General features: G+C 43.4%; 9 protein-coding genes across 15 annotated transcripts in view; 2 read left to right on the forward strand and 7 right to left on the reverse strand.

The window, feature by feature from the left end:
• Window positions 1–2,194: 2,194 nt before the first annotated feature.
• On the forward strand, window positions 2,195–9,908 carry LOC105892443 (plasmolipin). The gene is made up of 4 exons (XM_012818702.3): window positions 2,195–2,602; window positions 4,571–4,744; window positions 5,314–5,430; window positions 9,143–9,908. Exons 1-4 carry the CDS (start codon window positions 2,474–2,476, stop codon window positions 9,251–9,253), a joined length of 531 nt encoding a protein of 176 aa, XP_012674156.1. The 5' UTR covers window positions 2,195–2,473; the 3' UTR covers window positions 9,254–9,908.
• LOC105892442 (ADP-ribosylation factor-like 2 binding protein) lies at window positions 9,723–15,487 on the reverse strand. 3 transcript variants are annotated; one of them, XM_031564885.1, is made up of 8 exons: window positions 13,661–15,487; window positions 13,502–13,563; window positions 13,304–13,373; window positions 13,128–13,189; window positions 12,801–12,907; window positions 12,604–12,689; window positions 11,526–11,622; window positions 9,723–10,935 (listed from the first exon to the last, which is right to left on the reverse strand). In XM_031564885.1, the coding sequence occupies exons 3-8, from the start codon at window positions 13,339–13,341 to the stop codon at window positions 10,828–10,830; spliced, it is 498 nt and encodes a 165-aa protein (XP_031420745.1). In that variant the 5' UTR covers window positions 13,342–13,373; window positions 13,502–13,563; window positions 13,661–15,487; the 3' UTR covers window positions 9,723–10,827. The 3 variants fall into 3 exon arrangements, with proteins under 3 accessions (XP_031420745.1, XP_012674153.1, XP_031420744.1); XM_012818699.2 differs by lacking the exon at window positions 13,502–13,563 and having other exon boundaries at window positions 13,863–15,487; XM_031564884.1 differs by having other exon boundaries at window positions 13,502–15,487.
• Window positions 15,488–15,527: 40 nt separating this feature from the next.
• rspry1 (ring finger and SPRY domain containing 1) lies at window positions 15,528–31,685 on the reverse strand. 3 transcript variants are annotated; one of them, XM_031564887.2, is made up of 16 exons: window positions 31,561–31,685; window positions 31,230–31,478; window positions 29,678–30,224; window positions 27,200–27,252; window positions 24,953–25,065; window positions 23,262–23,388; window positions 22,380–22,438; window positions 21,817–21,883; window positions 21,373–21,504; window positions 19,244–19,359; window positions 18,858–19,001; window positions 18,421–18,532; window positions 17,163–17,265; window positions 16,812–16,964; window positions 16,383–16,487; window positions 15,528–15,987 (listed from the first exon to the last, which is right to left on the reverse strand). In XM_031564887.2, exons 3-16 carry the CDS (start codon window positions 30,037–30,039, stop codon window positions 15,891–15,893), a joined length of 1,743 nt encoding a protein of 580 aa, XP_031420747.1. In that variant the 5' UTR covers window positions 30,040–30,224; window positions 31,230–31,478; window positions 31,561–31,685; the 3' UTR covers window positions 15,528–15,890. The 3 variants fall into 3 exon arrangements, with proteins under 3 accessions (XP_031420747.1, XP_042561698.1, XP_031420748.1); XM_042705764.1 differs by having other exon boundaries at window positions 31,230–31,683; XM_031564888.2 differs by lacking the exons at window positions 31,230–31,478; window positions 31,561–31,685 and adding an exon at window positions 31,021–31,150.
• Window positions 31,686–31,890: 205 nt separating this feature from the next.
• Window positions 31,891–39,620, forward strand: psme3ip1 (proteasome activator subunit 3 interacting protein 1). 3 transcript variants are annotated; one of them, XM_012818845.3, is made up of 9 exons: window positions 31,891–32,213; window positions 33,357–33,427; window positions 33,835–33,963; window positions 34,104–34,202; window positions 34,810–34,931; window positions 36,930–37,060; window positions 37,979–38,055; window positions 38,598–38,792; window positions 39,239–39,620. In XM_012818845.3, exons 3-9 carry the CDS (start codon window positions 33,843–33,845, stop codon window positions 39,241–39,243), a joined length of 750 nt encoding a protein of 249 aa, XP_012674299.1. In that variant the 5' UTR covers window positions 31,891–32,213; window positions 33,357–33,427; window positions 33,835–33,842; the 3' UTR covers window positions 39,244–39,620. The 3 variants fall into 3 exon arrangements, with proteins under 3 accessions (XP_012674299.1, XP_031420749.1, XP_042561741.1); XM_031564889.2 differs by lacking the exon at window positions 39,239–39,620 and having other exon boundaries at window positions 38,598–39,153; XM_042705807.1 differs by lacking the exons at window positions 31,891–32,213; window positions 39,239–39,620 and adding an exon at window positions 32,222–32,242 and having other exon boundaries at window positions 38,598–39,153.
• A 147-nt stretch (window positions 39,621–39,767) lies between these two features.
• Window positions 39,768–76,254, reverse strand: cpne2 (copine II). Its single transcript, XM_012818709.3, has 16 exons — window positions 74,538–76,254; window positions 65,179–65,372; window positions 62,033–62,212; window positions 61,534–61,608; window positions 61,079–61,150; window positions 60,902–60,985; window positions 60,397–60,486; window positions 59,927–60,025; window positions 57,916–58,002; window positions 57,286–57,345; window positions 54,279–54,412; window positions 53,124–53,178; window positions 52,022–52,073; window positions 51,683–51,816; window positions 42,053–42,289; window positions 39,768–40,304 (listed from the first exon to the last, which is right to left on the reverse strand). The coding sequence occupies exons 2-16, from the start codon at window positions 65,350–65,352 to the stop codon at window positions 40,191–40,193; spliced, it is 1,647 nt and encodes a 548-aa protein (XP_012674163.1). The 5' UTR covers window positions 65,353–65,372; window positions 74,538–76,254; the 3' UTR covers window positions 39,768–40,190.
• Window positions 76,255–77,941: 1,687 nt separating this feature from the next.
• nlrc5 (NLR family, CARD domain containing 5) lies at window positions 77,942–106,925 on the reverse strand. The gene is made up of 42 exons (XM_031564890.2): window positions 106,705–106,925; window positions 106,161–106,232; window positions 104,069–105,827; window positions 101,257–101,340; window positions 100,936–101,019; window positions 98,940–99,023; window positions 98,093–98,182; window positions 97,876–97,938; window positions 96,818–96,871; window positions 96,607–96,690; window positions 96,080–96,163; window positions 95,565–95,654; window positions 95,398–95,445; window positions 95,194–95,295; window positions 94,383–94,466; window positions 93,844–93,927; window positions 93,127–93,216; window positions 92,562–92,621; window positions 92,335–92,418; window positions 91,951–92,034; window positions 91,255–91,344; window positions 90,944–91,009; window positions 90,311–90,394; window positions 89,847–89,927; window positions 89,377–89,460; window positions 88,630–88,716; window positions 87,060–87,119; window positions 86,740–86,790; window positions 86,447–86,530; window positions 85,710–85,790; window positions 85,438–85,521; window positions 85,263–85,346; window positions 83,688–83,774; window positions 82,998–83,081; window positions 82,652–82,756; window positions 82,310–82,393; window positions 81,126–81,215; window positions 80,102–80,185; window positions 79,582–79,665; window positions 78,717–78,794; window positions 78,434–78,517; window positions 77,942–78,287 (listed from the first exon to the last, which is right to left on the reverse strand). Exons 1-42 carry the CDS (start codon window positions 106,850–106,852, stop codon window positions 78,200–78,202), a joined length of 5,136 nt encoding a protein of 1,711 aa, XP_031420750.2. The 5' UTR covers window positions 106,853–106,925; the 3' UTR covers window positions 77,942–78,199.
• A 1,731-nt stretch (window positions 106,926–108,656) lies between these two features.
• LOC105892450 (cholesteryl ester transfer protein, plasma) lies at window positions 108,657–115,032 on the reverse strand. The gene is made up of 16 exons (XM_012818713.3): window positions 114,821–115,032; window positions 114,200–114,314; window positions 113,966–114,097; window positions 113,533–113,603; window positions 112,837–112,924; window positions 112,470–112,539; window positions 111,947–112,007; window positions 111,732–111,823; window positions 111,304–111,483; window positions 110,764–110,814; window positions 110,236–110,391; window positions 109,702–109,769; window positions 109,498–109,540; window positions 109,338–109,407; window positions 109,101–109,186; window positions 108,657–109,004 (listed from the first exon to the last, which is right to left on the reverse strand). Exons 1-16 carry the CDS (start codon window positions 114,957–114,959, stop codon window positions 108,927–108,929), a joined length of 1,500 nt encoding a protein of 499 aa, XP_012674167.1. The 5' UTR covers window positions 114,960–115,032; the 3' UTR covers window positions 108,657–108,926.
• A 1,324-nt stretch (window positions 115,033–116,356) lies between these two features.
• herpud1 (homocysteine-inducible, endoplasmic reticulum stress-inducible, ubiquitin-like domain member 1) lies at window positions 116,357–126,029 on the reverse strand. Its single transcript, XM_012818843.3, has 8 exons — window positions 125,609–126,029; window positions 125,105–125,182; window positions 124,361–124,438; window positions 123,105–123,262; window positions 122,453–122,563; window positions 120,579–120,941; window positions 118,859–118,979; window positions 116,357–117,694 (listed from the first exon to the last, which is right to left on the reverse strand). Exons 1-8 carry the CDS (start codon window positions 125,765–125,767, stop codon window positions 117,509–117,511), a joined length of 1,254 nt encoding a protein of 417 aa, XP_012674297.1. The 5' UTR covers window positions 125,768–126,029; the 3' UTR covers window positions 116,357–117,508.
• A 160-nt stretch (window positions 126,030–126,189) lies between these two features.
• Window positions 126,190–129,769, reverse strand: part of slc12a3 (solute carrier family 12 member 3) — a 14,477-nt gene continuing 10,897 nt past the window's right edge. The window contains exons 17-25 of the mRNA XM_031562509.1: window positions 129,351–129,488; window positions 129,040–129,146; window positions 128,831–128,913; window positions 128,202–128,300; window positions 127,901–128,012; window positions 127,504–127,590; window positions 127,277–127,409; window positions 126,964–127,031; window positions 126,190–126,753 (exon numbers count right to left, since the gene is read on the reverse strand). Of these exons, the coding sequence (XP_031418369.1) occupies window positions 126,612–126,753; window positions 126,964–127,031; window positions 127,277–127,409; window positions 127,504–127,590; window positions 127,901–128,012; window positions 128,202–128,300; window positions 128,831–128,913; window positions 129,040–129,146; window positions 129,351–129,488 (969 nt within the window). The 3' untranslated portion in view covers window positions 126,190–126,611. The remainder of the gene's footprint in view (window positions 126,754–126,963; window positions 127,032–127,276; window positions 127,410–127,503; window positions 127,591–127,900; window positions 128,013–128,201; window positions 128,301–128,830; window positions 128,914–129,039; window positions 129,147–129,350; window positions 129,489–129,769) is intronic.

Genomic DNA, 129,769 nt, shown 5'->3' on the forward strand with positions numbered 1-129,769 from the left:
AACACAGGCGCGTGTGTTCCGTAGGGTGGCGCCAACTCACTTTCTGTTGGCTCTTTGTCCTGCGAGGTTACGTGCTGTTTAATCCAGAGAACCGAGAGTTACGGGACGGGGATTGCTAATACGAGGAGGGTTATTGAATAGGCTGCTTTAGAACAGGTCATTATAGCCACAACGAGCAGTTGGTTGTCAACAATACTAGTTTACGTTTCTTTTAACTTTGCCTCTGTTTTTAAAACTGTGAAATCAGAAATGTACAAATAATGTCATAAACAACAAAAGGACTGTGGTAATGTGATAGAACACTGATAGGCCTATTAGTTAATATAATTCAGTATCATGACTGTTTAAAAATGCTGTAAGTATTCTGCAATTAGTATGCCTACTTTTTGTCATAGTCACTGAATACCTTTTTGTCATAGCCTAGTTTTTAAAATTGATGGCAACACATCAAATGAGACCTAGTAAAACCAAGCTCTAATGTTATATTTCCCTCAGTTTCTTAGCACAGTTGTTTAGAGAGGTATGCACCATCATGTTATTTTTATTATTATAAAACCAGACAGGTCTGAACTGCCACATAAAATAACACATTTTATTCTAAGTAAATATACCTATACTTTATATGAGTCCATATTTCATCACAACAGTTCTGCCTATCCTCTGTCCCACTCTCAAACCTCACATGAAGTGTTTCTGAAAGAGAACTGCATTAATGCTAACGGTAGCGCTACAGCATCATTATATTTCTACTTGAGCCAGCTGAGTACCTCTGAGCTGGTAACAGACTCTCTTCCCTGACTGAATGAGATCACAGTCCACCAGTAAAATAAAGAACAGCCATTTTTTCTTTCTGCCAGTGGACTGCATATTGTTAAAGCATTGTTTAAAGTGGCTTTTTTTCCGTATCAGGTTTATTTCAGCAGTATATGTTTTCGGATGGGAAGATCATGGCTATGGCTATTTCTGTACACGCTTTTATGGTAACACTTTATTTGGATAGTCCACCCACAGAGACTTCACTGAACATCACCTTAACCAGCCCAATCCCTAACCTTGGCCTTATGTCCTATATGGTGATGAACACTCATTAAAAGATGTAGGCTAATAATATCAAACTGTCAGGAAACTAATAACAAACTAAGAAACATTTTCACCTCTTGATCCTGACCCCGCTTGCGAGTTTCGCCATGTTCCACCCCGCAAGAATGACCACAATCTGAAACTTACAGCCTGATATAGGTCTCTAGGGGTGTTGCAACAGGCAGTCACAATTATAATTTATTTTGCGGTCTGACCCTTCCTTTATGGTTGTGATTAAGGTCTGAGTGTATCCTTTTCAGTAAAAGACAATACAGCTTTTCCTGACCAAGCATTTTCAAAGTATGCTAGATATTCACACAGCACACGTACATCATGCACATGTTCCTCAGAACTCATAGAGAGGCATCTGATTACTCATTGCGTCAGGGGAAATCATGCAGGTATTACTTGTCCTACTCCGCCTAAAGACAGCAAGTACTGTATGAGTGTATTCTTATCATACTTGTCTTGTGATACTTTTCCCCAACCAGACAATTTCTCATTAAGTAGTCATCCTTATTCACGCTGCACATACATTATCATGTATAATGAAGACGACATGCAAGGAAAACTATTGATTCGTTGTCCTACTCTATCCAAGGACAGCAATTACATATAAGATAAATGACAAAGCATTATGTTGTGACACATACATGCTTACAGCAAACTGTTTTTGAAAGTACAACTGCTCTTTTTCGTAATATGTACTCTTTAATTCCTCCTGTGTTTAAAGAAATTGTCCATAAGCCACCCCAGATCATGTCCAGAAACATTTTATGCCCAAACAACACTTGCAATTCTTCTGAACTGCACCAGCCACTTGAGGCCCATGTTTTGGTGAGGTTACTGGAAGAGACAGCTGCAGGTTGAACAATCTGCCTCTGCCTTTATTTGAAAGTATATCATTTGCCACCATCATTTGCCTCTAATCACCAAGTTACACAGAGCAATGATTATATCCAATGTAAATAGCTATTCAAACACGCTATTACAATCATCTGTTGTGTAGAGCGATAAAGTTTGACAAATAATTCACTCTCCCGTCATGCTCAAGCGGTCACACATTAATGTGTCATTCAGGAGAACCGGGGAGCCTGCCCACACAGCAGAATACGCAACAGGGATGAGTGGAGGGCAAAAGGACACCGAGGATAAAGAGGCATAGGTCGGAGAGAGAGAGAGAGAGCGGGAGAGAGAGAGAGGCGGACAGAGGGAGGGAGAGAGAAAAGGCACCTATTCAGGTGGATATATACGAGACAGGAAGGAACACCTGTGTTTTACAGACTGCTGCTTTCAGCTGAGGGAAGGAGGTACTGTGCTGTGTGGATTTCAACAAGGGGTTTTACGTGTTTTGACTTTTTCCCAGAATTTCTTAAAAGGAAAGTGCTTTTGAATGGCAGATTTCCCAGGACAGGTCAACACCCAGACAAGTTCACAGCAGGGAAATTCACATTTGGGGAACATGGCAATGGATGTATCCTTCATTAAGACCATACCAGCCATCCTCATGCTGGTGGAGATTGTAAGTGAAAGTGACATTTTTCTTATTGTCTTGTAAGCTATTTCTTTCTTTATTACCATTGTTTCTCACCATCTTAGCTAAAGTTGTTTTACCGCCATCTATGCTGCAACTCTGACATAAACACTGTTTAGGCAGGGGCACAGCTTCACATTATCTCAAATAAGCACCGAATTTGAAAAGGTAACACATCCTCCATTTCCTCAAGGTAAAACATCTCTCACAACTCAAAGTGCAAGGTCGTAGTCATGAAATGTTCCTGCTTTACTATGACAACTGCCGATTGTGTCGTGAGTACCTCCAGTCATATATTCCAGCGTGACATGGTGCCTGTCACCTGCCGCATACTTGGGCAACACAGTAAACATGTCTAAATCAGGTGACAACAAAGAGTAAAGATACCGGCCCTGAATGTGAGGGTTCAAGGTCCCTTCCTCTGTTTCTGTGTCAGAGCCCTTCAGAGGGGCGGCTCCTCACACACACCTCTTTATGGCCATGCCGTTTACACAGGGCCCTAGGACAGATTTCATCACCAAGGGGACCGCCTTCCTCTGTATGTTTGTATGTGAAATTAAGGGGAAAGCGTGCAGAGAATTTATGTGCATAGTTTGATACGTGTTAAACGTCCATGTTATGGTATTATTACAAGCAAAGTTCCTGGGATCATTGCCACATACTTTGAATGCCTCGAGTGGATGTTTGGAGCGGTCTGAACACACTGTTTGGCTCTGCCCTTATTTGCTCTAGGTTTGTGCTAACTGATAAGAGTCGAACTCCAATGGGATCTGAATGAATGAAGTTGGCAGGGTGAGCGGTGTCATAATGGCCAAGGGATCATTGACATGATTCTACATGGGAACAACAAAGTAATAGGCAATTGAAAAATGAAAACTAAAATCAATGCAACATTAGTGGCCATGTTGTTTATTCTCCTCTTTTGCCTAAAATGGACCCAATACAGGACCCACACTGTTTAACCAGTGTTTAGTGTTAAGACCTGCACTTGAAAGTGAAATTAGATTTGTTTTCAGGCACGATCAGGTGAGAGGTGGTTAAAGATTAGTTTACCGCTCGCAGCTATGAACTTTACTGGGTTTATTATTCTTGGCCCAGTCTGTGTTTGTACCAAGCCTGTGTTTCCCGATAACAGTGTCTCTTGGTGTTTTACAAATAGGCCTATGTGAAAGGTATACATTACTCAAGTTGTTTACTTTTCTACGCCTGTTTCCAAAACCATCTCTTAATAGTTCCCCTAGGAGAAGCCTTCCTACGTATACCTTAAGAGGGTGAATCTATGTTTCTGGCATCGATTATTGTCATTCACGTAGGTTTGAGCATGCCAGATATGAGTATGATGGTCGTGACTATCGTGATTGGAGCGCAGGTGATCGTTATTAGAAAGAACACCAACAAGAATTAGGCCTACTGTGCAAGACAAAATATAGACAAAGTCAAAAGTTCTTACACTTGCGATCCAAGAAGTGTCCTACATTCAAACAATGTCACAATAGCTCTGATTAGTTTATGAGTAAACCATTTGCTGATCTGTATTGTGTTGATTGCAGTAATCATTTAGATATATGGCACAAAATCTCTCCAGGTAATCTTGACTGATCACTAGTTCAGCTTCAATAAAAAGGAGAAGGCTCAAGTTTGGAAATGTAATGCTAGCTGATGACTGGTTTTAATGCCTACATTAAGCATAGAAAGTGTAATACAAATAAAGTTTGAATTTTTCTTTTGAAACGCAGTGTCCTTAAAAATGTGTGATACGGGTACTATGAAGATCAGTCTGTACATTGTAATACTGTTTCCAGTTATTTTACCAGTGCATCATGATTAGAACCTTGTTGAAGTGTCAGTGTGTGTGTGTGTGTGTGTGTGTGTGTGTGTGTGTGTGTGTGTGTGTGTCTTATCCTGGCTTCTCTGTGTCGTGGATGCAGTGAGTCATGGTGTCCTCTCTCTCATCAGGGTGTTGGTCTGCTGGTCTGGTCTCTCATCGCTAGCGCCCATTTCTACTTCCATCCGGCAGTCGGCTGGGTGATGTTCGTAGCTGTCACCCTCTGGCTCCTGACCATAGTTCTGTTCTTCATGCTGTTCTTTGGGCTTCATCATAGGCTATCCTCCGTGCCCTGGCCCCTTGCGGTGAGTCACTTAGCCTAATGCATTAAGGCACCATCAGCCAGCCAAGCTAGAGCATACGGCTAACCTATGGCATGATGACAGACTATGGCATCTGGGTTCTTTATCCTGCTGCCCCGAGTCAATGCTCTGCATACCTGGCGGAACTCATCTCATCTCACTTGTGATTAGCTGAACACGCCTGATTAACAAATCAAGAAAATGAGTTTAACAAGGTGTGCTTGAAGACAGGACGGTGCAGAGGGGCCCAAGAGCAGGATGGAGAGAACCCCTAAATAATGCATTCATGAAAACGGATGTAGTGTAACAGTTTTGACATAGTATGCCGTTTAAATTAGCATATTGTGCTCAAACAACATATTTTAACGGATGAAATCCATTTTTAATCATATACTACCATTATATTTGCATTTGCAAATGCCCATGAATCCAAATCTCTGCATAATATGTGTGATGTTGCACCAACAGCATACTGTATGCATGAATTTGATTGTGATTGTGATCGTGATGTATTGAAATTATGGATGATGCTCTCTGGTAAATGCTGGTTTTCTGTGGGTTTCTTCTCCTAGCTGATGGTCTACTATGCAGTGGCCACCTTCTTGTACTTAACTGCTTTTATAACCAATGCGGCGGTTGCCAGTTCCTACTACTACACCTTCTTCTACGGCCATATGGCGGCAGCAGCGGTGAGTACAGGAAATATTTAAGCCTCTATGTTTATAGAGCAGTCATTACATGACACATTTTGATTTTGAATGCACATCAGCTCAGGAGAAATCTTAGCTGGTACATTTGTTAAGTTTTGTTTTAAAACACCTACAGACATTGGTTCAGTATGGGAAACAGCTGATCTTGTGCATTTATCATACAGTTTTGTTTCAAAACACCTACTGAGGTTTTAGTTGCATCTGCATTTGCGTTTACATTCATTATCAACACTTATTGTGTCAGACAAGCACTTACAGAGTGTAACGGCCCAGCTCGTGACCCTGCAACATAAAAAGGGACGCTGACACAAATTTACATTTGAAATAAATACAAGAATTTATTGAGTAGACAAATGAAACTCAAAACAATGAAAACCGAGAAATAGTGTGTAGGGGTTTCAGTCTTAAAGGAAGCAACATGACAGAGACAAAATGGTGGAGGGTGTTTAAAGCTGCATGCATTTGTGTGAAAGAAGGAAAAGTCAGTGAGAGAACCAGGGAGGGAGGAATGAGTAGCTCCTTACATACTGGGCACACCCTGCAACAACCACAGGATCTGCACTGCCACTGCTGGACTAGTGGGGGCACAGGGGGGTGGTAACAGAGGCATTGGGTCAGCCACACTAGTATATCTATAATCACGCAAAGATTCATCGTTAGAATAAATACCTATATTTAGTTTTTTCTCTATAGCATCAGGACCCCTTAATATAGTTACGTAGAATGTCCCCTCAGTTTCCAAGAGCTCGGTATAATGTGTTTACACACTGCATCGCGAGGCACTGTCTTGTATATGTAGCGCCCCCTAGTGTACAGCTGACTACGCCACCCCTTTATCTCAATTTGTCTGTGCTAAGGCCAGAGCAAGGGGAACTCTGTCTCAATAATCCGTACAGACACAGGTTCTTGGAAAAGTATAAAAATAGTCTTTTTTATTAATACATGGTATTAAAGTGCTGGTTTGGTTGGTCAACAGTAAAATAAATAACAAAGGAATACAGTGGGGAATAGCCAAGCTAACGGCACAGGAGCCAGAGAAGACAATGAGAACCACGACTAGAAGGGTTAGGGTCCCAATCACACGTGATCACTGTCTATAGACACACTGCAACTAAATGTCACTCTGATAAACTTAATTTAGGGACTTAAGACTTCATGCTTCACAGCAACTTCCTGTCACACGTCTAAGCTACACATTAAGTGCAAGAGGGGGAACTAGGGAGATTGCCTTCTCAAAAGGGCCCTGTATGCTACCCTGGCTCCACCACCACCGAGGCTGGCTACACGAGAGGGAGGGGGGACAAAACAAAGGAATAAAGAAACCACTCTAGCCTGTGATGTACAATAACTGCACTCTCACTACAATACTCGTTACAATCAACAGGCTAGAGGAAAAACAAACCAAAATCTAGTTAAACAATAATCACCACCACAATCATACGTGTAGAGAACAGCAACAGCAACACTCCAAATGCTGGTTGCAGTTAAACAGTCTGCCGCTCACGTTACCGGATGCAAGGAACGCTACGTTTATAGCAGGTACCCCACGACAGCCACAATACCCAGCGGGTGCTTGTCCATGGAAATGATCACGCAAAACACTGGTACACCGCGGTTCAAATCAGCGTCTGCTTCCCCATACACACTTCGTAGTTCGAGACAGCACCCACATCATTGCTTCCTCACGCCAGTGCCAGCAGCAGAGTGATAACATACCGACATAAGGACCCCAGGTGTCTATATATATATATACATGCCTACCTCTACGGCATTTAGGTGGCCTACCAGATGCCCACTCCACCCCCCAATTAGTGACGTGATTGGCACTGGGAAGAGAGCGCACAAAGGAGAGAGACTAATGGAGCCTAGTCCTAACCTGGTGCCCAGGCTACATATACAGATGAGGATATCAACAAATTGTTTGTTTTGAGCTGACGCGTAGGACACATTGCAAAGTAGGCCTAGACAGGTCTGGACCTGTACAGGGGAAGACTGCCATAAAAAAGTCTGTTTGACAGGGTGAACAGACGTTCCCAAGGGTGGCCTGTCTAGCTGGAGCTGTCCCTGAATGTAACTGTGAATTAAAAACAGACGAAGTCCTCGAAGAAAGAACACAAGGCCGGACTGCAGCGCAGACGAACAGACGTCTCGAGTTGTGCTTGTTTTGGCCAGCAGAGGGAGTTCGCTATGGCAGCTTCATATCAATTCGCTATTATTATATTCGTCAATGTATTCTTATATGTATTATATATCGATATTCAATTTTAACGCTATTGGTCTCGAGTACTTAAATAGTGTAGGTTTTACAACTTGATGTCTGCATTAAAGAACAGCAGCAATGATTATGTGTGGGGCGGTGCTGAGATCTCATAACTTTAACATATTTAACTTGATATTTCTTTAGCAGGTGTCGAGGGCCAATGTGGGCCGCCTCTGTAACTTGTTTTACAAATTGTAGATGGGGAATATGACTTGGCAAAGTTAGTGCCCAATTTTATCAGGCGGCCTTCACCTTAGGTTATATAACCTGTGGTCAAAATACATGAAACAGGTACTGTCCGCTTTTTTTATTACATAGATAAAAACATTGGATATTTTAATGATATATTGACAACTGAACTGGAAATGTTTCTGGTTTTCATTTCAGAAATCTGGTCACCTTAATGTTTGATGTATCCAGTAGTAGTACCAGTCCACACAGACACCCTGTCATGGACAACTGTACCTGTACGCTACAAGCTATAAAATTAATCTATTTACAAACAAATTATATAATTATCATATATCCACATAACTAAATAGGTTTAAAGATGTTTTTGAGAAAGTGCACACCACAACTGTGTTTAAAGTTTTACCGTCTTAGGCCACTAAGCGCAAGGTTTCCTTCAATGATGGTGTGAACATACATTTGCGATTAAAAATATGCTGTAAAGAGCTTTTTTGCTTTTGCTTTGTTTGTGACATAGAAAAGCATGGTGGCAAGCACACCCACCCACACCCACACCCACACCCACCCACACCCACACAGCTCACCTGTGCTACGCACTGTTATTCTAAGTCACACACTGGCCCTTTGACCCTAACGCATTCAGTCAGAGTTGTTTCCTGTTGCGCAGTAGCTTACTCTGACCTCCCAGCTTATGGTGTCACACCCCAGATGACTAGAGCATGACTGAGGTCTTGCCTGACCTTGTCTAGAGTTCACTCCTCCTCCTTCTCTTCCCCCTCCTCTCCCACGTACCGCAGCAGAGTGAGAGGATTTAGAAGCAGCAGCCAAAGAAAAAGTACTAACAAGTCAAGGTTTACAATGGAACATCGCAGGAGCAAAGCACTCTAGCTAGGTTTAATAGACCATTTATGGAAAAATGTGTCTTCCACTCCACACCCTGTTCACAGTCCGCCACAAGGGATCAGATGACTAGGCCGCAGTGTCTATGGACAGGGCACATACACACACACACCCACACACCCACACACACACCGAGTCACACTTGCCACCAAGCCCAGAAGTCATACATGTCACAGGCTTATCTTCATTGTATATGGCCTTCACAGTGTGTCTTTTATCTGTGGAATTTGTAAAGCACACACACCCGCAGTAATTAACCAGCTGTCTTTATCTGTGTGTTGTTGGTAGTTCCTCGGCTGTGTGGTGACCCTGACCCTGTCTCTGTCTGTGTCTTGTTCGTAGTTCTTCGGCTGTGTGGTGACCCTGACGTATGGCGCCAGCACATTTTTTGCCTTCATGTCCTGGAAAGGAGATGGCGGCGGCAACGCTGCGGGCTCCACCGTGCCAGTGTAGAGGAACACTCCGGACACACACACCCTTCAACACACACACATGGCTCAGGATACGCCTCACTGAAGACACTCGTCCACACTTGGGCGATGGATGGTGGCGAACTCTAGTTTACAGTTACCAGTGTTTCTTTTTTTTATTAATTTCTGTGCGCTTTTTAAACTATGCTACTAGTGAACTGAAAACATTTTATACTGTAAGAACTATAAGAACATTTTATACTGCAGGTAACCTGGCAACTGCGTGAGAAGGATAAAATGCTTCTTTGTACTGTAGCACCTCACGAGTGTTGCCATGGTTACCATTCCAAGGCGTTTTGTACTGGCACACAGCCTACACAACAGGACTGTTTGTGGCAAAGAACATTCTACCTTCCGCATTCTTCACATGATGTGCAGACAATGCACCTTCTATTTTTTTTTCTCAACATGGAATGTACAAATCTGAAAAGGCATTTTGATAAAGTACAAAATGATTTTAAACAATGTTTGAATTTATTCCCACCAGTCACATCCATATTTACAAAGTCTGACTGGCAAATATGTACACGTATGAGACAGTCATTTCATTAAAAAAAGTACATCTCTGACATGGCGCGGGGATTTCAGTCAGTGACTATAGAAGGAACAGGAATAAAGTTTAGATGCAGTTAACTGTTGACTGACTACATTTCTGTACGTAAAAAAACGGACGCAAACATATCAACCGACTGAAGAAATGTGGGAGCACAATGGACTCAGGTCATGTATGAGATCATGTAAATGGGCCTTATAAAATCCTTCAGGGGTTTGAAGTAGACACGGCATGGAGGGGTCTCCTCTAAGATGCTTCTACAGCTATGCACTGAACAAAAGGCCATTACATTTGAAAAACATTTCTCTTTCTGCCCCCCATCATAAGAGAGAAAGGAGCAACGTTGAAATGAAATCCACATATGACATTTCAGGAATTAATCAAGTTATTAACAGCACATGCGGCTCATTGTCTAAAGCATGTTGTTTGTCATGTAAATGAGTGTTTGGAATAAACAGCGGCCAGAAAAGATGTTAAGAGAAGCATAGTAACGGCAGACGTTCGTGAGAACAAATACACTTGCTTTACATTCGTACTTCAAATTCACATGTGCAAATACGTGGCAGACATACACACATAAATCTGATTCTGCAAAGTCACAAAAAAAAAAAAACAGGTATAAATATTAGTCCTTCGCAAACAATTCTCATTTTTTTTCTAATACAGAAAAATACAGAAACAACATGTGATGTTCAGATGCATACTCACAATACTGCACATGTATGACCAGAGATTTTACAGTCAGTCTACGAAGAGCATATTTTAAAATGAGGCCAAAAGCAAGTTTACAAGCATAGACAGGACAGTTCATGTGCATGTGTGCTTAAATTGATTTCCATCTGACAGTCATTGGAGCCCTTCACTGCGGAACAGCACTCTCCTGTGGGGTGTCGCTGGGTGTGAGGGCTGTATGAGTATTTGGATGGTTTAGGTCAGACAGAGGTCACAGGTGGCTCAGCATGCAGTGGAGCCGAGAGGCTCTGAGATGGGAGGAGGCTCCTGGCTCACTTGGGTCCCACCGCCATGCTAGAGGGGAGCAATGAGGAGGCCACGGAGCTCAGAGACATCACCACCAGCCCGTCGCTCAGATCCAGCCCTCGGCCTTCCTTCTCCTGCAAGCACACACACACCCACAACAGGTCAACTTGCATTGCATTGACTCACCCCACCTCGGCCGTACTCAGCTCAGCTCAGTACAGGCCAAATCTTTTGGCTATAACTTTTGACCAGAACATCACAGTCATCCAAAACAGTCGGAAACTGAACTGATCTGAACTGATCTGAGCTCATTTACAACCACCTCTGAGGAGACTACAGACAGAGTGCGTCCATGAAGAATGTTGAGTGCACTAATCTTCCTACTGTGGACAGGAAGTGACAAACACATTGCCTATTATTAGACCACTGTCATTATGTATTGCTGAATATATGACTCACTCTACCCATAGATTACTCATATCTAATATGGGTGTGTATAAGTGATTATCTAATCTATGTATATCTGGCTTGTGTGTGTGTGTGTGTGTGTGTGTGTGTGTGTAGGTGTGTCTAAAAAACGGTGTTGTTAATACTGGTTAGAGAAACAAATGGACCAGGGGTCATAAATGTCATGACATACTTCCTCATGATTGAATCGAGCAGGGACTGACTGATAGATGACGTCAAAATCTTTATCTTGTGTCATTGTTAGTTTCCTACTTACCGCTCTGTAGTCGATGAACATTTCTTTGAAGGCCATAAAGTCCGTAAACGTCAGCAACATGTCAAATATGTCTCCAGAGACTTCATCTTTGTGCTGCCTACAGAATGGAGACCATATTTGAGAGAGTGAGAGACAAGTCAGAGAAGAGAGAGAGAGAGAGAGAGAGAGAGAGAGAGAAAGATACAGTCTCAGTCTACTATATGAGTATGGGCAGTTATGAGGGTGTCTCCACCTAGTGGTAGAGAATAAATAGAGAACAGAGATACCGCATTCTACATTTACAACATTCAACTGTCAAACTTCTAAAATGAGTGTCAGAACACTGAAAGAAAACACGGTGAATACAAGCTTCAGACCCACTATCAGATCCGTAAAGAGATGCTGTGCACATATTATGCTTTCTTATCTAACATCGCTAAATATACAAACGACACCCGCGTGCTATTTGCAACAGTCGAGAAGTTAACAAACCCCCCTTCACAGTTGGCACCTGAACTTCACTCTGAAAAAGTGAATTCAGTTTGTGTCTTTTTTCAAAGGCAAAATTGAGCAAAAAATCATGCAGATCATGTCCTCTCAATTATACCTACTAACAACTCAACATTTGGAATTCCCAGCAACAAAGAGAGGGCAACTCAACCTGATGTCAGACTTTAATTTGATAGACAACGATGGACAAAGAAACTCTTGACAAACAGCACAGAGACATGCTTAAAATTGTATCAGTGTAGAACAGAACAGGACAGCACCTTACTACTGGAATCAGGGTTCCCTTCCCCCCCCTCACCAATTACAACATTACAACTCTACTGCTCTTGTGGAAGCTTTAGTTACTACTAGGGGTGTTGTCATTTTTTTTTAAATACAACCAACATCTGTCTGCTGTATACTGATCTGTTTGGTCTGAAAGTGCGACAACTGTGCCAAATACTGGCTGTACATAACTTTGAGACGGAGATAACCGCTATAAGGATTTCTCTGTGCAGTTTGTTGGGGAGGGGGTGAAGCCTTCTATGACTCAAGAGAGAGGAGATATATCACGTGACAGAACTGATATGAATGCTTGTGTGTCCCTTACTTGAGGGAGTGTGTAAAGGCACTCATGTTGAAGCCAGGAATCCTCTCCAAAAGCTGCTGTTCCAGATGTCTCTCCAGGAGGTCAATCTGAGGACGTATAGCGAGTTAACAACATCCTGACCTGCCCAACATCCATACATATGGTATGTGTGGACTACAGAATAATAATAAGTCTCTGAAATAAGAAAAAAAACGAACATATTCATTGAAGATTGATGTATAGATTAGCTTATTCTCCTCTGTATCATCAAATTCCTGATAGTATTTATCCATGAAGTTCTGCTGCAAGTGCTGAAAATCATCATCTGGAGAAAGAAAATAGGTAAGGTGTAGCAACAAGGGGTGTTTTAAAACACATATAAATGTAATGATACTAATCTGATCTAATAATCTAATCTAATGACCGTGGAGATTTATATTTAAAGATATTTTATATTTTACAGGTTAAAGCACAACAATTCATAATAAACAAGTTAAACACCTCTGCGATATGACTGCTCTGGGATGTGTGCGAATTGAACATACCCATTATAATGTCCTCGATGTTGCCAATAACGGCATCGAACTCTGCATCTGCAGCTGAAGATCTGAGGGATGAGTGAGAATGAATAACAAACGATGCAAACTGATCCCCCACCCGCTTTTTTTTCAATTAGCAATCAGAAAGTTTTCCATAATTAGTACAGAGCAAGAATACTTGCTTTGATAAAGCGAAGTCCTCCTCGTCCAAGTCCTCCATTTCATCAATATTCTCTCCACCGCCCAGCAAATCTGAGGGAGAGTGAGATTTTCCATGAATTTAGAAATAGTATCTAGCTAACATCCCTATTAATCTGTTTACAAATATGCTTCTGAGGATGTCTATGCTGTGAACAGGTGCATCTGCTAACGTTACTTACCAATACGTTGTATTAGCTTACGTGACACATTGCTAGCTAGCTTGGTGCACTAAATTGGCAAACTAAAAAGAAGCATGTTAATCGTAATTGTGGAATAACAACACACCGCTATTATGTGCAGTGAATTTAAAAGAAACGTCTACTGAAATTAGGATCTACCTTACTATCAATAGCAAACATGCTATCTAGCGTCCAACTTGCTGTGATGCAAATAACTTATTAACGTTAGCTTCGTGACGTTAGTTTTTTTTAAACACAGCTTTGCTAGCTAAGATAATGCAACATAGTCCAGCTATGAATCAAGACTGAACCTTCCATTACTATCACATATCTTGATGTTATTATATGAATGATTACCCACTTTTCTCTCTTATGTCCATTCTGAGAAGTCCAGACGTCGCTTCCGCCTCAACAGTTGCTGCCAGGGCAACGGTGAAAAAAAAGAAAACATGTGCAACGCCGATATTGGTCCGGTCTGAAAACAATCTAAACCTTCATCAAGAATACCTCCGCGGCCTGCGTCTTGTCCAAACAATAAAAATATGTCGATTCTCTTCAAACATGATTAGACTTTTAACACCAAAGCAAACGTATATTCCGGGCTGAATCCTTCAACCATCGCTTAAAGAGGGGCTTCACACTTAAATGTGTTTTTTGAGCTGTAAACTAAATTATATGACCGTACAGTGGACACACATCAACGCTAGAGTTAATATTGACAAATCAATTTTATAAAAAGGCCTACCTATAACGTCATGAATTTATGTATTTATACTCTAACCTAGACTCATCATTTAACAGGAGTTTACCACACACAGTGGGCTCAGACCTGGGGTTGATGTTTCACTTAAACATCGGGGCAAGAACCTGATCTTTACGCATGTGTAACGCTGTTCATATTATATAGGACGAAGATTTTTACGTCTTAAGTCTTATAAAAAGGATAGGTTGGCGATACTTATCTCTAAGTTTATCTAGAGTTGCCAACTTTCAAGTCTGATTCGGCCTGAGAATAGGTGGGATTAACCAAAACATTGTGAGATGCATTGAAGTCAACAATTTACGAAAAAAAATAAAAAACGTTGACCACTCACTATGCAACACATAAACAGACGTTTATTACAAACATCACAATCCAGAAAAAATGATTTGTTTGTCATTAAATGATCTTTGGAACCCCAGGACACTTCAGTGGCTCTTTAAACGCGGCTGCCCACCAGCCCCCGACAAACATCTCAGCAGCCAAAAAATATTTGGCCAAAAAGCACATCAGGCCCAGAACTCCTTCTGGGATTTTCCGAACATCTGGATAACTTTAGTCCTGGGCAACATAATTTTCCACATTTAAACTTCTACAAATGTAATTATTCACCTAATACCTTTCATGATCAGGCATTTTATTATTAAATGCAGATTCTGCTTTTAATGCATTTTTTTTTTTTTGCACAAATATATACCATTTGAATCACTGTTTCTTCATGATCATAATTCTCTCTTTTCCTAAACATCCTATTCAGGACCTAGGGAATTTCTCCAGAACTTTTTCAAGTACAGGAGAGAAACGAGAGACACGTTGAGACACAGCTGGGCTTGGCCTGTCTCTCAGGAGTCAGCCATTGACATCCCCACGAAAATAAAAAGAGGTAACAAAGCTCTTTTTTTTTTGCTGTTGTGCCTTTGTGTCGAGTTGGAATTGAAACATGAGATATCACAGATACACTTAACACATCTTGACGCAGAGATACGTAGGACACATTGAGCAGAGAGTCTCTTGGGAATATATTCTCCTCCAGGGGAGTAGGGGTGCAATGAGCAGAAGGCCAACCATGTGTAGATGCTGTGTGTGAATCGCATGAAGTTTAATGGCATGTTTCTAGAAATGCTTCTCCGTCTTCACACAGAATCGCTTCCCCCTTCTCTTTCTGTGTCTCACAATGGCACAAACACAAACACACGCGCGCGCACGCACACACACACACACACACACACACACACACACACACACACACACACACACACACACACACACACACACACACACACACACACACACACGCACACACACGCACACACACGCACACACACGCACACAGACAGCAGACCTGCAGCTCTGTGCAGCACTTCGGGGGTTGGGGAGGGGGCGGGACAGTTTCCCGCCCTTTTTTTTCTTACCGCTTACATCCACCTTCTTCTTCTCCTCTTTGTTTTCCTCTCCCGTTCTCTTCCAGTGGGCTGACAGACCGCGGAGTGCCTAACCCTGAAATCATGATCCTGCTGGACAGAGGAGACTGTTTAGAATGGAGGCGGGGGTAATGTCCGAGTCACTTTGTCCGTCAGTAACATTGGGTGGGTGGTGGGGAGGGTGGTGCTGGTGGCGGGAGGGAGGGTGTCAGGACACGTGAGAGATGAGTCTGACACGCGTCTGGATGTCTTGGCGACACAGCGGGCACGTCTCCAGCTGTAAGGCACACTCCATGCAAATACCACTGTGGAAACACACACGTTTTAGATACTTTACTTGACTCCACATTACATCATGAATCTATTTCATAAGGAATCTATTTTTCTGACCAGTCCAATACATTTAAGCAGTTCAATAGTCCATTATGGGTTTTACGGATCAAGGGTAGGCAGACAGACGGTCACACACACACACACACACACACACACACACACACACACACACACTCACACTCACACTCACACTCATATTTACTATGCATTAATAGGAATAAAGTACGTACATGAAAAGTACATGATACAATTAAATAACTATTTAAGCATATTTAAGTATAACATTCAAGTCTAACTAAAACTTTTAATGAAATACCTATAAGGGCCCTGAACAAAATGTTCAAGACCTCCACACCGGGTGACCTACCTGTGTCCACAGGGTCTGAGCTCAGTGTCAGCCATTTGGTCACAGCACAGGGTGCAGCAGTTGTCTCGGATGCTCACTTGTTTCAGCAGGGCCAGGCGTCTGTGTCTGCAGGCCAAACACACACATGGAGGAGGATGACGGCGCATTTCAAAAACGTAATAACGGGAAAGGAGATCTGGCCATTTACTTTAATTCAGCTCAGTTTCATTTCGTGGGAAAAGATGTCACTTTTAACAAAGAACTATGGGGTCATTCATATAAAGTTTGAACACTTTTCAAAGATACCTAAATGGCGACACGAGGAGAAGAAGATTATATTAAATTATCCTGGAAGTGAGGAGGCAATGAAGTTAACTTTTCCTTTTCCTTGCGACCATGGTTAGAGGAATCTGGGTGTATGTTGGGGAAGGGGAGGAATGACGCACATACCTTGGCAAGATGATTTTCTCATCAGACGCCAGAGAGGCAAAGTCGTTAAAGGTGCTGAATTTGACAGACGGGGGGTAGCGGAACGGCTTGGCCCCAAAGTTGAACTCGCACTGTTGATAAGACATGAAGCTCGCTGCGGCAAAGAAGCCCGACCTGAAAGATAGAAGCAATCCTTTAAAATGAGGTTTTATACAACACCAGATACAGAGGATCTGTTAAGCTCTGCAGAAAAGGAAGTTTGCATAGACAGCTCACACTTCTGTTAGGGAAAGAGAGAGAGATAGAGTGGAAAGAGAGAAAGAGAGAAAGAGAGACAAAGATAGGGACAGACAGATAGACAGACAGACTTACGTGGCTGATGAAAACACTTGCTTCTCTGGGGGAAGCTGATGTCCGTTGAGATAGAAGATCATCTGCTTCTTATTGAGGTCTAAGAGGAAGCCTATGGCATCACCTGTGTGATGGAGCAAAAGGAGTTTAGGCCATTTATCCACTATCTACCCAGCTGACTCAGTCCAACACAGTGTGTGTATGTATGTATATATTTCACGAGAGAATTCAAAGGCATCCCCCTTTGCAAAAAACTTGACACTTTTCTGGGACACAATTACTGTTATTTCTTTAACATCTATTAAACCCACCTTAAATTAAATGAACACACTGATTCAGTCCAACACAGTGTGTGTGTGTGTGTGTGTGTGTGTTACGACCCTGGCGGGTCTAGGCCCCGCCCCATGATATTTGCATACCTGTTCTCTATCTGTCTTTACAACAGGTGAATTGGAACCAGGTGTATGGTTGATTGGCTGGGCTACAAAAGCCCTGATCAGACTGAAGTTAGGAGAGCGTTGGATTGGATTTTTGGATTGGTCGTTGGTGTTTGGATAGAGATTGGTTTTGGATTGTCGTTGGTTTTGGAGTGTCGTTGGTTGTGGATTATCGTCGTCGTTTGTTTATATTACCATTTACCTGACTTTACATTACATCTTTTGTTTCTCTTCATAACACTGATCTTCACCACACGTTTGCTATAATTATTAGATAACTATATAAACTTGTAAACCATTAATAAATATATTATTATTATTATTATTATTATCCTAAATTCTGCGTGGCCTCCCCTTCTTGTTTCGTGCCTTGAGCTGGCTCGTAACAGTGTGTGTGTATGTATATTTTTCCAAAGAGAGAATTCAAAGGCATCCCCCTCTGGAAAAAAATGTAAGTGTGCCACTTGCCACTTTTCTGGGACACAATTACCGGTATTTCTTTAACATCCACTAAACCCACATTACATTAAATGAATGAACACACTGATTCAGTCCAAAACAGTGTATGTATGTATATTTTTCCCAAAAGAGAATTCAAAGGCATCCCCTTTTGAAAAAAAAAAAAAAGTGTGCCACCTTTCTGGGACCATTATTTCTTTAACAGTGCCAACTTTTACATCCACTAAACCCACCTGATGAAATGAACACAGGATACAAAGTGGTTATTTAACATATAACGGACGCAAGCCACAGAGCGCCATGTGAGAGTAAGGTGTGGACACACTGAGAACAGGTCGACAGCACTGACATGTCTGGCTGTGAGGGCTGAGGTGCCGACTGACCTTCTTTCCAGCAGGGGTGGGAGTGAGGTTTGCTGCGAGCGTTGTACCAGATCAGCTGCCTGCAGCCATCATAAGCACACGAGTACTCATCATCCCCGATCCCATAGCCCTCCTGCCAAGAACACACACGAGTACACAAACACATGAGTACACAAACAAGGCATTGAATGTTTGATAATTTTGCTCAATAAATGAATTATAAAAGAATAATGTTTTCTCTGTTTTTTGTTGAACTGTGTTCACTTTATCTAAAGTTTTAGGACTTAGATGAAGACATGATCACATTTTAGATCAAATTTATGCAGATATACAGAAAATTCTAAAGGGTTCACAAACTTTCTAGCACCACTGTTTTTAACTGGGGATGTCCTTGTGTATATTCTACCGAGTGAGGGTTTTAAATGCGAGCAGTGGGATGAAACGTGATTGGCTCGTACGTGGTTGAGGAACTTGCTGTCCTTGGTGGCCCAGCCGATCTGCATGACCCCCGAGGTGATGACCGTGACCTCGTAGTACCAGATGCCAGAGTCCACGCAGAACGTGCAGCGGACACTCTCAAAGGATGAGGCATCACAGCGAGCCTGAGAGAGAGAGAGAGAGACAGAAGAAGAGAGATTTAGGGGAAAGAAAAGGAAAGTGAGAGAGTGTGTGAGGGAAAAGTATTGAGAGAGAGAGATCAATTACAGGGGATTGGCTATAGAAAGTATATGTGACTTTCTACCAGTAAGTGAATGACAGGAACTTCTAATAATTATCCTTTTTCCTCCTAAAATGAGGAGGCGGTAAAGATGCGAGGATCAGTGGGGACCCAAATCCCACTCACCTCCAGACCGCTGGGAGAGATCTTCAGATACTCGCTGACGTCGTTGCTGTTCAGCATGGCGTTGATGTTGCTCAGGTTGACCTTCTCATACGTAAACTGACGACCGTCTTTCAGGACTACAGCAACAGTTAGCAGGAAAAAACAAAACGGGGGAAAAGTTTAATATTCAGAAAAGCACAGAAAAAGTGCTGATTCTCTCCGTCTTTCCAGCACTAAGAGGAAGAGCACATCTTGTCCACGACTTGGTTTATTTGCTATTGCTTCACTATACGGCTTGCGGAGAGTGGGTCCTCTCGACAGCAGTAAGATGGTATGGCCTCACTCTCGATATGCTGACGAAAACGGCACAGTTTACGCTCAGTCACACACTTAGGATATGCTCACAGTTAACATAGTGGAGTTTTATTTCATGAATACGTTTAATGAAATATCGATTCTACATTTAAATACATTCGTTTGGCAGACCAGTTTATCCTGAAACAGAACAGACAGATGATACAAAAGCTAGAAAGTACATTTTTGGTATGTGTGAATATCTGAGTGTGAGAATTTTTCTGCATTTTCCTCCCACAAGACCGCAATACACAACTCTTCATCATCACCTATCTAGGAGTGTTTGATGACATGGCATGACGGGGAGGTTTGAATTTGCATGGAATTTCCCCAGTATTCACGGACAAACACGGGTGCAGCACTAATGATTCACCAATTCACCACACAGCAACCGAGAAATTCCTGGGCAAAACCATGCCAGCAAACAAAGCCTTTACTATTCACTACTAGAACCAGTACTACCAACCAAGATCGCTATACGGTCAGAAATGCCTTAAATGATACATTAGGCCCCATCTTCTCATTGAACTATTGCTACCCAACATAAAGTGAAGCCACTGTGACTATCCTCCCTGTGATCACTAATACCGGTCTTCATCAAGGTCACAAAAAGTTCAGTAGGTTCAAGGTACAAGACGGACTCATGTGCTTCCAAAGCAGAACAAGCTTTGCTGCTTTGTTGAAAATGTTGAAAGGCTAATTTTCATATCCTCTGAAGCTTCTCCACTAAATCACCCAGATGACTCAGCCTGGTCCAGGGAAGCGTTGACAGAAAAGCTCAATGGTGTTACCAGAATACCATTAACATAAAAAATAAAAAAAGGGAATTATAATTATATTCATAAATATATTTATATAAATATCTGACTAATTTCTTTTTGGAAGAAATCAGAAAATCAACCAAGATGTGTCCAACAAGTGTCTGGATACACTAACAGTCTGATGGTGTACACACACTGAATTTGATGTGCGGAGAGATACAGCAACATGCCAACCTCCTTCCCAAATGAAAATTCTGTGAGGCTGGCAATCAGATCCTACTTCTGCATTTAACATCACCACTTCAGTGTCATGCAATACTGTTTCACTGGCTAGTGTAGTTTCCCCTGTGATGGAACTCCAGTATTGCGATCACGTTATAAGACTGTGAGCCAGCATCTATAGTAGCACTCTAACAGCTGACCAGTGGCGCAACTCTTGCTAATAACATTTCCTCTGCTATTTTTGTGATTTGAGGGTCCTGACTCAAGGTTTTAAGATGTGTTTGATTACCCCGGTCAAGTATGTGTTACCAACAACATGGCAGATACCAGTCAGGGAATTTACAATCCAATGCATAATAACGGCAAGTGTCTATGTTTGTAAAGTCAAAGTGTAGGGAGTGAAGGAACTGAAATAGCAGCCCTTCTGCAGTAATGTGAATGCATGACTTCAGCTGCCAGAGAAGAGACTTGTCTGAGGAGTCTGTTGTGCGTGTGTGCGTGTGTACGTGTGTGTGTGTGTGTGTGTGTGTGTGTGTGTGTGTGTGTGTGTGTGTGTGTGTGTGTGTTTATGTTTGAGAGCTGTATGCCGCTGTGCTGTAGTCGGAGACTTTAAGCAGTGTCTGTTTTGTGTGTGTGTGTGTGTGTCTGTAGGCCGCTTTGCTGCAGTCGGAAACTTGTCTGAGCAATATCTGTTGTGCGTGTGTGTGTGCTTGTGTGTGCTTGTGTGTGTGTTTGTGTTTGAGAGCTGTAGGCTGCTTTGCTGGAGTTGAGCGGATGGAGTGGCTATCGCCTGACGTTGGTCTGTATACTTACACAGGTTGTCCAGACTCCACTGGGAACAAAACCCAACCTGCCGCTTCAGGTAGTCCGAGAGATCCGACCACAACTCCAGCACCGCCAGCCGATCGCTGATGCACGACTCCGACACTGTGACCTTGTTCTCACCTGAGAGAGACACACACACACACACACACACACACACACACACACACACACACACACACACACACACACACACACACACACACACACACACACACACACACACACACACACACACACACACACACACACACACACACACACACACACACTTTAACCCCCAAATCTTCGGACACTGACCCCACCAACCATGACAGAAAACATGTACTGCTAGAAATGTCAAGAGTGCTGATAGCATCTCATCTGCTGTTTCTTTTCAGGTATGAAGACATACAGGATATTGATTTCATAATGAGTAGCTGAAGAAAGACCTACTTGTCTGAGAGAACTTCTCCAACGCGATGAGAGCAAAGAGCATGACAGTGGGGTGTGCTTCTGAGCTCTGGAACACACACACACACAAGAATATTCAGCCAAAACAAATAATTACAAATCTACCAACAAAATACTAATTACTGTTTATGTATGTGATATAAAGATACACAAAAAAGGATATATGGGTAGGTAGGTAATTAAGTAAATAAATTAACTAATAAAATAAACCTACTATACATCTGCACTGAGAGTTCAGTCTGGGGGTTTAATATTCCACTACTGAAACACTATCTGTGCTCTTCTGCTTGCCGTAGCACAAACACACAGAGTCATCTGAGCTACGCTGAGGCAGCTTCTGCACTGACGACACGGAGCAGGAAACACCTGCATTCAGCTCCGTTACACCTTCTCTGCTCATTCTGATCTGCTGGCAACACGTCGGCCTGATTCATGGGTGTCACCATGTAATGTCACCTCCTGCCCTATGGCCTCACATACAGGGAGAGAGCGCAGGGGTACACACAAGGGGGGGATGAGGGACAGGAAACGTATTAATGTCTTACCAGAGACTCCAGTAAGTACTCAAGGGTTCCTGGGCTAAGGAGGCCTATGCTGGCTGGACCTGAAACAATCAAATGCATGACCATGTTATTAAAACATTAACCAATAAATAGTGTAATATATTCTAATATATTTACAACAGTGAAAAACATGTGGGGCTATGGCGGTTCGGTTAACGAAGCGGTGGCCGTAGCAACAGTGTGTAAGGTGCATCTGAGGTGAGCTACGACAGCACAGCAGAGGGGACGTGACTGACTGCATAGCTAACGTCAGCTAGATGACAAGCCCAGTCAGCCTGAGTGAGATTGGGGGGGGGTTGTCTGTGTGTCCCCTGAAGCAAAGGGCTCAGTCCAGTCAGAGCCCAGGCGGCTGCTGCTGCTGCTGGGGTAAGGGAGGGTAGGGGATAGGCTTCTCTCTCAGAACTCCCTTCATATGCGTCATACAGTGAACAGGAGGAGACGCAAGCATGGGAGGTGGATAGGGCAGGGGGAGAGGGGCATGATGGGAATAGAGGCTGCTGCAGCAGGGGTGTGTGGTGGTGGTGGGGGGGGGGGGGGGGGGCATAGGCCTCTCTCAGGCCATCAGAAGAACTGCCCTCATGTCAGTGTGGTATGTCACAACAGCACATACTTTCACACTGGGGTGGGGGGTGGGGGGAACATTCCTGAAGAGAAAGAGGGCCAGCAAGAGAGCAGGAAAGACATAAACTGAAGAGAGAGTGAAGGGGAGAAAGAGACACGTTTGCAATGCTGAAGGCAGGTAGGGAAGGTGGTTGTTTCTTAAGTGCTATGCATGCTAGGGCATGTTGGGAATTCAAGTGTATTAACCGGTCTGTCTGTGTCTGTGTCTGTGTGTGTGTGTGCGTGTGCGTGTGTGTCACTCACCGGCAAGTTTCTCGGCCAGGCAGCCCAGCACCGCGGTGGTGTTGCGGTGTTTGGCGGGGATGAGGGCATCCTGACGCGCCACAGCTGAGCTCAAGTTCAGCATCTCCGATAGCTTCTGCAAAGCATCCTGCGCAGGAAAAGTCAGACCGGGTCATGCACACACTCTTAAACAATAGACAGAAACACTCAGATTGACTATATACACACACTAAGGTAATTAGACATCAGGCGCTCTCCCCATCCCTTTTGTCTGTGTGTGTCTCTCTCTCCACACACACACACACACACACACACACACACACACACACACACACACACACACACACACACACACACACACACACACACACACACACACACACACACACACACACACACACACACACACACACACACACACACACACACTCTTCTGTGGGCTGTGAAACAATAGTCCTGTGGGTGAATGCTGAAGGCTGTAATTCCTGCTTCCAAAGACCACAGATGAGGCGCATACAGTGGGAAGAGGGGGCAAACCCACAGGCTCCCTCAAAGGCAACATGTTATCTCTCTGTGAAGGCAGCATGTTATCTCTCTGTGAAGGCAGCATGTTATCTCTCTGTGAAGGCAGCATGTTATCTCTCTGTGAAGGCAACATGTTATCTCTCTGTGAAGGCAACATGTTATCTCTCTGTGAAGGCAGTGTTGAAATCGGTTGCCACTAAGTGCTGACAGCTGAACGCAGACGCTAAAGGAATGAGCTGTGCTGAGACAAGAGAGGGCTGATGACTCAACGCATAGTGCGTGTGTGTGTTTGTGTGTGTGTGTGTGTGCGCGCGTGCGTGTGCGCATTTGTGTGTGAGTGCATGTTTCAAAGAGGAAGGGAGGGACAGAGAGAAAAAGAGAAACTCTCCAAATAGAGTGTGTTCATGAGTGTGTTTGTGTGTGCGTGAGTTTGTGTGTGCGTGAGTGTGTGTGTGTGTGTTCGTGTGTGTGCGTGAGTGAATCACTGTGTCAAAGGGCAGGGAAGAGACAGACCGGGACAAAGTGAGGTAAAGAGGGAGGGGAGACAGGAGAGAGAGGGAAAGAGAGGGGGAAGGCCAACAGGTTAGCCAGAGACGCAGAGCAGTGCCTCCAGCCAAACACACACACACACACACACACACACTGGTCCTCTGAGGTCAAGCTGGCGGTGTGCTCTCTACTCTGCTCTGCTCTGCTCATGTCCACTGCGCTGAGAGAGAGAGCGCAGGCATGAGAATGGGTCCCCAGCTGCTCACACAGAAGCCCTGTGCAGTGACCTCAGCCGAGCTGCTGCTGCTGCTGCTGCTGCGTCATGTGTTTCACAGCGTGTGATGCTTCAACAAGGAAATGAAAACCACTGTGTGTGTGAGTGAGTGCGTGCGTGCGTGCATGTATGTGTGTGTGTGTCTGTGTGTGAGCAAGCATGTGCTTATTTTTATTTATTTTTTTGTGCATAATTATTTGTGTGCGTGTGGGGCTGTGGATGGGGGCGTGAGTATGAACTTGGTGTGTGTGTTTATATGTACATCGGTTTGTGTGTGTGTGTGTGTGTGTGTGTGTGTGTGTGCGTGACTACGCATGTGCATAATTGTTTGTGTGCGTGTGATTCTGTGAGTGTGTATGCTGTTGATGGATGTGTGCACATCTGTTTGTACGTGTTTGCTTGTGACAGTGAAGCAGCATCTTACTTTGGTGGGCAGAGGGCACTCATCCAGCAGCAGTGTGATCACCGCGGGCCCAAGCGGGTCGTCCAGAGGGATGACCCGAATCAGAGACTGGACCACCTCCAACCAGCCGTCATCTGTGGGTTTGGACGCGTGGGAAAGACACAGGCACAGGAAGAGAACAGCAGTCGGTTAATGAATGGCAGCTCAAATAGTTTTTTTCCCACCCAAGGGTCCTTTATGTATGAGGTGACGTGTTAATATTATGAGAGGAAGGTGGGTTTTTCACACGAGGCCTGCCATGACTCATTATCCTCATAGGAGGAAGGAGGAAGAGAAACAAATAAATAAAATTAAAACCCAAACATAGATGAATCACCCAATGCCAATCACCACCTAACATCTGTGGCTGTATAATTCCAGACAATGGGAAAATAGCTTTCTGCCACAATTGCAACCTGTTGGTACAGCCAGCAGCCCAAATATCCTTGCAGCCATTAAGGCTTTGATTATACTCGCTTACAGACAGTTGCGGACACCAGGGGTGCGTAGCTGTTCCTGTTATACTTTCTAGTCCGCTTTGAGTCGGCAGTTGGTGCTCTTGTAGCGTAGTGAAGGATACGCAGACTTCCACAGAGCTGTAGGTATACCCTCTGATGACGACATTTACGTCACACGGACCCTAGCATACTTGCAGACACGCAGAGCATAATAAAGATGATGAAGCTGGAATATATCTACTTCCCACTGGGGTTCTACTAAACAGCCTCTTTATAAATTGGCTGCAGAGGTTTAACAGCATGCCTGCCAAGCAGCACTCCAAAGTGTCCATGAGCGTTATCTAGAAACATTTATGCTTTAGGCAGATGGCTCTATCTAAAGCGATTTAAAGTACAAGTAAGGTACACAGGTATGTGTTTTACTCTACTATTATTATTATTATTATTATTATTATTGTTAATAATAATAATAATAATAATACTACATTCTTCTGCCAGCTGTGCTACAGGAACGAAGACAGAACACACAGACAAAGCAACAATACAAACTTGCACCAGTAAATTAAATTCTCCTGACTTGATGGTTGAAAGAAGAAAAAAAACATAACAAACCCCTCCCCCCCCCACACACACACACACAGACACGCCCCAAAACATCCCCTTCCTCCAAGCCTCTCCTCAAAAACATCAGACACAAACCCCTAACTCAGCATTTTGCAGTCCCGATGAGCCACCCACCAAACAGATAAACTTCTAAATAAAGTCAACACCACACCACCCTGGAACCAAGCATGGGCACACACACAGCCAGCTGGCACACGGGAGGGAGGGAGGAAGGGCTGCAGCTGTTAATACCCAGAGAACCCCATGCCAAGTCCTGCCCTCTCTGGACAGCCGTGCCCGTGTCGCGTTGTCATGACGCCCACATGGGGAAAGGTCTGCCCTCTGGCCTGGCCCTCTGCACACAGGGTGCCATCAGGCGTCTTACATAAATAAACACTATTTATTTATAGCTCGTCAGTAATGAGAAATGAAATCCCCTGAAAACTGACTGGATTCCATTAATGTGCTTTCCCTTCATGAAGTGGATTCTGTCACCATGGGGGTGTTGGAGTGTGTGTGTGTGTGTGTGTGTGTGTGTGTGTGTGTGTGTGTGTGTGTGTCAGGGGTTTTCTGGGGGTTGTCAGCCCCTGAGACCACTGCCATTATTGCCTCAGATCCTTATTCAGCACTGGCATCACTGTTCTGAATCACTGACGCCAACAGGACGAGAAATGGCTGGGTCACAACACAAACACATCACCCATGGCTAGCCCTGGGTCACAACACAAACACATCACCCATGGCTAGCCCCGGGCATCTGCTCCCGCTGGGCCTCACGTACAGTACCAGTCAACAGTTTGGACACACCTTCACAGTATTTGAGAAGTTTTTTCTTTACTTTTATTATTTTCTAAATGGTAGATAACACTTGTTTTGTTTAGTAAATCATTCCATATGTGTTATTTCGTAGTTTAAATGTCTTCAGTATTAATCTACAATGTAGAAAATAATAAAAGTAAAGAAAAAACTTAAAAATGAAAGGTGTGTCCAAACTTTTGACTGGTACTGTACTTTTCAGTTAATCAGAACTTGCTAGACATGGACAGGGTTGTGGCTTTTTAAAAATCAACAAACAAAACAGACGGTAAAACAGAGCGATAAACCCAGAGAGCTTCAAGACAAACATGACTGCAGACAATGAGGAAGAGGATGACGTCTCTGGACTCACCTGTCTCGGCCATCTCGTGTAGTGTGATCATTGAGTACGGCGGCTCCTGGTCACTGGAGGAAAGATAACAAACTCTCACTGAGAATCGTTCAGGATGTGTGCAGTCATCACGTGATATCACAGCACATCATCATCACACAAATGCTTCTGGACAGCGCTCAGACCGCTTAGCCACCGCAACAACTAAATATTCACTTCTCCTGCATTCTCCTTTCAAGTGAAGGTGTCTGCGTTAGTGACAGAGTTAGTACTGAGAAACTAGAAGCTTGAATCAATAAATATAATACCCAGACTGATCCTCTGTATTATGGTCTTCCAGCACGATGTACACTTTACTTATATGTATTCATGGGCATCTGCACAAGTGCGTGTGTGCGTGTAAAGGGGGTAGTTATTAAGTTCACCATGCTTATGAAATTCCGATGAGAGAATAAGAGAGAGAGAGAGAGAGAGAGAGAGAGAGAGAGAGAGAGAATAAGAGAGAGAGAGAGATCCCCTGCTGCTGTCGCTGTCACTCTGTCTCCAGGGCTTGACCTCACCACCCGTCTCCCTGACTGTGGTCTGGGCAGTAAATCTGCCAGCTTACAGCAGCCCTAGAGCTCCCCGGGGGAGGCCCTGCCAGAGGTATAGCACACCGCTGGGGCAATTAGGCACTCTGATATATCTCTCCATCCCTCTCTCTCCATCCCTCTCTCTCACACACACACACTCTCGCTTTATCGCTCTCCTGTGCACTAATTTTGGGTATGGTATGCTCTCACTCTCACTCTCACTCTCACTCTCACTCTCTCACTGAGTTTGGGTTGGGAAACATCCTCTAGCAGTAGGCTCCTTCACAGTGAGCAGAGACAGGGCGGATAAAGGGCGAGGTGTGATAACAAGCAGGGTTCAGGGATGCCTCAGGGCAAGGCAAGGCAGTCCAACAGGAAAGCTTTAGGAGAGAGGCTCATTCTTACCCATGTGATACAAGCAGGGCTAAGACTGCTCAACAGCACCCTGAGGCTACTCTTACCATTCCATTCAATTCAATTCTGTTCATTTAAATGTAATACACTTCCATTCGAATTACACAGTGCCTTTTGTTACGGACACTGTCACAAAGACACTTCACAGAAACCACAGCCTAAAACCCTGTTGTTTGTTTCAAGGATATTACAATACATTACCAGACCATTTTATACTTATCCCTCGAGGCAGTTATGCACAGTAAGCTTGTAACTAAATGCAGTGACCGCGCTGGTTAATTTAACCAACAATGGTGCCATATACACAACTCAAAAGGTCCACTAACATCATTCAAAGACTGAACACAAAACATCACAGAAATGTGAAGGCCAATCCTGAGGCAACTATGATAGTCATTCATGGGAAGGGTGCGGTATCATATTAAGATACGAATATTATCTAATATTACACCATATTAAGATGCACCAGCACCTGTGCGAGAGGGAGATGTAGTGAGAACATGAGCTGCCATGAAAATAAATTAAAATCTGATCAAAATTACCATCTAAGAAAAGGCTGAAATGAAATAAATATCGGAAATGATTCACACAATGTTTGCACAGGCATGATGCAAATGTCAGAGAGAAGAGACGTCAAACAGTGTGGGACACAGATGCATCAGACGGTGAAGCGCACAGATGTGACTTATTTCCAGTTCTCTGCCTCTCGTTCTTGGTCAGTGGATATTAGGCTATATCCTTTGCAAGTGTCAGTGTGGGAGGGTGTTGGCAGAATGTGTAACGTGAAGGACAAGGGGGGGGGGAGAAATAGAAAAAAATCAAGACAAGTATGCTTGAATGCAATGCACATGTCTTCGGAAACATGAAACACTGGTCGGTTGACATAGCTGTGCTACCTGGCTAAGTGGTTCTGCAAGTGTTTGTGTGTGAGTGTGTGAGGGGGGGTGTACAAGAATCAATGAATAAATGCCCCCCCCCCCCTCCTTCTCCATATACATGAGGGAAGTCTAGGAACCACTTCATCTCATTTTGCTCCCAACACACCACTCTCTGCCAGGCAGAGGCCACACATATCTTAGTGGGTGTGGCAGTGGTGCAGTGGCGTTTCCATGAGCAGCGCAAAGTGCAGGAGAAACACAAGGGCAAAAATGAAAGCAGCCTGAAGACAAGCTGCCATTTGCAACAAAACCACTGAGCTATCGCCAGCAATTAAGCATCCTGGCTACAACACAACATCCGGATGTCCTATAAACTCCAAACATCTAAAGCTGTAACCCTGGGAGAAGACACTGGTCCTAACTTCTGCTTTCACAGCTTTCATTGCTGAAGCCATATGTCAAGTAAGACTGATACTTGCAAGCTCACGCAACTGCCATGGAAAATGAAGGGTACTTCCATGCTACTGAAGGGAAACTGCATCTTAACACAGGTTAATGTTTGACACAGATGTTCCACAGTGTGTAATGCCCAACCCCCTTGACAATCTACAGTGATTTACAGAACACATACTTACTTGTCAACCAGAGTCCTAATAACGGCTAATGTATCTAGTACCAGGCCGTCAACGTTTTGTTTTTTTCGCCGAGGTTCATGCGGTCCTCGGCCGCGTCTGGGCGGCCTAACCGGGTCCCGTGGGCGGCTAGCCCGAGCCTCCGTCGCCTCTACGGCCGTGTGGTCGCCGCGCCTGAGCTGCCGCCGGGGCGCTGATCCATCCTCCACGTCACTGTCCTCTCTGCAAACACAGCTGTTCCCCATGGTTCCGGTGGCCCCGAGGGTCTGCCAAAACTGTAGCGTGTGCAGCTGTTCTACGGTGAGTCGCAGAACCCGTGCGAGGCTCCTGCTGGCACAGAATGCAATCCAGGTGGCTACTATCATATCATTTGGGGGACTTGTGGAGGCGTCTGTGGTCGATCCTGCCTTGGCTACCAGTCATCATGGTGCTACTGGGGGCGCCGATCGGCCGAGCAGAGGGGCAAAGTACCAGTAAAGTTAACAAGCATCCTCCATCGAGTCCCAGCTGGGCAGGACACACTTCTGTTGCGGATTCGCACCCAGCAGACCTGAGGAGTAAGAGACACGTCGTTAACACTGAATTTCGCATATAACACTGCAAAATAAACGCTAATAGAAGACAGAATTCACAACAGAGAATGCCAATCCTAAATATCTAAACCGGGAAAGCATTATTGGTTGATATTATCTACATACACAAGAAAGCAGACAGACAGATTGAGGATGCATTGAGAATAGGCAACACAGGAAAACTGGGGCTACATCATATTTGATCACATCTCTCGGAGTTGCAAGCCATGCAAATGTCAGTCAAGATGTCATTACGTGCCAAATCAAAATAAGAAAATTTTCAAAATAAAAAAGCAGCCGAATAATAAGCTCACCAACTCAAATAGCGACATATTCAGTCATTACAAACCACGAAAGATTCTGGCTAGCTCATCTATTGTTACAGGTTGCCTTTACATTAGCTGGCAATATCTAGCTCAGTAACATTAGCTTACATAACCATCACTCGCTAGCTAGGTATCCCTTACTTAAGTATACACATATCTTTCTTCAGTAGTTAAAAGTCTGTCGCCTGTTCACCAAGCTCGTATAAAGGTAATGAACTCCTTTAGGTTGCCATTAGCCCAAATTTAGCGAGGCATCTTCCCAGCCAGTCCGCACCGGCTTGCTGGAAAGCTAATGTTAAATGAACCAGCTGTAGGGAACCAAGTTGCCAACAAACAGCGTTGTAAGCAACTTAGCAAACTAGCTAGTAAATGAACTATGTGATCTAAAAGTATATCTAATTGGTTATCATGTTGTTGAGTGAGTTAACTAATCTAGATTTGAACGTACCTTTCATTACACGAAAGAGAAAGCAGAGTGGTTCAAAGTAGCATTAGCTACAAGCGCCACATCGGAATCATGCTAAAGCGCCAACATAACGTTATTAACCTGTTAGCTAGGAGTAGCCAGCCACAGAGGAAAGAACATTAGCTTACCGCAAGAGCAAAAGTAGTCGGGTTTTCAATGCTGGCTTAATAAGGAATGACAATAAACATTACCTTTTCAGCTGAGGGTCCAGTTGTACACAAGACTCGGGGGACGGCCGCCACAGCCCCCTTTTTACTTTTGCCAGTCCTGAAAATACACCACCTCTGGGTTGTTGGGTTGGAGTTATCCGGAGTCAACCCCCTATCCTAGCCCCGTAAACAAGGAAAGGTTTCCGGTGTTGCACTACACGAGAACAGCGGTGATGGGCAAGCGAAATAGGCCTTTCTGACTCAAGGCAAGTGACAGGGAAGTGGCTAGCGCTGAAATTGACAAACGTTAGTGTTACCTATCTTTCCATATGCCACAAAAGTCACAGGCAGTATAGATGAGAAAGCGGATTACCGTTTACTCGTGATAACTGTAGCTGCCACTTGCTCATTCACGGAAATCCACTTGCGATAGTGATTTCGATATGATATGGGTACAAAAGGAAGCTATGCTTTGACACCACTTGCTATCTCACTACGTTACACATTTGACTGGAAGCCTAGGCGAAACCGTGGCTATGATGTCAGCGAGACTTCTCTCAACACATGACATAGCCGACTCTGTTCCTGACTAATCCTGACCTGGCAACCACTACTAATTTACCGATAACTAAGTTGTGATCTCCTGACTTTAACGGAACACCCTTTGAGAGCCGCTTACATTGACGAGATTTATGTCTGGCACATATTCTTCTGTTTAATATCTCGGGGGGGAAATGGTCTCTCTTAATATTTCAGTAGCTACGATGTATCATCATGATTCCAGTTAGATTATAAAACAATAGTTACTAGTTTTTTGGCTTATTTTTTAAGTGCTATTTAAAATGAAATATGCTTGTAGAAAAAGTTTCACTGATTAACCCACGTTTATTTAAAGACAGAAACGGAAAACACATAAACAGCCTTTGGCCGTAAAAAAGACAACTCCTTCCTTACAGGAACATTTTACATAGGTGCATAACTACAAGTCGGAACATTATGACAGTTACACAAGACTCCTTGGATGAGGTAAATATGTGGGACATTTGGTTGTTGAGGCATGTATCTTCTCCAGTATTTCCGCAACCAGTTGTTTCTTAAAAACAGATGTATTACTGTATGTGTGTAGTATTTATCTGTATGAATCATGTGCATAAGTGGTCATTAATCAAATTCGGGTAACGTCTGCTGCTGCGTGGTTCGTAAGCTCTTGCCATAGAGCTCTTGCTAGCTTTGCATCGTCGGCGTTGGCTGATTGACTTTTAGTGTTGTGCCATCAAGCTAGCTGTCTACAAGAATAGGCAGAACTCTGGTAGCAACACGTTTACTGACTGGTTTACATGTCACATTTGAGCCTTTCCCACTTTTACTTCGGTGTTTCCGATGCAGCTAACATGTATTTGGCAAGTCCACTCATTATGACCACTTTGCTTGATATAGCTAATCGTCAGCAAATGTCATACGAGAGCCTAGACAGTTTTATGAAACGTTATCTTGATGGCTAGCAAGCTAATATTGGGTAGCGTCTTGCTATCAAGCATAGCCAGACATCTTTATCTTAACAGAAGCTCGCAGGAGATGAGAATATTTGGGATAATGTTAAGATTGATTGAAGAAATAAATTATAAGACATTGTTAGCACGATCACACCAAACTAAAATAAATGCTATTTCGTAGGCAAACTCTTATCACATATTCAGTATAACGTAATTCATTAATAATCGCAGGTTCCCTAGCTAAATGGGTTGAAAGGATTAAATGCTTGTTCGCGTATGTAACATTAGCTTGTTAATTGTAGCAGAGTAAAATATACAAGGACGTTAACGGTGTGTTGCCTGATGATAAGTGTGCACTTCTACAGCTCCCCAACTGATCAAGCGTTTCTTCTTCATTCAGTTGGCACTGTATGGAATTAAAATTAATTGGTAATGTACGTTTGGAATATACGGTTGTTAACTGTGGCTGCACAGTGGAGGTAGCTGCCCAGTCATCCAGCAGAGGGAAGCATTTGCCTAACTGTAGACGGGAATCTTCAGATACAATTAATTGTGACATACACATAATAAAGTGACAAAATAAAATAGATTTTTACACTCACCATGTATGCAAACAATGTTTGCGATCAACGCAAAAATCTCGTCAGTTTTAATAATGAAACACTCTTTTGTCCAGATTCACCATCAACCAGATTACCTCATGAAAAAGAAGTCTGTTATCTATTTAATCAACTTGACACCAGTGAGGTAAGATTCTTCTTTATGTAGTTCTGAAAAGTGACATATTAGCACTGAAAAAATTAAATGCGTGCCTGATATAGAAAGCATATGTACAGATAATAAACAGAACCACGCTTGAGAAGGTTTGCAGTTGCAAGATGTAAATAAATGTGTAAGATGCAGATCTCTCTATCCAGGGCACCTGGTTGAGGTGTAAAGATGAAAATGATTTCATTCAGATTGTTGTTTAAGTGTCCGATATATGTACATGTTTGTCTGTGTCTGTAAACAGTGTTGTGTATCTCTGTATTCATTTTGTTGAGCTTTTCCAAGTGCACCCCATCATCTCAGATCTGTATGTGCTTATTTGTGCTGGTGACTGCGTGCACTGATCTCCACATGCTATATGCTGCTGGTCCGTATGCTCGCCGCAGGTGCGGAGATGGCAAACGCAGGTGGGGTGGACCTTAGCAGGAAGTTCGTCTCCGAGTCGGAGATAGAGGAGAAGCGGAAACAACGTCAGGAGGAGTGGGAGAAGGTCCGGAAGCCAGATGACCCAGAGGGTAAGACATTTCACCTCTGCGTGCCTGTAGTTCATATGCCCAACTATGCACACTTCGTATTCACAGGTATGACCGTGTCTGTTCCCCTGTGTGTGTGTGTGTGTGGTGTTGTTTTTTTTTGTTTGTTTTGTTTTTCCCAGTGGCCCCAGAGGAGGAGTATGACTCTCGATCGTTGTTTGAGCGACTTCAGGAGCAGAAGGACAAGAAGCAAGAAGAGTATGAGGAGCAGCACAAATTCAGTGAGTAACCCCAAGCCCGCCCGCACCCCCTATTTCCCTCTTGTATCCTGCCTCATGTGATACTGGCACTCAGATCAGACACCTCCACAGAATTGGCCCCATCTTGTCAGATCTGATCCAGTTGCTAGTCTTTGTGTGCACACTAATATCAGTGGGTGTTTATGTGTGTGAACAGATGGGGAGTGTGGAATTGTGTGTGTGTGTGTGTGTGTGTGCGCGTGCATGCGTGCGTGTGTGCGCGTGTGTGCGCGTGCCAGTCAGAGCAGGATCAGGTCTGTTCTTGTGCATGATGACAGAAAGACTTGCATTGAATTGGCGCAGTAGCTTATCCCTTGGTGTGACAAACCCACTCTTTGTCTCCCTGGTGACCGTCGTTTCTTCTCTGCTTTTGCCTCCCTGAATGAACCTGAGGCCAGTCTGAGGTAGTGGTTGCACTGTTTGTTAGGAAGTCAAAACAGAGGCAGGGACTACTGAATTTATTATTTAATTGAAAAGTGTTAAAGTGTAATTTACAAAAGTTGGATAAAATCTGTCTGATGGTATTGTGTTATGAACAACAGTGGCAGTGTTAAATGAATAGCTTCCTTCGACATGTCTCCTCTTGCAGAGAACATGGTGAAAGGCCTGGATGAAGACGAGTCGAACTTCCTGGATGAGGTGTCGAGGCAGCAGTCACTGGTGGAGAAACAGAGGAGAGATGAGGAGCGGCATGAGCTACAGGAGTACAGAATATCCTTCCAGTCCTCCTTTCTCTCTCTCTCTCTCTCTCTCTCTCTCTCTCTCTCTCTCTCTCTCATATATAAATATATACACACATATGCTTACACACATACACACTCTCTCTTCTCCTTCTTCTTGTGTGTGTGTGTGTGTGTGTGTGTGTGTGTGTGTGTGTGTGTGTGTAATATATATATATATATTACACACACACACACGCGCGCACACACACACTCACTCACTGTCACTCCTACTGACTTCTTTCTCTCTGTCTCTGACAGGTAAAAGTTTCTGTGTTGTCAGGTCTGTAGTTTGGATCTGGAGTTTTGTTTAGTTTTTTTTTTTTTTTTTTTACTGTTCTCCCCCTCTCTGCCATGGCGGTACTCCCACTCTCTGCTTCATTAAACCCAGCGCTCAAAAAGAGCTTGTCAGGCACCTTAAGCGTCAGGTGAGGTCAAAACCTCCGACTCCTCCACCTTGTTAGTGCGCCGCCATTCAAGGTAGCAGAGGCTGGCTCCCCTGAGCCCTGGCTCCGTTTCCACCGCGTGGCAGTCGAGTGCAGACAGACGATTAACACTGCTGCCTTAACATACACTTCTTCACGCCGGTCATCCTGAGACGGTTGCTCTCAAGCGGCCGCAAGGTCCCTGCTTCGACAAATTTGAGAGTAGCAATTACAAAGGTGGCAATTATGAGGAAACTGCTGGAGAATAATACAATGAAAGGTATTTGGTTACAGTATGTACCGTTACCGTCTTTAAAAGCAAGTTGGTTTCTTCATGTGGTTGCAGTCATATCCCTGCGCCGGCTTTCAAGCAAGGATTAACCTAAATGTACACCACACTTCTTGTCGCTGGGGAGTAAGTTTCATCTACTCGAAGGCGGGAGGGGAAAACCAGATATGTTATGCCCATTTGATGCACACAAATTCACACATGGAAATGTATTCAAAGCTGCTTTGACTCACAACTACAGATTATTTTCCCATTCGGTAGAAGCTTGGCAAAGGGTTGTGTCTGCCTGTCTATCTGTCTACATTCTCACAATCCATTAGCTACTGTTGCCATTCCGCTGCCACACGCCTTCCTTCATATAGGGGTCTAAGGCTAGTGAGAAATGTATGTCTTTGTATTTCTGTGGCTCTCTCTCTTGTATTTTTTTTTCTTCTCTCACATACACACTCATTCTTATTTTCTTCTGCTCTCTCAATCTTCATCTGTCTCTTTCTGTGTTTCTTTCTCACACTCTCACCCCTGCCAATCAGGTATGTCTGAATACAGGAGAACATGTGTTGTCGTGGCAACTGCAGCGTTCTGAAGCCAGGCTGAGTTAGAGGATCACGTAGCTGAGCTCTGTCGACACACACAGAAACAGACAGACACACACACACACACACACACACACACACACACACAGAAACAGACAGACACACACACACACACACACACAGAAACACACACAGACACACACATACAGACACACACATGCGCCTCCTCTGACGGATCCTAATGTGCCCTAGTTCAGCAAGCTCTCTGTCAAGCGCTGTAGGTTTTTCCGGGCGTTAAGTGTGTCAGTCTTTGTAGGTCAGTGGCTGAAGACCACAGACCAAGAGTCTGTTTTTAGAAAGAGGAACGTGAAGAACTGTAGATGTAGATCTACCCTCCATCAACACTCTTCCTTCTCACAGAGGCCCCTGCTGGACTGCCGGGGGGGTCAGCACATTACTGGCTTAAAGCATCTGATGTTTTGCATTAGACAGTGCAGATAGACTTAGAGGATATGAGGTAAAGCAGATGCAACACTGTGTGGCTATGCTAATTCCAATGAATGGGAATAAAACATTGCATTGTGGTTTCATTCAAATTTAGTTTTATTATTATTTATGAAACTATTTCAATTCATATTTAGAATTTTACAATGTTTTGTACATATGCCTGTTTACCGAGGTGTGTGTGTGTATATGTGTGGACCTGCTTCCTACCCATTCTTTCCTTGACCGATGGTCGTCACAGCGCCATTAAGAAGCTATCCACCGGCGACAGCCGCAAGGAGCCAGAGAAGAAGGGGGGGCTCAAACCTCCGGAGCACCGGATCCACCTGTCCCAGGCCCATCTGCTTGCCGGGGCCGTGAAGAGGCGTAGGTGAGGAGCACACTTGAGCTCCCCTGGAGCTTCACCTGCACCTGTACTAGCGCAGCACTAGCCCGCAAGCAGGGGTAAAGAACTCACCTGCCAGGTCAGACAGGACAGACTTCACCTCAACACGGTCAACTTCATATACTGTAAACCAGAAATGAGGACTGTGAATGTTTTCAGGAATGAAGACATTTTTATTATTACTTCTGCTAACCAACCAGTGGGATTGAGCCTGGATGTGCAGGTCAGAGCATCCTTCTTAACAATTCAATTCAATTCAATTCAATTCAATTCAATTCAATTCAATTCAATTCAATTCAATTCAATTCAATTCAATTCAATTCAATTCAATTCAATTCAATTCAATTCAATTCAATTCAATTCAATTCAATTCAATTCAATTCAATTCAATTCAATTGTCTCAAGGCACTTTACAGAGCCCAGTGCCTGAACCCCCTAATTCAGTGGCTCTCTGTCCTGTTCCTGGGCCCCCTGCTCCTCATGTTAAAACATCTTTCCCTTCTCTGCGTACCTTACTGAAGTCATCAGGGCCGCTCCTGCCTAGTGAGTGAATGTTTTAATGGAACTGAATCAGCATGTGCCTGCTTTGACACGTGGTTTAGCCAGTACAAGTCTAATGGTATTTGATGTAGGCACTGTACTTTACAAAGCAAACAGGTCATGCATACAGTCAACATACAGTAAATGTTTTTTTTTTTTCGTAAAAAAAAAAAAAAAAAAAAGGAAGTGCCTGTCCACTATGTTTGCGTCTCAGTAAGTGTCAGTGTCTGTTCATCTAGAGAAGAGCGTTGAGTGAATGTCTAAATGATGATGTATGGTGGGATATTCGGGGGGGGGGGGGTCTGGAAGGAGGAGCACATCATGGAACTGGAACTTATTCAAGGTCTCCCAAATCTTCCACAGTTCTTCACAATCATCGTCAGAAGGGAGCAAGAAGCCAAAGGGGGAGGAGTCAGCAGTGGGCAACGGCAGCCAGACAGGTGGGTTGGGATCTGAGCATGCTCAGAGAGGCTTAAGGTGGGTTGGGATCTGAGCATGCTCAGCGGGGCTTAAACTGAAGCTGGGCAGAGGGGCCTGCGTCAACAGTTATGGATGCCATGCCAACATGAGTGTGATTATCTCTTTGCCAGGATTATTGCTGTCAGATATCAAAAATGAATGTAAACAGTGTACACAGAAGCACTCAACAGGGTGTATATTCCTTCATTCAAGTTGTGAAATACTCAGGGCTGTAACACACTATCCAGTCTTTGCAGTAACCTGATAATGAGCACACGTTTCTGTTTCAGCAGATGGATAACATAGTTATGATGATTTATTGAAGTTACGACACAGCTTACAGCAGATCCTCATTAGTGTAGGGATGTAGACAATCAGGAAGAGACAGTCAGGAGCAAGTGAGTGAGTGCTTCTGTGTGTGTGTGTGTGTGTGTGTGTGTGTGTGTGTGTGTGTGTGTGTGTGTGTGTGTGTGTGTGTGTGTGTGTGTGTGTGTGTGTTTGTGTATGTGTATTTCCCACTCAGAACAGGAGGCAGGAGGAGGAACGGCTAAATCGGGCGCGAAAGCCGTGGTGGTGGCGTCCGTTCGAGGAGTGCCCGGGGCGGGAACCCAGCCTGGTGTCCTGCACCTGCCCTCGGCTGCGGTGTGTGTGGGCATCCTGCCAGGCCTGGGCGCCTACTCGGGCAGCAGCGACTCCGAGTCAAGCACCGACAGTGAAGGTAGCGTGGACGGAATGACCTCCCCAATAAAGCGCCACAGGCTCTTCAGATAGACGCCACACAGTCACAGGCAGTCAGCTAATAAATCAATCAATCAGTATATAAATCAGTCAAGCTGAACATGATACAGGATCACAGCTCTTAAGTTACCACATAACAGCTGTTACCAGTGGCCTAATGCCCCTTATTTAACCTATAAGCTATATATTTAAACGTAAATCTCAGAGTTCACATTTTATGTGTGAGAGTGTGTGTTCGTTTCCAGTTTCATGGTTCTGCATGTGTGTTCTTGTACGGATAACCTCGCTGTTTTCCTCATTTCCTAATTGCCTTATTATGATTAAAAGCCCTCAGTAATGATTCTGTGATTGTCGGCGGTTGTTTCTCCTGTGTTCTGCACTCAAAATGTGACGACTCCCCATCCTCCCATATTACATTTCATGCAGTTTAAACCCCCTGGCACCCTAACCTGATGACGATCCCACCCCCCTTGAGGCTTCTGCAGTGGGTATTGGCCAAGGGGACTTTGACTGACAGGATCTCCGGATGGCGGAGAAGACTGCTAACTGTCATTCTAATACCATAACTTCACTCAATAACATCTAAACAGATGGCTGATAGTGGCCCTGTGAGCTGAGGCAAACAGTGTGTCTGTTTGTTTTTCTCCTCTTGTTCTTCTTCTTTTTTTTAAATAATACTTTGATGGTGAGAATGCATAATTTTTTTTTTAATGAATTCTTACCTGAAAGAAATGCACATCTATTGTGTCGTGGATGGCTAGGACATATCAGGAGGGGGGGAAATAAAAATGTTTCTGGTGTAAGCGTGCTCTTGTTTTGTATCTCAATGTTTGTTTTTGCATCATTGAAAAAACGGAATCAAATGGGCGTGTGTATATTATGTACTTGAAAGTTGAGAGCGTTTATCAGTTTTTGTTGTGAATAACTAATGAACAGATATAAATGCACATAGGTGTTCTCTTTTTCAATTTCAATTTATTGACCTGAGTGGTAACATAAAAGACAGTATAAAATCAATACACCTTGGTACCGTACAATTTTCACAAATTACAATTGCACTACATGAAAGTTACATAGATTTGTGTTAAATAAGTTTGTTTTAAACATAAAACATCTGTATAAAGGTACATTCAAATCCTCTTTATCTTCCTTAAAATTCAGAGGGTGTGTTTAGCGTTTCTAAACACTTACACAACAGCTTTCAAATACATTTTATGATTTATAAATCAACATTTATTATCAACATTAAAAACATTAATTAAATAAAAACGTTTATCTTTTAAAAAAAATCATGCGCTTCCTCATAGTTGGTCATGTTTGTTTTCTTAATATTAATATGTAAACGGTGAATAGAATTTGGCAACATGCAAGTTGAACTTCAGGCCTCATCCGGCACTGTGTTGCTAGGCGACAGGTTCCTCTGTTTGAAATACTGTGTGACCTGTTGCGGCAGCTCTGCCAGCACCGACTTGGCCAAAGTTTCCTTCGGAGCCTTTGAGAGCAGAAAAAAACACACCTTAACAAAGTGATCAGGACCACACAAAAGAACAGAAAAGGCGCCATTGGAAGTTCTAAAACATTCTTTCATTAAAAACAAACTAATGAGAGTATCTGTTACTAGCGTAGAGGGAAAACTGGCTCGCTCTCTATCGTTCTGTACTTTTTCGCTAAATGAATTTTCATTTGCTGCCAGCTGGTCGATGCCAAGGTCTGTTGTCTGCTACCTCCTGCTGCTAAGGGAAGTCACGTGGCCCGCAGAACGCCCACTCCGACTCCCACCAAAACTGCTGTTTACACACGTGCGACGGAGTCTATCTCATCAGTACACTGATCGGACCATAGATTAGGAGCTTCGAGCGTATTGATCACTGTGTGTGCTGCAGATAAGTGAAGGTGGACGTATGATGGCAGACCTAAGACCAAATCAATTGGATTCATTCTGCCTCAAAGTATGGCGTTTGGACCAACCTCTACACCTTTGAAACCACTATCATGACCACGTTATTTCTTATATGAAGAAAATCTACATGCTGAATACAGTTTGAGAGGGGGGAAAACCCACAAAAACGGTCCCTTTAATAATGCACATCACATCTGCAGAAAGTTAGGTTCAAATTAATGGTCAATAGGCAACCTCGATCTTTCTGCTTGACCAGCCTGGTAGGCTGCTCTGCCACCTCTGTAGATTACGTTCTGGTAGCCAGCACTCCATTTGCTCTGTATTGCCTTTGCACTCAACAGTAATCTTTTCTTGCTCAAATTGCTACAGGTTTTCAATGAGGTTTATGACAGGGCTGTTGCTAGGTCACCAGTGTTGTCATCCTATTCTCGGTCAGCAACATGAGCTCATCTTAGGAGAGGTGTCAGCCTGGAGAAGACCTACTGGCATTTGACAGTCGTGGGGTTTGAAGCCGTTCCACATATTTGCCGTGGTTCAGGGTGTTTACTATAGGGCACAGCAGACCCCGTGTACCCTATGAAAGTTCTCAACCTCTAGTCTCAATCTCATAAATCTGTACTGCCCAGCAGTCTTTACTGACTCCCCAACCCCTTGGTTTGAATGTGGCACCTCAGTTTGTGAGGCAGATTAATGACAAGTGAGTCCTGGTGAGGAGTGGCTCAGGAGGGTATTTGGAACCGAACTGAACTGAACTGAGCTGAGGTCAGGTGAATTTCATCACGGTGGTCAGATGAGATGAACAAGAGGGTTGTTATACGAGCAAGAGCTTGGTGTTTGCGAAGAACATTTCCAGGCATATTCATGCACACTGGTGCTCCTTTAACACGAGGTCTGGGCTTTGCAGACCATGAAAGCTTAGGAATACTTACTCGAACCCAAGCTGACCCATTAGTCTGAAGCCCAGCTGACAGAGCCTCTGAGAGTTGTGTGGAGCTTACAGTGCAGCAACTAGACTACATACAAATGAGTTGCCATTCAGGTATTATGATGCTTATTTCACCTACCTACATTTCTTTAAAATGCAAAATGTGGTCATAACAGGCTAATAACATGTTATATAACCTAAATACATGCTTGGTCTCTATGCATCACTATCCAGAACAAAGTGTACAGATCAGTATATATCTCCGCCAAGCTTCAAACTTTTAAAGAGTCACTGAAATATTACCAACTCTTATTTGCTTCCTAACATGTAAAATACTAATCTTGCAAACAAGATTATTCCTTTTCCAAGTGATGTAGGCTACAAAGGACAGGAAAGGGTAGAAAATGGAGCTTACATTGCGGAAGTCTCTGAAGGGGACAAACTGTACGATGTCCCTCACAGCCTCCTCGCCGGTGTAGGAGCGCAGGACACTGCTATCCCCGTCCAGAAACTCCATGGCAGCGAAGTCTGCGTTGCCCACGCCGATGATAATGATGGACATGGGCAGCTTGGCGGCCTGCACGATGGCGTGGCGTGTCTCGTCCATGTCGCTGATCACTCCATCCGTGATGATAAGCAGCGTGAAGTATTGCTGCATGCACAGAGAGAGAGAGAGAGAGAAAGAAAGAGAAAGAGTGAGAGAGAGAGAGAGAAAGAGTGAGAGAAAGAAAGAGAGAAAAAGAGTGAGAGAGAGAGAGAAGTTAGCATTTCTCTATGAAGATAGCAGCACTATAACTGAGAGAACAGTAAGTTATCTGAAACAAATACACATGCAGACATTCACACATTACCAAGATTTAAAGTCATATTTATGGCAGATTATTAATAGTAACAGTCTCTGGCAATCGTTCATTACCTATTTGTTTGACAATAGAAATGTATTGTCATGCCAGTACAGTCTCAGAATTTAAATAGTAAACAAAGAGAAAAAGGGATGCCTGATATTGGATGATTGCCTTTTGGCCTATTGCTGATGCCTATACTGTTATATTCACTTTCTTTTTTAATTATTTAATTGTAGATAGAATTACTACTAGAATAACATTACTATAATTAACATGTTATTCTTATTGTGATGGTCTACTTGTTGATACATCAATCTCATCCTTTTGGTTTGTATGCTGTTTCCAAGAGACCTCATCAGCCAGGGACATCGGCAAAACTTTTTATATCTTCCCTTTATTAATTAACTTAAGTTTTTATCGGGCAATACCGATGTTGTTCCGATATTATAGTGCCTCCCTAACAATAAATATACAGTGCTAATACAGGACATGAACGACCTCTCAGGAGGACCACGTCTGTGTTAACAACAGCTGCTGAAAAACAGAAAACCCTGTTGCATCTCATGATCACGTAAACAAGGGACCACGACAGCTCACACTATGCTGATGAGAGAAGGCAGATGTTCAATTCAATTCAATTCAATTTTATTTATTTATATAGCGCCATAACAATACAATTGTCTCAAGGCGCTTTACAGAGCCCAGAGCCTGAACCCCCTTAGTGCAAGCACAATGGCAACAGGGGCAAGGAAAAACTCCCTGTTAGTCAGGAAGGAACCTTAAGCAGAACCCCGGCACATAAGGGGGGACCCATCTGCTTGAGGTCGGCCGGGTGGAGATAGGAAGGTGGGGAAGGGGGAAGGGTTGTGTGGCAGAAGGGGAAGGGAAACAACAAGTGTTGTACACAGCATGCATTTGGTAGATGTACATAATATACAGACATCCGGTGGTAAATACATGATACAAACGAGACCAGTTTAGTGGGTATACACTGTGCTCATAGGGTTACTGTTACAGGGGTAAGGGGAGTAGGAACAGAGAAACATGTCGGTGGTGGTGTTGCGTGCCTCCAAAAGACATCATGGGACTCTCTACACACGATTAATCAGGGGTGTGCATGGCCAGGTGGGGGCGGCCAACACTGTAACAGGCTACGAGTGTCCCCCTCATAAAACATGAAGGCATCCTGCAGTGTTTTGTCAAATGCCCTCCTACACGGTGGATTTTAATTGTTTTAATGTATTCTAATTAGGATCTCTGTGGCGTGCAGTAGATAAATCTTATTAAGATCTGCGGAGGATCCAACGCATGCTGGGTTTGAGAGAGGAGAGATCAGAGTGCGAGGAAGGAAGTAAGAGAAGAAAAAAAAAGAAGAAAACAGAAAATCCTCTTTTCGAGCATCTTCTTTCAATGCAACCCCCATCCTCCCCCTCCCCCTCCAAAAGTGAAAGGACTGGAGTGTTGGGTGTTGGTGGCATTTGTGGGATTTGTGCTGCTCCTGCTGCTGCCACGTTCTCCTCCCCCTTACTCCTCCTTGGTGTTGGAGCTCAGTGACACTAATATTTAGTGCAGAGATTTGCTCCCGCTCAGCGTGGCTTTGTAATGAAATCTTCCTCCAGCTGTGAGGCTGCCTGGAGCACACTGTCGCCCAGGAACATTGCATCGCTTGCTGTGTCTCTCTCCATGAGAGCTGTAGATGGAATTCACAGAGGCTGTGTAGCACACAGGAGCATATTCTTGTGTTTTTTTTACTAAATCCATTTTGTGCATCTGTTTCAGTCACAACTCCAGGACATTTGAGTAATTCTTGCAAGAGCTTGTGGAACAGTTTTGCATAATGGCATTGCATGCTACAAATCAGGATTAGCACCATCAGTACCACCAGCAAGAAGTAAAGACTAACTAAAAAACAACAACGAAAAAAACATGGCGTTTAGCAATAACTAAGCGGACTGCATTACGATCCTGCAGTTCCACATTCCAATAAGCCGGTCCTAATGAGCTTGAGTGAGGACAAGGCGGCCCACCTCAGCTTTCCCTCGCGGTTAAGAGAGGAGGGTTGAGTCAGCCGCATGCATACAGCCCTGTGCATGAACCCCTGGTGCTTCAGCCTCATGCATACAGCCCTGTGCATGAACCCCGGGAGCTTTGGAGTTCTCCATATTCATGCAGCACACACTCATCTCTGTGCAGACAGCCTCCAACATCTGTTGCGTAACAGACCAGAATAAACAAAACAAAAAATTCTGTACCCCCTGCCCCTTAAGGGTCATGGTGATTTTTTTTAATGAGAAATGTCATGTGTTCCTTACAAAAATGTTGCATTACCTCACAATATTTTTGTGTTACGTCGCAATACCTTTGTGTTAAATCACCACCATGACCCTTAATGGGCTCCGTAATCTTAGCCTGGTATAACCAGACCCAAATTCACTTTGAATAGATTTGGTCTGGCCACGCTCCACTGGCGATTGTTTACAGACATTGTATCCTAACAGGTGTAAACTTCAGGTTAATTTTGAAACCATTGGACCAGCTTTTAACCAATTAGCATTGACCACTATTTTGGATTGCTATACTTCCTAATATATTAGCTTAAAGTCCCTCTCCTGGCATTGATTAACCCCCTAAAAACTCTGCTCTGTTCCTCAAAATTACATACTTATACATTCTTTTTATCCCTTCATGGCCTTAAAATGGCTTGGATGTCGCTCTTCACCTTTGCCTCATTTAATATTCGCAGATCTATGAATATGCAAATTGATCCCACCTCAACCTCCTCCCACCGCTCGCGTGTCGATCTGACTCTGCTCCTCAAACACACAAACCTCTGCTAGCTTTCTGTTTTACTAGCTACTTTACGCTACACAATGGCAAGTGATAATATAGGAGTAATTCAGATAATATAGGAGTAATTTAGAAAGTCTCTAAATAAAGCCATCTAGTTCATCGTTAGTAATATCGTTCTATATGTTTGTATACCGACGTTACCCCTCCCTCCTTGCAGGCAAGTTGACAGGATTGGTTCCTGAGGTTTGTGACATGAAACCCAGGCTGTCTGACTCCATGTTTTTGAGACTGTTGGTGGAAATCCTCCTCAATCCACATGGTGTTGACTCCTTATTTCACTTGATATGTTGTGTGTCGTATAAAAAACACCATATGGACATGTTAACAAGGTTGTTAACGTGTTTGATTGATTGTCTTTTGTCTTTTATTGTCTTCTTGATTGTGACCTTTTATATTGTATTAGCTGATATGTTAGCCTTTTCTTAAACCCCGTTGGCGGGATGCCTCAGTATATCTTGCCGAGAGAGTTTCAGACTGTTATTCCAGTGAAAACTGAGCTGGGAGCAAGGAGCATGCGGGCGAAGCCGGGGTTACCATAACACACACACACACACACACACACACACACACACACACACACACACACACACACAAACAACATTTTAAGTTCATCTTGCCCACCTCAGGAACTACATAATTATGGGAGAATGTGATGTTGCATACTGGTGACTTCACAGTTCTAGTTTCAAAGAAATGGAGACGTTTCTAAGAGGCACGTGATTCATTGGTGCACGTGCATTCATTACTGAAATGTGCAGTAAGGGGGAGAAAAGAACTGTAATCAACTCAGCTACTGTGTTTAGTTCCTTAGGTACACTTCTGAGTGCTGTTTTGAGGGGACATGAATGAAAATGGGCATTCTGGAGAAAAGCTGTTTTTAGCATGTCCCCACAGTAGGGCCTTTCTACTATGATTACTTAAAAAGAAAGAAAAAAGACAACCTCTCTGTCAAGTCAGCTTCATGGCAGTTTTCAGCTCGAAAAAAAAAAACCCATTCTGTTACCTATAAAGCTTCTTTATCCCTTTGCTTGTGTAGGTGTCCATCTTTATGAAGAGCTCCTAGGGAATGCTTATGGGCGGAAGCCTGCATATTTTATTGAAGGGATCATGAACCGACCCTAAGTCTCTACACCCTGCTGCACAGACAGGGTGATGCTGGGATCGTGTGATGAGCAGATCCCTGAGGATCAGTGTCAAGACCCCCATCCTATCCTGCTCTACCCCAAGCAAGCTGTGTAACAGCTAGAGCACTCACTAACCTCAGGCCCTTGAAGGTACACATGTTCGTTTTTTTAAGCACACAATCTGACAGGTTACTGACTGCTGTGCTGCAGTTATCATCCTCCAGAACTAACATCACCAACCCCTCTTCACATACCCCCCCGATGAAGAAGATTTTCTCAGAGTGTTTGTGGTCATGAGAAAAATATGACATAGCTTCCAATGATGTAGTTTGTATGCACTTGTAAGAAGCACAAGTAGAAGGTAGCATTACAGACAAGATGCTGTATGAAAAACAAAGCCATGTCAAAAACATCACCTCCAGTGAGATGCAATCATGCATGCTGCTGTGTGTGAAGTATGTGGTTTAATTTAAATGTCACTGCTCTTGCAAGTAGCACATGTTCTGTATACCAGCCTTGAAGGTACAGTTCTTTCAATACCACACGCCACATCCAATACCACACGTTTCCTGACAGGTTTCAATCCTGTTTCACAGGGAGGGTGATGTGCTATGGTGACCTATGCCCTGAAGCGCATCGCATTAAATAAAAGACTGTTTCTATTCCATGAAACTGCAGCAAAAAAATTAAATTACGACAGGCAGCAGACCCTGGTTTCCTCTATCCGAGAGCTGTGGACTAAGCACTGCTCCCCTCTCCTCTCCTCTCACCTCCACAGATTAAAATATTCTCTCTCTCTCCCGCTCTCTCTCTCTCTCTCTCTCTCCCTCTCCCTCTCACTCATTCTCTCTGTGTCCTACTCCCTCTCTCTCTCTCTCTCTCAACGCCCCCCCACCCCCCACCCCCCCTCTGCCTTTGTCTCACTTTCTGCTCCATTTTGTCTCTCTGAGGTGACAGGGTGCAATTAGGGACAAAAAGCACCCAAGGCCCTTCCCTGAGTGGAGCTTAAATAATGACTAGCTATTATGCACTGCCACTACGCAGACCTTGTTTGTCTGATCATGCGGCCACGTTACACCAGTAGAGGTCATCTGTGAGGGCAGATAAATAATAGCCTTATCTGAAATCTCATTTGAGCCTCTGTGGCTCTGGTCTCCTGACGTTTGGCTTCTTTCGCACTACTCTCCTGTAAACAGTGCGCATCCAAGCAATTTATTTACTTCATTTTGTACTCCTTTGTGGCATTACATAACACACAGGGGCCATCCACCTGATCACAGCACTTGAGCTGGCATTTATTTATGCTTTAACTCTAAAATTGAAAGTGAGTCATTTACAGTACAGTTATATCATGTCTTTTATTGGTAGTCCTTTTTTTCTGGGGATCTCTGGGATCGTAGGTATGGTAGGTATGGTCTGATATGGTCTGATTTGAGCTATCAGGTTAACTGAGCTATACCACTACTTCATCTTCCCAAAAGCATCATTATGTGTTAGTCACAATGTTTTTTTGTGTGTCTACACAAAGAGTTCTTACACGGTACACTAGTTCACAACAGCTTACCTAATACATCATTATATGTTCGTCCTAACACTCCTTTGTGTGCTGACTCAAAGGGTACCTACATGGCACACCAGTTTCACAGCGTTTCGGCTCTGTGTTCCCCACAAATAATAAAGTCACAGGAGCCTGGCTGTGCTGTTGGGTTGCAAACACACCAAACCACGGGGCGATGCCTTGCTTGTCATTAAAACAGATGAACAACAGGGAAAAAAGAGAGAACATTTGTTCACTGAATCACCCTCTATAAATAGCCATAATTGAAAAGGGATTTTAATGGCTGGTCTCCATTGCACTGATAACGGGAGAGGGGAGAAATGCTGAGACGACATTCAAAGAGCGCCAACAGACTTTGATCTGACTAGCGAGAGCCCAATTTTGGTGTGTGTGTGTGTGTGTGTGTGTGTGTGTGCGTGTGTGTGTGTGTGTCTAGTTTTCTTTGCCGAGCAATTAGGGTTCTGCCGGTGCAGGGTCAAAGTCTTCCATCCAAACAAGCCCACTCACCCACTTTGTTCTCTCTGAGACTAAACTCCCCCATCTACAACTCCCACACACGCAATCCAAATACTTTCATCCAAACACACACACACACGCATGCATGCACAAACACACACATAGACAGGCACACATAGTATATGCATTCATACATACACACACACACCTGCATACATACACATACACACACACACACACACACACACACATATGCATACATACACACACACACACACACACGCATACATGCATTACATACACACACACACACACACACACACGCATACAGACATACACAGACACACATACACACACACACACACATACGCATACATACATACTCTTAAACACATACAGACATACACACACATGCATTCACACACACATACGCATTGCACATAATGCATCATCAGATCAATCACTGCTCCTGTTTACCTTCGATGGGAGAAAAACAAGCATTGCGCTCCAAATATTTACGAGGACCCAAACACAGCCGTGCTGTAGGGGCTCATGGCCCCATCCTGTACAAGCACCAGTGCATCTGGTGAGGCAGAGCTGATAAACAACAGCTTGTTGACCTGAAGGAGAGCATTGTTCCTCCACGCCGAGCGAGAGGCCCAACCATGTGAGATTTGTGTGTGCGTGTGTGTTTTCTTTCCCATCATGCCGTCAAACTACCAAGGACAATATGGAGATTAAAATGCATATAGCTATTATTTATATGCATATGTTTTTGATAAAAAAATTATTTTTTTATTTAACTTCAAATGACCATTGGATGTGCACTGGTAACCTGCATTGTGTGGACAAGCACAGTCCCGCAATTAACTCGAATTCGCAACCTCGGGCATGGGAGACAGGCATGCTGGGAAGGAGGGAAAAACCCATGGGCGCTAGCATCCGTCACTAGCACGTCTCACTAGCACACACATACACACACACACACACACACACACACACACATACACACAAGTACGTCTCTTAAGGTGTCGGGGAGTGAGGTTAACCCACTGCACAGCACTGTACCCTCTGGCTACTGTACACACACACACACACACACACACACACACACACACACACACGCATACATGCATGCATGCATAGATACACACACACACACATATACACACACACACACACACACACACACACATACACACGCGTACAGACACACACACACACACACACACACACACACACACACACACTGTACCCTCTGGCTACTGTTACACACACACACACACACACACACACACACACACACACACACACACACACACACACACACACACACACACACACTGTACCCTCTGGCAACTGTACAATAAGGACATTCTAACTTAAAGGAGTAGCACAGTAAATAAAGTGTAACATTGTTTTGAAAATTGAGTTGAATTGAACTGTTAAAATGCTATTGGGTGTGTTTGGACTGTTAATATGCTATTGGGTGTGTTTGGAGAGTTATGCCCTGATTATAATATGCTATTGGGAGTGTTTGGACTGTTAATATGCTATTGGGAGTGTTTGGACTGTTAATATGCTATTGGGTGTGTTTGGAGAGTTAGGCCTTGATTATAATATGCTTTTGGGAGTGTTTGGACTGTTAATATGCTATTGGGTGTGTTTGGAGAGTTAGGCCTTGATTATAATATGCTATTGGGTGTGTTTGGAGACTTGCTTTACACTTGCTTGCAGGTGTTCACATGGACATAAGGGGCGCGTAGTTGTTCTTGGCCACTTTCAGTCCACAGTTGGTGCTCTTGTAGTGCAGTGGACAACAAAGAGTATGGGGATGTCTGCACAAAGCCGTATGTACGTTCAATTTACACCGCAACGATAAGAACACTGGCCCTCATTGACTCTTTACGTTATTGAGGATTCTCATTTTGTGCCTAAATCAATGAACACTGAAGACGTATCACACTATTTTTCACCATGTACCAGGTCCTGTGTGTGTTACCACCACCCAGTACAATGAGGTCTTTTTAGACCTGTCTGTGGTTCTGGAGTGTGGTTTAGAGCTGTGCTCTCATAAATGGACGAAGCGGTGGAAACTGTGATGGGGGAAGCTGAAATAAACACTGTGGGCGTGGAGCTGGTTCGGTGGTTTCTTTTAACAGAACTGTTCGGCACAGAGCCAAAATGACAATATGTTTTGGTCTTTTCAGCACTGGCAATGGAAGTTCACACACACTCCAAAGCATGGAAACAAGTTACCTAATGCCTCTCTTTCTATCCCTCCCTCCTTCTCTCTCTGCCTCTCTCACTCTCTCTCTTCAGCTTACTCTCCTTTTCTTTCTCTCCCTCCCTCCTTCTCTCTCTCTCTGCCACTCTCACTCTGTCTCTCTTCCTTTCACTCTCCTTCTTATTCTCTCCATCCCTTCTTCTCTCTCCCTCTGCATGCATATTGCTCGTTCAGTGCCACAGTGCTCTGCTGGTGTAATTAACCTAGTGGCGGAGAACAGGCACTGGGGTGAAAGAGCCCCATGATTTCCAGGAACCGGGTCCCCAATTATAACATTGACTCCAGCAGTACTGGTAATAACACAGACGGAGCGGCCCTCTCTCACTCCGCTTCTCTCCTCTCTCCTCCCTCTCTTTCTCTCTTTTCTGGTCTTTGCTAATCACTTTGCTCCTATTCCTCTCTTTCATCTTTTGTTCATCTGCACCTTTCTCAGGATCCTCTCTGTACCACCTCTCTCATCATTCTCTTCTCCTCTTTTTTAAATCTCTTTATTCCTCCTGTCTTCCTCCTTTCTCGTTTACTCCACCCCCCTGACTCTTCCACTCACCTGGTTCTCACTCTAAGCTCACTATCCCACGGTTCTCACTCTAAGCTCACTATCCCAGGGTTCACACCCATGTTCACTGACAACATTTCAAAACCTTTCTATGACTTTTACACAGAAGTACACATAATTTAACGGAAAACAGTGTAACCAAAGCATAGAACACAGAAACATATAAACACACCAAAACATTAAATATAAAATGTGGTAAAATACACATGCACACACACGCTCCCTCACTCAGTCCTTTCTCATCATCATGAATCACTCTCTCCAACAAATCTTCCTCCTCCCTCCTTTTCCTCTATTATTTATCTATTTCCTCTCTCTCTCTCTCTCTCTCTCTCTCTCTCTCTCTCTTCCCCCTCCTGTTGTACTCACCGCTGCTGTTTCTTGCTGAAGGGCCTGGGAGGCGAAGCGTGCCACATGGTTGATGATGGGTGCGAAGTTGGTGGGGCCGTAGAATCGGATGTGGGGAAGGCAGTTGGAGTAGGCCTTGACAATCCCCTCAACGCCTGACCACACAGGACGCAAGCAGTAGATGTGAAAGAAAGCAGAGAGTTCGCTGAAACACCTTTTAAGTAGCTGTCCATTTTGTACAGCTACCCCCATCTTGAGCATTCTTGTCTGGTCTTAACTAGTCTGGCCTTCATTCAAATTGGGGATTAGGTTGAAGTTACAAACTGTATGAGATTGTAAACAGATCACTCTCCTGCTCACCTAAACAGAACGGGTTTGTGGGGTCGAAGTTGATGGCAAACTCATGGGAAACCTACAAGTCAGACAGAAATGCAAAGGTCAATTTTGCACAAATGATTTTTAATAATTTTCAACACAACGAAATATCTGATGAGCTGAACCAGTCCACACTTTGAAGCCCATTGTAATGGGTAATATTAAACGTTCTTGATTACGTCCCTAATGCACCCTAATAGCCCAGCCCCCCCCCTGTTAATGTGCTCTAAGTAATTATTTGGCAGGGAGCTCTTTCGTTTTCCTTTCTCTTCCTCATTTGTTGAGGATACAGCTGGACTGTGATGAATCCTCATCCACAGATTTCCAAAGCCCAGGGGGCTCCAGAGACATTTTTTCTACCTCAGAGTATCTACATGTCCTCCATAGCTGTCAGATCATAAAGACTGTTTAGCATAAATACTCCAAGGCATCCCTGCGTACACCAGCTCTAACTGCATACTATTCATTGACCATTGGAAACTCCTCCTTATCAACCACCTGGCATTCTTGTTCCTGTCTGTTTCCCTGCCATGCTTTTCTTCCTTTGTTTGAAACCTTATCCTGACAGCTGTCTAGCCATCATCTCCTCCCCTGTTTCTGTGCTCGGTACAGGCTGGACATGCGCAGGTTCTTTAACCAAGCTAACAATCTATCAGTTTCTTTGCCCATCTCCATCTTTTCAGTCTCCTTTTCATCAGTGCACTGCCATAGCAACCCAGATGGGATGACAGTTGCATAATCACTGTATGCATGTATTATATATTCTCTCTCTCTTTTTCTCTCCCTCTCTCCCCCTCTTTCTCTCTTGCTCTGTCCCTCCCTATTTAATTTTCTTATCTGACTTAACCCTATCTTTTTCCCCAGAATCAGAAAAAACTCTTACACAATATCTCTCTCTCTCTCTCCATCTCTCCATCTCTCCATATATCTATCTATCTATCTATCTATCTATCTATCTATCTATCTATCTAGTTATTTATCTGTCTGTCTATCTTTCTATCTATCTTTCTATCTCTCTCTCTCTCTGTCAGACACACACACACACACACACACACACACACACACACACACATCTACCAGCTCTCACCTTCCAGTCGGGTGGGAGTTGAGCTCCGAATCCCAGTGCAGGAAACATCTTGTCCCTGGGGAAATAATAGTGATAGCATCAAAATGATTAACACCAGTCTCCACCAACCATCAAACCGCTTTAAACCCTCAGTCAGTACCGTGAGGCTGTGTGTGCTGTGCCGAGCATCTCTTGATGCAGTTGTACTAATCATTCAGCATTCACCAAACAGCTTCATCAAACGTAAATAGCATCCACTGAAGTTGTGACATTGACCGGCACCTGTTGTGGTGTGGTGGGGTTAAGTGGATTCAGCTCCTTGTGTTGCAGTGAGTCGTTTGTGCAATAAAAACTGACAGCAGTCAGCCTTGTTTGTTTTTTGTTTGTTTGTTCTGTCAATTCTGTTGCAGACTCTGAGGCTTGTGGAAGCTCTGATTTTAGCTGGTCACTGTTTCTGAGACTGACCACGTCAGTATACCCTCCAAACAGCTCAGTCAGGAACCGTTCTGGCCCAGTCAGTGAGCTCTGTCTGAACCGGTTCTGAACTGATCTGTTAGGCTTGGGTGACCGGCAGTGTGTTACACACAAGTCATAGTCCTGAACTAACTGTGTTATATTCTATACATGGAATATACACGTTTTATACACATTCTATACACATTCTATATACAATTTGTAGTTGTGGTCTCGTGAACTGCAGTACATGTCACGCAAGTATAAGTCACAGTCCTGTATGATATGTGCTATATATCACACGCTTACGAGTCACAGTCATGTATGATATGTGCTATATATCACACGCTTATGAGTCGTAATCCTGTATGATGTGGTGTATTATATATCACACACTCACAGGCCATGGTCCTGTATGATATGTGCTATCTGCAGTTTTATTTTCTATCTTATGCTATGCATTTTATGTATTCAATTTTATAATTTGAATTATAATTATTATTTTATTTTTTTGCACTATATCTGAGTTATGTTTCTTTGATGTCTATTTTTATCTGCATGTAATTTCTTTGTGCATATTATGTATTTGCTGTAAAGCACTTTGAGCTGCATTCTTTTGCATGAAAGGTGCTATATAAATAAAGTTTTATTATTATTATTATATATTACACACTTACTAATCATAATCATAATAATGACATGTGTTACAAATCACAGACTTACGTGTCATAGTCCTGAATGATTTGGCCCACTGCCCAGATGGCAGACAGGTACTCGTTGCTGCCCAGCGGGTTGATGTAGTGCAGAGAGGACGCCTCGCGTGGGCTCCCATTAGAGGCCGTGAAGTCAATGCCAACCTGAGGGTATGATACATTACAGCACTCTTAGAGTAGCTATGGTTTATCATGCAAGGTGTTAAAGGCTGCTAAGCTAAGGGTTTGATACATTACGGCACTCTTAGAGTAGCTACAGTTTGTCGTGCAGGTGGCTAAGCTAAGGGGTTTATCCTTAAGCTTAAAAATGAGGTGGGAGAGAGTAGAAGGAGTTGTAAAACTAATCTAAGTCTTGTTCAGGAAATGATCCTTTAGCCCCTTGCACTTCCACACAAAGGCAATTTTCATTACAGACCTGCTTTACATTTGATGAGCATGTTTGTTTTCCCACGCTAGTGAGAGAGAGAAGAATGGATGGTGAAACACCAGAGCACAAAGAGGGAGAGAGTGGAGTAGATGGGATATGACAGAATGAGGGTGTCACTATGTTTGCCTGACCCTGTGTGTATCCCCCCCCAGGCCTCTCATTCGCCAGCCGATGCCCAAGCTGCCCCCGCCCTCCCCACCCCCTTCCTCTTCCACCTAAAGAAACAGAAGGAGACTGACAGCCATCCACAAGAATCCACCATCTTCAGCAGACACAACAACAACAACAATAACAACAACACACTCTTGTACAAATAAGCCTGGGCATCAGCTGGAATAAAGGAACCTTTTGACCCCCCCCCCCCCACACACACACAGACACACACGCACAGACGCACACTCACACTCACACACACACACGCACTCTGACACACACACACACACACACACACACACACACACACACACACACACACACACACACGCACACTGACACACACACACACACACACACACACACACACACACACACACGCAAACACACACATCATAACAAACACATTATCACTAATAACAGCAGTGGCCATGGGTAAAAGCACTGAAGGAGACAAGGCTTAAAGGCTGACTGCTCATTACTGATGCTATAAAAAGATAACGACACCCATCACGCTGTGCTCACTAGCGCCGCACTGCTAATGCTTCAGACCACTGCTAATGTAAACAGCCCACAGCTAGGTAACGTCAGTAATATGGCCGTACATTGCCATGGTTTTCCTTAGAGCTTTGCCCTGATCACTGGTATAACACTCTTTTGCTTGGATTGACGCAAGAAGATAGCCCTGAGCCTGAGGCAGAGCGTCGTAGCCTGCAGAAGTACTGTAATAACAGAATGAATTATATCCAGGCTAAAGCTGATTGAATGCCTTGGCACAGAAAGAGAGCTATTTTCTGCACCGCCGAAATATCTGCGCTCTACCACAAAGGACCCAAGATTAGGGGAGCTCTGCTATGGGCTGTCGAGGATTTGAGTGGAGGTAGGGGTGGGGGTGTGTGTGTGTGTGTGTGTGTGTGTGTGTGTGTGTGTGTGTGTGTGTGTGTAGAATTTGCGCTTAACCAGTACATCTTACCCTAGTCAATATCAGATTCTGTTAATCTTAGAAAGGAATCATGTGCACAACTTATCCCACATGATAATGGGTCTCAGAGGACAAAAAAGTTCTATAAATGTGATTTTCCACAAGACTTCTTTAAAGCTTTAAAAACATGTCTAGAAATATCAAACCAAAGCTGCTGGAAGAGGTTCCCATACAGAACAAACTGATGCCACATGAAACAGCTTGCTTGCTTCCATTTCTAAACCCCAGCTCTGGCCCTGAGTCTGTCCTAAACTGGCTGAGATCTGGCCCTGAGTCCGTCCTAAACTGGCTGTGATCTGGCCCTGACACTGCTGCTATATGGGCCATCGCTCTCTCAGACCATCATTTCCATCAGGATCCATCAACCTCTTCAGCATCGCCAGCTAGGCTTGTTACTATAGTAACCCCAGCATTTCGTTGCTTTCCTTTTGCACTCTTTTCTTTCGAGCCGAGCAAGTGAAAAAGGTAACACCTTACATAAAGCACTCCGCAAACGGCTTCATACACATTACAAACTCCACTGAATATGGACAAGGAGGCTAAATGGGAGGCATCTTAAACCCACACGGAAATACAAAGAACAGATACTCTACACTACAGCAAAGGGAGCCGTTTTGGACAAATTCACAAAATATACATGTAATGTACTGTGCTCTGATACTGTGCTCTGAATATGTAATTTCTTACAGTACCATTTTGTGTTTACTGGGCAGAGAGCAGACTGGCTTGAGTAAGACGAACAAAACATCTCAGCATTGTTTGGTGAAAACATCCTGTTGATAATAGCCCATGACGCTATGACACAAACACTCTCTCTTCTGCCTCTGACCAAAATACTCTGGTATGAAATCACTCCAGCATTCAGCGCCTTCTGGCCCAGCTATCCAGACGGACTAATTCACATGAACAAACTGTTGATGCCACTGTTGGGTGGCCTTTGTTGGCTGCCAATGTCAAGTACAAACACAGAAAGTCACGACGACTTAGAGCTTCGACATTAGTCCAGTCATCTGTGTTTTCAGAGGATTCTAGTAATCTCCGCTACATCACACACAGCCAGTCATGGGCTTTTTGAATTTGTATTTTATCCACATTGTCTGTATACCAGCTCTGGTCTGTAAGGCACTGTAGCTTTGGTGGAGTGTGGCATAGTTATTATACTGGATGCTGTAATACATTCAGCTTAGGTGCATTGTTATATATATATATATATATATATATATATATATATATATAAATTGCGTTGTATGCAAATACAATGACAATAAAGGCTTTTCTATTCTATTCTATTCTATATGCTTCAACAGAGTAGAATAATGTTGTGTATTTCAAAAGAACAGAATAGAACCAATAGTCAGATGCTTTTTAATGTGAGAACCACCCTCACATTCAGGACGAGTGTCTCAGTGTGTGCCTGTTGGGATGGGGGAAGTACACAAATGAGGTCATACTCACAGTAAACATGAGTTGACAGCCTCCTAGTATGTAGTCCAGGAAGGTGTAGTCCCTCGCGATCTGAAGGCATATCAATGCCACACGTTAGGCCAAACCGGTTTCATTTTACGCACAATGGCGCAATCTCATCCAAGCACAACTGTAACTACTGTACAGCGTTCATGACTGAATTCTCTACATACCACACATAACACATACATTAACCATTCAAACAAGGGCAATAGCAAGAAAGAAATGAGTCACATATATTCACATAACGCAGACTAGTCAACAGGTGACGAGCAACAGGTTTGCTCTCCAACATTGGCACAGGTGAATCGTCCTGTTATTAATGGACGCGTTGAATGTGGATTTAGTGTTATTATTCTAATCTGAGTCAGCAGCAATGGCTTCCTTTCTGGCATTTTCTTTGTGATATAAAATTCAATTAAGAAGGTGACTTACAGCGTGTGTGCAAAATGCTTTAATGTCCATACATAATGGGTTTAAATGAGGTTCCTTTTATCCACATTTTGTGTTCTTACTCAAATGCTGGGAATGAGCTCACTAATTGCAGTTTTGGAGAGACGAGAGACGGTTTAAATGTGTTTGTTCAGAGGGATTTGTCTTTCGTCTTTCTTTGCTTTTTACCTTGCAAGACTTCATAATGATGATCCCAGAGTTTTTGTAGTTCTTCTTCTTCTTCTGTTTCTTGGGATTAATGCATTCAAACTCGACCTGAAAATGGAGAATAATGTTTTGTAATCTCATTCTATTATTTACACATGTATTTATGGAATTAGGTAACACTAGCAGGGCATATCAAACCAAATCAGCATGAATGTCTAAATCCAGCATGACAACATATCAAAGCTCCATTCAGACATGGCACACACGGTTGCAGATCTAATGTTGCTGTGCTGCCTCAGGAAAAACAGTGTCTTTGGCATCTATAGTGAGTCATCACTCCAGAGTTGTAATATCAGACAGTAGGTTGCCACGGGTGTGTGTCTCTCAATTTGAGTGTGTGTGTGTGGGGGGGGGGTATGTATGTATGTGAGACGTGTGTGTGTGAATGTATGTGTGGGAGTCTGTGTGTGTGTGTGTGTGGGGGGGGGGGTATGTATGTATGTGAGACGTGTGTGTGTGAATGTATGTGTGGGAGTCTGTGTGTGTGTGTGTGTGTGGGGGGGGGGTTGTATTTTTGTGTGATGTGTGTGTGTCTGTGTCTGTGTGTGTGGGTGTATGTATGTGTAACATGTGTGTGTGTGTGTATGAGTGTGTGCATGTGTGTGTGTGTGTGTATGTGTGTGTGTCTGCGTGTATGCGCATGTGTGTGTGTGTGCGTGTGTGTGTGAGGGAGAGAGAGAAAGAGATGCAGAACTGAAGGAGGGTGACAGGGATGGGAGCTGATCCATAACAAAAGTAACTGGATTTTCCCCGTCACGTATTCAGTCCCCTTTCCCAGACAGCCATGACAAAACCAGCACACGTGTGTGTGTGTGTGTGTGTGTGACCGTAATACATGACAAAACCAGCACACGTGTGTGTGTGTGTGTGTGTGTGTGTGTGTGTGTGACCGTAATACATGACAAAACCAGCACACGTGTGTGTGTGTGTGTGTGTGTGACCGTAATACATGACAAAACCAGCACACGTGTGTGTGTGTGTGTGTGTGTGTGACCGTAATACATGACAAAACCAGCACACGTGTGTGTGTGTGTGTGTGTGTGTGTGTGTGTGACCGTAATACATGACAAAACCAGCACACGTGTGTGTGTGTGTGTGTGACCGAAATACATGACAAAACCAGCACACGTGTGTGTGTGTGACCGTAATACGCGTGCTGTGCATGCATGCCTGCTTATGCATGCCTGCTTATGCATGCCTGCTTATGCCGAATCAGTGATAGCGTTGAGCTTTTGAGACACTCTGCTGCACTGGATGCCAGCAGTAGTAAACAAGACAAGCTTTTATCTTAGGCACACACCCCTCCCCCCTAATGTGGCCGTAACACTTCACCCATTTGCACAGCTGAGCCGCTGAGATACTGAAGGTGCCTCCGTATGAATTACCCTTCACTTAAAGCTGCACTTCATCTATGAGAGGAAGGAAAATGCTCCACTTCAATCATGCGGCGCCACTAACGAAGGTCCACGCGGGGAGAAACAGCAGATAATTAACAACTGGTACATAAGCTGAACGCGGAACGAATTAGGCCCAGACCTGCCGCAGAGCTGTATCTATTTCATCCGCGGCTGTGGTCGGGGCTGGGCCGACCTTCTGAAGAATGGAAACAAACCAGACCTGATTTATTATTTCCATTTCCATCTCCATCTCCATTTCCATCTCCATCTCCATCTCCATTTCCATTTCCATTTCTTATTTCTTATTTCTTATTTCTATTTCTGGCATGATGGCAGTTGAATGCATGTCATATTTTTTTTACATTTTGAAAATTGAGTTAAATTGCTGGAGTGACTTGTGGTCAAAAGCAGCCCTTTTCTCAGGAAGGGTTTTCAGAAGAGAGCCATATCATCATTTCATCATCAGCTGCTGTGGGGGGCTGGGCCGACCTTTTGAAGAATGGAAACAAACCAGACCACACTTCACAAAGTGAAAGAGAATACCCGGATGACAGTCATTCCACCACCCCACTCACCTCCAGTGAATTCTGAGCTTCGCTCATCTTGTTGGCGGTGGTCAGAAACTCTCCAATGAAATCATGGCCTCCATCATTGTCATAGTCATAGCATAGCACCTGCAAAACACACACCACTCATTGGACATTTTTCCTGAGCAAAACACATTTTTTTTACATATTGTTGTATGCATTTCATTATTCTTATTACCAAATTTTCTGATAGCTGTTTTCACTCTATCAAATGTTTTGTAAATCACTTTGGACAAAAGCGTTTGATACCTAAACAAAATAAAATTAATAAAAAAATAATAATAACAAATATACCTAAACTACAATAATAGCCAATAATAACAAAATACCTAAACTACAAACAATATAAACTACAGATAGAGGATGAGAGAAAACAAACACACTGTATGAGAACATCTGATAGATCAGACAGCTGTGGCAAACATTGAGTCTGATACGCGTGTCCTTATCTGACAGACCTTAATGCTTCTGTCCACGTCTCCATTGCAGAGCGAGATGAGTGGTACTGTAAACGGCTTCCAGACGGGATCCAGGGTGTTTTTGATCACCTGAAGACAAGAATAAGGAGCTTAGAATGAAATACTACTGATAGCACAATAATAGCAGTGACTAACATTAACTTCAGTGAAAGAACATCTCCAATGCCAACTACATAGTACTTCATAGCATCTCAAACTACTGGGGTAAATCTGCAGGCTGTCTCCTCTGGACTCTGGGCATGTAAACACAGCTGGCACTGGTCACCAGGAGCAGGCAGTGATGAATCCATTCTAGTCTCATTTTCCATGACATAATCGCAAAAAACACTTATTCACTCCTCAAACAGAGGGCTTAAGATTTGGTGATTTATCTTCGGGCACACCTAGTAATGTGCAGCACAGTGTGGTGTGGTGTGGTTACAGATATGACCCTTTCAGTGAGTCAAATAGGCATTTTAGGATTATGACATTTGTTTTTTATTACCTCTGTTCTGTGGACCAGCATCCATTTCCCATCGTCACCTTGCTTGTGGAACTCGAGGTAGGGGTCCGACTTGCCAAAAAAGTCCTAAAATTCACACAGACAGATCCTCAATACCTCGCTGCTGAGGTGACCCATTTAGCTACGTAACATGTCAAACAGACAGAACCAAACTCCCACCTTCTTGTCCAACCTTCTCCCACACATGGTCAGTGTTATTATTCTGTTGTCAGATAGCTCCTGGGCAGTTATCTGGAACAGAAGCAAAACGTAGCTATGCTCTGGAAAAGGGATTTACAACTGTGTAACTACTGTCATATAGTTTAGCACTATAAAACTACAGTGGTAAAGCATTATGGCTACAACTCATTTACATCATTACATTTAGTCATTAAGCAGACGCTTTATCCGAAGCAATCAAGCTATGAGCAATAGAGACCTAGTGTAACAATAAATACTACTTTACATAAGGAATAAAAAGTGCTGGAATGTAACTACTGTAAGTGCGAGTTAAGTACTAAATGGTAATGTATTATACAGAGTGGTTATTAATGCTGTGGTTATATGACATAGAATCTAACACTTGAGCTACGTATGTAACACAGTGGCTGACAAATAGAGTTTGCGAATCTCACCGTGATGGCCCCCTTCCCAGCTGGCTTGCCATTGGCTAAGATCAGAGGCCGCTGCAGCTTTTTATTGGACACAATCTGCAGGGAGAGCAGCACAGCGGTAAGGAAGGTCAGTTCTCGATATGGGGACGTGTAGGTGGGCATGGATGGGGAGGTGGATATGGCTCATACTGACTTGCACCTGACCTGCCCAGGTTTTGGCTCACCTGTCCCCAGGTAGACATGTTAATTACCAGCCTGGGGTAGCTCATCAGTAACCCTGACTCTCAGAAGCAGGCTCTGCCAGTCAAACTCGTTGAAGTGGTACACTCACCCTATTAACATTATTACTGCTGAACATGCTGGAGGATGACTCATAGCACTGACTCCGTTTCAGTTCACAGGGTTAAGGTTTGCAGTTCCATACAAACACCTACATCTTGCCTTTTAATATGATAATATTTTATTGATATTTATTTTCTACAGAGAGTATCCACAACAAAGGGACTGGATCCAAACCTACCACTCCGAGAGTGCAGGTGAACTCGCCCAGGAAGTCGTGTTCGTAGAGCTGGGAGCTGCATTTGTCCTCGTCGAACAGGGCGAACTTGAGCTTCTGCACCTGCTCGAAGTGGTAGTCCACCTGGAACTTCACTCCAAACACAGGGTTCAGGTTGTTCACTGCAGTCTCCGTCCGGCCAAGCTGCCCGAAAGAATGAGGACAAATGTATGGTAAAGTATGACACAGAGGAAAGCTAACAGTAACATTAAGAAACATACAACACACACACACACACACACACACCCACACACACACACACACACGCACACACACACACACACACACACACACACACACACACTCACTCACTCACTCACACACACTCACACTCACACACCAAACAAATACCCCTATAATGAATCCCCCTAAAAATGATGCTTTTAAAAAAAGTTTTTATGAGTTTTGGGGCTTTTCTAGCCTTTTTGTGACAGGCCAGTACAGACAGACAGACAGACAGGCCAGTACAGACAGACAGATAGACAGACAAGCCAGTACAGACAGACAGACAGTAAGTGGGGATTGGGGTGTGATGGGTGTAACGGGAGAGTGGATTCGAACCTTGTGCTGAGGCTAACAATTCTATACATATCTATACATTTTCCCTAGTTTTACTGACCACCACATAGTATCAGGAAAGTTTACAGGCTTAACCTGTTCACTCATTTCCATTAGATTGCATTTTGATTCTTAGTTTATACCCCTAATGGTTACTAATCATTTCTGTGGGATCAGTTTAATTGTTTGAGCGGATGACTTCATTTTATATGGTTGCCATGGCCTTCATACAAAGTTGTGGAAAAAAAACGCCCTCATAAAATCTTCTAAATAGCTATGAAAATGGAATCTGAGCGTTGTCCCCTGATACAAGAGTTAATTTCGGACGCTGGCAGACACCCCTCCCCTCCCTGAGTGTCACCATCTCCCCATCCTCTCTGTTAGCCAGTAGGCAGACCCCAGCATCACCAGCCTCTCCCAGCGAAGTGTGATCACACCTACCCCCTGGTCGCCCCTGCACCCCAGCTGACACTCCCCGCACACGCACACTCACACACACACACACACACACACACACACACACACACACACACACACACACACACACACACACACACACACACAGACAGACACTGGGAGCGAGGTTTTAAGCTCAGTAGGAGATGCTCATAACTATAAAGGTATTTAGCCGACGCTTTTATCCATCTGACAAAGTCAGCTGTTTAGAGGTCTGCCCCTCCAACGCCTAGAACTACAACTATGCCTACACCTTGGACTACACCTAGAACTATCCCCTTTTTAAAAATCAGTCTAATTTCCTTCGTATTCCTGGAGCCCTGCATTTTCTAAAAGGTGCATGTCTAAGAAATAGGAAAGAGGTATATATTTATAACTAGACATTTCCCATCATTCAGATTTATTTTCTTATTCCCTCGTAAGCATCTTCTCCTCTGAGAATCATCTTCCCTCCTGTTTATCTCTTCGCCGAGAATCACTGAGGAAAAAAACATAATTCCTTTGTTTCCCTCCGTGTTTCCATGGTTACGGCGCAGCGAGCGATGCGGTGATTTCATGTTTAGGCTTGCCCTATTGACCAGCAGTGCGGGGCCTATGCTAATCACACCCAGCATGGAGCATACTGAAGAGAAGCACTCGCTCCACACACCGCCAGGGCAGCATGCAGTACTACACAGCCCTAAGCTCACCAACGCACACACACACACACACACACACACACACACACACACACACACACACACACACACACACACACACACACACACACACACACACACACACACACACACACACACACACACACACACACACACACACACACACACACACACACACATTCACACACACAGACACACACACTCTCTCTCTCGCTCTTCCCGCTCACAGATACTGGCTCAGAGCCAGATTCTCCCTCTCTCTCTATCTCTCTCTCTCTCTCTCTCTCTTCTCTCTCTCTTGAGAATCTGCTTGTCTGATTTCAATTTGAACTCTAGAAACCCTTCACAACCTTTTTTTCTCATCCACACTTGCCAGCATTTCTACTCTTTCCTCTCCTCTCTTACTCATCCTGTCCTCCTCTCCTCTTTCCTCTCCTCTCTTACTCATCCTGTCCTCCTCTCCTCTTTCCTCTCCTCTCTTACTCATCCTGTCCTCGTTCCAAAGCAAGCCTGAAAGAAAAATGCGATGTAGTCTCTGCACCCTTTCTAGGCTTTACTGTTTAGTCTTTATATCCAGTCAGTTGAAAATGGTCACACTTTGGACAGGAGGAAAGGGAAGAATTTTTCAGCACATGGACTAGTTTCCTTTTTCTCCATCGCAATTTCCCCTCCACTTCAGCTTCCTCTTCCCATTGACTTTGCATTTGTCTCTACATTTACATTTGATCTACATTCACTCGTTTGTTTTTATCCGAAGGGGATTGCAAGCCAGGTAGAGTAAAACTGTAGCACCGGTTAGTCAATAGAGGCAATTTTCATGAAGGAAATAGCAATGCTCAGTTTCAAACAAACCTGGCATTCGGTTTGCCATTCAGTGAACAGAGAACAGAGGTGTAGGCACAGAGGAAGTGTAAGGGAGGAACAACGCTCTTTGCCAACAGGTCCAGCAACACATACTCTGAAGCCTTACCTACCCCTCGATTCACTTCTCATAGAATTAGACTGAGCAGAGGACATTAGTGTTGTCTTCTATGTACAAAAACCTGCTGGGTCCTTTGCTAGAAATTACACTTATTGCTGCGGGCACCAGTAAGAACACAAAGGCATCTTATGCCCATCATTTATTTAATGGTTATGAAATTATCAAATATCCAACAAAACATGTCATCATGGATTCATTTCGGTCCATTTACTTGATCTTCCATGTTTGATGCAGAACATCGCACTGGCGAGAATAGCAATGCCCACTCTATTCAATTTCTATGCCAGTCTGCTTCCATCATCATTGCTGGGAATGGCAGTGCCCACTTTACTCTACTCAACTTCTATGCCAGTCTGCTTCCATCATCATTGCTGGGAATGGCAGTGCCCACTGTACTCTACTCAATTTCTATGCTCCTCCACTTCCCCCATCAGGTAGCTCTGCTCATGGCTCACCTCCACCCAGTTTTCCTCCACCTCATGAAAGAGCACACAGAAGGGGTCTGACTTGGAGGCCACGTCCCGGTCCAGCAGGCTGGAGCCGCACACGGACAGCTCCACCTTGGTGATGCAGTGCTGGGAGCCTATGGCAGGGCCTTGGTCAGACCCGGAGCCAAGCGTGTAGGCCATGCAGGCTGGACTCCCACAACCTGAGGACACACACACACACACACACACACACACACACACACACACACACACACACACACACACACACAGTACACAAGCACACACACACACAAGAGGTAATTCTCAAAAAAGGGTGCACACTGTAAATACACTAAAACTGGAACTAATTACTGGAACTGGAACTAGTTGTCAGGGCTTCAAATGGAACCATTATTACAGAGGACTAAAACTTAACATCAGAATCAGAATCAGAATGGGATTTATTGCCAAGTAGGTTTACACCTACTTGGAATTTTTTCTGGTGTGAAGGTGCATACAGTAAACATAAAACATAAAAACATAGAAACACAATAAGTACTACACATAACATAAAATCACAAATAAGTACTACACATAAGAAAAGTACTACACATGCAGGAGACCATGGTGGTTAGGTTTATTAGGACACGCTGTGGGTTACAAGCAGCTTACAGGCGGTCCCACCCAAAAGGATGTAAAAACAACAACAATAACAACAAGTAAGAATTATTTAATTATTTATTATTTAAGAATTATTTAAAGGGACCCCGACCAAAATATCCACATTGGATTTCGCTGAGTAACTCACATACCTGCACCTTTGAACAAAATAAACTGACACGTGAGCTATAACTCAAACCCTTGAGCCTTTTCCAGCTCGTCGTGCTGATGTTGTAATAAACATGTCTATTGATAATACTGCTGCCTTGATAAATCAGTCCAAATTGATGTACTGATGAATTGTCACATCCCTATTGGGAATACACAAATCAGTGCATGAACATACATGACCACACACAACATACATGACCACACACATAGACATACACATGACCACAAACAACATACATGACCACACACATACACATACACATGACCACACACATACACATGACCATAGTCCTTCAGAGCCACAGAGCCCTAGATATGAGAGGATTCAAAAACACGAACAGAAGAGGAAAACAGATGAAGGCATGCTTCAGGACAGCATGTCTTACCAGGCCTGTGGACTGCACCCAAAAAAAGACATGTCCACTTGCTTAATTTACAGATTCACAAAGAACACACTTCAGGGGGTTTACCAAGGGCACGCTTCATTGGACTCACAAACGAACACACTCCAGTGACTCTGAACCTGGAACACAACACACGCCCCCCTTCACATGCACAGGATTGGGTCAACAGCTTTGTCATCACACTGAGACCAGGAATGTTAATCAGGCTGCGATCACCTCACTGCCACGTGACACAGAGAGAGAGAGAGAGAGAGCAAGAGAGAGAGAGAGACAGAGAGACAGAGAGAGAGACAGAGAGAGGCAGAGAGAGAGAGAAAGAGAGAGACAGAGAGAGAGAGAGAGAGAAAGATTTAGTGATAAAATCAGAGTGGAAGCAACTGTTGAAATGTTACAATGGCTGATTAGAAGATTCTTAGGTGAAGCTCTTTGAGTGGAACCTCTGTCTCTCTCCCTTGATGCGCATCACTGTACAAGATTAAACCGGTTTCCTGGACTGATCATATCTCAGACTGAGTCTCCAACAAATATATGGTATAAAAATTACTATCACCTTTCACATGTGATAAAGACATTTTGTAAAATTATTAAAGCATAAAACAACCTCTCCTGACCTTTTTACACACACACACACACACACACACTCACACACTTACACACACACACACATACACACACACACACACTACAAGGAATCAGCATGCTAGGACAAGAGGATTCTAGTGAGGTTGCTTGTTGCTAAGATACTGATGAACAAATGTAGAAGTGACTCTGTCGGTACGTTGCTGTGACCAAGATCATGGAATTGGCAATGACTGCTACTCTCAGCTACACAGGTTATGAAATGAAATTACAAATTACACACGATTCTGGCCCACAGGAAACCTAAAGGAGGGAAACAGAATGCACAAGTGTGGAAAAAAAAAAAAAACGTTAATTTGGCTATTAGCTCTTTAGGTTAAGACTTGCTGACTGACACAACGTACAAATCCCTACATTTAGTTAATGAGAACTTACAAGTCACAAGCAAGGAGTTTTGTTTTTGTGGATAGCAAAACACATTTGTAAATCTATCAATAATCACTACTTTGGTGTCATACAGGAGCTGGAAGGGGCTATAACGGAAAAAGATATCGAACAAATGGACACTGAACTATGTGACACAGGAAAAAAACGTTCAGCTTCATTCATGAGAACACCACAGTCTCCTTTATAATGCTGGCAGGAAACAGAAACTAGAAGAATATACTGTATATGGTTGTGGCTTTAGATGTTCAGCATTTAGTTATACAGACAACAACAATTTCCAACAAGCTTTCTCTTCTAATAACAGCATAAGACTCAACTCTCGTAACCCTCATATACTCTCTCATTCCTAGCCACTGTAAAATGAATTTAATCATGTCGGGCGTGATCGTATAGAAGGCACTCACAATATAACCAACAACAGATATCACACTGAAAGGCTTTATGCTAATGGCACAGGAATATGCATTAGAGGGGTAAATATGTGGATCACTCACCACCATTGTAGACTCACTAAGACCAATCAATCTGACTCAATTCAATTATAATGTTGTTTGTGACATTACCGTGCACTATGAAACATTTGGCTAAAAATTAAATAAAGTAAAGGCATGTCTAGGAATTGTATTACTGCTGAATGAATGAACAGTTTATTGGCACATTAACCATCATGCTTAACTGTTCCAGGTATAGACTAAATCAAATGGAAGACCATGAACACTGGGTTATATAAACTGGGTTCAGCAATGCCATAAGGTTTCATGTTCAACCTTGACACATTGCCCATGCTTTAAAAAACAGAAAAGTTGCTTGTCGAGGCCCCAAGTTCCTAAGAATAGATAGGCTGCAATGAATCCAGGGCACATTATCTGAACAATACAGTAGTCTTTGAAGTGACTGTAACCACATAGCGATGACCTTCGAGTCCACATGAATGAGAACTTGACCACCCTCAGCTAATGGCAGATAACAGAAAGATAGTAAGACAGAAAGATAGTAAGCCAATTTGGTTGTTAACAACCATTAACAATGACAACAGTCTTAAACAAAATGGTGGCCAATAGTACAATATGCTGGCAGCCAATTAAACCAAATCAACCTAAATGCTCTGCATGCAAAGAATCTAAAAACAAATCCAAAATGAGCGAGTGAGTGAGGTGAAGAGATGAGCGAGGGAGTGATAGAGGAGGAGAGAGGAGCGAGGGAGTGATAGAGGTGAAGAGAAGAGCGAGGGAGCGATAGAGGAGAAGAGAGGAGCGGGGGAGTGAGGTGAAGAGAGGAGCGAGGGAGCGATAGAAGAGAAGAGAGGAGCCAGGGAGCGATAGAGAAGAGAGGATCGGGGGAGCGATAGAGGAGAAGAGAGGAGCGAGGGAGCGATATAGGAGAAGAGAGGAGCAAGGGAGCGATAGAGGTGAGGAGAGGAGCGATAGAGGTGAAGAGAAGAGCGAGGGAGCGATAGAGGAGAAGAGAGGAGCGAGGGAGTGAGGTGAAAAGAGGAGCGAGGGAGCGATAGAAGAGAAGAGAGGAGCGAGTGAGTGAGGTGAAAAGCGGAGCGAGGGAGCGATAGAGGAGAAGAGAGGAGCGAGAGAGCGATAGAGGTGAAGAGAGGAGCGAGGAAGTGATAGAGGAGAAGAGAGGAGAAGAGAGAAGTGAGGGAGCGATAGAGGAGAAGAGAGGAGCGAGGGAGCGATAGAGGTGAAGAGAGGAGCGAGGAAGTGAGGTGAAGAGATGAGTGAGGGAGCGATAGAGGAGAAGAGAGGAGCGAGGGAGCGATAGAAGAGAAGAGGAGTGGGGGAGCGATAGAAAAGAAGAGGAGCGGGGGAGCGATAGAGGTGAAGAGAGGAGTGAGGGAGCGATAGAGGAGAACATAGGAGCGAGGGAGCGATAGAGGTGAAGAGAGGAGCGAGGGAGCGATAGAGGAGAAGAGAGGAGCGAGGGAGCGATAGAAGATAAGAGGAGCGGGGGATCGATAGAGGTGAAGAGAGGAGTGAGGGAGCGATAGAGGAGAACATAGGAGCGAGGGAGCGATAGAGGTGAAGAGAGGAGCGAGGGAGCGATAGAGGAGGAGAGAGGAGCGGGGGAGCGATAGAGGTGAAGAGAGAAGCGAGGGAGCGATAGAAGAGAAGAGAAGTGAGGGAGCGATAGAGGAGAAGAGAGGAGAAGAGATGAGCGAGGGAGCGATAAAGGTGAAGAGGAGCGAGGGAGCGATACAGGTAAAGAGAGGAGCGAGGAAGCGATAGAGGAGAAGAGAGGAGCGAGGGAGTGATAGAGGAGAAGAGAGGAGAGACAGGGAAAAGAGAGCAAGCACCCAGCTGAGGGGGGGCAGAGAGGGGGTAAGAGCTTGGCATCAGAGAAGACAAGAAGAAGCCTTTAATACCTTTAATACCTTAAAATGGCTGGTTATGTTACCCTAACCTCCATCTCTATGCATTCACCACAAACCAATCCAGTAGTATTGCCCCGTGCCCCTGATGCATTAGGACAATACCCTTTTGCCCAAATATCCCTGAATGGTCATCAGCTGTGACGACAGGGTCAAGGAGGTTGATTTGCATACAGTACTAAAGTGAGACGCCATAGTCAAACACAACTATGTGCAGGTACCATAGATTGCCATGAAACCATCAGACCTCTGTCCATATTGTAAGGCTCAGTTCAAGACAAGATATACAGTACATTTACACATAGTTCTAGATGGCAGTCATCCAAAGGTCACCCCTGTGTCTCCTCCAAGGTCACCCCTGTGTCTCTTCCGATGTAGGACAGGCTTATCAGTTGAATCCCTCACAACAGGGGGTGTGAATAACTACCTCAGATGTGTGAGGTTTCTAGCAGGGGTTGTTGCTACAGTAGACGATGCAATCAGAGAGGAGTCCTCTGGTATACTGCCTTTTTGATCCTCTGGTCAACTTTGGAAACCTGGGAGTCCATTTTTAAGATTTGAATATTCTCAGAGTCAACTTTGCCTTACACACCTCCCTCTCTCTCATCAAAGGTCAGATGAGACAGCTAGCAAAGTACAAACATATCTAATAAAGCTCTATTCCTCAGGGAGACGCTTTAGGACCATCATAGCAAAAACAGACAGGCTGAGAAACAGCTTCTATCCCAGAGCCATCATAGCACTTAACAATGCACAAAACTGACCTGTATTTGTCTCTCTGTTGTGTTATGTCTTGTGTTTTTATAGTGTAAATATGTATATATATATACAGTATATGTTCAATCTATATTTTTATTGTTTTTGTGTCTGAGAGCTTCTACCTTAATTTCGTTGTACTTGTGCAATGACAAATAAATATATTCTATTCTATTTTATTCACTATGCTTTAAAAAAATGCAGACGCCCATGACTAAGCCATTTCATATAACTGAGAATATATAGTACATTGAGTAAGTCCTATGTCCTGTAAGATCACGGTAGTTTAAAAAAAGAAAAAGAAAAAAGAAATCCATTACCTTGAAACATCATAAAATGATGCGAACCATGAAACAGATCAAACAGAGGATTTCCGATTCTGGCTAATAATTGAACAAACAAATCACAAACTTACTGAACATGTCCAGTGTTCTAGCACATCCCACTGTCATATCTTACTCAGAAAAGACACCTTGAATGACACTCCAGAGTGATGTGCTCTGTCCTTATATACCTGTATGACCATAACCACCACCTGTAGCATAATGAGTGACTGCACACATAACATCACATGTGAGGGCAGGACTTGTGTGCTAGACACAACACAACGCTACAAAGGTTTAAACACACACACAGACAGACACACACACACACGCACGCACACACAAAGACACACACACACACACACACAAACACACACACAGACACACACAGACAGACACACACAAACACGCACGCACACACAAAGACACACACACACACACACACACACACACACAAACACACACACAGACACACACAGACAGACACACACACACACGCACGCACACACAAAGACACACACACACACACACACACACACACACACAGAGACACACACACACACACACACACACACACACAAAGACACACACACACACAAAGACACACACACACACACACACACACAGACACACACAAAGACACACACACACACAAAGACACACACACACACACAGACACACACAGACACAGACACACACACATACACAAACACACACACACAAAGACACACACACACACACACACACACACAAAGACACACACACACACTTCACACAGACACACAGCCACACATACAGACACACACACACACAAACACACACACACACACAGACACAAACACACACACACGAACACACACACACGAGCCCACCCACCCAATTACTCACAGTGGAAAGTCTCGCTCACACCTCTCGACACCTAGTAAACAGCACTTACCGGTCATCATCTTTAATACGTAATTACATGTCTGACCTGGCATTTTAGCATAAGGTAGAGTTCAAGTCTTTTCCCAGGCTAAGCTTCTGCTTGTGGAGCCCTAAGAGAAGGTTTGCACCCCAGGGGGAAACAGGACACTGTTGCTCCGAGGTTGTGACCAAAAGACTGCAGGTTGTATGTGATGACATTTAACAGACTGAAACAATGCCACTCAAAAAACCACCTTGTGTTTTGGAGGAACACTGTGATACTCAAAAAGGGTTACTTTGCAAACACACACACACACACACACACACACACACACACACACACAAACAAACTAAAAAATACACACACACACACACACACACACAAACACACAGAGACATACACACACAAACACACATAGACACACACACACACAAACAAAGAGAGAGAGAGAGAAAGAGAGAGAGAGAGAGAGAGAGAGAGAGATACACACAGAAAAAATAGACACACATATTGCATATACACAAATGTTTCCCATAAGGCTTGCCATGGAAATGCCATGTTGCCATGGCGATGCTTTCAGCACTACACCATGGACCCAAGAAAAACATCTCCATTGCCACGGATATGGAGTTGCCCATGTCACAGTCTGCATCATAGTGACATCAGCATCTCGTTCAGAAAGAAACGAGCAGAACAAGGAACAACATAGCAAGATCCACACAGGCCATTACCATGGGTGGCTTAGTACCACACAGGCCATTCATGGGGGGCTTAGCTGCTAGATCACTTCCTGCCTTGCACACATAAGAGCAGATATAACTGGAGAGGGTCACTCTTCAGCATCCGGTCACACCAGACTTGGACACAAGTCTCTTTACTTAGCCAAGTGAGAAACTTGACATAGGAAGTACCACTGTGTGACACAAGGCAACGAGGTTATAAGCTCCTACCTCATAGCAGCTGAGCTCAGCCCTAACTTCCTTTTTTATAAATGTGACGCTTGTCTAAGGAGTCATCACACTGTACTTAGTCACACTGTACACAGACCTAGGCCATACCCGATACAGCAAATATAGACATGCGGCTTCAGGCGTTCCTCAAAACTCAATTGTGACCACAGGTAGCCATTGCATCTAGAGTGCCACAAATCTATTATTATGTGTTCAGTTAGCATTAACCACACATAACACAGACGTTGTCTATCTCCGATCTCCCTCCATCTTTCTTAAAACACACAGACACAGATACACACACACATACAGCGTGAGAGGGGGGGATTGAGAGAAAGAGGAAACATGAGAGAGAGAGAGAGAGAGAGAGAGAGAGAGAGAGAGAGTCTGTGATGTGGCATTCATCAAGCATGTGAATGCCTGAGCACAGGAGCCCAAGTGCATAAGTCACAGAACAGGTAATAGGAATCATGCCTGTCTAAGCAGCAGCCCAGTCAGCCCTGGCAGTGATCTGGGTCTGAACCAGAACCTGATGACCCAGATGTGATCCATGCTGTCCTGCTGGCTTGGTAACCTATCCAGTAGGAGGACATAAGCATGAACAGAACCTACATGAATGTCATCCTAGCACCAGTTTCTCTGATCCGTTTAGCAACGCTCCTGTGCTAAAGACCAAGCTGACACATACTCAGTCATACTGAGTCACACCATGGTGACTTTTAGCCACAGCACCATTGCCTTTTGTTGGCAGTAAACCATTGACTGTAAAAAGCTGTTTACTGTCATTACAGTAAGCCATTGTGGCCTGTTTCCATTCAAGGAGGGAAACCCAAAGAGCATCATTATGTCTTAAATTGTCCTCTTCATCCTTTTGTTTGGCAAACTGAATCATAGAAGTAGAGGCCTTAATATGTCCTACTGAACCCGTTACTATTAAAGCTGGTATTAGCAAAGGCCAGCGTTAGCTCCGATGAAGGATCTTCTGAGCTGAAGATCTTTTAGCTGATGATCCAACCCAAATACTCAGGTTGTCATAGAACCCACTTTCAGAGACATTTCACTTTGACAAAGCCTGCGTGTGCCACGGAGATACTATGCAGATATCCACCTATACGCCAATAACGGCCACTTGTACAGGACTAATTACCTAGAAGGTTATCTGTACAAGTTAATGCGCTCTTACAGTAACACTGCCAAGCATTCTATGCCTCTACTCGCACGTATCACGGCCAGGTATTGTATGTATCCCCCGCACCACTAGCAGGTCTCATACCTACTCCAGCTGAAGCTCATCAGCGGAACTTTCACTTTCTCAACAGCTCAACTACTACAAGAGTGTTACAGGTGCGGCACTTCACAACAGTCTTTCCACATTCGTTCCACCTATAGGCTATGGCCATTGAATCTTATTCATTTATAAGTATAAGTATATAGCCGACTGCAAGCAGGGAATGCCGAAGAAAATACTAGTGAAATCTAAGACAATGATTACGTTGTTATCCGCAAAGAAGTGGTGGATTAATGTTTTGTTGTTTACTAATTAACGTAGGCTATTACTCTATTCCCGCAGCAAATGATGTCCATCAGCGGGGGTAAACAAATTAAGCTTCTTAAAGACATGACGAAATGAAATTATATGGTCATGATCAAATGTACCAGGCTGTAAATTATCAAGAGGACGAAAGACAGCGTCTCATCTAAGCAGCGGTAACAGTTCAAACAGCTCTCTTTTGAATTCTGCTCCATTCAATGTTCTTTATCACAAATAATTATTCCATTAAAATAATGCAATCATCAATGTATACTTACGCTAACTGAATTCGATTATATACTTTGATGACACCACTTCTTCTTTTCGATTGACGCGAAAACACTTCTACTGGAAATGACCATGCGTTATGGTTATTTTCATTATGTCCAAAAGAGGTAGCCTAGCCCAATGGCACGGAAAAGTTGAAGTCAGTTTAAAAGACTCATTGCAGCGAACAATACGCCTACTGTCGAGGACTCTCGGGTAGAGCGTCTCTGCCCAAATGTTTCCTGCAAGTAGTGGTGTGTGCTTTCCTTCACGGTTCCTGCAACTCCGCCTAGCCAGTACGATGCATAAAGTCGAGCGGCCAGCGCTCTTAAACTAATGGCAATGTGGTCTTGAACGTTGAAGGAAGCGCTCGAGCTCTCTCTGCGTGCAGAATTCAGCGATTTTTAGGTTAGTAGCGAATAGCCACATTAGTTGTTTGTGCATAACATTTGTTCCAATAAGTTTTCTATAAGGCTTCCTTATACAAGTTAAAGCTCCTTTGAGGTCTGTACTCCAGATTAACACAGTTCATCAAACCAATATCATGAATATCATGAATATATGCGAACTGCTGTAAATCATAACAAAACAAGACACAAGGGTTTCAGAGCAGTGATGTTTTCCTGTTTTTCTTTATTTTTTTTCTCCAGTAAAGAGTCAGCCTTGGTAACATGAAATGACCAATAGTTGTTTCGTTTTGCCACCTGTCTAGCCATTTCCAAGTAGTTAGTGGAACACTAACAGCACTTGAGTTGCATGTAAGGTTATTTGGTCATTTTTAGCGATCATATAGACTACTAATAACTCCACACTTGACATATCTGAAGTCGTTTTTTTTATGTTTATGTATAAAACAAAATATCAATGTACATCATGCAAGTACCATGTGCCATCAACTTGAATCTGACTCTGGGTGTGTATCGCCATCTAGAGATGGAGGATGTAATTTCACAAGTTAATTCTAATAAATATAACCAGTATGACTATGAACAAGTAATACTGATTTAAAAAAAAAAAAACACTCAATTCAGAAACAAAGTCTAAGAAGTGCAACACAATTCACATTTACCTCAAGCCCTGAGAAATTAAATAGAGGACAATGAAGAGCACAAAATGAATGTGTCCAGGTGAACACAGGAATACCCTGGAGTGTGTGTGTGGCTTTGAGTTGATAAACAATATTGCTCAAAGTTGTCTGCTGAAGCTGATCAAACACCGTGGGCCCTAATTTCATTGACTGGCTAAACTGGCCACAAGCAACATGGGTGGGTCAGGGCAGTGCTCCCACACGCTAGCTGTAGTTCATGTGGGACGGCCTTTGCTCGTGGCTGGTTGCCCATCAATACAATTAGGGCCCTGTGTGTATGTTTGCCCGCAGCAGGTAGCTGCTCTTACCAATGAGCTAAATCCAGTTACACAAGTGTCCATTTAAATTCAAATGAGAGAACCGCATCCTGATATGATAGTACATGATGTGTGCGACTGATTAACATTTGGCGTTAGTTTTTGACTGCAGATATGATTTCAGAGCTGTTGAGACACAGAGGACAGAAATAATGAAAGCACAATGCTCAGGTTTTCAGAAATGGTCTTTGTGTGTGTGTGTGTGTGTGTGTGTGAGAGAGAGAGAGGGAGGGTAGTAGTTTCACATTTTTATATAGTTATGTGTATGTGCTTATGTCTCCACAATGTGTGCGTGTGTGTGTGAGCGTGTGTATGTGCGTGTGAGTGTGTGTAAGTGTGTGCATGTGTGTGCGAGTGTGTGCATGAGTGTGTGCGCGAGTGTGTGCATGTGTCTGCGAGTGTGTGCATGTGTGTGCGAGCATGTGTGTGTGTGAGCGTGTGTGTGTGAGTGTGTGCATGTGTGTGTGTGAGTGTGTGCATGTCTGTGCGAGTGTGTGAGTGTGTGCATGTGTGTGCAAGTGTGTGTGTGTGTGTGTGCGTGTGTATGTGCGTGCGTGTGTGTGTGAGCGTGTGCATGTGTGTGCGAGTGTGTGCATGTGTGTGCAAGTGTGTGTGTGTGTGAGCGTGTGTATGTGCGTGCGTGTGTGTGTGAGCGTGTGTATGGGAGTGGGAAGTTTATACATAGGTGTACGTGTTTCTTTTTCAGGTCTGAAATGCATGGCTGAAATCTGTCCTCTGCGTGTCTCTTACACAACCCTGTTGGAATGGTGAATCCTTCGGTGCTATTGCTACGGGTCACCCCCTGTCTCCTATTTCTAAAGCACATTTTGAGGTAGTGTGCTCCCCACTACCATGTAAACATAACACCCCTTCTCTTCGTCTGCAGTGCAAATAGAACTTCAACCTTGTGAGTATGAGCACCAGATCAGTGCCACTATGTTGAAGAGAAGCTTAGTCTCTGTTCAGTCTCTCGCAGCAAGTGTTCGTCTTCCCTACTGATGAGATTCCGCCAAAGTCTATTGACAAGTAAAACAAGCAGAGAGATGTGCAGAGTCAACATAACAACACAACTGGATGGGAAAGCAAAAAACCCGATAATACAATAATAATAATTAGGGCTGTCAGCGTTAATGCGTTAATCTATGCGATTAATGCGGCCGCGATTAACGCGATAAAATATTTTAACGCAATTAAAAAAAAATATATATATTTATTTATTTATTTATTTTTTAATGCCTTTTTTTTGGATAGGACATGAAGTTATGACAGGAAGCGAGGCGGAGAATAGGTGGGGAGAGGATTGGGAAATTACATCAGGCCAGACTTGAACCTGTGTCCCCTCGGGCAATGTAGCCCGTAAGTAGGGGGCTTGGCCTACCATTTTATGGGAGCGATGAGGGACAGGTGGGGCTTGAATAGCCCCCCTTGTTCAAAGTGGGGAATGACAGAAAAAGTTTGAGAACCACTGCGGTAGTTGAAGATGGAGAGAGCTGAGAGATTGTTGGGTGGAAAGTCTCTGTTTAAGAGCCAAAATGACGGAACAATCGACAAAACTAAAGTTGTATGTAGCATTTGTCAAGCTGAATTTAGCTATCACAGAAGCAGCTCGTCTTGAAGTTATCACCTTAATGCAAAGCACCCGACAGAAAGCAGTCCCAGGTTAGATGATCGCCAACCCACACTCCATGACTTCTCTAGGAAAATAACCAGACCAGTCCGTGAAAAGGTTGCCATTTGGGTTGCCGGTGACTGTCGGCCCATCAACATAGTTGAGGACAGTGGGCTGATTGAGGTGATTCGAATTGCTTCAGGGGAAATTCTTACGATTTACCGTCGAGGGGCACCATTGTGTTTAAAAAAAAAATACAATTAAACAACAGTGTCTAAAATACACGCTGTATGAAGTGATTACTCGTTAATTCATAAGATTTAGTCTTAAGAAGAAAAAAAAAACTTTTAATCGCGATTAATTCATTTCAAAATATGCGATTAATTAGTTATTTTTTTTTAATCTATTGACAGCCCTAATAATAATCAATGTGTGTAAGAAATTAAAAACAGATATAGATTGAAATACTTATGCATACAGCTATGGTGATTAAGCATTGAATACTATGTAACATAATATTATAGAAGGACCTAAGAAAGGTATATCAGTAGGAACATGAAAAGCAGATATTGAAAAGCAGATATTGAATAACCCTATTTATATCCATATATATGGTGAATTAACATCACTGACTGTGATATAAAGCACATCAGGAAGAGCTTACCTCACAACCTCAATGGTGAAGGAGAATCGCAGGCTCTCTGCCAGAACTCTGGCTCCTTCCATACTGATTCTGTTACTCTCCAAACTGAAATACAAAGATGAAAACAAACAAACAAACAAACAAATAAATAAATAAACAAACTGAAAAACAAAAATAAATAAATGAGGCCCTTTCTCAGAAAGACAAACAGGTTTACATAATTTGGTACCAAACCCTATCTAGTTACTTACTCGAGCCGCCTCAACTTCACACACTTGGACATAACCTCAGCCAGCATCACAGCCACCTCATTACCACAGCTGTTCCATGCCAAACTAGAATAATAGAATAGAATAGAATAGAATATAAAAGCCTTTAAAATTAGAAGCAGCAGCAATACAAGGTTTCAACACTTTTGTCAACATTTGATGAGGCAAATAACATTAATCAACATAAGCAATCCTATAAAGGCTGAATGCTGCGTATGCCTTTGAAAGACAAGACACTGGGACAAAGATGTTTAACTGACGGCACCTGACATCTTCAATGTTGACGCAGTGTCTTAAGGAGTCAGCCACGCTAGAAAGTTCAGATGTCCCGATGGCAATTAACCTGTAACATATATTCACAGATCAGCATTCACAAGAATGTCAAATATTTCCTGACAATGACAATAATTCCACAATCCAAAAACGACAGTTGGATTTAAATCTACCTTCCTCTTGACCAGTTAGGCATGGAAAATAACTGAGTGACTGTTGCAATCTTTATAGTATTAATTTGGCAGGAAATTCTCTCCAAAACGACTGAACAAACAGGTAGGGTCCACCTGTGTTATTAGCACCCTGCTCTACCAGTTTAGCTACAGCATCACTGGAAGCTAGTTAAAGGTGCAGTCCACAATTATAATCCGAATCACTTTTGTCAAATTCAGCTAATTGCTCTTCACTGTCCTCTAGCTGCCCATTCTGTGGGTGTGCTGAAAAAACTCTTGGCTTTGTAAATGGGAAAATAACAAAGTGGCTCGGACTGAGCCATACACTATTCTAGTCAATCCACGTTGCTTCAGGAGCACGGAAGGGAGCGGTGTCATTTGATTGGCTGTTGTCAATATCAACAACCTTTCGCCAGAATCAAGGACTGAGCCTTTAAGACATGCTTTATGATTCAGGTGTTAATAGAACCAAGGACTGAACCTTTAAGACATGTGTTATAATTCAGGTGTTAATAGAATCAAAGACTGAACCTTTAAGACATGCTTTATGATTTAGGTGTTAATAGAATCGAGGACTGTGCCTTTAAGACGTGCTTCATGATTCAGGTGCTAATAGAATCGAGGACTCTGCCTTTAAGACATGCTTCATGATTCAGGTGTTAATAGTGGAAAGGGGAATCTTACTGTAGTTTGGTCAGGTACTTGAGATGTGTCAGTCCTGCAGACAGGCTCACAGCATCATCAGCAGTGAAGTGGTTCTCCGAGAGACTTCAAGCCCACCATTAAGATCAAGTTAGTCATAATATTTGAGACAGCAAAACACGACAAAACATTCACACTTCATAGAGAAATGATAAAGAATGCTGAGAACTAGTTTAACACAGTATAGTGTAACACAGTCTTGTAATCTTGCAATTGCAATTGACTTTCTGCGTATAATGGTTCATTGCTTTTTAAGGCACTCACGTAATTTGTCTCTCCTACAATAAACAAACCGTCAGATGCATATGATCATACAATTACCTAGTTATAAGCTTTCTTTAGCATTACCTGCATGAACTCATACAGACCATAACCCCATCTCTGACCATAATCGCATCCTTGACTCTAACCCCATCCCTGACCATAAGCCTGACTCTAACCCCATCCCTGACCATAGAGAGAGAGATTGAAACAGACTTCACTTAAATCATAACAGACTTACTTGAGGACCCTAAGGCGTGGGAGACCACTCAGGACTTTGCCCAGTTTGGCTGCAGATGCAGAGCCCAGGCTGTTCTTACGGAGACTAGAGAAGACGGTAAGTGCAATTTTACTCTTCATACGGAGATATATTCATAACAGAATAAGTATCAAACCACATTGTTACTCTAGTTTAGTATCTCTGTGATGGAAATGTATGATTTCTCCTGTAAAGTGGTGCTTAAACAGTGACACATCTCATAGGGAAAGGTCTCCTAGCAGACAGAGCTGGAGAGTAGAGAAGGAGAGGCTGCTGGGGTATGAGAGGACATGTCCTCTGGATGATGATGATAGGATTTAAATCTGAGAAACAGACTTCTCAAGTAAATGCTCTGTCAGAGAGTCTAGTGCCAGTTAATATGAAGGCAACCTAGGAGGTATGGGCAAACATGTTTGTCAGAGTGTTCTTTCTGGTTTCTTAGGTTCTATGTTCTCCTGGGTCTTTTAACAATCAAGGAATGTAATAACACTGTGATGTATTATGATATTGTTGCCAGAGTGTTCTGGGGAAGGGATAAGATGATAAGGTTTCCTGTAAAAGTGTTTTTAGAAGGAGGCTACTAGCCAATCTGGGTAGAGAAACTGTGTTATGTGAACTTACAGCCAATTACAAACGAGATAAACAAATATTATGATAATGAGATGTCTCTTCGTGAGTTTTGGGTTTAAAAGATGATGAAAAAATGGCTGCTGTTCACTGCCTGACCAACAGTATGACTTCAGATCCAGTGTCTGCAGAGCCGTCATAAACCAAAATCTTTTACATTTTCTGCTGTGGTGTGATTCAACTTCAGGAAAACTCTGTAAGTTACCATGACAATCTCATTCATTATTGTAAAGTTTGGATGGATGGATGGATGGATGGACAGACGGATGGATGGATGGATTGACAGATGGATTGATAGATAGATAGATAGATAGATAGATAGATAGATAGATAGAGTAATCCAGAAGCAAGTGATGTGATGTGATAAATCACAGCTTACTTTAGCTCCTCCAGTGCTGTGCACTGAGCCAGCGTCTGCACCAACCTCTCCCCAGTGCTGTCACTCATGCCACTGCATGGCTCTGCCAGGCTGGAGAGCACAAACACAAACAAACACAAACAAACAGCTGTTACACACCTACAGAGGCAGACTTTAAAACAGGGTGTCCACAATGTCTCATTTCGCTGGGGACAGTCCCCATTTTGGTGGCCGGTCCCCGGAAATGTCTGTTTTTAAGTGTGAATTGAAAACAGACCAGAAAGTCCCAGAAGAACAGAAAGAAAGAAAGGAAGAAATAAGACCGGGCACTAGACAGACAGACAGATGTCTCATGTTGTGCTTGTTTTGGCCAACAGAGGGGGCTGGCTGCTCGCTGTAGCCCTTCTTTGTTATTATTATGTTCTTACCATGACAGTTTTTTATAGTCATAGAAATATTTTATATATATGTATATTAAAAGCAAATATTAGAGATATATATATATATCTCTAATAATTATTATATTTGCTTTTTAATGCGTAGTCATAGAATTATTATATATACAGTATATATAATAATAATAATTATTATATTTGCTTTTAAAGCTATTGGTCTTGAGCATTTAAAAAGTGTAGGTTAAAGACTTTTTACACCTTGATGTCTGCATTAAAGAACAGCAGCAATGATTAGGTGGTGCTGAGATCTCATTATTTTAACATTTTTAACATGCTATTTGTTTAGCAGGTGTCGAGGGCTAATGTTGGCCGCCTTAGTATGACTTTAGTGAGTTAGTTCCCACTTTAATCAGTCGGCCTTCACCATAGGTTATTAAAGTTTAACAGTTCCCATTGGTCAAAATACATGAAACAGGTACTGTCCCCCTTTTTTATTACCTAGATAAAAATCAATTTTCATTGGATATTTTAATGATATGTTGACAAACTGGGACTGTAAATGTCCGCGGTTTTCATTTCAGAAATCTGGTCGGAGTTAGTGCGGGTAAACTTTATACTGCATTGCATACTACATACTGAAGCATAGAGAAAAGGTGACAATTCAGAAAAAGTGTAAATGAAATGTGTAAACAAAATAATATTAACATACATGTTATTATTGTTGTTGTGACTGATGATATGTTCTGACTATGACAGTCGGGTGTGATATAAACAAGCAACCGTCACACCTGTCACACCGGGTAATCTTACCTTATCTGTCTAAGCTTTGTCCAGGTGGGGATGTGTTGAATCAGCGTCTGTACACCACAGTCACCTAACCTCAGGCCCTCTAACCTGCACACAAGTTTCAAAGAAGAAGCAGAAGTGAAGGTCTGTGCCATGCTGGCATCAATAGATTCAGCCTGGTGAGGTACAGGTATCGATAAGCTCACTAGTAAGGGTAGGCATGCTGGTTTCTGATCCCTTAGCACAATGTGTGTGCGTGTGTGTGTGTGTGTGTGTGTTTGTGTGTGTGTGTGCGTGCGTGCGAGTGTGTGTGCGTGTGTGTGTGTGTGCTTGTGCGTGTGTGTGTGTCTGTGTGTGTACACTCACTCAATCTGTTCTATCCCAGTACGCCCTTGCAGTGACAGCATAAGAGACTGAACAGTGAAGTCCTCCTCCTCAGGTGTAGAGGTTGTCATGGAAATATGATTCAGTCTAAAACCAAAACACAAATAAAAATCAACTGTGAATAAAATATCATCGCGACTGTCACATTTATAACAACTTTAAAACCACTGTAAGCATCACATTGACTGACACGTCAGCCACATTTCATTTCATGTCCCTTTCAGTCTGTCAGCCATGTTCCTCCGCAGTGACCCACAGTTCAGTGAATTCACACCGCAAAGCTCTTCTCTCTCATCTCTGACGGTTCACTACAGTGAGGCCATCTCACCTCAGAGACCTTAAAGAGGTCATCTGCTGAAGTCCTTGGGCCAGACAGCTCACCGCGTCCTTATCCAACTCGAGACGGTCCAGCCTGGATAGACAAGAGACATCGTTCTCTATAGTACATGCTGGGGTTACCATTGACATATGCACTCTCATATAACATCACATCATACACCCTCATGTAGACAATGCATGTGTTACATAGAACTACTGTTATCAGTATTAAGTACAACGGCATACAATTTATATGTTTCTTATTGACATATCAAACACATTGTCAGACCTCATATTTCATTGATGTATTAGCAGGCTTTAGGAGGAAGTACACTGAATGTCCCTTACTTCCTTCTAGGTTAAAGTCCGTAATGACTTGTCACATTAACCTCCTTTCCTAACTTGCACTTCCTCTCCCTTCGTCTTCCTTCCTCTACCTCTCCTTATCCTTCCTCTGACGCTATCTCCTCTAACTAGTACTTAACTCGCACTTACAGTAGTTACATTCCTGCACTTCTTTTTATTTCTTGTGTGAAGTAGTATTTATTTATTGTTACACTAGGTCTCTATTGCTCATAGCTTGATTGTTCTCTCCTTTGTATGTCACTTTGGATAAAAGCATCTGCTAAATGTCTAAATGTCATAAACAAGACATTAACAGTCACACAAGAGCACCACCGCAGAATTTCAGAAATCTCACCTGACGCCCTCTAGTGGCGAGCACTGAGCAATGCCCATGACCAGGTCCACAGCTCCTTGCGGCGACCAGCCAAAACACTCAGACAGGCTGCAGTTGTCAAGACAGAAAGAGATACCATCAGAAACAGCTGATCTATCCTGTGCCATTTGCACCTCTAAACTCCCTGCATTGTGTCAACTACACGACATGCTATTGCACTGGGAGTGCTTGGATTAAGGTGAGTTTCCCCTTAGTCCTACACATAAGCTCTAACTTCAGTTAAGACTTTGATTTCTTTGCTTCTGTGTTCTTCTCATTGCTTCTGATAAATCAGAGGGCAGTGTGGCGTGTGAGTAGTATGACATGAGGAACGGCGCTAACGCAGAGAAGGTTCCTTCTCGATGAGGAACAGAGAAGGTAGAGAAGGTTCCTACTCGATGAGGAACAGAGAAGGTAGAGAAGGTTCCTACTCGATGAGGAACAGAGAAGGTAGAGAAGGTTCCTACTCGATGAGGAACAGAGAAGGTAGAGAAGGTTCCTACACGATGAAGAACAGAGAAGGTTCCTACTCGATGAGGAACAGAGAAGGTTTCTACTCGATGAGGAACAGAGAAGGTTCCTACTCGATGAGGAACAGAGAAGGTAGAGAAGGTTCCTATTCGATGAGGAACAGAGAACGTAGAGAAGGTTCCTACTCGATGAAGAACAGAGAAGGTTCCTACTCGATGAGGAACAGAGAAGGTTCCTACTCGATGAGGAACAGAGAAGGTTCTTACTCGATGAGGAACAGAGAAGGTTCCTACTCGATGAGGAACAGAGAAGGTAGAGAAGGTTCCTACTCGATGAGGAACAGAAAAGGTAGAGAAGGTTCCTACTCGATGAGGAACAGAGAAGGTTCCTACTCGATGAGGAACAGAGAAGGTAGAGAAGGTTCCTACTCGATGAGGAACAGAGAAGGTAAAGAAGGTTCCTACTCGATGAGGAACAGAAAAGGTTCCTACTCGATGAGGAACAGAGAAGATAGAGAAGGTTCCTACTCGATGAGGAACAGAGAAGGTAGAGAAGGTTCCTACTCGATGAGGAACAGAGAAGGTTCCTACTCGATGAAGAACAGAGAAGGTTCCTACTCGATGAGGAACAGAGAAGGTAGAGAAGGTTCCTACTCGATGAGGAACAGAGAAGGTAGAGAAGGTTCCTACTCGATGAGGAACAGAGAAAGTTCCTACTCGATGAGGAACAGAGAAGGTAGAGAAGGTTCCTACTCGATGAGGAACAGAGAAGGTAGAGAAGGTTCCTACTCGATGAGGAACAGAGAAGGTTCCTACTCGATGAGGAACAGAGAAGGTTCCTACTCGATGAGGAACAGAGAAGGTAGAGAAGGTTCCTGGGCGACAGTGGTACAGGAGGTAGAGAAGTTGTTTAGTAATCAGAAGGTTGCTAGTTCGATTCCCTGTCGAAGCATCCTTGAGCAAGACACTGAACCCCTAATTGCTCCTGATGTGCAGTGTGCCATCAATGTAAAAAAAACATTTTGTATACATCCTTGTAATGTAAATGTACTCGATGAGGAACAGAGAAGGTAGAAAAGGTTCCTACCTGATGGACTGGAGATGAGGCAGACTGGGGAAAGTTCTTCCGAGCTCCACTGCTTCCTCGTCACTGATTGTATAGCCACTCAAACTGCAAAATAAAACCACACACTGAGTAAGACCACAAGGATTGCGCTTTAAAATGTACCAAGAACTAAGTATCCCGATTAATTCAGACTTACGAAATACTCTCAAGATTTGGACATCTCCGCAATGCAGCGATGATCATGAACACCTCATCCTCAGTGGAATGTTTAGTATGAAGGCTGATAAAGAAAGAAAGAAAGAAAGAATATTCAATAATTTTACATTATATCTACATATCTATCTGGTGGGTATATCAAACAACTGATTGAATGAATAAAGTGAATTGGGCTTAACCCCATCCAAATGTAACCAGAGATGCTGACAAGCCACCAGTCTTGAGGAGGACAGTAGCTTCATATGAGCTTACCTGAGTTTTCTCAGGTTCACGAGATCTGGTAGGGTAGAAATGAAGTCTGCTCCCTCTCTCCCAAATCTGTTGAGAGACAGACTGAAGAGAAAGAAGAAACTATGTCATATCATGACATGTCAAACATGCGACTGGACACTGAGTGAGAGGAAATCAGCAGCAGACGAATGAGGAGCTTTCATAGAACACATAGATTATTTGTGTAAACCCCCTCTAAAAATAAAAGAATATTTTCACTTTCTCTTTCCTTTCTGCTGCTCAACCAACAGTTGTCTTTGTTCCCCTCTGTTCTCCTGCACCTATCACTAGTAGAGATCCTACATTTACAAGTCCCTACCATCCACTTTTAAACTATTTGAAATTGGATTCCAGAATTTACAATGGGCAGACATGAGGTGGGCCTAGTATCAGGATTTTATTGGCCTTATTAGATAGTCCAAAACTCGTGACTTGTGACTAACAGCTTCCTGCCAGCTTGCCAGGTAGTCAGTAGGGCCAGTAGCCATAAGAATACTTTTAGTCTTTTCAGGGCAAATTAGCATTACACTATGATAGGAGTGTATGAAATTAATGAATGTAGTGAATGAAAACTCCAGCCAGGAAACATTAGGGAGGGTGAGAGCCATAATGTTCTCTCAGCACTAGAGGGCGCTGTGATACAAGTTCCACAAACAAAACCAAACGAACCAACTAAGAGTCTGGCATCTATCTATGTCGGAACACTGTCCACCACTTACTCAATCTCCTGCAGTAGTGCAGAGGCGGAGAGCACCGGCTGGAGGAGGAGGAGATGGTGGCCCTTTATTTCACTGTTGGCAAATCTGAGGGATATAACATGCGATTAGTTATTATGCCAAAACATTTACTGTCACCAAAAACCTGATTTTCATGGTGACCAAGACTAGTAAGTGATGGCTATTAGCATTGCTTATAATAGACTATTCATGACCAATACTACATACAGTATCATTCATAATGTATGTGACCTATAAAACCAGTTGAGTAATCAGTGGGTAGAGACCGCACCTACCTGACAGACTTCAAGGAAGAGGCAGTGCCCACAGAGTTACCACGGTTACCACTGTGGAGAGAAAAAGAGTCATAACTGTACTGAATGGAGGGGCTCCACAGAGAGGGCACTGTGCAGCACGATATGAGTGCACAGCTATCTCAGTGACACGAGGAGGCAAAGTAATAGGGCGGATAAAGTCTGACTCCACACACTGAGGAAGTCCAAAGGGTCCACTGAGAGAAGTCCACTGCCAAAGGGTCCATTATATTCCAACAACGTGGGGAAAGGGTCACTTAAGGGTTCATGAAAATACGAAAATGAGCTTTTTCCTCACATACCTGTGATTTGCGAGATGGGCATTCCTTGTCAAAGACACTGTCAAGAGACTGTTGGTAACCCTGCAATAGAGAAAAGCGTTCTGTACATGCTTTCCGTCATTCATTATATTCAAATCACTGTTCTTTAACACATTTAAAACACTTCACCAGGTATACTGCATAAATCTGGCAAAATCTGTCATAACATGTCACTTTGAACAGGTGCTCACATGGGTATACTGTATATACCAGACAATGGAGGGTGCTATTTTTCGCTGCCCAAATAATACCTTTCTGTGGTAACCACTGGGGAACCCCGGCCCTGTTTGATGTGTTCACCCCACGTGTCACATGCCATATGTATGGTGTTTGTAGGCCTGTACGTTTACGTGCAAGTTCAAACGTAACCTATTTCTCAGTTCCTGTAACTGAATGCTTGTTTTTGTGTGCCTATTTTTGTCGATAAACCAGAAATAAACCTGTGGTCGCATAACAATTGTCACGTCCGCCCTGACCTCTGCTCCGGCCACGCCCCCTTCAGTAGTCTCACTCTCACTCTCCCAGCTGCACTTCATTCAACTCTTCATTTACGTTCACACTCCCAGCTGCACTTCATTCACTTCTCTTAATCACGAATCACACACACCTGACACTTCCCTACATATACTCCTCACTCCCCTATCTGGTCTCGTTGTTAAATGGACAAAGATACGTCCCGAGCGCTTTAATCTACTCGAGCAGTGTCTCGTAACTTTTAGTTCTGCGCCCTTGCGCTCTCTGTGTCGCCTGGATTCCACTCCAGCGTTTCCCCAAGTTTCTTGAAGACGACCCCAGGTATTCAGTGACTGTCTTTTTAGTTCTGTGCCCCAGCATGTTGGTTTCCCTGATTAGAGTAATCCCCTGAGTTTGTTTTATGCCAGAGTTTGACTCTGAGTGTTTTGGTTAAATTGTATTTCTAGTATAGACAGTTATATTCACAGTTTACGTTTTCCAGTGTTTGATGCTGTGTATTTTGGTTTTAGTTTTTGGTATAATTTCTAGTCTCATTGTTTACTCGTGAAAACACGTTTACTTCTGAGTGTTCTCCCGTTAGTCTGTTAGTTCTTCCTGTATGTGTCTCCACCCCCCTTCACCTGGCTGTATTCGAAATAAAACTGTTTGATCTGAAACATCCATCTGAGTCCTTACGTCTCGTGACAACAGTTCAGACACTTCATTTCGATCTTATCTGACTTAAAGGTCCAGTCTGCAATTCTGGCGAAAGATTGTTGACATTTGAGCTAAACAGGCAATCAAATTACACCCTTCCCTTCTGTGCTGCTGAAGCAATGTGTTGATTGTTTATGGTTCATTCTGAGCCACTATGTTTCCCATTTACAGAGGTTTTTTTTTAATTGTCTGCGTACAAACACAAGTCGTTTTTATTGCACGCATAGCAACAGACAGCTAGAAGACCATAACGAGCAATCTGCTAAATTTGACAAAGTGTACTGGACTAGAATAACATACTGTACCTTTTAAATCATTAAAAAAAAGATATCAAAATAAAACTATAAAAATAAGAATAAGACATGACGGGTTTAGGTCTTACCCAATCTCCTGAATGTTGGCGTTCACATTTAGGCAGCCGGCTACAAGGACAACCACTGCCTCTTCTCTCATCCACTCCTCCTCAATCCTACCAGAGAGGAACAGTGACCTCATTCACAACAGTGCCCACCTCCATGCTAATCTGCAATCTCATCCGCCAAGCCTGTCATCACAGAGTAATTGGTCTCCATGGGGAGAGTACCGAGAAATGACTTTAAGGTGAAGGTGTGTCAGAGAGTTATGCCATTGGAGTTTCGCGTGTCAATACACAAACAACCCCTTCATGGACCATAACACATTATTTTTGTGTATACAATTCTTTTTTGTGTATGAAAAAGTATAAAATTATCTTTTTTAGTTATACACAGAGGAAAAGATGTTAAATTCCTTGTGCTATTGATTGGGGACTTCCCATAGCGGCCAAACCTCTCACTGTCACATGCAAGTACTCAGGCTATCCAGGGTAAGGGGTGGGGCGGGCTAGGGGCAAGGGTAGGAACTGGATACAAACCTAAGGGGCTGGGGGTGGTAGAGATTATGAACCCAGGTTAGGGTAAGGGAATAAACTGAGATATGAACCCTAATCACCGTAGCTACCCAAACATTTTACGACAACAGTCTTCTTCACGTAATACAGGTTCATTCACATGTCCCCAAGTAGACTATGAGCGCCTCCCTTTTTCAGCAGCCTCAGGCACCTCCTTCAAAGTTCACAGAAAGCTCTCTCGCCCCTCTGTCTCTCTCTGACCTGATAGTCCACTGGGGTTGATGCTGGCTCATGTGTTGGAAGAACTCCTCTATCTCCTCAGAACCCAATCCATTCCTCTTCATTCTGAAATGACACACAAAAAGACATACAAAGATACTGATCCAGTCACTGCAATGGCAAATACTGTCAGAGTATTGTGTAACACTCTAATTGTGCTTGGGTGGAATTTCACTTGTTTCTGAATGATTTGAGTTATAGTGTACATATGTGTACATGTATGCTTAAATGAACTACATTCTATAAGGATGGTGATAAATGTGTGTGTGTGTGTGTGTGTGTGAGTGTGTGTGTGTGCGTGCGTGCATGTGTGATATGTTAACTTCAGACAAAAAGTCTGTGTCAGAAGTCAGACTTAAATGCTTAGATGAGCTCAATTCTGTATGTGTGGTTAAAAGCGTGTGTGTGTGTGTGTGACTTCAGATAATGCCTGTGTCAGTTGTCACACTTACTCAAGGCTCTGCAGTGAGGACAGTTGGGCCAGGTTGTTCAGTATGCTCAGGCTTCCACTGTGCAGGGTATTACACAGCAGTCTACAGGCCAGAGAAACCACACATTTAAGCACTAAAACACCATTACAACACTAATACCAAAAGTGCTTTGTGCTAAACTAATGCTTTGTGCTAAGCTAGTGCTTTGTGCTAAGCTAGTGCTTTGTGCTAAGCTAGTGCTTTGACAATACTATTATTAAGTATTAGTAGTACTTCTCACAGTGGGTTTGATACTGGGGGATTGGAAGGGTCTCTGTTTTTTAATAAGTGCACACAGCCACTGGTCATTGTTAAAAATGTCAACAAATGTAAATAAAGTTGGACCAAATTGCCTAATTATGACTTTCACAATTGTACAGAAAGAAAATATACTACAGGATAATAACATGGTTAAGTGCGTTCTGTCTGGATGTAATAAAACTCACTCTAGTTTGACCAGTTTGTGGCATTTGCAGAGGATGTCCATAAGTTTCTGCAGATGCTCAGCTCTGAAGTTGCATTCTCTCAGACTACAGGAAATGATCAGTGGGAGGAGGAGGAGGGTGAGGGAAGAAAGGGGGAGGGGTGTTAAAAACACACAGAGAGAGAGGAGAGTGATGTGATGCACAGGGAATATAATACTGTGCTCAAATGAAGAAAAGTGGAGTACATTTACTTCCTCTATGAATGAAAGCTGCTTTGTGACCACACACACACACACACACACACACACAATAACTCACACAAACACACCCACACACACACACACCCACACATACTCTCTCTCTCACACACACACACGCACTCACTCACACAAACACAAACACACTCACTCACACACACACACACACACACACACACACTGTAGCGAAGGGAGAGAGTAGTCACCCCACTTGAACCCGGGTCTACAGTGTGACAGACAACAACCGCAACGGCAAAAAGCCAGGCTCACACACACACACAAACACACACAAACACACACTCCTCTCACGCATCTGAGAGTGGAAGATGAAGTCTTGAGGTCATGGGTGTCGGTTCAGAGCGAGTGACTCAGAGGAGTTTCCTGTACGCTAACCCACCTTAGGCTCTTCTCCTGCACGCTCTCCTGCATGAAGCGGATGAGACACTTCTCCTCAGCCCCCAGACTAACACCAACACCAGAAAGGACAGATCTTACAGACATGAAGAGGAACAGCATGTAACTAGTAAGGGGCATCATTTTTTGCTGTGTTTTGGCGTTTAGAATGTATGAGTACAGGGATTGGTATGAGGAATAACATGTTTGCTTGCAGTTTGTAATATATTTGTAATATAGAGATACAAAAAAAAATCACATCACACAGGTGAGGTTTATAAACCGAGTAAATGAGGTTGTCAAATCAGGCCGCACCTGACTGCCACTGCCACCACTCTCTCACAGGTGTTGATGGAGTTGACCAGGTGCAGAGCGCCAGCTGCAGTGAGCCTGTTGTCATTCAAACTATCCAGGAACACAAAGAGAGAGATCTCAAACACAGCAGTTTCCAGAAAGCGAAACGCAAAAATCAAACTCAAGTACATCACTCGTGTGTGTGTGTGTGCACTGGAAGTGTTGCAGTGTTGTAAGAGAGTACAGCCCCCTATGTGTATCTAACCACACACACATACACTCACACACACACACACACACACACACACACACACACACACACACACACACACACACACAGAACACATACCCATACAAACTCAGAAACACACACACACACACACATACAGAACACATACACACGCACACACACACTCACACAAACACACACAGCCACTCACAAACACAAACACACAGAACACATACACACACACACACACACACACACACACACACACACACACACACACACACACACACACACACACACACACACACACACACACTCACACAAACACACACACACAACCTATGTGGGCCAAGTGGCCTGTTGTGCTCTCCCTGCACTGTGATGAGACATGGTATGCTTTCTGGCATGGCAAGTTCAGGGGGGCGTCCCACGGAGCGTACACGCCAAATAAATAAATGTCGACCTTCTCTTTGCTGTGAGTGACTTACTTCACGGAGTTTCCAATCTGCAGCTTTGGGAGCCGGCCCATTAAGACTTGCACACCGTCATCTCTCAGGAGGTTACTGGACAAACTAGAGGAGTGAAGAGTGTTTACAAATAAACATTCAGAACGAAACCTGTGTCAGACCTTACTCATATTCCAGGACAACATTTAATTACGACGGGAGATTCTATATTGAATTGATAAAGGACTTCATACTAAGTGCATTTTGTTACAAGTGGCCAAAGTAAAGGTCAAGGTCAAGGTTATACAGTCAAGGCCGTGAAGCTGAAGTACTGAAGAGATCATTGTTTCATGTTCACTGAAGTCACAGTCACTTTAGATAGATAGATACTGTATGTACATCTGACTAACAGAAACAGACACATACTCAAGGTCAGAGAGACGAGTACAGTGCTCCAGGATTCCAGAAAGTTCTTCTACATCCTCGCGCGTCAGCTTACACTGACTAAGCCTGGAGACACAAGCCAAGAACAAAGACATTACAGCTGCACCAACCGTCTCACTAGTCACCTTTTATTGCACACACACACAACCACATCTTCAGACAATGAACTTCCTGGTGACCCTCTGCAGAAAGACAGAAATAGCACTCACCTGCAGGTGGTGTACTCTGCTTTCACCTCCTCAAACTTGATGAAGGCTTCTCCTCGGGGCCTGAGAAACACACATCTTTATTACCCTCTGTCAAATGCCTATGTATGTCCAAAGGCAAGTAGCAGATACAAATACACTCTTGTGCAATAACGCGTTAGTAGAAGGTTATCTTGCATGCAGTTGTGTGTGAAGGTCTAGGCACCCCAGGGCAAATTACATGTTGATTTGTTGAAGTGAAAAGGAGTAAATATAACACATGCATTTAAACAGACATTTAAATGAGCCTTTCCTCAAAGGTCAGTGCATTGGTTACTATGGATGCAAGGTTACTGTAGTTCCTGATCATCAAAAAAATTGGAAAATAGTAGTGAGTACGCGCTATTTAGACAGAATTAACACAACAGGTCTATCAGCTGAGCTTCAGCTGAGCCAAAGGGAGAGTTAAAAAACAAAACAACTGAAGATAATCTATGCAGTGAAAACATCTGCTCGAGCCTCAGGTTTATTACAGGCATAAAGGAGCATGTGTTCTAAATGATCAGGATCAGGAAGTGGGGAAATGCACCTGAGCTCCACTGCTTTGACCCGCGGGCAGTCAGCCAGGGACCGGACCAACATCAGGGCCCCGCCTGTGGACATCTGGACATGACTTATCCTGGAGGAAACAGGACAAATATATATCAAGACATTACAACAACTAAAACACGACACACACCTTCAAGCACACACACAGATGTACCATATAACCATGACAAACACCACACCTGGTGAATTTGTCTCCTTTAAGCATACACACACACAATATAACCGATAAAAAAGTAAAATAATTTAAAATCATATGGATTCAGTGACTTTATTCTCTCTGCATTAATTGGGACACAGGTGGTAGGATAAAGCCAGTGTGGGGAGACTCGAATAATTACACTTAAATAGCTAACATGATATTTATGGTAAATGGTAAATGGACTGCATTTATATAGCACTTTTCTACTCATGGAGCACTCAAAGCGTTTACAGATGAATGTAATCTTCCCATTCACACACCGATGGCAGAGGCTACTATCTAAGGTCCAAAACTGAACATCGGGAGCGGTTGGGGGTTGAATGTCATGCTTAAGGAAACTTCAACACTTGGTGAGGAGGAGTCGGGATCTAACTAGCAACCTTCCGATTGCTGAACGTCTCCTCTACCTCATGAACCTGTATCGCACTATTTATCAACCACACAGTGTTCCGTGTCAATCGCAGTAACTAAATCAAGGCCACAGCAAGATCTGCTCACCTCAGCAGCTGAAGACACATCATGCTAGGAAGGTTCTCCATCAGCTTATAGATGGTACTGTCGTCAAACGTCCCAAAAGAGAGGCTGGAAAAACGCACAGTTTTATGACACATACAGCCAATATCTGACATTTTCTGAATCAGTCATAATAATGTCTAATGAAGCCAATTATATATATATAGAGAGAGGGAGAGAGAGGGAGAGAGAGGGAGAGAGAGAGAATGAAAGAGAGAGAGTGAGTTAAATAGTTTTGTGAACTGAACTGAATGGGCTGTATAGTTAGTTATTTGGTTAATTTATGTCAATGAATAATGTTTATATTAATGTATACTGTATACTTATATGCAAATCCTTAATGCATTCCTTATGTGCAAATGTATAATGCATCCTTATGTGCAAATGTATAATGCATCCTTATATGCAAATATATAATGCATCCTTATGTGCAAATGTATAATGCATCCTTATATGCAAATGTATAATGCATCCTTATGTGCAAATGTATAATGCACATCATGTGAAACCGGAAACAAGCTCACTCTAAATCCAGCACGCCAGGAAACTGCCCCAGTTTAAGGCAAAGTGTGTCCATTTTGGCCGGCTGGATGTTGCTGTGCGTCAGACTGCAGGAGATAAAATGGTTAAGATTCAAATGGTTTATCGAGAGCATGAGGATCCAGAGACACTTCACAGTTCAAAGAGGATCAAATACAGATGCCTGTGTGTAATAGTAGCCAATGGGTACAAAGCTGTCCACTGAGAAAAACTCTATCCTAGGGTGACCCCCGCCTGACCCTCAAAAGGAGAACAAAGGGGCAAAATTGACCCATACAATTACCTCAAAAATACTGACCCCAAACCATAACCTATATACCATAGAGTCGTGGGTTCACTGTGTGTGTTTGCGAGTTTCCTCGTGTGTGCACCATGAGTGTGTGTATATGGAGAGAGAGAGAGTGTGCGAGTGTGTTGCTCTAAAGCCCCTTTCTCCTTTGAATTGACATATGTTGATGCAACAGAACTTGCAGAACGCAAGATATTCATCATCGCTACTTTTAGTAACAAATAAGTGTTCTGAACTCCACTGAGGGTTCAACAAACGTATTATTTTAGACACTTTTTTACGCTATTAGCTGAGCGTCAGATGGGCCTTTTGAGAACACTGCAAGCCAGCTTGCACAACTATACTGAAGGAAGTGGGTGAGCTTGGAGACGCAGTAAACGCTCTTGCACGCAGTAAATGCGGCAGATGTCAAAAGCTGGACAAACAGGCGAAGGGTCACTCTTGCGTGCGGTATAAATACGGCTGTACGGCAGGAAGTGAAGGGCTGGGCTCCTTTATAGACAAACCTGAATGTCTTCTTTAACTGATCCCTGTGCTGTTCAGCGCTGCTGTCGGCAAGGCTCTTCTGCATTTGGGATCGGGTCTGCCTAGGCGATGTGGTCAGGTTGCTGTAACGACAACAGTAGCTTTGAACCAGTCTGTAACTGTAAAATGACATTTGACTGACATTAGACTAGATGTGTTATCATGAGAGGCGGACATTATTTGACCTTTTACTCGGAAGAAACTTCAAGACGAGTTTTTCCTCTCCGCAGTGGCTGTTCAAAATGAAAAACAACTATGGTCAATGCTCAACAGACCAGCTACAGCAATGGCAAAGGTCACAGACAACAGACACAAATATGTGCATTTGGGTAACATTAGCTGACAAGAGTACCTGGCATCCACTTGGATCAGACGATCACAGGTGGAGAGCAGGTTAGCGATGAGCACCATACCGTCCATGTCCACGCCATTCTTACTGACACTAGCACAGACAGAAACATAAGCCTATGCGAGTTCACATCCTCACAGAGCTGTCGCACTGGACTGACAGTAAGGAAGTATGCTATCCAGAGGCATGGCTAAGGATCAGACAACATCTCAGCTCAGCTTTGGCAGGCAGTGGAGTCTAGATACTGGGTATCTATAAGTGCTTGGCTTACTAAACCTCTTGCTGGCCAGTTACCAAGCCGTGGGGACTACTGATGCAATGTCAATATATTGTCTGCACTGATTCAATTTCAACATACTGAACGTTTTAAACAATGATTCTTTATTTGATTCATTATTTACCCATTTACCCGTTGATACTCGGACTGTGGACCGTTAGACAACCTGTATCATTACTTAATGCCCTCCCCCTCCCCCACTCCGGTGTTCTTCTGTGCAAGCACCATCATGGATTCTTACATCACTTCCTGAATGGTCTCCAGGGTTGGCAAGAGCGCAAGCAGTTTCTTCACTCCTTGATTCCCCAGCGCGTTCCTGGACAGGCTGTGTGGAGGAACAGAGGGGGGACCCATCACTGTACTGGCCTTTCGGCAACCTCAGAAATACTATAGGACAGCCTAAAGGAATCTCTCAAACTTATTTCTGTAAAGTTTGTAATTAGTTTGAGTGTTCCCTGTGTCTGTAAGGACTCTAAAGGCCCGACAGAGTAACATTTGAATATTTATATTTGAATAAATGCAGTATTAATTAAATCACAATGGATAGAACAAATACTGTTACGGTAACACTGTGTTGTTACTGCTTACTCAAGCTTGGTCAAGCTGGGGCTTCTGTAAAGTTTGTAATTAGATTGAGTGTTCCCTATGTCTGTAAGGACTCCGACAGAGTAATATTTTGATATTTATATTTGTATGAATGCAGTATTAATTAAATCACAATGGATGAAACAAATACTGTTACGGTAACACTGTGTTGTTACTGCTTACTCAAGCTTGGTCAAGCTGGGGCAGCTCTTCAGTGCCTCACACAAGGCCTTCAGACGGGTCACACTGAGGTTATCATTCGTCCAGCTGAAAGCAGAGGGGGCAAGTCAGCAGTCTTAATATTACATAATATTAATGCCACCAAAATGTTTCTTAATAGAATCATAATGAAGTACTGTGAGTGTCATGTGCGTGTTATTCAGTTTGTACATACACAAGAGTCTTTGAAGTCTCACTGTCCTGATTATGATTTTTGAAGTTGTTCACACTAGACAGAAAATAAAACAAATATAATCCAAGATGAATCATGTTAATGGCAAATGATACTACTCCTTGGTTTCCCCAAACTAAAATACCGTAAATCCTCAAATAAAGACCGGGATTCAATTAGAGGCCGGGCTTCAGATAGTAGCCGGGGGCGTGGTCGATACGGACAAATAAAGGCCGGCCCCGAATACAAGCCGGGGGTAAAAAAAAAAGTCGCCTATTTTACGGTAGCCTACCAGCATCAGTCCATCAGCACAAAACAGACATCACAATTCAATTGAATGCATTTCATAAATACATGTTCTCCTCATGTTTAATGTTGTTAGCTAATTTCATGGCTGTTTGCAATAAAAAAAGAAATGTTTCAGCCTACAAGGCGAATTTGTTATTATACAGTTACTTGCCTAAACGATAGAAGACATTCCTCCAAAATACCTATTTTTAATGATTTTGTAGCCGTTTCGTGATTTCCGTTTAGAATTTTTTTTCAGGCTAATAGAACTTTAACGTTCCAGGTGTTGCGTTACAACCCATTACTTGCTTACTTCAAGTTACAATGACTTTCCCCTACGTTAAATGACCAGACTTCTTGCGGAATGATATGAAAGATGTGAATTAGAAGCACAAAACCCGTTGTCAATGACAGCGGTCCTTAACTTTTCGCAGTGGTGAATATCAAGAAATTACAGACCTACTAACGTTGGGGTGGCCCATTCAAATCAACGGAACTTTTTGGAACATTCTGAAGAGCCGCATAATAAGTAAGAAATAAAGGCCTGCCCCTAATACAAGCCTGCCCCAAATACAGGCCGGTGCACTGTGCAGCCTAAGTAAATAAAAGCCCCGGCCACAATTTGAGGATTTACGGTAAACCAATCTAACCACCTTGATAACCACGATAAAGCATTGCATATTTTAATCAACCCTAAATCTTCTTATCTAAATATGGCAGACTTGCGTCCTCATTCCTGTGACAGGCTATTGTCTGGCTGCTCGTCCACCGACCTTTGCCTGCTCATAAAATGGAGGTTGAATTCCTGTCCTTCATTTGTCTTTTCAATCGCTCCCCTGTTTGAAAACAAAAGATATTGCCCTTAAAGAAATGAAATCATAGAACCATCTCTGAGTAAAACGCACAGTATAGTAGCTCAACTTACTTTACAAGCACAACATGAAGAGAACCATCTCTGAGTAAAACGCACAGTATAGTAGCTCAACTCACTTCACAAGCACAAGATGAAGAGTTTCACAGGTCAGCACTTTCTCAACAAGTTTGACCAGTCGGCTGCGGGTATAAGTATTCCTCCCCAGCCTGTAAATATAAGGCAACTGAGAATAAAAACCTTGGTTGTACCAGTATGATTCATGTTTGAACGTGAGTCTGAAATGATTCATGTTTGAACGTCAGTCTGAAAGAACAGATTATATACATGATTCATTCAAAAGATAATTGATGAGATTTATTTCATGGAAACTTCTGCCGTGTATGAATGTATTGTAAAAGTACAAAATAAGTGTAAAGTACATGGGTTAGTATCTTTTCGTGAAGCCACTGATATTAGCTCTGGATACTAGTTGAAGCCTGTGTCGGCTGAATTTGGGTTGGTGATTTGGACAAACAAAAACACAGGATACCATAAGTCCGAAAGGTGATAAGAATGCTGAACATCAATAGCAGTAATAAAGTGCTTTGGACAAACTATTTTGTAAATTAAAGGTACAGTCCTCAGATCTAATCTCATACACTTTTTGTCGATTTCAGCTAATTACTCCTCACAGTCCTCTGGCTTTCTTTTTAGTCCGTTTTTTTGTACACAGTCCTGGCTATGTAACTGGGAAACAAACATAGTGGCTCGGATCGAGCCATAAACAATCCCAGCTAATTAATACAGGTGCTTCAGGAGCACAGAGGGGACGTGTGGAATTTGATTGGCTGTTGAGCACAAATATTAACAACCTTTCGCAAAACGAAAATGAATCTCGGACTGTATCTTTAATAGTACACCCAGCAGTTTGATATGAGGCCCTGAAATAGAAGTAAAACTAAAGAAAAAGACGAAAATACTCACAAAACTGTTGCCAGGTTAGAGAGCTTGGGGAAACTGTCCACTAGCTTCTCCAGACCCCGGTCTGTTATGTTGTTGTTGCTGAGGCTAGAAAAACAACATTCAATACATTAGCACACAGAGCTGGATAAGATGTGCTAAAGATTTCTTCTAAAGATTCAAGGCAAGGGAGAATGTTGTAGTTCTGTAAATTGTAAGTGTATCAAAATGTCACCACGGATCAGCATTAGGGCTGCAGGACACTTCTAGTGGTAGTCTCATGTGTTACTGTTTCACTTACTGTCCTGGGAAAGAAAAGTGTCTGCACACTTTTTTTGTGCTATAGTGCACCACAGAAAATATAGCATGAAGCTGTCTTGAGGCATATAGCTGAATTTCATATTTACTTTATTTCATTTTATATTACATATTTTATTATATATTTTATGTGTACGAGGTGTCATACGTTTTTCTTTTCCTTTGCAATGCAACACTAAACTGTGCAAATATAGAGGATACAGCAACACATAATATATGCATTTTGCAATGCTTCAAGTTGTCTGTGTTTTTTAGGTCATTGAGTAACAAAGTAGTCTTCCTGAGAGAGAACATTTGCTAAAGTTACGACAGCATGAGTCACTTTTGGGTGAAGTATGAAGAGTTTTGGTGGTTGTAGTGCATTTTGCACCAAAGGTTAACTGATATGCTGAGGTGTGTGTCTGTAAAGTCAACTGTGTGAAGCGTTTGGAAAAAGTGTACATGTATTGAGTGAAAATTATTGGAAAAAACTGTAAAGTGTGCATTTAAAAGCTAAACTTCTGTAGTTTTAGCTACGTCTTTTAAAGCAAGGAAGCACCATGGAGAAACCCCATGATGGTAAAAGCCTTGAAAAGGGAATGTAGGAAAGCTGAACGCGAATCGAGAAAATACATTTCAAATCCAGTATGACCTCTATACATTAAGTTTTAACCTCTATGGTTACTAAGCAGTTTAGCAGTTTATCATCTAATCGCACTACGAATTTAAATTGCAACATCCACTATAGTAGACAGGGAGGATTTAGACATAGGCTAATCTATTCACGGTGAATCCACCACAGGATGGCATCTTAGTAACAGTGAAACTGATTAGAGGACGCTGTCATTGTTTTGTTTCCTGTAATCTCGCCCACATGTTTCTACTAGATGTCTAAACGTTTTTTTTCCACAAACTGCCAAGTCATGTGAGGCTCATTCACTGTAATTCTGATTTTCTCAGTTCATATACTGATTTAATGTTATAAATGACAAGCCAACTCAATTCCCTCAACCTTGAACCACAACCACAACTTCAGCTCATCCTGGTTATTCCGATCATACCAGGAACCAGCCCTGAGTCGGGGGCCTCCTGGTAAGAAACCTGCCCAGTCCTCACAGCCGCACTCTATAAAGTGCTTGCAATAATATAAGTGTTAAAGCAGCAGTAAGGAGTTTGGGTTGAAAACTATAATTCTAACCACTGAAAAGGCATGCAAAAACCTTACCAACACCAGCAACAGCACAGCTGTCACTTATAAAAGGCTTTCTAGCATGCCAACTCGTGTCTTTTGGTAATATAGTTGGTGATGACTGTTGTAAAAGGTCTGTGGTGAGGTGGTTCAACCCGGAATACAGAACTGTATAGTTCATAGACTAGGCGGCTAGTGGGAACGACAGGTGTATTTATCTGTCCTCCAAATAACCATACGACATGAAAATGAATTTGAAAATGATACCAGTACTAGTTACTTATAAAAACATGCAACAAACAGTTTAAAATAGCTGCATACTGTCCCTTTAAGTAAATGTATGTTTGATCATCTTAATCTCTTAGTTTTGATAAGCTCTCTTTGATTCTGATGCAATCAGCCATGGACAAGGTTTGTGACCTAACTAAAGAACTAGGAAAAACCAAAATCAAGTTATTGACAAATGATTGCAAAGCAGAAAGCAGCAACAAACTGTCCACTTTCACCGTATCTTCATGTAATGATTCCACTCACTCCACATGTTCAATCAGTGGGCATTTCTCCAAGGCCTGAACCAGTTTAGCAGCTCCAACATCAGTTAGCTTGGCATTTGCAAATCTGAAAGACAAGGAAGAGGAAACATGAATTAAAACGGCAGGATCAGAGTTAAGATTCAGCCTTCTTCTGTATTAAGTAACATTACACATTAAGTGCTATAACCACAGTTGACTTTCAGTACACAGAGGCATTATTGTTTGCAGGGGAAATACGCCCTTGTATGTTTTGTTCTGGTGTTTGTTAGAAAACTAACTACACACAAATAACGTTACACTTTACAGTGCTTGAATGACTCACTGTAGTCGCTTCAGCCTTTGGAGTTTTGGAACGACAGCAGACAGAGCCTCAGCAAAGACATCATTATACTTTCGGCTGTGAAAACTAAAAGGACACAAAAAACACATTAAATATATAGATATACACATCAACCTCAATATACAGATACACATACACCCACACACCCATACATATACAATCACCACCACCAACACAGATTGATTAACCTCTAAACGTTGCATAACTATATACTCTACAAAAAACGGTCAAATTAATATTTCCCTTTTCATTCTTTTAGGTTCCACGGGGTTATGACACACCCTTTGGTTTCCGGAGAGTACATACTGCCTCCTCATATGGAAAACAGTAATATACTGTACATCCACTCGCAGTCCTTTATTCTCCATGTTTGTTGATGACCTAAAATACTCTGTGTGTAGTCAACTACATTATGTTTTGTGTTTGTATCAGCATTTCACTGTCAAAAAGTGAACTGCTCAGCGCATACTTGGACGTCAGCAGTTCACAGCTCTGACATCTGTTACATTGTTGTTACAAGCCTGAGCTACACGGCAGTGTTTCCCCTACCGTTATATTAGGGGGGCGCCCCGCCCCCCCAACGGCACCCCCCGCCCCCCCTGGAAGGTCAAGTTAATTTTGTTCAATTTTATTTTCTATAAAGCGCCAGATCACAACGGAAGTAATTTAAGGTTACCTTTCCTATAGAACAGGTCTATAGCTTGTTCTTTTATTAAACAAAATAAATAGCCTTATGTTATTTATCTTATTTACACGACGGCATGTAATTTCTGTCTCTTCATGGTCGCGCGTTTACAATTCTCTGCTCTCTGTATCGCGCATGGCAGAGTTCCGCCGCGATGCGCACAAACACACAGACACGTGCGCGCACACACAGGTGAGCACGCTCCCACCAGCGGACAGAATTGGGCTTAAGAACCAGTGCACAGCTACGGACACTTTTAAGCTTTAAAAAACTAATATCCAGGCGTTCATGAATCCGGCAGAGATCTTTTCCTCGGTAGGGTTGACAATGAGGCCCAATGAGAATGGCTATAACAGACGTGGAAACAGAACGTACGTACAGAATGTCCGCACCGAAAATTCAGAAATAGATCTGGCTTCCATTTTTTATCTTTTTCCGTGAGTTGTGCGTGGCCCTTTTTACATAGAGTCTGCTAATAAATCTATGAAATGTAACGAAAATTATTTATTTTGCTGTGAATAATGAAGGAAGCAATAAATCCGATTATTTGCCAAACCCTCAAGAGCTGTTGCCATGGAGATTTAACGTTACTTTCTGTTTGAAGATAAGGTAGCAGCTAGTGTTGAAGAATGGATGACTTGAAATTGGACGACTTTAAATTAATATATGAAATTGAACATCAACACCTATACGGATAAAATAAATAAACAAGGATAGCAAAACAGATTGATAAGCAATGAGAACGGCAGAAACACAGGCAGGACGTCAGATGACGAGACAGATCATAGTGACACAGGCTGTTTAAAAAAAAAAAAAAATCGTCATATGAAGGCTGAGACATTCATAACATCTTATTCAGTCGTACTGGTCCTTTTGTAATGCCAACATGTGCACTTCGTTGTGGATAAGTAAAGCCTATTTTGCTACATTTTTGTAGTCCTGGTAATCTTTTGTTTGGCATATTGGTGAGGTTATTAAGAGGACCATTTCTCAATCGTTTTGTTCTTGATGAATTAATGTTTGTTTAATAATCAATTATTTTTCAACAAATAACTCAATTATAATTACAAAGAGGACAATTCATAACTTTTTATCGCAACTTTCACTTGTTTCGCCAATTTCATTGCAACAAAAACCTAAAAATAAAAACTTTCATCGCAACTTTTTGGAAAAGCTCCTGCGAAATCAGGAATTTTAGGCCGCAAATATCTTTAAAAATGTTCTTCCAGAAGCCCAGAAAGATACACCACTGCAACGACAAAAGCTGCACACTTTGTGGATAATTGTCATAAAAAGACATGTTCCGATGTTTAGTTGTTATATTGACTGCTGTCATTAAAAGAAACACATGAACACCATGATTCCTTTAAGCGTTTGTGTCGGTGGCCAAGCGTTTGTGTCGGTGGCCACGACCACGCCGCCCCCCAAAGCTGTAAACCTAGGGGAAACACTGTCACGTATACAATTGTTCAACCATGGTGACGAAGTGATAAGACATACTGGCAACTAGCATACTATGAACGTGGTGATGGCAAATTTAGCACATAAATATCTTTCATACCATCAGTCATACTGATCCTCATATACACTAGACAGGTTAAAAAAAAAATCGCAGACCGTAACTCACAGCTATTGCTTACATTTACATTTAGTCATTTAGCAGACGCTTTTATCCAAAGCAACTTACAAGGATGTATACACATTTTACACTGATGACACACTGCACATCAGGAGCAATTAGGGGTTCAGTGTCTTGCTCAAGGACGCTTCAACAGGGAATCAAACTAGCAACCTTCTGATTACTAAACAACTTCTCTACCTCCTGTACCACTGTCGCCCACACCCTACAGCCACCACAACCACAAACTGTAGTTCCTTAAAGTTTCTCAGAGTAAAATATACAACAAACTTTAGCCAGAAATGTAATCATTCAAGGTAACACACTTTTCCTGAAATGGAAAATATCTTGTTATTTTCACTTCATTCTTGGTCATTCTGTCACTTTGCGTGCCCGTCATATATCACACATACTCATACTCATACTTTACTACTTGAATTTAAAATGTTTTTAATAAAAAAAAAAAAACGTTAACATGTTGACAAACTCACATGAGCGCCTCAACGTTCCTGCAGCCATCCAGCAGGTCCAGACACCCGGGGTCCATGGAGCAGCCTCCAAAGTCCAGAGTGACGCTCTCCTCGGCGGCCGACACCACAAAGGCCAGGACCTCCAGGTCAATTGGGGTCACCCTGATGTTCCTCAGCTCAAAGCACTTCCGGGAGCCAACCTTCGCTGCCAGCTGCACGTCCTGCGACTCGTGAGCGCAGCGGCACAGCTCCACCACCTTGGGCCCAGTCAGGCTGGCGCTGCCCGCAAAGTTCTCCAGAACCCTCACCACGTGAGACTGCCGCTTCTGGACCACGTGCTTGCCACCACCATTAGCCAGCTGGATCAGGTAGGGGGTACAGGCGGATGCGAGGAAGCCGCACAGGTAGAGCTGGAGAGAGTCGGTGAAGATGGTTTTGGGCTCGTTTTTGGACGTCCAGCGAGTTTTGAGGGTCAGTTTCTTCTTGAACTGAGCGTCTGAGACCTCTGCGCTTGTCATGAGGTGGAGCCCAGCGAGAAACTCCTGCATGGTGAGGTGCATGAAGGACACCCCCGGCTGCCTCACCCCATCCTCCAGTCTCAGGTCCACCGGGCAGAGGAGACCAGTGCGGGTGCCAAACTCTATCAGGTCCGGCTGGAGTCTCTCCACAGGGAACACGATCCGGCTCTGGTCGAGCCCCTCCAGGGCCAGACGGCCCAGCTCTCGGATCGGAGGACCGTGGTTGTCCAGGGCGTGTGTGACACTTCCCTGCTGTGCGGACGCCTCTCCGCCAGTGTGTCGGCTCAGGAATGCAGCAAGGACCTGGAAGTAGATCTGCGTGAGGGTGGCAGGGAGCACCGAGGTCGTGTCGAGGCCCTCCCTGGAGAAGAGGTGGTCCAGACACACACAGCAGATGAGGCAGAGCGCCGGTACGTGGCACATGGGGAGCAGGAGGCGGTTCGAGGTCAGGTGACTTACGGCCCGCTCCTTCAGCGCCTCGTCCCGCTCCCAGAAGTACCGCCGCGCGTACTCCCGGATGCGCTCCAGGTCAAAGCCCAGAAGCTCCCCAATGAGGTAGCCTGAGCCTTCAAACAGGTCGGCCACGTCACGGGGCCTGCAAGTGACCAGCAGGGTGCACCAGGGCAGGATCTTCTGCCCGCAGAGTCCAGACAGGAGCTCTGCCATGGGGAGGGGGCGGTGTGGGTCAAAGGGGTCCTGGAGAACACCATCGTTGGTGAACTTGCCCCAAAATTCATCGTAGCCATCAAATATGAAGCACACCTTCTCCGGGTTGGAGATGACATAGTCAAGCACGGCCTCGGCCTGCTCGTCGCTGTCAGCGGGGAGGAAGAAGCGGAAGAGGAGGTCTTTGAGAGAGAGCGGGCGGGAGACGGAGTTGAGCTGGCGGAACTCCAGTAGGAAGAACAGCTTGAGGGCTGGGTAGGCGCCCTGGGCCCAGAGCTGTCCTAGGCTGTACATCAGCAGGGTCTTCCCTGAGCCCGCCGCCCCCAGCAGCACCGTCGCCTGCCCAGCAGTCCTCAGGAGGGACGTCACCGCCACCCTGTCCTCAACGCCACCCTCTTCCGCGTCCTGGAGGTCGGGAGAGCCGGGGGTTGCGACGTGTGCTCTAGCTGTTTTTTCTCGCCCTCGAGGGACGTTCCTGCGTCGCAGGCTGACCCACGTCTCATCCAGACACACCGCGCTGATGACATTCTTTGTGATGGTTTCGTGTTTTTGCAGCAGTAATGACTTAGTGGCCCCAGCGTAGCTATGCACATGGTCTAAGGGAAAAGGAAAAGCCATACGTCATTTCCTTTCATTGTTATGTGTTCGGTTACTAATAAGGATACTAGTCAGTACCTAAGTAAGTGTTAAGTAAATAATATAATAAGTCATCTCCCATTCTGTGTAAGATATTGTTAAATAAATGTTTTATTACACCCAACGTTTACCACAGACTTACTGTGATGTCGGCTGGCAATACATAATCATGGGCTAATACGTTGTCCTACAAACGTTTCCATAAATAAGGAACTGGCATTGATTCAATTCAATTCAATTCAATTCAATTCAATTCAATTCAATTCAATTCAATTCCACACTGAGGAGAGTACCTAGTCGTGGACGCTTCACACGGATTGGTGCAGTGGTTGACCTCTCAGCTTGATGTTGATTCTCAACGTCACCTTCAGATTAAACATGACAAAAAGCAGACTTATAGGGAGGTTTATCAGCAAACGTAAAGACCAAACCAAACACCAAGAAGTATACAGTGTGGTTGTCACATCGACACAGGGTGGCAGATGCAAACAAGCCAAAACCGGAAATGTTTGTATGAAGTGTTAGCAACCTAACATTTTAATATAACCTAACTGTGGTTGATTCCACAGCACACTACATCTGCACAGTTTGATTGATGGCTGTCACAGCCACTCAATGAAGGCCTTCACTGCTCTCTTCTCAGCCATTGGACTATGTTGCATTTGTATGACCCAGGTTGCATTAGCCCACAAACACAGTGCATGACTTAAAAGCACTCCAGGATGCTCACTTTATTTTGAGGTTAGATTTTCACCTCAAATAAATTCCCCTCAGATCTGATTATTTTCCACTGTTGTCACTACAGAAGCTGATTTCTTAACAATATGGTGGAGATACCTGTCATGGACCCAGAGACTGAAAGGAGCTGCGACTCCAGGAACATGGGCATGTTCTCGCAGCACATGCACACAGTCTCAAGGAACCGTCCACACGCCACAGGCCCCGCATCTCGGAAGTAGTCCACCAGCCAGACGGCCCTCTCCATGGGGCTGGTCAGCCGCAGCAGCTGGCCACGCGCTCCGCCGTCCACCAGGCCCCGGAGTTGGTCATGGACGCCCATCCCCTGGCCGCTGAGGACGTCCACCAGGTTCTGCCTCTGCTGCTCAAGCACTGAGAGAACACAGGAGTCCCCAGAGTCTCTGTCCTCCATCGCAACCCATCTGCCCCTGATGGTGTTAGGCCTCCTTCACTGGGCCAACAGGTGACACAGCAACACTCTATCCCTGCATGCCCGCCAAAGCTGTTAACTCTGGCTCTAAGTCAAAGATTTAAAACATTTAAGGTAAGTACATTTAGACAGCAGTGGCCCATCCACACACATGTACACAGGTTTGTACACACACACACACACACAACTTTAAGACACAAGATATGACTTCTGCCATTGAATAACTCTCACAAGCCTCCTGCATGTCATAAACTGCTCTAAGGTGGCTGCATGTCACAGAATCCATACGTAAAGAGGAAGGTGGGCGTGACAGAGCAGCAGCATCCTTTCCGTTGTATTTAGATGTGAGTAACCGACCTACAGAAAAAGCTTTCAACTGCTTGAATTCCTCATATCAGAGACGAAGGGCAGCCTTATTTTGTACTCCTCTGGGCACTAGCTAACGAACACAGGCGCCTGCTGTAGGGGCATGGGGAGGGATTCTTAATTTGAGCACAGTTCGATGAATGGACCGAATTCTTACTTTTCATCTCAACAAAATGATGACTGAACTTCAAATGATTCTCAAACATCAAAATGAAGGATGTTTAATAAATATATTTAACGTTCATGCGGAACAAGGATGACAACTTGAGTGGGTCTATTGTTTTTTGTTTTCTTTTAAAGATCACTTTCTGTTTCAGTTTTGATGCTATGCACATCACTTAGAATTACGTATAAATACATTTTGGCTATTTACCAACGCATCATTCCAAGTTACAATGAGTAGCATACCACGTTATAGCCAAACAACCAACTAACGTTAGGTATATTTGCTATAGTCTGCAGTGCACCGCAGCGCATATACAGGGACTTCCCACAATATTGACTTGATGCCTAAGCTATTGTTTCCCTCACGAGCGCAACCACTTTTGAACAAATGGCGACACCATGAATTCCCAAATTGTATGAGTTGTCAATATGATTGCAATACATGTTACCTGGAATTTAGTTTAGCGACTCTTCTTCTCTGTAGTCTACGCAGGTTGATCACAACGGTCCTGAGTTAAAACTGCCAAAACATATTGGTCCGTTGGTGATGGTTATATCCTCCAGCAGGCGGTTTAGTTTGAATGGTGGGCTCAAGGACAAGTGTGCACATGTCTATAATCGGCCAATTCACAAACACAAACCAGAAAGAAAAGAAAACGGTACATGCGTCCAACTTGTGCAGAACCGTGCATGACGTCGCACAGATAAAGTCGAAAGTGAAAGTAAAGCCCAAATTTAGTAGTGTTTCTTTTCTACTGCGTTGAAACTTGATATTGCAGGATACTGTGAGTGAAAACCACAACGATGCAAATTACAATCAAATTGTCTTATTTACAGCATGAGGATGATGAATTGACGTGCACATCCCTGTCGGGATGTCAGGAGTGCTAGCGACACCTGCCATCAAACACGTTAGTACTTTCTCCTGTTACACATGTTGTAATCTATAAACCTTTTCCCTTTTCTTCTCATTAGCAAATTGTAGTGTTTCATTTCAACACTCCAGTTAGTGGCCATAAAAAATATTGTTAAGCAGCAACAATAGTAACTGACAAGATTTTGGACCAGATTGATGAAAGACTCTGGCATATTTTGTGGGAATTATATATACAATTTTAATTATAACTTAATACAACAGTAATAGATGGGTGGTACAAACGCTTTGTATGTGTATGTGTGTGTGTGTGTGTTTGCAGCAACCCAGAAGCCTGCCTTGCAAAAGAGGATAAAAAGCAACACTTCTCAGAGGGAAGGGAAGTAAAAATAATTCTATTATTTTAGTCAATAAAAGAAATATGACAAAATGGCCTCCCCCCCACACATAAAAAAAGTCTCCATCAGTCCACAGTTTACTGTGATGTCACACAAGCGTTTTCTTCAGAAACTCAACAAGTAGATGATGAGGAAATCCAAATCCCATCTGAACGACCACATAACCCTGCAATAAGAGAGCAAAAATATGACATATGGTTAATTTATTTCTATTGTATTTGTATTACAGATGAGAAAGCAGATTGAGAGAGAGAGCGCCTACATTTTGTGTCACCACCTCAGGGTTGATGATATCAAACAAATACAGTCCCTGCCTGTCCATCAAAGCTGTCAAGCTTGGCTCCAAGTCTGGGATAGAATGGTAAAATTAGACAGAGTTGACAACACTTATACACAAACACACAGACACACACACACTGTCTCGCTCACAAAAATACATAGACATACAAACACTGATATAAAAATACACACACACAGACAAACACATTCAAAGACTTACATGATGTGACTTTGGATATCCCAATCTTTGCCACAGCCTCTCTAAAATAATTCACCAGGGCCTCTTCCAACTTTGCAAAAATGCAGAAAAATTCTTTCAGATAAGCATACAATATCACTGCATGCATGTGTGCAAGATATGTTTTTACTGTGCAACCTACCGCAATGGCATCTTGGTTTTGAAGAATCCTATCTATAGAAATACTTTGAGAAAAAAACAAAATAAATAATACAATCAGTCACTGCTAAAGGTATTGCAACATCCTGTATGTTAACAATGATGAAGTGCAGTCCATAGAAAGCAGGTGCACAGACAAGACATGCTTTTATGAACACATCCTGACACGAATCACACTTCTGCTTACTTTAAGGCCTTGGCATTCAGAATGAGTTTCTTCTCTGCGTAAGATGTGTGCACACAGACTTCCACCTCCTGAAATATGAGTTCACATCACACTCATTTCATTACGGGTAAAAAGCAAACCATTAAGCAAGAATGAAAGCAAAAGTGATCTCAGGTCTCAGAAGACTTCTGTTATAAGGCAGGATATTAGCTGACCAACATTAACATCCTTCCTTTATCTACAACACTGTTCCTTTATACCCCAGTTGTGCTGTGCTGTGCTGTGCTGTGCTGTGCTGTGCTGAGCTGTGCTGTGATGTGTTGTGTTGTGTTGTCCTGAGCTGTGCTGTGTTGTCCTGTGTTGTGTTGTGTTGTGTTGTGCTGTGCTGTGTTGTCCTGAGTTGTGCTGTGTTGTGTTGAGTTGTGTTGAGCTGAGCTGAGCTGAGCTGAGCTGAGCTGTGCTAGTGTGGCCATAGTACTGCTGAGTAACTGATTAGCTTCTGCTACAGTGTTGTTACAGGCAGGCGAATAGGTGACCAAGCTAAGCTTTGCTGACCGTCTCGAAGTACAGTGAAGGGCTGTCAGAGCTGGGGGGGCCAGGGAACAGCTCTACAGCAGCGACTGCCTTCACGTGCGTCCCGTCAGGGGCATTCCACAGCTGGGGCGCTCTCACACTCCTGGCAGTCAGCACAGCAGCCTCCGAGGACAGGATCTGATTAACAGAGGTGCCATTTCAGGACATTTCAGTGGTACAATTAGCCTGTGACAACAGATAATGAAATACAATGACTGTGTATATGTGTGTTAATTTGACAGAGAGAGAGATCATTTGTATGTGTGTGTGTGTGTGTGTGTGTGTGTGTGTGTGTGTGTGTGTGTGTGTGTGTGTGTGTGTGTGTGTGTGTGAGAGAGAGAGAGGTATGAGTGTGTGGGTCTTTGGGTGTGTCAAATAAGATAAGACAATATGGGTGTTGGCAGCCTTTCTCTGCAGTGGCGCATGAAGAAATAGAGCAAAATATTTTGGTTTTGAAACCAACAGCCGCTGGGTTTAGAAATGAGCTCAGTGCTGTAGATATCACTATACCTGCTTGATGGAGGCTGGCATTTCTGTAGATAGGTCTGTTTTGAAGAGGTCCTACAATGAATCAGGGATTTTTTTTTACTTGCAGTCATAAAGTACAGTACAGTGAATGCCCATCTCACTTCTTTCTCTGTCCTACACTGACCTCTACTGGCAAACAAATATATGACAAGCATAGCTACCGTCCCCAGCTGTCACTACACCTGACACACACTAACCTGAATTCTTAGGATCTGTCATTTAGGCCTTACAAGAAACAGTCAGGCCTTACAAAAACCGTGTACACAGGTAATACCGTTCAGAGTATGCATCAGTTAGTGCATTTAAGTGTAATAGCTTGTTTATTTATTTGGTCTAAACTGGTGCATTTAAGCATGATTATGCTGGGTCACACTTTTCCCACACTCACATGACCTGCATAGCCTAGATAAAAAGTAAGCCCCTCATATTAATATCTATATCTTTCAGATTGAACAGTATCCAATTTGTGTTTCCTAAGGTGAATCTCTTATTTTTCTACCTAACCAGTCCGAAGGTGCGTACCGTGAGCTCAGCTCCAGTGATGTTCCTGACGAAGCGTCCGTCGTGGTGAGCGGCGGACATTATTGGGTTCAGGACCTCGTCAGAGATCCAGAAGTACAGCATGCGGTCCTCGGTCAGCTGAGACGGGTGGAAGACTGAGGCATCGATGACCGCTATGGTGTTGTTATACGTGATCAGACCCTGCTCGTCGTCACAACACAAACGCAAGGTACGCGACAAATGAGCACACACTGGATCGTTATAAAAGGGCCACTTCGGAAATGATGATAGGTGTACAGTTACAGTTTGGACAGAAGTCAGACAGTTAAGCAGGCCTACGGCTTTACGACCATGAACTGACATTTTTTACATAATAAAAGTTCAGTTGTTAACAGAGCGATCAAACCATCCAATGAGACACCACAGATTATCCATCTCGTGTCCACTACCTTGTGATAAGACTCTATGTAGTTGGAGGTGATGGCCGGTGCTGAGGTCACGCCAATGTCCACTCCAATGTTCCCATCACTGAGAAACTGTTCTGTGGGTCATCATATGCATACATGTTTTTAGAGCACTGAATGAAAATCTTTCTGAACAAAACTAAAGAAAGTACCCTGGGGCCCTTTCATGAAAGTGTGAGTGTGTCTGATACAGCCAGTACCTGCTTGGTCCTGTACGAAGTCTGCCAGTATGTTCGCCACATTGTTGATCTCCTTGCAGATCTATGGTTCAGCAAAAAAATGGAAATGAATCTCAGTGATTTACTGTTTGTCTTAGAGTAAATACTGGAATATACTGAAACTCAGTGATTTACTGTTTGTCTTAAAGTAAATACTGGAATATAATGAATCCCAGTGATTTACTGTTTGTCTTATTGTAAATACTGGAATATACTGAATATCAGTGATTTACTGGCTTCTTTGTTCAAACACACTTCATATTAGTATCTCCATTTGTCAGTATTATGCTATTCATTTGAATATCTCCAGCTAAAGCTGTGTACTGTAGAATGTGTTTTGTTTGTAATGGCTTTAATTACAACTGAGAATGAAAAGAAAACGTTTCAGACTGCAGCACCGGCCTTCTTTAGTACCCTACACTTGTTATTTTCAAAAAGAACAGCAGGGGGCAGAAGTGAGACGTCAAGAGACAGTGTTTGCACACAGGCCTGTTTCTGCACTTACCTGGCCCTTAATTACCAGTTTCACCGTGAAGGTGACGAAGTCTGTGAAGACGCGTCTCAACCAGCCAGGTCTGCAGTAACAGTAATCATTAATCAGTCACAGACACAGATAGTAACAGATAACAGATAACTGCACATACTGTGCTTGCATATGGATTCATTACGTAAACGTACACTATGAACGTTGCTATAATGTTATAATCTACATGAGAATATGTGCATTTAACAGATTCAGTTCCTTCAAGATTAAGGTATTGATTTTCTACAGCACCATACAGCATTGCCTCTCTATGGCGTGCGGTGGTGGTATCTAATTCAGTCCCACCCCCACCCTCTGGTACTCATACAGCCAGGGAGGCGTTGCTTACTCTCTCTGCCCCTGCAGAATCAGCTTGAGTTTGTGGAATGTGAGGTAGCAGTCGGAGGTGTCTGCAGCCACCTTCCCAGCTCCGCAGTCTGACACGAGAGAGGAGAAGTGTTATAGTATTTGTTGTTATACCACGCAGAAGAAATGCATTGGAATAGCAGAAAACACACAGGGGCTAACACACAGGGGCTAACATTCAGGGGGTAACACATGGGGGCTAACACACAGGGCCTAACACTCAGGGGCTAACACACAGGAGCTAACACACAGGAGCTAACACTCAGGGGCTAACATTCAGGGGGTAACACATGGGGGCTAACGCACAGGGCCTAACACACAGCCATTACAACATAACACAAGGAGGAGAGCGACAGCAGTATTGCAAGCTAATGCCACACACAAAAAGGACACATGAATTACATTCTAATATCGAACATTACCAGTTACGGAACACTCAGAACTCCCTCAAGGCATGCTGGGAACTATACAGTCACTTACTTACATACGTACAGGGAATCTCCGCTAACCCCTATGTCCCCCAGGGATCCTACATACTTAAAGACTTATACCTTACCTGTGCTGAAAGTCACTAAAGCATTAAGGCACTAAACAGGACTAAAGCATCTACTGAGTCAGTTGATGTAATGCAATGTGGTAATATGTAAGGAGGCGAAGGAACAATAAAGAAGCTACTTACAAAGCTTTGGGTTGATGCCAAGGTCAATCTGAGATTCAATCTCAAAGTCAACAGTCTGTGAGACCTTAATGCTGTAAAACATGAGTAGGGAGAAATTTAGAAAATGAATGAATTCACAAAATCACACATAATACTTCAAATTATGACTTACAACCGACTGCACACCGATTCACAGGTATGTCCTAAAACTGTACATCATAAGAATAGGAATTTTGAGGTAAAATGTCACAATGACGGTTTGTTCATGAACAGTATCCAATCAAGTACAAAGAGGCCTAAAGACTGTAAAAGCCTGATTGTCTTCCCTTCACCTGGGAATGATGCCATGACCTTCAGAGGAGATTCTTTCTGGTCCTTTCTGTGCCAGAGAACCTAATCTCCGAAGGCTACTCTCCCTATTGCATATGTGACCCAATTAGCACTCAGTACTTACAGCCAGCTTCCATAGCCATATTTGATGGTCCCCTTGAACACCGCAGACACATTTGAGATGGCAATGCCAATCCCTTCCCCGGCACGCAGCTCCACCTCACTGCGACCAATCGATAGGTTGTGGATCTCCAGGCTGCCGTGACGGTGAGAGAAATTAAAACAAGAAGTTTATAAGGCAAAAAAATAAAAGGGAGACATTTCTGCACATCTACTGTAAAGTATGAATCCCACTCACTTGTGAAGTCCATAGGACACTTTCCCAAACACCATCATGTTCTTCTCTCCCTCAATGCTGGGGTATTTTGCATGCTGAAAAGCGGCCTCGATCACACGTGTGGTTTTCTCATTTACTATGGCCATAAAAAGAAGGTTTTACCCGGGGATTAGCAGACCTCCAGTCAGTATCTATTATCGGTGAGAAACATCCCGCACAACACACCGAGACATACAGTCCATTCCTAAAACTGTAACATAATTCTCAAGAATCACATTGGGCTTTTATTATTGTCTCAAATCTTACATGTTACAATTCACAATGGATGCATTGTTGTAAATAAGACAACTTTTACTCGCTGTCAAAATGAAAGCAGAGACAGAAACAGTATCAACAGTCCATTCCTAAAACTGTAACATAATTCTCAAGAATCACATTGGGCTTTTATTATTGTCTCAAATCTTACATGTTACAATTCACAATGGATGCATTGTTGGAAATAAGACAAAATGAAAGCAGAGACAGAAACAGTATCAACAACACAACCAGCATGAAGAGTGATAGTAGCAGATTGGAGAGAGGGCTAGTTTGTCGCCACCCTGTAGGTTACGTGAGCGTATGAAGGGAAAGGGCTTTACTCACAGACCAGCGCAGCCGGGTAGGTGAGCCTGCAGACGGCCCCTGTGAACCTGTACGCCTCCTCTGGAGTCAGACACGCCCGGCCCAGACTCGCCAGGCACAGGAGCGGGAGCAGCAGCAACAACATCACACACAACCTCATCACGACACGACCCCACAACAACTGCCAGCTGACTTTCAGCAACGACCGCTCTGCAGGACAGGGGAAGAGAGCCAGACCATAAGGGGGGGGGGGGAGAGGGCGGGGGCTAGAATGTCCCGGAAGGGGGCCTCATAGAAGGGCCTGGATTGGGTTAAGGAGGCTGGACATGCCAAGCACTTCCCTGAAGTTGAAATATCAATATTATTGTTTTGGGCCTCCTTTGGAATGCGTTGAGGAGAGGGGTTACTGTGGGAGGGGGGGGTAGGGTTTTTGTTGTTGTTTTGGGCCTCCTTTGGTATGCGTTGAGGAGAGGGGTTACTGTGGGACTGTAGACATCAGGCAGAGAGCAACATGTGTATATGTACATAAGGAACATCCCCAACAATCTTATCACCCCCTGCTCACACACATGTCAACAATACTGCTGTTTCAGCATCATGATGTATATTATTTTCTGTATGTCTCATAGGATACATACAGATCATGTTTTCCTACCAACCCTGTGATTCCTGAGTCTGTAACCCATCCAAATGAGCTGGTCTTAGGTATTTGCATTTTATTTGTGTTTCTATAATCAACAGTACAGTACTTCCAGCGATAGGAGCTTTGCTGGTAAAGGTCTGAAGACATACACATGTGTGAACTGCACATAACAGCCCTTTCCCCACAGACCCCCATGTTGTCTTCCTTCCTCCAATTTATGACAACTGTATATTAAGCTCCTCTCACTGTGCCAGCAAACTGTCTGCGTGAGAGAGCACTGGTGTGTGTGTGTGTGTGTATGTGAGACAGAGGGAACGTCAATGAACTGAATGAACTGAACTCTGCAAAAACGAGTATTACTCCATCTTTAACCAACTCTTCCGATTCTTCACATCCCAGTATGACAAAGCTTTGCTTAAGGAACAGACAGCTCAGCTGCCCAAATACCACAACCACCTCAAGCACTAAACTGCGGCCATGTTTGCCACCCTTTGTGACAGTTTAGCTGGTGATTTAGTCTCCCCCTCTGTTCTCTCCTCTTTAACTTAAGGAAGCAGGGTGAAGTGAGGAGCCGGACGGGTCCTGAGGGAATGTTTTGGCAGCCATGGGATGTCAGATGACCAGTAGTGACCCCTGCACTTCTAGAGAAGGAGGCTGGACTGTTCCAGAAGAATGCACCCCTAGACACAGCTCAGGAAATGTGGAATTGAATAACATGTTTTCTTTCACTCCAAAAAAAAACAGGACAAGACACAAAAACAACCAAGGTAAAAAACCAACCAATTGACCTAGAGAATCCAGTGGAGGTTCTTAAAGGTTTTGTGATCAATTTCAGTGTGTATAGCAGAACTCTGACATTTCAAAAGAGGTCCAGAGAGAGGGAGAGATGTCAAATAAAGAGACAGGAAAATATGTTTGATTAATAAAAATGTATTATTTTAATCCTGTACAGAAATAGATACACTTCCATTACATTCACAGCAAAACTGTTTTCTGTTTCCTACCATAACATAAAGACATTTCCTTTTTTTAAATACAGTAGGTGGATTAAACCTTCACTGAGCGTCTGTGGTGCAGAACATGAGAAATATGGCATCAGTCAAGCTTGCGTCTCCTGTAATTGTCCCATGACTATTTAGAAAAACCAAAGTGCCATTGTGTCAGAGAAGAACAGAGAACTCCTGTCCCAGTCCTTGTTTGGTTAATCCTGCTATTAAGATTCACCCTAATGAAGCGAAGTTTGCATATTAGCTTCACTTTCTATGGGGCATGTTCATGCTCATATGCCTGTTTAACGTCACCTTGACTCATCCGTTATACACTGAAAAAGCAAACAAAAATCATGTGCTTACAAATAAAATGAAGCACAAACATTTTAAAGCAGGATGCAAATACTAATCTGCACCCTTTGGCTTTCGAAGAACCCAAATGAAGCACACTCAGTTGAAATGTTGCTAAAGATACACAGAAAAGTGAAAGGGGTGAAACTAAATTGATAGCAGTCATTATGTCAGTGTCCAATCAAGGCGTGAGGAATCTGAAGCAGGCGGGATTGTGATCTGTGTCTTCAGCACAACCTTGGAGACTAGCAGCTTAGAGGCCTCCCAGAAAATGAAACACTGATGACAAGAGGCTTGCATAAGAGAACTTCAAAACAGCAGCTCTGCTCCACTTGGCCACAGATTGAGAGGTTCTCTAAAGTGCCCTGGCCACTCTATATACAGAATTATTGACATGTTTACAGTTTATGTACAAACGTTTGGCAAAAGAGTAGGAAGAACTTGGAATATATCTTTTGAACTTCAGAGTTCGTTTGGTTTATGGTTTTGGTCATGAAGCCAAAGACTTCAAGGTGCACCATCACAAAGAGACATCATCATCATCATCATCAATGAAAATTTGCGGTTTATTCCGAGAAATTGTGAGGTCTCGTCTCCATCCCCTCTTGTTTGGGAATGTTGCAAGGTTGTGGTGTAAGTGTCTTTCGCTCCATCCAGCATCGTCAAGACCTACGGCCCTATCTTCTCTTCAGCCTGTGCGTCCAACAGGAGGGGGTTCTACTACCCTCAGTTTGCCCCCATCTGGGGCGCTTCCGGGATGAGCGAGGCAAAGAAGGTCTTGAAGAAGATCCAGGTGGTCCAGACTATAGACACCCGGTGTGGAGGGACCAAGACTGGGGTGAGGGGATGTGGGGCTTGGCCCTCTGGTTCTGCTGCGGCCTCCGGACCCTCTCCTTCAGCAGGGGGCTCTGCCTGTGGATGACAGACACACACACACACGGTGAGGACCCAGGACAGCACACTAAAGGGTGAAACTGGAAGAGTAACTGGTCCCATTGCGTATGAAATACCTTTATTATGTCATGCTAATGCTAAAAATGAATAATTTGGTGTATCGCTCCAATATTGCTTAAATGTATTTTAAATATTACTAAACCTTGACTTAACCCCAAGTACATTTTATAACAACATACAAGAAGGTCCCTGTACTGTACTATCAAAGAATAGCTTTATAGGCCATATTAGATGCACTACATTTCCCATGATGCTTTGCAACTAAGAAATTCCAGAGTCATCTGCGATCTAGAATAGATGACAGGACTCCAGATAGTACAAAAAAAAAAAAGACAGCCTTTGTCCTTTCCTAACCACTTTCCCTTGACCTTGATGGAAAACGTCATGAGGTCAAGTGAAGATGTGAAGGAGAATTCATAATAATACACAACTGCGGTGATGAGAGAATCTGACTGCACTGCAGCAACATTTAAAGACACACACCAATAACATCCTCATAATTACATGGCCTAGTTAGTTATTGGTGTGTGTCTTTAAATGTTGCTGCTGCAATGAATTGTGGGTAGTAGTACTAAGTACTATATTCCTCCCTCTTATAAAGGAGATAAGAAATGAAGCATTGAAGCACCTTTCCTAAGCATTTTGAGAATTTGACCAGCTCTCCTTATGACTACCACTTAGATACCTCCAGGTCATTTCACTCAGTCAGGAACCTTCCCAAGCAAAAAAGACTATCCAATCACAGCCCAGGAGTGGCATAGGATACCCTGCAGTGTAAAGCTCACTATGAAGAAAAGTGACTTCATTTAGCTGCTTTCGATTAATTGTCGTCTTTCACTTCGCACAAATGAGAGCTTGATACTGCAGGCACCATCCTACCAGAGGAACCATTCTCTGTGACCTGAATTAACCGAGAGGCTGCATTTCCTGTTTGAGAACAGATGGCCTCCAACAAACAAAGCCTTCCTGCTTAGAACAGGTGTCTAAGGAAGGGGGAAGGGAGGGGGGGTGGAGACATGCCAAACTGGTCCTGATGCAAAAAAAACAACAAACAAAACTCGGCACCGACCGAATCCTTTGCATTGTTGTTGTTTTACACCAGTATCGCGTGTCGCTGCTTACCGGCTCATTGTGTTGGTTCTGGTTGTTCAGGTTGTTCAGGTTCTGGATGACCTCTGGGGCGGGTTCATTCACAGCCCTGGCCACGGGCCTCCGTCGAAAGGGGAACCAGCCAGCGGTGTGTCTAAAAGGAGAAAGAAAAAAGAAAAAAAGAAGCAAGCGCTTAATGTCAGGTCTTCTTTTTACTTGTTTCACTTTACTCTTATTTTTTATCATTTTAATTCTTTATTGTCTTTCCTGCTATTGTATATGTAAAGGACATTGAGTTGCACATGTGCATGAAATGCGCTATATAAATAAAATGGCCTTGCCTTCCGCAAGGAGAAAATGGCAGCTTATGAAAGCATATAGCCTTCGTCCCAACTATCTCAATACCTTCCCCAATTTCTAACAGAGCAAACTAACGAACGACTCAAAAATAAATCTGCCCCAGAGCACTCATAGATAGAAACCTGAAATTGTGAAACTCTTCTTACAATCGTCCATTTGCACAGAAAGCCTTTGTCACATTCTCAGTGTCATCAGCCTCCTCGACGCGCCATAGAAGCCAGGAAGAAATGGAGGGGAAATAGAGTCCAGTGCCAATGGCCCTTAAGTCACTAACACCAAGACCAAGTCAAACAAGCAACCTGACTCCAGATTAAGATTAATGGAAACGAAGAGGAGTGATGTGGGGGTAGAGATGAAGAACAGTGGGGCTGTGCTTAAAATAATCTCACCAGAGCAACTCTGAATATTTTGAAAGACTGGGACCATTTTTAATTGGCAAAATGTGGAGCTTGAAGTAAAGCCAGTCACTAACCACTGCGCCTGAGGAAGGGAGCAAGCGTGTGTGTGTGTGTGTGTGTGTGTGTGTGTGTGTGTGTGTACACTGCCACGTCAGCACGGATTCGTTTATCGGTAAACACTGAAGTCCTTGAGCTGCCATCCAGGCCTAATCTCTGCCGTGCAGCTGTGGAGTTTGGGGAGACCTCCCAGGCCACATCCACTCATCCACAGGGAGACGCCGAAGCTCTTGCATTCAAAAGAAGCCTCTGTCTGTGTGTGTGTGTGTGTGTGTGTGTGTGCCACAGTGGCTGCTGTTCAGGCCATGCTGTTTCTCTTTTACTAACCCTTGCCCCTCGCTACCCCTCGTTTCCCTCTCTCCTCTCCTGCTCTTTCATCCCTTCCTCCCTCCCTCCCTTCCTCATTTCCCTTCTCTCTCCTCGCTCCATTCCTCCACCTCTTTCCACACTTCAGAGCTATGAGGGCCAGAGTGCTGAGTCGAGCTAAGTTATATAACCGTGGGAAGTCTGTGACAGCCAGACTGGACCAAGGACAGGGCCTGCATGTGCCTCCTCATCTGACTCTACACAGTAACAAGAACGCCACAGACAATAGCCTTTTTAACAGTCACGGTGATGGTATCAATGAAAGGGTTTTTGTCTTGCAATACAACCACAATATTATTGACATTAATGGGCTTGTCACTACTGTCATATAAGATTAACATTAACAGCAATGGCCACAGAAACAGGTAATAGTACTACTGGTGGTGACAGTGCTACTTACAGGCACATGAGGAGCAGGCTGCAGGTACTAGTAGTGATAATATAGTTGCATCTCTTCAGTAGTAAGAGTATTACAAACACAGGTAGGTAAGGTAAGGTAAGAGCAGACTGCAGGTACTAGTAGTATTGTTGCAGTAAGAGTAATATTAGTACTCATGGCGATAGACACTTACAGGTACATGAGCAGCAGGCTGCTCATGACAAGGATGAAGCGACTGAGGCTGGAGTAAAAGTAGACGATGCTGAGGAACACGCCGAGACGGGCGGCAGTGTACAACCAGTCCAGCCAATCACGGTTCATCTCCTCCTCATCCTCCATCACAGGCCCGCCCTGCGCATTCATTCGCAGGTTCTGATTGGCTCCCTCCGGGTTGATGAATGCAGGATCTGCGGCATTCTGATTGGCTGGCAAATTGTCAATGGGCGCTTGATTGGGCAGTCCGGCAGGGACTGCGGCTTGGTGGGGTGCGACAGGCAGAGTGGTGCCGACGGTGGAGGCCAGCGACGTAGAGGAGGCAGCAGCCATGGCAGCTTGGCTGGACAACAAGAAACACCACAGATCAGCAGAGCACAAGGGGCACAGGACATGTGATGGAGATCATTTCCAAGCACTGTTAATGACTTAAGAATATATTAATCAAGTGCCTTGTATTAATATATTCCTTGGATGAATTATGTGCTTATGAAAGCAGGAACATGGCGTTTCTGTGTGTGCGTGTGTGTGTGTGTAACTTAGATTATTAGGTGCCACTTAGTCTGCATATGTACAAGAGCATGTTTAGACCAGAGATGATAAGAAGGGTCGAACTGTGCTTCTTTCGACCTTGTGCAAAACTTCCATCCGTACCACGTTGTTTTCCCTGCTGAACGCTAAACTTCTGTCTATATGAACCTTGTGCGATGTGTTTATCATTGCTTCACTTTCAGCCTTGTGCTGGGAGTGAGCCCGATTGCGATTGTTGTTGTTTGTCTAATAAATATACTTATGTGCAGCTCTGGAGTCCTGAGGTAACTAGGGTGAATTTTCACCTGTGTGCTTTGTATTATGTTTGCACTTCACATTATAAAGCTTTTATATCCCTCTGTCAAATGAGTGTGTGTAACCCCCCCCATTTCTTTCTGTGAAGTGCATTGTGTAACCTCTTGGTATGAAATGCGCGTATAAATAAAGTTTGATTTGATTTGTTTAGTTGTGTAACCGGGTAACCTCAAGCTAGGAACGCCCATTTGTCTCCCTTTCATAATGTGTGACTACAGGGTAAGAGATGGTCTGGGAAACACTTGTAAAAAAAAAAAAGTAAACAACTTCAGTAAGGAATGCCTTTCAAGTCTTGGTAAAATGCTACTTACAAGAGCATGTATTCCTTTTGATCATAGCTAATGCGACTGCATGTAGTACTTTCAGTCTGAAATGTACTGATACCAAATCGGTATTTCTTAATGCATGTATTGTCTGAAATACTTGTGCTAGTATCTTAGCACTAATACTAAACTGGTACTTAGTAGTGCATATAGTACTGTCTGCAATACGTGTGCTAGTATCTTAGCACTAATACTAAACTGGTACTTACTAATGCATGTAGAACTGTCTGAAATACTTGTGCTAGTATCTTAGCACTAATACTAAACTGGTACTTACTAATGCATGTAGTACTGTCTGAAATACTTGTGCTAGTATCTTAGCACTAATACTAAACTGGTACTTACTAAAGCATGTAGAACTGTCGGAAATACTTGTGCTAGTATCTTAGCACTAATACTAAACGGGTACTTACTAATGCATGTAGTACTGTCTGAAATACGTGTGCTAGTATCTTAGCACTAATACTAAACTGGTACTTACTAATGCATGTAGTACTGTCTGAAATACGTGTGCTAGTATCTTAGCACTAATACTAAACTGGTACTTACTAATGCATGTAGAACTGTCTGAAATACTTGTGCTAGTATCTTATCACTAATACTAAACTGGTACTTACTAATGCATGTAGTACTGTCGGAAATACTTGTGCTAGTATCTTAGCACTAATACTAAACTGGTACTTACTAATGCATGTAGTACTGTCGGGCATACATATGCTGGAGCCAGAGCAGCTGCTGGGGGCTGTAGAGTGAGTAGGTGGGGAAGTCGGGGTGGGCCATCGTTGCAGCTCCAGCCCTGAGGAGACAAGAGACGGAGAACCTCGGTCACCATGACAACCTCGCTCTAGACACCAGACTGCCAGCCAACACAGCACTGCGAGATGCCGGCGCCTGATATTATTCACTGGGCTGGTTGAGGAACATGACCAGACAGGGTGGTGCGCTGTCTATCTAATGCGCTCAGCTCCCTGGCTCTGTGGAGTGGCTTGCAGAAACCAGAGATGCATCATTAGCGCGTGATCTTCCCACATGCGACAGTATCTCACATGAACAGATGGTGGCGTAGGCTCACGTCAGCAAATTACGGATTACAACTTCAAGACTGCTGGCTCCATTGTTTGCAAAGTTGCACGCGTGACACGGACATTAGCCTCGATAAAAAAAGTTTTATAATGGAAGGAGCTGAAGAGTCACTCTGGCACTCTGTTGCAACAATAAAACCAAAGGCCCATAAAAACAGCATGGTGCTGGCTGTATGAGGCAGATAACAGCAACACGGGTGAAGAGAAAGACCAGGAACAGAAACCCAGCCTGCACTGGTGACTCTGATAACTCACGTGGCCACAGGAGTCGAGGTTGGAGTGGGGTGCCCGCGGTGTCTCAGGCCGCCAGTAGAGGGCATCTGGGGAGCGTGTGCGGACGGAGGTGGGGTAGACACCTCAGCAGGCTGCCTGGCTTCTTCTGACGAGGGTGGGGAGGATTCCTCTGCTCTAACCTGAAAGAACAAGAGACAAAGGCACCGTCAGAGGATGAAAAGGATAATGGACGCTTGGGGAAAAACAGATCACCTTTCTGGGCACATCAGCATTTTGAGGTCTAAAAGTGGCTTTGAATATGATATCTAATCCTACATTGTACAACTATTTTCACAAAGACTGTACTTAAAATGATTCCACCCCTGCAATTTGTGCTCCGAGGGAAAAGACCTGAGACACTCAGGGGATGTGGCGGACACAGAGTGTGTGACTGACTGGCGTGTGTGTTGCAGCTGTGCTGTGGAGGCGTTGTGGCGGACACATAGTGTGTGACTGACTGGTGTGTGTGTTTCAGCTCTGGAGTCGTGCAGGCCTGTGAGAAGTAGGACTCCTGGGGGAGTTGAATGAGAGAAGGCACGCAGCTGTGTCCCTTCCACCCACTGAGGTACTGAGTTAGAGCGGTGATCTCCAGGGAGCACACACACACACACACACACACACACACACACACACACACACACACACACACACACACACACACACACACACACACACACACACACACACACACACACACACACACACAGTTTCACAGATGGAAACTGAAAAAACATCCCTTATACCACAACTTGTGGTTGAAGGCTAATGGGGAAACACCCAGGAATTCTAAGTTATTCTCATGAAATGCTAACTTGACATTAGCACAGAACACTAACTTGCCTATCATGCTTACTAAGCAAGTACACCTGCTAAGCTTCAGCAGGCATGCTAGAACACTTCCGTTTACTAAAGGCTTACTGCTGCACGCCCTCATCTTTAGTCTTTCCAATGAACAGTATGAATAATGTATTAAAAGATCACGTGCGTAATATAATATATAACGCACTACTGTCTCATCCTGTCATTTTATATTATGTTTTCGTGTTTGTTTAACTGTGTATTGCACAATGCGTTGTAAAGATACCTGTGCAAAAATGTAAAGAAGAGACACCTTTTGTACTTCATAATGTAACAGTGACTTTGGTTCTGAATCTGTATTTTCTCCAGCAAGGACAGGTGGATTGTGAAACTACAGTCCAGTGAACTGCCCAGGAAGAGGAGGATAAGGTGGGCTATACCTTGGGTCTGGCGCCTTGTTGAGTTTCAGGCTGGGGTCTGAAAGCACACACCAGGTGTACGATAGGCATGTGGTCTCCCTGTGAGTTAGAAAGACACCATATGGTTAGAATACGCCGCACAGTCCATACGCTACACTTTGCAAAGTTCCTTAACTAACTTCAGAGTGTCATTCAACAAATGAGGCAATAGATTTAGTTTTCTTCAAAAGGTAATCTGAGTATGTACTAGTATTAGTAAAGTCAAGAGGTTGAGCTGAGTGTTTAACACTGACTCATGTTCTGCCGTGCCATATTTCCACACGCTGATAAGAAGTAGGCAAACCTTTACACTGAGGACAAACTTAAGAGCTGCTACTGAACTGGCAGCCATTCAAAAACATGACACCTGTCCTAGAACACATAACAATAGCGGTGACAGAATCCATGAGAGCTTCTATGTGCTTAAAATGCTTTAACAGTCTGAACCGTGCGCTGCTTGTGGCACAGGCTGTATGACTGTAATTGGAGTCTACACTGTCCTCCATTGCCAAACAAAACGTGGACAAGTCATCCTCTACAAACAATGCTCGTTTGTTATTCTTTGTTTGTGTAGAGTAGGTGTAGTTGTGAAGGAGACTTAAAGTTGCCCCATGTATTTGGAACGGAGTAGACGATTGGGGAACTTGTGATTGTATGGCAGTGTGTATTGGGGTAACGATAAGTTCAAATATCTCCAAGTGCTTGACCTAGTGCATATATATTTACCTTTCTGAAGGCGTCTCTGATGGGCAGGTTGTCTGGAAGCATCTTGCCAGAGTAAATAAGTCTCTGGTCTTTCTCCGCCTAGGTTATGGTAGAGGAACAAGATAAGAGAACTAGACAGCTGGCGATCGATCACACGCCCTAATCAGACTTCCATTTAATTTTATCCGAAGGACGAGTAGGTACATTGTATTAAACATTCAGAAAAATATCTTGATAGGCTAATTTTTCGGTTATGTTGGCACATCGGATTACAACAACTGCCACACTTCCATAATAACAGCGTTCGACAAAGGGCAAGGGTCGATTGGTTCCCAAACTAGCTTAGCACATTTAAGGACAATGGGTAACAGTCAGTTTCCCCAGACAAAAAAACATCAAGTGAATGTCACTGCAGATGTATTAAATCAAAAACGCCTGAACAGTTTAAGAGCTACCATTATTTAGCTAGCGTTAGCATGGAGTTCGTTAGTAGCTACGACATAACATTCCATCAGTGTCACTTACTGGACAGGAGGGATAAACCCGTGACAAATGTTTCTTCAAATCCAAGACCTTCCAGTTTAACTCCACTCCTTCGATTATTTCGTCTCCATCCTCTTGCCTAGGTGTTTTAACAACCAATGTCATGGTGTTTGGGTCAGGGGAAGAACTTCTGTCGCTCATCTCGCCTGTGGATCAACGCTGAGTTTATGGATGTTTGGCTAGCTAGCTAGCTAACTGGCTACGTAGCCACTACACCGTGGCTAAAAACAACTAGCTACAACAAAGAATAGCTATAAAAGAATACTGCGTTTTCATACGGTCAGTTGTCTAAATTACCCTGACGTGCCTGTCAAACACACCAAACACTAATCCCCCCCTCTTTACACCGGAAATCAAGACGGTCGAATAAGTGGAAGTTTGAAGAATGAGACAATTGAGGAAATATAACTAGCAGGGTGTGTTGTTTCCAAACACGCGGTGGCCGCTTGCTATTGGCTAAAAGAAATTCGAGTTCAGACGTGGAGTCTTCCAGGAAGTATTGTTCTGTACGCAAGCTCAGTGCAAGGCCTCAGGCAAATCACCTTTGGGTTGCATCAGTCTTTGTTTTGCTTAACTATAACTACACAACTCCCCCAATTACTTATACGCCATGCTTTTTGCCTTCCGGTACAATCCCAGAGAATGTATATGTCGGAAAAATGACTAATTATGTAAACACAATTTATTTAATTACACAGGTGTTGAATTACATGTATCACAAAGTGATGAAAATTAAAAGGCCACTGTTTCAGGAGCATAGTTAAAACTGCACCCCTTGTCATAATAAGTTGTTTACCGTTGGTGTTTATACAAATTATATCCATGTGACAATAATAATTGAACAACCAGATTGATATTAAATTTACAATATACAGACATAGATTAGATTAATACGGCTAGTTTGCATTTCCTTCAAATGATTAGGCAGCTGCAAGTCACGGCAAACTAGCTTTTCTGTGTAGTGTATTGTTTGGTTGAGTTGGGGTCATTGACAGTAGAAGGTGAGAACATTCTGTTGGTTCCCTCTGATGAGCAGGACTGGAGGGCGAAGGTCACGTGACAGCGTCTCCAGCCAAGCCATGTAGAGGGCGCTTGGACACACTCCTCTCTTGACAACGGGCAGGGTCCTAAAGGTCAGAGCAGACAGGAAATTAGGACTCTATCTGGTGGACAGAGGTCTATGGTGGTCTATCAATGGTCTATATCTATGGTTAAACCCCATACATTCTATCTGAGGTCCATCCTTTAAAGCATGCCCATTTCTAAAGCATGCCCAGCGCTCAAAACACTTCTGTGTCCAAATCATTTGATGTGTGATGTCATGATGTCTTACATACACGACAATGAGGGCAGCATCGCGTGAGTTATCACGTAGGACCTCATTCAGCTGGATCTGTCGGTGAGACTGCAATACCAGACATATATAACACCAGAACCACAAGACATAAATGACACGAGACTCAAACACAAAAAATCCATCACAATGAGAGATACAGATGTGTAGGCAAAAGAAAAATCATTAGAAGCATAAAAATGCCAAATTAATTCTATAATTGAGACATTGAATGCATTACTAAGAGATTTCTGCATGACACCACATGTTGAAGCCCATTTCTCAGGCCATTCAGTACATTCAGGTTTAGGAGTCACCTTGGCTTTATGACTCTCCATCTCTTCGTTGGACACCTCCCAGGGGTAGTCCTTCAGCCCTGCCTCTGAGTCCTCGCTCTTGTTGATTGGGTTCACTCTGTACGGCGCGATCAGGTCCTCAAACCTCTTCACACTGTCAGGACAGAGAGCGTTCTTTACTGACTCCATTTGACTGTGAATTACTGCATGGTTATACGAGAGGAAGATGGGGTATGCGTGAACCGTACTGTTCAGGCTGAGGCTTGTCATCGATGTCGGGGAGAACCTGGACCTCGTGGAACCCTAATCGAAATTTACTGATAAGGGACATCACCCTGGAGGAAACACAGAGAGCCCCCTTAATACTGTGGATTGGAGAAATATGTACTGGAATGGATAACTCTTGCAGAGATTTTTGTCTTAAGACAGACACAACACATTTAGGCCCAAAGCCTTACTTCCCTCAACCTTTTTTCAACATGGACTACAACCCATTCTTCTCCTTTCTTTTGGTAAGCACTAATTGTTGGTGCATTGTACAAAATACAATATTAATGCTGAATATTTTTGGAATATGTAACGTTTTCCAGAAGACCATCAGCGGTCTGCCACACATGCAGTGTTAATAGTCAGTGGCTCACTCACTCGTTCTTCCGCTCCTCCATGTTCTCGACATCTCCCCGCACAAACACACGCACCTTACACTTTGCCCAGCGCTTCTTGCGGGTGAGCAGATAGGGAATGAGAAGCGTCAGGCCTGCCATCACCACAGGGAAAAACCCACATTTTATCAGAGACTTAGCACACCACAGCTGCAGTTTTGACTGTGAAAGTTAAACTAACATTTCATCTTGAATATCATCACATAACCTCCAAGTGGTCTTACATAATAACATGCAGTGTACTGTACATCTGTGTACTGAAATAAAAAAGTCTTCTTCTTCACCTCCGTCATCAGACAGCCAGTACACATCAATAGTCTTCTTCTCTTGCTTTTTCTGGAACACAGTCGGGACCTGAGGCGGACGGACGGAAGCTTCCGGGCCTGAAACTAACAACCCAAAGGACTGTAACCAACCCAACAGCCTGACAGAGTGAAGAGTTCTCATCATGATAAGAGTATATAGAGAATCACACCCTTTGTGTGTTTGTGTGTGTGTGTGTGTGTGTGTGTGTGTGTGTGTGTGTGTGTGTGTGTGTGTGTGTGTGTGTGTGTGTGAAAAACCCAAAGCTCAACAGTGTTTGATTCAGTACATACATGAGACACTGGTGGGAGAGTCTGTGGGAGATCCTGTCTGCTCTGGGTGAGCCTCATATGCAGGGTTGGCTGTCAAACAGAGTATTAGCTTGAGGTTACTTTAACAGCCCAAAGAAAAAAATAAACATTCCACAGTGTGCCTCAGTAAAATTTATAATGCATGAATGCTGCAGTATATGGCATCAATACATACATATTTATCATCAGTCTTTTACGTGTTCATAAAATGTTTAGAATGTATCTTGAAATATTTCATGCGTGTGGAAAGAATGTGTAACAGGATTTGTTTTCAAAGGGAATGCTCTTGTTATGCTTACTGTGAGCTTGCATCTGCCAAGACATTACCAGGCCATCTTTCATTCGGAGCACACACACACCATAGTGAAGGTCAAAAGCATCACTGCAACACAGACACATTAGCTTAGCAAACATTCTGAGTGCGCCCTAATGTTCATTGCACAAGCCCTACTGACAATGTTTTGAAATGACTATGCATTCTGAAGGTGAATGTGCCTTTCTAACTTACTGTAAGATGCCGATGTAACTATCCATACAGCTTGCTCTGCATTTTCTCCAGTTCTTTTTGAAACCCATCATCAAGATGTTTGGGCGCATACGACCCAAACCTGCTCCCTAATGAACAACAGACAGTGAGGGTTGCTTAATTTCATTTAATTCACTTATGTTCAAAGTTTAATTTCATAATATTTTATGTTTATTTTATTTGATATTTGATCTATTGGTTTTATCAATAGTTTTTTCAAAACATATTCCATCTCGTATCATTGTTTGATGAGCCCTAGGGAGGAGCAGAAGGGGAATAAGGCAGGTATTGACCTGCAGCAGCATCTGCACTCCAGAGCGTAGGTCATCGGCCACCACACCGTGGTAAAAGGACTTAATTCGCCGCTGGTTGAGCCAAGCTGTGTGATCGTCGTTGCAGGCAGAATCCACAGCATTGGGAGAAGGGCTCTCCTGAGGGTTAAAAGAGTGTTTTTTTTTTCAGGGGAAGGTGAAAAAGTTTTAAAGAGACTTTTGGGCTGAAGTTGGGTTACATCGAACATCATCAAAACTTGCTGTGGATGAAACATTCAGAGGTGCAGTAAGTCATTTTAATTGTCATAAAATAAAAAGGCTTGTAGATAATAACAATGTAATTCCAAGGGACCAATGAAAAGATGTTTCCTGATATCCTCGTGTATTTCATGTATTTCGGTCCTCAGTTTGGGGTAATAACAAGAAAGAAAGATATGAAC

Source organism: Clupea harengus, chromosome 3 (genome assembly GCF_900700415.2).
Source record: "Clupea harengus chromosome 3, Ch_v2.0.2, whole genome shotgun sequence".
In the NCBI taxonomy this organism is placed as follows: domain Eukaryota; kingdom Metazoa; phylum Chordata; class Actinopteri; order Clupeiformes; family Clupeidae; genus Clupea; species Clupea harengus.

What these genes read in the sequence shown, in the direction of transcription:
- cpne2 (XM_012818709.3), bottom strand. Translation starts at nt 65,352, where the DNA reads ATGGCCTACACGCTTGGCTCCGGGTCTGACCAAGGCCCTGCCATAGGC. An exon ending in TGGAGGAAAACTGGGTGGAG is followed by an intron (nt 62,213 to 65,178) that starts GTGAGCCATGAG and finishes TCTTTCGGGCAG; the next exon opens with CTTGGCCGGACGGAGACTGC. An exon ending in TCACCTGCACTCTCGGAGTG is followed by an intron (nt 61,609 to 62,032) that starts GTAGGTTTGGAT and finishes CTCTCCCTGCAG; the next exon opens with ATTGTGTCCAATAAAAAGCT.
- rspry1 (XM_031564887.2), bottom strand. Translation starts at nt 30,039, where the DNA reads ATGATAGTAGCCACCTGGATTGCATTCTGTGCCAGCAGGAGCCTCGCA. An exon ending in TCTCTCCCAGCGGTCTGGAG is followed by an intron (nt 19,002 to 19,243) that starts GTGAGTGGGATT and finishes TCTCTCTCTCAG; the next exon opens with GCTCGCTGTGATGCCTCATC. An exon ending in CCACCCCTGCTGGAAAGAAG is followed by an intron (nt 17,266 to 18,420) that starts GTCAGTCGGCAC and finishes TCCATCACACAG; the next exon opens with GTGATGCCATAGGCTTCCTC.
- herpud1 (XM_012818843.3), bottom strand. Translation starts at nt 125,767, where the DNA reads ATGAGCGACAGAAGTTCTTCCCCTGACCCAAACACCATGACATTGGTT. An exon ending in CGACAGTACTACATGCATTA is followed by an intron (nt 120,942 to 122,452) that starts GTAAGTACCAGT and finishes CTTGTTGTCCAG; the next exon opens with CCAAGCTGCCATGGCTGCTG. An exon ending in AGAACCAACACAATGAGCCG is followed by an intron (nt 117,695 to 118,858) that starts GTAAGCAGCGAC and finishes TGTCATCCACAG; the next exon opens with GCAGAGCCCCCTGCTGAAGG.
- nlrc5 (XM_031564890.2), bottom strand. Translation starts at nt 106,852, where the DNA reads ATGGAGAGGGCCGTCTGGCTGGTGGACTACTTCCGAGATGCGGGGCCT. An exon ending in CCCAGCTTGACCAAGCTTGA is followed by an intron (nt 96,164 to 96,606) that starts GTAAGCAGTAAC and finishes TCCTCCACACAG; the next exon opens with CCTGTCCAGGAACGCGCTGG. An exon ending in TCCTCACTGCAGAGCCTTGA is followed by an intron (nt 89,461 to 89,846) that starts GTAAGTGTGACA and finishes GTGTCATTTCAG; the next exon opens with AATGAAGAGGAATGGATTGG.
- LOC105892443 (XM_012818702.3), top strand. Translation starts at nt 2,474, where the DNA reads ATGGCAGATTTCCCAGGACAGGTCAACACCCAGACAAGTTCACAGCAG. An exon ending in TCCTCATGCTGGTGGAGATT is followed by an intron (nt 2,603 to 4,570) that starts GTAAGTGAAAGT and finishes CTCTCTCATCAG; the next exon opens with GGTGTTGGTCTGCTGGTCTG. An exon ending in CCGTGCCCTGGCCCCTTGCG is followed by an intron (nt 4,745 to 5,313) that starts GTGAGTCACTTA and finishes TTCTTCTCCTAG; the next exon opens with CTGATGGTCTACTATGCAGT.
- LOC105892442 (XM_012818699.2), bottom strand. An exon ending in CATCGAGGACATTATAATGG is followed by an intron (nt 12,908 to 13,127) that starts GTATGTTCAATT and finishes TTCTTTCTCCAG; the next exon opens with ATGATGATTTTCAGCACTTG. An exon ending in TGTTCATCGACTACAGAGCG is followed by an intron (nt 10,936 to 11,525) that starts GTAAGTAGGAAA and finishes GTGTGCTTGCAG; the next exon opens with GAGAAGGAAGGCCGAGGGCT.
- LOC105892450 (XM_012818713.3), bottom strand. Translation starts at nt 114,959, where the DNA reads ATGAGGTTGTGTGTGATGTTGTTGCTGCTGCTCCCGCTCCTGTGCCTG. An exon ending in CTGAATGCCAAGGCCTTAAA is followed by an intron (nt 109,541 to 109,701) that starts GTAAGCAGAAGT and finishes TTTTTCTCAAAG; the next exon opens with TATTTCTATAGATAGGATTC. An exon ending in CTGAGGTGGTGACACAAAAT is followed by an intron (nt 109,005 to 109,100) that starts GTAGGCGCTCTC and finishes CTCTTATTGCAG; the next exon opens with GGTTATGTGGTCGTTCAGAT.
- psme3ip1 (XM_031564889.2), top strand. Translation starts at nt 33,843, where the DNA reads ATGGCAAACGCAGGTGGGGTGGACCTTAGCAGGAAGTTCGTCTCCGAG. An exon ending in ATGAGCTACAGGAGTACAGA is followed by an intron (nt 34,932 to 36,929) that starts ATATCCTTCCAG and finishes GATGGTCGTCAC; the next exon opens with AGCGCCATTAAGAAGCTATC. An exon ending in GGGCAACGGCAGCCAGACAG is followed by an intron (nt 38,056 to 38,597) that starts GTGGGTTGGGAT and finishes TTTCCCACTCAG; the next exon opens with AACAGGAGGCAGGAGGAGGA.